We start from the raw sequence: 141,937 nt of genomic DNA, 5'->3' as shown, positions 1-141,937 counted from the left end.
CCTGAGTAAATAAGTCCAAGGAACCGACATGCCGAGACCCAATATTCAGGGCCAGGAAGGCAGCAAGATCTTCACAAGCTGGCCGTGAGTGTGCCCCTTGCTCCTGCCTTCCGTAGCAATAGATTTTGACTTCAAAAAAGTCTTGAGGCCAGGTGAGGGGGCACACATCTTTAATCCCAGCCCTTGGAGGCAGAGACAGACAGATCTCTGAGTTCAAAGCCAGCTTGGTATACAAAGCAAGTTCCAGAACAGCCAGGACTGCACAGAGAAACCTTGTCTCAAAAAACAACAACAGAAAAAATTTTTTTTAAGATTTGAAGGTTTTTTTTTTTAAGGGCTGAAGAATGGCTTAGGCAAGAGTATACACTGCTTTTCCAGAGGACCTGCAGTTGGTTCTGGCATTCACATCAGGTGACTCAAAATTGCCTATAACTCCAGGTCCAGGTGGATCTGACACCCTCTTCTGCCCCACCACTCATGTGACATATCTGTCTACACATACACACACACACACACACACACACACACACACACACACACACACATACACACACACACATGAACTACTTTTGTTTATTTAACTTAATTAATGTATTTTTATTTTTATTTCTTTATCTTTAATTAAATTTTTTTTTAAAAAGGCCAGGCATGGTGGCATATGCCTTTAATCCCAGCACTCGGGAGGCAGAGGCAGGTGGATCACTGTGAGATAGAGGCCAGCCTGGTCTACAAAGCAAGTCCCAGACAGCCAAGGCTAACACAGAGAGACCCTGTCTTGGGGAAAAAAAAAAAAACCTTAAGCCAGGCAGTGGTGGTACACACTTTTAATCCCAACACTCAGGAGGCAGAAGCCGGCAGATCCTTTTTGAGTTTGAGGCCAGCCTGGTCTACAAAGCAGAGTTCTGGGCCAGCCAGGGCTACACAGAGAAACCCTGTCTAAAACAAACAAGCAAGTCTTTTCTGACTGAGTGCGCTGGAGGCAATCTGGGTTTAGGTTTGAATTTATGTTTCCTTGAATCCTAGAGAGGAAGAATTTTATGTTACATATTAGTCATTTTCCATGGCTTCTTCTGTGGACTATCTGTTCTCAATTTATTAATTTACGGTGACAAATGTCGTTGCCAAAGGGTCCGGATACATGTGTCCTGCTGCCAACACTTAATCTCCCTGTAGACATAGTCCAGAGAAAGCCAAGTTAAGTAAGAAAGGTGCTTGCTAAGCAGGAGGGGGGAGGGGCTGATGATGAGGCCCTCCTGGCTAATGGCACCCCGAGACCTCCCTCTTGGATCTCTCCTGTCTCCGTCCACTGCCTTCCTTCAGATAGACATTTGAGTATTAGAAAGCTTTCTGTGGGTGCATAACTGTAATCCAAGCACTTGGGCAGTGCAGGCAGGGAGGACAGGTGCTCAAGGGCAGCTGTGTAAAGACACTGAAGCCGGCCTGAGCTATGAGGGACTCGGTCTCAGAATAAGAAACAGGACAAACGAATACTGCTGCATTCAGAGCAGGCGCCTGTCATCCCAGCTGCTCAAGAGGCTGAGGCAGGAGGATGGCTTGAGTCAGAAGAGTTTGACAACAGCTTGAACAAGAGAGCCAGAGAGGGAGGGAGGGAGGCGGGGAGGGAGGGAAGGAAGGAGGGAGGGAGAGGAGAGAGAGAGGGAGGGACAGAAAGAAAAAGAAAGATAGCCCTTGGGTCACTTGAGATTCTCTCTGGCTTAGCATCCCCACCACCATCACCACCACTTTTTTTTTTCCTTCTGTTTTTTTGTTGTTTAGAGACAGGGTCTCACTCTGTAGGCTGAGGTGGCCTGGAACTCACGTCAGTCTAGCACCTCTTCCAAGCCATGCATCTATGTTTGCACCTCGTGTGTGTGTGCCTGGTGTCCTCAAAAGCCAGAGAAGAGCATCGGGTCCCCTGGAACTGGAGTTACAGATGTTGTGAGCTGCTCTGTGGGTGCTGGGAATCAAACCCAGGTCCTCTAGAAGAGCAGCCAGTGCTCTTAACCGCTGAGCCACCTGTCCAGCCCCCTCCCGTCCTCACCCCCAGTCTCTGAACTCTCTCAGGGAACACACTTAGCTCTCTTTGCCCCTCTTCAGCTGCACACCCCATTTCCAGGACATTTGCAAAGCAGAGCTGATACCTTCGGGGTGTCATCCACCTTCCTGGTTTTCATACCTTCGAGGTGTCGCCCGCCTTCCTGGCTGTTCACAAGCATAAGTAGTGCTGGGGTCTGTGAAACCTCATGTCATGTCCCTTGTGTGGAGCATTTATATGCAGCGCCTGTGTGCTTTCCTTCATCTTCAGACAGCGCTCTCTGACCGCTGGAAGGTGAAGGTTCACTGTGACTGAGGCCCCCTGAGCATGCAAGTGGGGCGTGAGGGAAAAAAATGAGGCGAGCATACCAAGCCTGAAGTTCTGATTCAAATCCCAGCACCACAGCATCAGGGCGGGGCGGGGGGGGGATCTAGGAGGAGGGTGGGTGTCAAGGAAAGACTGCTCAGGAGGTGGGAGGAAACAGGATGTGGGGTGGGCAAGCCCAGGGCCATCTTGCCTGCAGCGTGTAACAGCCTCTTCCGCAAGGCCATGCACCCTCTGGCTGTTCTTCATCCCAGGCCTCCACAGTCCAAGCTGGAGTGAATCACTCCTCCCTCAAGCCTTCCAGGTGTCCATTTGTGGAAAAAATCCAAATTCCTAAGGACACAGGGCAAACCCCTCACAGCGTGGGCCCAACTTTTCCTTCCAGGCTCAGAGAATTAGATTCCTGTTCTGGTCTACCACAGCCTTGGGTATCCAGGGTTTTTGTTTTTGTTTTTGTTTTGTTTTGTTTGGTCTAGACCTGCCTCCTCATCTGTGGAAGAGGCACAGTGGGTTTACTATCTTGCAGAGTTATTGACTCTGTAAAGAGGTTTTCTGCCTGAGAGCCGCGCACACGTTATAACAATAAAATGATGTCATAATGGTGCGTATTAAAATAATTATTCCTGGGCTGGCGAGAGGGCTCAGTGGATAAAGGCACTTGCAACCAAGCCTGACCATCTGAGTTCAAGTCCCTGGACGTGTATGGCGGTATGAGAGAACCAACTCCTGCAAGACGTCCTCTGGCCTCCCACATGAGTGCTCCCACCCACACATATACGCAAATAAGTGAAGCTTTAAACAACTTAGCATAATTATTTTTTATTAAAATGTAAATATAAAAAAACCAAAATCCTGAAGCTACTTGAAGCCCCAACTAGGAAGCAAAGTGAGTGGCTACAGCCTCTCCAGGGAGAATTCTAAAGCTCAGGGACATGCTATACTGTACCACAGCTGTTATGTTGCCCTGACAAGGCTGTGGAGTGAGGTACAATAAACATGGTGACCAGGCAGACTGCAGCTTGGCTTTCTGAGCTTGGCTACCCTACAGCTGTGTGAGACCTATAACAAGTTACAATTAGTAATCTCTACCTGTCCCCAAGAGTCACTGTGGAGCACAACCAGCCTGGGAACATGTGACTACTACAAGCCCAAAGACAGTGAGCTGTATGGGAAGAGGAAATGAACAGGAGGTACTGAGGCCTGGTTTCTTCATCTGCCAAGGCAAAGAGGGGAAACTGAGGCCTCCTGCAGCAAAGCATGCTGGGTGGTCCATGGATGTCCGTGTCTGTCCAGCCTGGCAAAGGGCATGGACACCAGCTCCACATTCTTGGCAGAAAGCCTGCCATTTAGCTCTACTCTGTAGACAGCTGAGAAAGGCTCAGAGAAGGAAAAGAATCTGAGGAAGGTTCCGGAACACGTGACCGGCTGCTTCTCCCATCAGCAGCTCTTAAACAAACAACCAGCTTCCTCTGTTCGCTAGTCCTGGGGACCGCACATGAGGAATTTTTTTTCTCTCTCTCTCTTTTTTTTTTTTTTTTTTTTTTTTTTTTTTTTTTTGCTGATTAAGTTCCCCCAAAACCCCCTTAAGAATTTTAATAAGAAATGCAAAAATCAACAAAAGTGCAGCAAAGCCTTTCCTGTCATTAAATAAGGGAAAGTAAATATTGCAGATCGGACATATTTCTTAAGAGGATGTTATGTTTGGGTGGGAAAAAAATGAGAGAAAAAAAAAAAGAAAAAGCCAATTTGCTTTCTGGCAGCAAATGTGTCTTTGCTGAAATTTGGTTTCAAATCTGATGACTGGGGCATTATCAGTGGCTTGCATGGAATTTAGGCTTTTGACATGTGAGGTGAGTGTGCTCAGACCAGCAGGAAAGCTGGGGTTTGGACCTCTGGTTTGTGAGTAGAGCACCCAGGAAACTATGATCCTTTGGGGGCCACATGCAAGGCAAAAGCAGCCGATGCTGCCCCTGATGTTTCTTGTGTGTGTTACCTTGGGTGACATGTGTGGTTGTCCTCACTCTCAATTTCCTCATCTCTACAATGGGGCTAAAGAGACAGCTTAGTGGGTCGGAGCCCTGAATGTTCTTGCAGGGGACCCTGCTCCAGGTTCCAGCACCCACATGGCAGCTCACGATTGCCTGTAACTTCGGTTCTAAGGGGGTCCCACACTCTCCTCTGGCCCCACAAACACTACATACACACCTGTGGTGCACATACCTACAGGCGGGCAAACACCCGTGCACATAGAACAAACCAAATACAACATGATAGTGACAAGAAATGAATGAAGGAATTATTCATCATTATTATTAAGAGAGATGAGGTGAGCACGTCACTGTTCTTGTTGCTAGGGAGGGTGGAAGAAGCAACTTAAGGGAGGAAGGGCTTATCGTGGCTCACAGTTTCAGGGGACACAGCCCGTCGACACTGTGGTTGGGTCTGTGGTGCTGAGTGCTTGCAGCTTTTCATACCGTGGCGTGGCAGACCAAGAGGCAGAGGCTCAGGGAGGAACCCCATGACCCACTTCTGCCTAAGGCTCCATAGCCTCCCAGAACAGCCACTAGGCAGGGACCGAGTGTGCTAATACACAGCCAAACCCTAAGGGTGAGGAATAAGTGAGCAGAACAATGAAGCCCTGAAAGCGCCCGCCCAGCTCAGCATACATAATGTGACAAGTAGGACTGGGAGAGGGGAAGAAAAACAGGAAGAGAAAAGGTCTTAAGAATGGCGTGTACTCTGAGGGATCTATGAGGCAGTGGCTCCACTACACACGCCTCAGCCACCTAGGCTGCACAGTTTAGCCTGCTGCACGGCAAGGCTGCAAACTCTAGCCCGCTACACACCGCAGCTATACAGAACAGCCTGCTACACACTGGGGCTGTATGGTCTAGCCTGGTCCACACCAAGGTACAGCCTACTGCCTCCATCTGCCACTGACCAAAACACCATTGTGCAGCACAGGAGGTCACTTGCTTGCTTCTTGCTGTGTCTTGATCAATAGATCACTGGCGCTTATGATTTTGTGTGCTGGTCAGCACAGCTGGGAAGATAAAAAAAAAAAACGAAACTTAAAACTGGGTTTACTTTCTGACTGGAGCACCTGGCATAAGAAAGTGGGCACTGCCTGGCTGGGACACAGTGTTGAGGAATAGACAGTGTGACCACAGCTTCAGAGAAAATGGCCAAAGCAAAGGAGAGAGAAAGTGACACTCAGGATGTGGCCACTGCCAGCCAGCAGCTGCCACAATAGAACAACATGGTCCTGGCCTCCTCCTGGTCCAGTGTCCCCACTGGGGGTGGGCGTGGGAGGTCCCAGAGGTCTCACAGCCACATCTATCTCCTCACAAGGGTGACAGCAGCAGAGGTGGGTACCTGCACCCTGCAAATGCTCATGAATGGCCCCTTACCAGATGCAAATCCTGAGCCTGTGTTTATAGGACCAGAACTGGGGGCCTTATCCTTTCTGACTATCCTTAGGCCTCAGGGTGCTGCCACCACCTTCAGACCCCAGACAGGAAAGACCAGCTTGGTGTCCTCTCACTTGTGTTAACTTCCCGGAAGCATCTTTTGTATTTGCATAATAATAGAAGAAATAATGTGACAATCGATTGTGTATCTACTACCCAGATTTATTTCCACGTTTTGGTTTTTGTTTCTATTTTGTCCTGTTTTGTTTTTTAAGAAATGAAACATTAGAGACAAAGTTAAAATCCCTTTATCCGCTACCAAGTACCATAGATGACTGGGCATTGGTACATAAACAGATCTTGTGCATATCCAGTGTGTGATGTTTTGTGTTTTAATTTTCATAAGTAGGATGTATATTATCCTGTGTCTTTTATCATATGTTGGAAGATTGTCTATTGATACACTTGTGTAAATACATATTAACAAATACATTTTCACTGCTGAACAGTTTCTTCTGTATGGATGCTGTACAATGTGCATCTATGGCACATTTTTTGAATGTGCCTTCCATATAGGGAGGAACAGTTAGGCTCTCTCTCTATCAACACACACACACACACACACACACACACACACACATACACACTATTTTTCTTTACAAAGTCATCTGGGGCTGAGAGATGCCTCTGTGATTAAGAGTCACTGTCAGTCCTGCAGAGGACTGGCTTTCAATTTCCAGCACCCACATCAGGCACCTCACAATTGCCTGTAACTCCAGGCCCACGGGGATCCAACCCCTGGTGTCATTGGACACTAGCACTCTTGTGCATAAACCCACACACAGACACATATGTCTTCGAGTATGTACACACACAGTTTCTCTAAGAAACTGGCCCCACATTAGGATATGTTTGCCTATTAAAGGAAGGCAAGAGATAGGTAGGCACAACAATTCAGGGACCCAGCATCCCCTCTGAGTGTCTGCTCTGAGTGACCTTGGACAAGTCATTTAACTGTTTCCTTCCAGTAAAACGGGTGTTCGGATCTCTAACTCGGAGGATCTTGAAGAGAATTAAGCTCGTGTTCCTCTACAAGGCACCGAGGACTGGCCGCGTGACTTATTTTCCTCAATAGTACTATGGTGATCTGCGGTTGTTTTGGTTGAGTTTTTGTTTTTCTGGCAACCACAACGGACTGGAGACAGGACTGGATACCATGCAAAGGCCCCTGCCCAGCAAACAAGAACCTTGAAGGCTCTCAGCTCACACCCTTCGACACATGGCCCCACGCGTCCTAACAAGGGAGTTAAGGCGAACCCCCCGCTGCTTCTCGAGACGGTGAAAAAGGCGTGTGGCCATCTGAAAAAGCTTTTTCCAGCTGCACAGCCCAGCACGGGTCTCTCCTTTCCTGTGGCTCAGCAGATACTCCCTAAAAGCTGTGAAGGGCAGAAGGCTTGTTCCGCCAGGCCATGAAGCTAGACCACGTGCCCGGTTGGGTAGATTTGGTGTTTGTTTCACAGCTCTAGATAATTGGGTTGTGGATGGTGCTCTTCAGCAGGAGGTTGTTTCCCGGTGTGTGTCTCTACTGAAAGTAGCTGAAATTTGCTGAAATACTGCCATCTGGTGGTCAATATGCAACAATGCAGGGCCCGGCCTCCCAGGAAAACAATGTGGCGACAGAGGCTGCCCAGCCCTGCTCAGAAATGCCGCCGGCTCCCCATTGTCTGCGGGGTAAAGTCCGAAAGCCAAGCCTGGAATTCAAGCGCCTCCACAATCGGCCCCGCCTTACCTATCGGCCTTATCTTGGCTCCAACCTCCTGCCCTGGCCAGGCCCAGCTCCTCCCTGAACCTCCAAACTGGGTCCAGCCTCTCACTAGGGCCACCTTGGTGCCCCAGACAGCCAGATTCTAAGCCAGCTCTTCCAAGTAAGCCTTCTTGGTCCATCACCGGATCAAGGTTCCCTTCCTGTGTTGAGCGCAGGAGTCCCATGGGGCCGTTGAGGTTGGGAGCCCGTGGACCATGCTCTGCTCCCGGCCACCAGGCAACAGAGACCCAAGTAGAAGTGGTGGCTCCCAACTCACAGGTGTGCTATGACAACCACACACCGGCCATAGCAGAGGTGGCGAGGATGGCTAGATAAGACGCAGGACATCCAGTTGAACACAACCTTCAGATTAGAAATCTGTTGAATCTAGACGCTGGGATGCATGCTGTAATTCCAGCACTTGGGAGCTGAAGGAAAGGGAGACTGGAAGATCCGGAGTTCAACAGCCTTTGCTGTTTCTGAATTAAAAAAAAAAAGAAAGAAAGAAAGAAAAGAAAAGAAAAAGGTTATGGCTGCTCCTAGGTATGGTGGAGGAGAAATTTTATTATAGATATAAGGGAGACAGCCAGAGGCAGACATATCTTTCAGAGTCCAGAGTTGTCAAGACCCTGAACCAGGTGGGGAGGAGGGAGGGGAAGGGAGCGAGGAGAACCAAGTACAGCATTAGGGAGGCCAAAGGTCCAAAAAGGGCGACAGGAGGAGTGAGTAATCAAAATGCCTGGATTATATAGGGAGGAGCCTCTGGGGGGAGAGCAGTCCAAACCCTGGGCTGGAGAGTTCAGGGTAGAGGACAGGGCATGCCAGCCATACCTTATAACTGGTAGGGACTGAGGGATGCTGGGAAAACCTGGCGGCCAGGTCTCCTTTTATATGTTAAGTAGACACCTGAGTTCCTTGTCCTGGAAGAGCTTCAAACCCTTCCCCCCGGACAAAAAGGGGAGGGGCGGTGGTAAATGAGTTTTTTAAAAAATATATACTTCAAAGTCAGGCATGGTGGCGCTCGCCTTTAATCTCAGCACTTGGGAGGCAGAGGCAGGAGGATCGCTGTGAGTTCAAGGCCAGCCTGATCTACAAAGCGAGCCCGGGACAGCCAAGGCTAACACAGAAAGACCCTGTCTCGAAAAACCAAAAAAAAAAAAAAAAAAAAAAAAGCAAACAAACAAAACAAAACAAAATTTTACATGGTGATTTCATTTATGGCTCACATTAAGACAGCGAGAGCTACACAAAGATTTTGTCTTGGAAAATCAAGATAAATAAGCCATATATATTTTTTTCCATAAATCTCCCGTACCTGGTAAAACTTTTGTTTATATAAAGCACTCCCACAGACACATTCCCAACCTCCTTTCCTTCACTGTCTTTGCCTTGTGGGGTTTTGTTTGTTTGGTTGGTTGGTTGGTTGGTTGGTTGGTTAGTCGGTTTGGTTTGGTTTTTGTTGTTGGTTTTGTGTGTGTGTGTGTGTGTGTGTGTGTGTGTGTGTGTGTGTGTGTGTGTGTGTGTGTTTTTCAAGACAGGGTTTCTTTGTGTAGCCTTGGCTGTCCTGGACTTTGTAAACCAGGCTGGCCTCAAACTCACAGAGATCCACCTGCCTGTGCCTCCCTGAGTGCTAGGATTACAGGCATGGATCTTGGGTTCCTTTTTTTTTTTTTTTTTAACTTCATTTGTCTATGAGTGCTTTATCTGCTAAAGAGGACATCAGATGACATTATAGATGGTTATGAGCCACCATGTGGTAGCTGGGAATTGAACTCGGGACCTCTTGGAGAACAGGCAATGCTCTTAACCACTGAGCCATCTCTCCAGCCCCGGATCTTGGGTTCTTTTAAAACTAAGCTTTATCAAAAAGTCTGTGAGGTCAGAGCCCAGCCAATGGAGAAGGGACACAGCCATAACCTTTGGTGAAGTTCCTGCCCCGGATGCTTCCTATTCCGAGCCGTGGCATGCCCTTTTTGCAAAAAGAATTGCACTGCCAAGCTACTTGCCTTTCCCTTCAGTCATGTGTTCCCTTGTGTGACACCTAGGTCATTTTCTGTTTGTTTCTAACACTACTCTGGAATTCTGAAATTGTGTGTGTGTGTGTGTGTGTGTGTGTGTGTGTGTGTGTGTGTGTGTGTGTATCACCTCAAAATGAGGCCTCCCTTTTGCAGTCCCTCACAGATTTGCAGAGTCAGCCATGTGCACACTCACTCTCAGTTGAGGCCATCCATCCACCTGAAGCCCACCTTCTAGTTTCAGCTTTCACAACAACAACAACAACAACAACAACAACGAAAGCATGCTTTCTGGGTTAGTCAACGCCAAGGCTTCTACCCTCTTGTGTGTTTTTACATGTGATTTCAGTGTCTCTAATACCCCCAGAGCAGAATGCTGAAGTGCTTGGTGGTGCTCAGCCAGAAAACGCAGCTTAGGTGAGTGGCTGGCATGCACCAGTTGCTTCACTGCTGGCTGGGAGGTCAGTGTTAATGAATCAACAGCAGATAACGCAGACAGTGGCTTTAAATAGAACCCCCAGTGTGAAGCAAGGTTGTATCGACTCCAGGATGAAAATGGTGTAATCAGAGGCTCCCAGAAGGCAACCCAGGGTTCTGGAAAGAGCAGGTCAATATTTGCTAGCTTGATAGAATACGCATGACTACCAGATATGGAACCAACTACACAGTTGTTAGGAGCGTGTGTGCCTGTATCGTATGTGTATAATACATTAAGACATGCATACTGGAACGTCATGGGTGAGCTTTACATGATGTTTGAGGTTCGTGTTTTCTTATGTTTCATTTTTAGATTGATCGATTTTTTTGTTTGTTTGTTTGGTTTGGTTTGGTTTTTGAGACAGGGTTTCTCTGTGTAGCCTTGGCTGTCCTGGATTCACTTTGTAGACCAGGCTGGCCTCGAAGTCACAACAATCCACCTGTCTCTGCCTCCCGAGTGCTGGGATTAAAGGCCTGCGCCACCACACCGGCACCGCCACACCTAGCTAGATTGATTTATTTTTATGTATATGTGTTTTTTGCCTATGTGTATATGTGTGCTTGGTGCCAGAAAATGGCATCAGTTCCCCGGGACCTGATGTTAGAGACAGTTGTGAGCCTCTGTGTAGGTTCTGGGAATTGAACCCAGGTTCTATGAAAGAAAAGCCAGTGCTCTTAACCCCTGAGCCACCTCTCCAGCCCCTCTTGGTGGTGGGTTTTCTGTTTGATTGGTTGCTTTATTTTATTTTATTTTATTTTATTTTATTTTATTGTTGAGACAGAGTTTCTCTGTGTAGCCCTGGCTGTCCTGGAACTCATTCTGTAGACCAGGCTGGCCTCAAACTCAGAGAGCCACCTCTTCTGCCTTCCTGAGTGCTGGGATTAAAGTTGTGTGCCACCACTACCCTACTCCATGTTGTTCTTTTAAGGGACAAGCAAGGGTCGCACTATATTGCCTAGCCTTGAGATCCCAGCCTCAAAGGATGCCGGACCCTCAGCTTTCCTGGTAACTGCAACTATAAAGAAAAGCACACACTACCATGCTTGGGAGTGGATTCTTTTCAAACACTCCAACAAGGAAATCAAAGTTGGGATATGAATAGTATGAAAGAAACAAGATGCCAAAGGTTGGACGTTTGAGAAATGCATGGCTTTTGTTTGTTCTGTCTTGTGTTTATGGACCCCAGGGCCTCTCTGCATGCTGGGTCAGTACTCTACACTAATTCACACCCCAGCCTGAGGAGGGAAAAAAGTAAGACAGGGTCTCACTATATATATAGTCTTGACTGGCCTGAAGTGTGCTAGATAAACCAGGCTGGTTTTCAATTTGTAGAGATCTGGCTGCTTCTCCTTATCAAGTGCTAGGACTAAAGTCGTGTACTACCACGCCTGGCAGGAAAAACAAAAACAAAAAGCTGTGTGGGTTTTCTTTTTCTTGCCTGTCTGTAGTCTTTGCTTTTTGAATATCTTTTGTGTGTTCTTCAACAGCTTCACACAATGTACCCTGACTACAGCCACCCCCAACTCTCCTCTCCCAGCCTACTCGGCCACACATCCCTTCCTGTCCTCCTCATACCTCCTGCCCTTTATCTTTTCAGTAATCCATCGGCTCCAGTCAGTCCTGCCTGCGAGAACGTTGGCTCATCTTTCAGGCTTGATCTTGTCCGAGTCTTCTGTGGGTAATCAAGGCTGCTGTTGAGGTCTCGAAAGCCATGGACTCTGTGGCGTCCAGGAGACAGCATTTCACAGCACTCCTCCCGTCCTCTGGCTCTCATCTTCTTTCTGCTCCACCCCACCCCCACCCCCACCCCCACCCTCACCCCCACCTGTTCTCAGCCTTGGGCAGGCAGGAGTTAATATAGATTATCCCACTGAAGGCTGAGCATTCTGTAGTCACTTGTTCTCAGCATTTTGACCTGTGTATTTGCCATTGCCCACTGCAGGGAGGGAGCTTCTCTGGCCAGCACTAATCCGTGGGTATAAGCAAACTATATGGAGGTAGTTTGACCTCTTCCTTTAACGAGACAACAGTAGTAGGTTTCCCCTTAGGGCCTGTGGCCTCCTGAGACACAGGCTTTGGATCAGGTTTACAGCATCCGGCATAAATTCTCCCCTGTTAAACAGACCTCAAATCCAGTCACTAAGTGTTGGTTGCCTCCGTAACCTTCGCACCATTGCTGCACCAGTGGGCACGGCTTCCCTGGTAGGTCATTATCGTAACATTCGGGGTTCCTCGCTGAATAAAATCTCATGTCACATTGTCAGGTCAAGGGCAGTCGTTTGGGGCAGGTCACTTTACATCTAATCTGTAAACATGGATCTTGTGTTGGAGCTACGAGGCAGTGAGCACTTTTAATCCCAGCACTGGAGAAACAGAGGCAGGTGGATCTCCGTGAGTCCAAGGCCAGTATAGGTTACATAGTGAGTCTCAGACAAACCAAGGCTATACAGTAAGATATGTGTAACCCCAAAAGAAAAAGAGATGGATTGTGCGGGATTGCTGGGAGTATTAAAGCAGGTTATATTATCTACCCCTTAGCCGACCTCAATAGATTTAGCCACGAGTTGGAGGCGGAATGAACTGTCTGAGCCACTGTGCGCAGGCGCCCTGCACTAGGAAGCGGCGAGTCGGCTCTACGGCTGCGCACGGCTGGCTTTGCGGCTGCACTGCTTGACGGCTGCAGCACCGCCCCCAGGTTGCCGGGTAACGGTGGGCGCGCGTGGCCGCGTAAGGTAAGGCTGACGGGAGGTCGGGAGCCGGTGTGTCCCGCGAGTGTCCTGTGCTCAGCGTGTGAGCGGCCTCAGGCACGAGAGGGATGGGGGCTGCCTGTCACTCAAGCGCCCGTGGACACTGCGGGCTGCGGAGCACTTCGCTCTCGCTGACCAGTGCCGGCTGTCCCAGAGCCAAGCTGCTCTGCCTTGGCCCTCAGCCCTGCACCTCAGTCCAGGAGCTGTGCGGTGGGGAACACACATACAAGTGGGTTTTCAAATGATCAGGAGTCCACGAGAGGCTGAGGATGGGGCTCAGTTGTTAGCGTGTTTCTATTCTCAGCACCGCATCAAACCAAGAGTGCTGGTGCCCTCATGTTAAATCAATATTTGAGAAGTGGAGACGAGACGACCAGCTGTTTTTAAGGCCATCCTCAGCTTCGTACCAAGTTTGAAGCCAGCCTGGGCAAGGCGTGGCCCCGTCTCAAAATACATAAATAAATAAATAAAAAGAGATCACGGCAGAGTTTAGCCATAAGGGAGGCTTCTTTGACACCTGATCCAAGAGCGTTGGAAACTTTTGTGGACCCACCCCTTCCTTTATGGTGTGTGCTTGGGTTGGCGTTTAAGAGCATATAATGGGTTTGGGGCTGACCACTGGGTGTGATGGTTCATGCCTTTATCCACAGCACTTGGGAGGCTGGGGCAGAAGATCACAGTGAATTTAAAGCTAGCCAAAGCTACCTTGTGTCAGCAAAACCAAAAATGTCAAGTGAAAATTAGGCTAGCAGATCAAGGGGCAGAATGAGGGGCAGGCCTTCCTTTCGATGGACAGAAATATGCGCAGTGGTGCTTTGGGATCGGGTATGCCGAGGTTTGGGAAAAGTAACAATTGTTGCAGGTACTGAGAGTCACTTTTCTCACCTGTACAGTGGGAATTAGAGCAGTGGTTGGGCTAGGACTCTGGCTTCTTCCACAGAGCACTGTCCTTGAATGAACCAGGCCCTGGGTTCAATCCTCAGCGGTAGGAAAAAAAAAAAAAAAGCAAGTAACGGCTTTTGCATCCAGTCTCAGACCACTGACCTGGTCCGGTCTACCCTGTGCATGTATGCCTACATGTATGTATCTGCACTATGACCTGCAACATTTGAGTCCTTGGCTCCCCAAGGAGGCCAGAAGAGGGAATCTGGTCCCCGAGAACTAGAGTTGCAGTCACGGTGTAAGTCACCATGTGCATGCTGGGAAATGAACCCAGGCCTTCCGATGAGCATCCAGTGCACTTAATTACTAAGCCTCTCTCCATCCCCGCGCATGGATGTCTTTGTCATTTATTTGTCACTCTTCCTCTTCCTGTGAGAAGTTCCATGAAGCTGTCCTCTCATCTTGGCCAAGGCTTGTCATTTCCATCATCGTCGTCATCACCATCATTTGCCAGTGTTTGCCTGCCTGTATGTCTGGTCTGTGCACCACATGCCTGCAGTACCCACAGAGGCCAGAAGAGGGCATTGGATTCTTGGGACTAGAGTCACAAACGGGCATGAGCTGTCATGTGGGTGCTGAGAATGGAACCCGAGCCCTCTAAAAGAGCAGCCAGTGCTCCTGCCACATCATTTCTTTTTGATGGTCATGAAATGTTAAGGCCACCCACCTCAGGCTCAACCCGCCATTACCCAATGGATGCTGGTTTGAGGGCTAGGGCACACAGATCTTCAGTTGTATTTGTCCTTTGTGAGGGGATATGTAGGTGACCGTTAAGTTCCTTGTAACCTCTCAGTTTAAGTCGTGTGCAGACCTGACCCTAGACAGCTGCAGGTTCAAATCCTTCCCCCACCTGATGGTGTCATCTGTCTGTCAATTGGAGTGTACACATTTGCATGGTCTGTGGCTCAGCAATGTTGTGTGCCGATAGCCGACAGCAGCCTCATGTTTGTTAACTAACTTGCTTTCCTGTGTGTTCCGCACTTACTTTGTCTCGTTGGGTCAGTGTAAGACCCAGAACAAAGAGGTCTTTGACTTCAGCTTCCTTGGATCCTTCTAGGTAGTTTCTTACCTGTTTGGTAGCTGCTGTGTGGCGTCTTGCTCAGACGTAGACCACAGTGAACAGCTACAGCTGTGCCTGAGCAGGACCCTCAGAGAGGGCCTGGGCTCTGGACTCCATGGTCCCGCAGATACCCAGTGCCGTCATGCGCAGGGCCCTTCACAGGCCTCGCTGACCCAAAGGTTGCCATGGCTATGAAATGGCATCGCGGCCACTCACTTCGTAACCACTACCACCAGTGTCCTGGGTAATGCCACTGTGCCAGGCCCTGTCCCCAACACTGTGAGCCATGGCTGTGAGGGGCTGATTTTCTCCCCCTTCCCAGATGAGCTAAAGCCCAGAGGCTGTGGGACTTTGGTCCATGGTTTTACAGCTGAGAAGCAGCAGCACTGGGGAAGCCAGCACACAGTGTGGAGTACAGCATGGCCAGTCTGGCTTCAGAGTCCCCTCCCACCCCCCACTGGCATTTGCTGGAACAATGACTTTCCAGGGAACAAAGCCCTTAAATGACTGTGACCGTGCTACAGTCACCAACGTCCTTTAAAAGTGGGAGCCAGGCATGGCGACTCACACCTCAAGTTTCAGCACTTGGGAAGTAGAGGCAGGTGGACCAGGGGTTCATGGTGAGTTCAGTGTCGTCCTGGACCACACGAGACCCTGTGTCCATAAAGCTAACAAACAAACAAAAGTAAACCACTGGGAACCCTGCGAACTGACTGCCCCAAGGCTTATGATGTATCTAATGTTAGTCTTCAGAAGATGGAGGTCCCACTAGGCTCATTCTGCGGAGGACACTCTTGGTTTAATCTTTACATCCCTAGGACTTCTGAGTACTAGCAATCCCTGGGAGACACTGGAGGTGGTGGTCAAGGAAAAGAAAATACTTTGTCCTTTAAAGGCAGGGATTCCCAGGGCATGTGGTTAGGCCTTGGTGTTACCATAATTAGTTAAAATGATGGCACTGGCTTCTTGGAGGTCAGAGCGGCTGAGATACCCCTGGTGACCGATCTGCGTGTTCCTGTCCTTGTCACGCGCTGTCTTCTAGTTCTCACAAGCACGCTGCTTTAACCCCCAGAGACCAGGTAAACCTTGTTCTGAATGTGCCGGCTCTGTTGGTCTGCGGTTCCCGACTGGCTCTCCTCCTCTCTCTAGAGACCTGTTACCCTTGAAGAATGGCAGAGGCGGTCTTCCGTGCGCCGAAGAGGAGAAGAAGAGTGCATGAGAGTTACGAGTCGCCGCTGCCTATCCCCTTTGCTCAGGACCAAGGTGCGGGGAAGGAATTCCGAATATTCCGAGCTGAACTGATTAGCAGCCATGTGGTGGTGAGGGGCACAGAGGACATGGAGCAGCTCTATGGGAAGGTAAGCCCAGGCAGCCTCTGGTTCCTTCCTGGGGACACCCTGGGCAGCACCCCTCCTTCTCCAGGCCCCTCCCGGAATAAACCATAAGTGTCGACTCTAAAGCCTCTCCAGTGAGGCATGCCCAGCCACGAACCCACATCCCAACATCACGCCGGGTGAAGCGGTATATATTAAAGACAGACAAGTAATTTACAGAAAGGTAATGAGTAAAAGCGGCAGATCATCCTGCTGACCTCTGCCCTTTCCCGGAGGTCACTGCACAGTGGCTGGCACAGGGCCCAGCTCATGGGCAGAGCAGGGCCTGTGTAGAGGTCCCCAGGGTCTCTGCTCTCCTCGCTGGAGACCTCCTAGATGAGAATGACTTTTAGTTCTGTCAGTTATGGGCTGCAAGTGAGACTAGTGGCTTGTTTCCCCCAGCCCACCGCTGCTCCCGCCCACCCCCACCCCCACCCCCACCCCCACCCCGTATCCTTTTTATTGCCGGGTCATTTTAAAACCAGCCTGAGCCGGGCGTGGTGGAGCACGCCTTTAATCCCAGCACTCGGGAGGCAGAGGCAGGCGGATCGCTGTGAGTTCAAGGCCAGCCTGGTCTACAAAGTGAGTCCAGGACAGTCAAGGCTTCACAGAGAAACACTGTCTCGAGAAACCAAAAAAAAAAAAAAAAAAAAACCCAGCCTGATGGAGAGATGGCTCAACACCCATACACATGCAATTTAAATGAGTGGATCTTAAAAGCAATTGAGATGTAGCTTATAGCCATGAAGTTCACCCCTCATAAGCATACCTTTAATCCAGTGACTATCTATCTATCTATCCATATACATATACATATATATATATGTATATACATCCATATGTCCGTGTGTGTGTGTGTGTGTGTGTGTATGTGTGTATGAGAGAGAGAGAGAGAGAGAGAGAGAGAGAGAGAGAGAGAGAGAAGGAGAGGGAAGTGTCCTATCAGCACAGTACAGTTTTAGTATTTGTTTGTTTGGGGCTGGGGTTTGGGCCAAGGGCCTTGTATTCTACCTCTGAACTGTACATACCATCCGCACTAGTAAATGCTCAGGTCAGCTGATGGGCATCCTGCCTCTCTTTGCCTTCTCTAGAGGTTACAGTAAGGTCAGTGGCCGCAGCCCTAGGGCCCCTGGGGCCCTGGTGTGTTAGGACCTCATTGGATCCTATCTGTCTGCAGCTTCCTGCTGAGGCCTTTGTGAGTTTTTGGTTTGGTTTGGTTTTGGTTTTTCAAGACAGAGTTTCTCTGTGTAGCCTTAGCTGTCCTGGACTTTTTAGACCAGACTGGCCTTGAACTCAGAGATCTGCTTGCCTCCGCCTCCCAAGTGCTGGGATTAAAGGTGTGCGCCACCCTGCCTGGCCTGCTGAGGCCTTTGTTCACACCGTGCAAGGTGAACTGAGGCTTTACACATGCTGGACGATCTTTAATCATCATATTATTATTTGATTTTTTTTTTCTGTTTATATGTAATCAAAGGCGGGGAAAGTATGTATTTGGGGGAAACTAGCAGGAAAGAGAAGGACTCTTCCATTCCAGAGTAGGAAAGAATCCAAGAAAGCCTTTGTCTGCGGTGGGTACGGCTCCCACTCCCAGGCACAGCGCACTGCATTCTTGAGCCACATGTGAAAAGAAGCTGCCCCTGCCTGATCTGGCACCTTCAGGATGCCAGCTACAAGCCAGAGCGATCTGTCATGCGACAGAAGAGCTGGTACTGAGAGCTCTGAAGCTACAGAGATACATCTATGCATAAAGTACAGAAGGCCCTACACTCAGACCCCGGCACCCATGGGAAAGAATCAACATCGATCACATGCAGACATGTGCACACATGTACCTTCACTCTCACATATGCACACATGCACCTGCACACCCACATGAGCATGCATGCACTTACACATCCACATGGACACACACAGAGGTAACAGTGGAAATGTGTGATCATTAGAGAATTGGGGAAACCCGAGGCTGTTGAATAGTTCTTTTCTACATAACAACTGAGCATCAACCATGTTTTCTTCTCGGAAGGGTTACTTTGGAAAAGGCATTCTTTCAAGAAGTCGCCCGAACTTCACGATCTCCAATCCCAAGCTGGCTGCCAAATGGAAAGGTAAGACGTGCAGCTGCCATTGTTAAACATCCTAATGTGGGTCTGGTGGTGAGACAGCTCAGCAGATAAAAGTGCTTGCCAGGAATCCTCTGACCTATGACTTATATGTCCTGGTGAGATGGTAAGTTCTGGAAGACAGGCAATACTCACAGTGCTCCTGCCTGGAGAAGCAGCTACAAGAATTTGCATCAAAACAGTTATTTGGTCTGTATTAGTTTGACTTTTTTTTTTTTTTTTAAGAATGTCTTACTACTTAGCCCAGGATCTCCCTCCCATGTGCCAGCAGATGAGGCAAAAGGACCCCTTTGGTTTTTGAAAATGTGTGTCCCCTTTCTTCTGGAATGGTTGGAAGTCTTACTGACAATACAAGGCCCTAATTTCAACCATCACCCCTCAAAAAACAGAGAGAAGTGTTATCTGGCTTTTTTGTTATACTTTACCTGGCAGGATGCTTTGGGTAGGAAGTTTTGCCTGCCTGTGCCACTGTCAAAATGCGTTTGGTGTTTCATTTGTAGATGTGGAATTTACAATAACCATGGCATTGTTAAACATCCTAATGTGGGTGTGGTGGTGAGACAGCTCAGCAGATAAAAGTGCTTACCAGGAATCCTATGACCTGAGTTAGATCTCCTGGGCTCTGTGTTAGTTTAGTTCTCTAGAGGAACAGAACAGTGTGTGTGTGTGTGTGTGTGTGTGTGTGTGTGTGTGTGTGTGTGTGTGTGTGTAGGGAGTTATTAGAGTGTCTCACAGCCTAGTGGTCCAGCTAGTCCCACAGTGGCTGTCTTGTCTCCTGACAGAAAGTCAAGAATCCATAGTCATTCAGTCCACAATGCTGATGTCTCAGCTGGTCTTTAGTACCTTGGAATCCTGAGGAAGTAGGTCCTAACCCCGGTGAAGAATGCCTCAGCAGCCTGGGAGTGGTGGCGCACGCCTTTAATCCCAGCACTCGGGAGGCAGAGGCAGGTGGATCGCTGTGAGTTTGATTCTGGTCTACAAAGCAAGTCCAGGACAGCCAGGACTAACACAGAGAAACCCTGTCTTGAAAAAAACAAAACAAAAACAAAAACAAAAAAAGGATACCATAGCAGCAGGATGGATGAACTTCCTCAGAATAAAGGCCAACAGGCAAAAAGCAAAAGGATCCATCTTCAGAGTCCTTTTATAGGGCCTATCACCAAACAGTGTGGCCCAGATTTAGGGTGAGTCTTCCCTCCTCAAATGATCCAATCAAGGAAAATCCCTCGAACATGTTCCCGGCTGCTTGTGAGTTTTTTGTTTGTTTGTTTGTTTGGTTGGTTGGTTGTTGATTTTTGTAGTCAAACTGCCACAGACCCATATAGTAGAAGGAGATAACCGAGTTGTCCTCTGACCTCCATGTGTGCTATGGCACATTCACACCCAGACACACAAATAAATGTAGTTTAAAATTTAAAACTAATTAATGTGCACAGCTCCTTAATTCACAGTTCTTTTCTCAATACATTTTCCAAGGCATCTTTGTGATAATTAATTAAGCAATACCAGTAGATTAAAATAATAAAAGAATTGCCAGGCAGAGTGGTATATGCCTTTAATCCCAGCACTCAGGAGGCAGAGGCAGGCATACCCCCCCACACAAAAAAATACATTAAAAATTTTTTTAAATAATAAAAGAGGCGGCCATGGTAGTCTACATCTGTAATCCCAGCACTCAAGGGGCAGAGGCAGGCAGTCACTGTGAGTTCAGGTCCAGCCTGGTCTATGAGTGAGTCCAAAACAGCCAAGGCTACACAGAAACCCTGTCTCGAGAAGCCGAAAGAAAGAAAGAAAACATTTCTTTAAAGCTAATACAGTGACCCAGACCTATAATCCCAGCAAGTAGGACACTAAAACTGGAGGATCAATACCTAGAGACCTAACTTCAACAGAAAAGCAAAAAAAACAACAAAAGGGAGGTAGGGGTGGGGGGCAGGGCAGCGAGTTGTGAAATGATTGATGTAAGAAAGTATAGAAATTACCAGACTCAGGCATTAGCTCAGATGGAGGGACTGTCCTCTCACACACTTGTGCTTCTGAGCTGGGGCTCTGAGGGCTCATCTGAGCCAGCAGGAGGGTGTGGGCACACGAAGGACAGCGGTCAGGGCCTGCCTGTGGCCAATAGACAGTCATCATCCAGCAGTGTGACTGCATCTTTAGGGTTTTAGTGGGTTTTGTTCCCTCTAAGGATGTCTGTCTGGAGCTAATAGAACGTCTTTCTGTTCCAGGTGTGCAGACAGACATGCCTATAATCACCTCGGAGAAGTAAGTGAGGGCGGCCTTGGCTTTGGTACAGCTGTGTCTGGTGTTAGGCAGTCTGTGGTGACCTTTGTTTTCTCCTGGTGGTAGAGAATGCGTGAAAACTGAGTCTGAACTTAATGTGGCTCAAATCCCATGTGAAATGTGTGGCTTGTTCAGGTTACCCCCCCCCCCCCCGAAACACCTGCTGCTATCATGTCTACAATGTGTTATGATGAGGTCCTGAGACACTGGGACTGAGCAGGCCTCCCAGCCCACATGGGCAGACGGTCCTTCCCTCTTGGCTGCTCTACACTGCAGGGTCAAAGGGTTTCACAGAAGTTCCTGTCAACTGCTCTTAGATATTCTGGAAGCACTTCCCCTGACTCTACAGACACCTGCACAGTGCCCAGCTAATCCCAACGTGCCCATGGTCTTGCCCATGCATCACCTCTCCCATAAGTTTTCCCCTCCACAACCCCCTCCACTGTGCCAAATAGTGAGCCTATGGCCTCTTCTATGCACCATCTCTCACAGGATATCCATGTCTCACATCTCTCTGTGGCCTGGACTTAGTGGTCCATTGATAAGACTGGGACTTAGTGGTGGCTCATGCCTGTAATATCAACACTGAGACAGGAGGATTGCTTTGAGTGCAAAGCCCCTTGTCTTGAGCTGTCTTATCTTGCTGTACTGAAATACCATGACCAAAGCAACCTGGGGAGGAAAGGGTTTATTTGACTTATTTTCCACATCACAGTTCATCATGGATGGAAGTCAGGGCAGAAACTCAAGCAGGGCAGGAACCTGGAGGCAGGAGCTGGTGCAGAGGCCATGGCGAAGCGCTACTTACTGGCTTGCTCAGCCTGCTTTCTTATAGAGCCCAGGGCGACCAGCCCAAGGATGACACCACACACAACAGGCTGGGTCCTCCCTCGTCAATCACTAATTAAGAAAATGCTCTCCGGGCTTGCCTGCAGCCAGATCTAATATAGGCATTTTCTTGATTGAGACTCCCTCCTCTTAGATGGCTTGTAGCTTGTATGAAGTTGACATAAAAATAACTAACACACCCCTTTCTCATAAAACAAAACAATATTTGGGCCTATATGTGTGTGCAATAACTAATCTTGGGTGTCAGTTGAAGATTACTTCTGTCAGATTGGTCTCCGAGGCCATTTTCTCAACTGCTAATTGGTGGAGGAGAGCCTGAGCCCCCTGTGGGTAGTACATCCCTAGGCACGTGGTTCTGGGCTGTAGAAGAAAGCTAGCCAACTGAGGTAGAGAGCGAGTCTGTAAGCAAAGTTCCTCCACGGCCTTTCTTTCCATTCCTACCTCTGGTCTTGTCTGGAGCTCCTGCCCTGGTACCAGTGTGCTCTAAGGTAAAATAAACCCTTTCCCCACCACGTTGCTTTTAGTCAGAGTGTTTCACAACAGAAAGTGAACTTGAACTATGCATCAGGCTAATCATTTCTTTCCATATCCAGTGATGCTCCTGGGCAGTGTGAAAAATATTGATGGGAATTCACTTTCCAGTACTAAACAAGTGGTCTTGCATTATGGATGGAGTGTCTGCCAGACACAGTGTGACAGCCAAGATTAAAAATAAGACAAAACGGGTCCCAGGGAAAGGCAGCACTCCCTGCCTTAGTTACCGGCATCTCTTGGTGATAAAATGACACTGATTTTCATACTTTGTTAAATGGGGGTTAATTTTGTCAGAGTAGGCAAATGATCAGAGGGACAGTGTTGCATGCTCGTTGCTGGACAGCTAGATGCAGGAGAATGTGAAGGAGGCAAGCTGCCTGAAGTCCACCCTTCAGGAAAACTCAACATCTTGGTAGGCCACCTTGTTGACTCTTTTGTCACTTTGCTGTCACGGAGTCCAGACGTGTGTGTTATTGATGGTGTTTGGCAGGTATCAGCATCGAGTGGAATGGGCCATGGATTTCCTGCATAGACAGGGCCATGATGAGAGCGCTGTGCAGAAGATCCTCACAGAGTACACAGGACCACTTGAGCTTCCGTGCAGGAAGGGGGAAGAAGAGACCCCACGGCATGACCCGCTGGACTCTGAGGCCGACCCCTCCCTGGAAGACAGAGTGGGAGAGGACAACCTTTCTGTGATCCCTGGAGGCGCTGGACAGTCAGATGACCTGCAGGGTCTCAACACACACTCAGACTGCCTGCAGGAGGGGCCTGGCCATGGTACACTCGCTGTGGCTCGTCCATCTAGCCTTAATGGACATGTGGTAGAGGACCCCACGGTTCTGCCGCAGGTCCCCTGCCTTAGCCAGAAAGCCCTCATCGCCCAGGATGGCCTTTGGCCTGAAGGCAGCAGCCAGGCAGCGGGAGAGAAAAGTGACGCTCATGAGTACGTGCTCGTAGAGGAAGAGCAGTGTGATGTCCAGGAGGAGAAGGCGGCCCCAGATGAGAAGGTATGATGTAACAGTACTGTGCTCCCCTCATCTGGGCTTCAGTTACAGCCAAGCACAGTCTGAGAGCATTGCTGTTTGTCTTGGTTTTTAATTTTTTTTTGGTTTGTTTGTTTTTTTTGTTTGTTTTTGTTTTGTTTTGTTTTGTTTTTGAGACAGGGCTGTCCTGGACTTGCTTTGGCTGTCCTGGACTTGCTTTGTAGACCAGGCTGGCCTGGAACTCACAGCAATCCACCTGCCTCTGCCTCCCGAGTACTGGGATTAAAGGCGTGCTCCACCAAGCCCGGCTTTGTCTTGGTTTTTTAAAGAGAGAGTCTGCATTCTTTATTGCTCATTGCATGGTTGAGGATCCCTCTTTTTTACTAATCACTGTTGTTAACTTTACCCATGACTGGATGTGGGTAGGAAACCTACAGCAGTATGGTCAGTGCTACCTGTGATTGCAGGCATCCACTGAGACTGGAACATGTCTCTGTAGAGAGGAGGGCTGCCAGTCACTTCCCCAGAGCAATCTGCTGCTGGCCAATATCAGCCTCCCCAGATGCTGTTCATTTGCCACTGGGCAGGCCTATCGTCACACTGGGCCTTATGAGGTTTCTGAGACCAGCGCTGAAGCACAGCTCTAGTTGCACAGCCATTGTGAGGGATGTTTCCACTAAAATTCAAGTTTAAAAAATAATAAGTTAAAGCAAAACCAGTAATTCTCTGCACCTTGTTTGGGAGAAGAAATGCAGTGTAATCGCCTGATCTCAGGCATAGCTGAGAGGATGGAGTTCTCGACACCTAAGGTAGGCACACAGCTTTAGTAGAAGACACTCAAGTTCAACAATGGAGTTATCACTTCTGCAGGGAAATCCACGGGCTAGCGTTAGCAGCAGAGAAAGCAGAACGTCCTCTCTACATAGGCTTTTTTTTTGTTTTTGTTGTTTTGTTTTGCTTTGTTTTGCTTTGCTTTAAAATCTATTTTTCACAGATTTTACCCAGCATCATGGAAAACCCAAAAGAAACACCTGACAACATTCTGAAATTTTGATGAGAAAAGAACTCAAGTTGGATGTGGTGGTCCATACCCAAATCTCAGCACACCTGATGCAGGAGGGCTGTGAACTCAGTCTGGCCTGGGCTACGTAGCCCATTGAGTTTATGAAAAGATGCTCACTTGGGAATTCAATCTTTATGACAGGTGTGTCCCAGGTGGCTGACTTGTTACCTCACCGCCCCTTTTCTCTTTCGTTGTAGTTGCTGCAAAGAAAGAGACTGGTGTGCAGAAGAAATCCATACAGGATCATTGAGTATCTGCAGCTCAGCCTAGAAGAGGTATGTGTGCATCTCACTGCCTCGGCCCTGGGAGAGTTCAGCCTGTGCACTGTGCACTGTGCACCGGAACCCACCTCGCAGAGTGGCTCTGTATAGAATGCTGAATGTTGAAATCACCGGGCCGGATGCTGATTCTCAGCCTGTTGCGGCATCTGAGTGTGTTGGATCTGGGCTATAGCTCTGTGACATCACTAAAATGGTGTGTGAGAGCTCTGGGTTAAACCCTCAGCAAGGAAACAAGCAGTTTTAAATATTTAAGGAGCTTGTATGAGCCCTCCCTCCCTCTTTTCTCTTCCCTCTTCCCTCCTCTCTCTCTCTCTCTCTCTCTCTCTCTCTCTCTCTCTCTCTCTATATATATATATATATATATATATATATATATATATATATATATATATATATATATATCCTCATCCTTCTTTTTAGATAGGGTCTTGCTATATAGCCCAGGCTAGCCTGAATTGACAGCCCTCCTGCCTCAGGTGTGCTGGGATTTGGGTGTGTACCGCCACCCAACTGGAATCTTTCTTTTTTTTATCCAGGTTTCAGAATGTTGTCAGTGTTGTCAAGTTTTCCTGTTATTTGTTTGGTTTCGTTTGTTGTTTTGAGGCGGGTATCACAGGGTAGCCCTGGCTGCCCAAGAACTGATTGTATAGACAGCTGTCCTCAAATGCTCAGAGACCTCTCAGCAGCCTCCCAAGCGCTGGGAGCACAGGTGTGCAGCACTATGCCCCGATAGTTTTCATCAGCTTTTAAATATTCATCCTTATTAAAATGTGCTTAGCACACCAGTTCATTCATTTGAAGTGTGTAGGCCGGGTGTTGGTGAAGGTGACTGGCAGAGTATCTGCCTGGTATTCACAAGGCTCCGGGTCAATCCCCAGTTCTGCAAAAAAACACACACACACACACACACACACACACACACACACACACACGCACTCCACCTGCTGTGGCCACATGTGCCTGTGGTCCCAGATACTTGGGAAGCTGAAGAGGATGATCATTTGCATCCAGAATATCAAAGCCAGCTTGGACAGCACAGCCAGACCCTCCCCCCCCCCCAAAAAAAAGACAGAAAGAAAGAGATTAAAGTTTCTTACCCAGCAGAGCCAGCAGCTTTTTATATGCTTGTGTGGCTCTGATTGCGTACTGACTGGTGAGTGAGTGACCACACCCCAGTCATTTCCTTCTGCAGAATCACTTAGTGTGCTCCACTCCGTGAGTAAGCTGCATCCTACACACTACAGCACACTGCCCCTCCGCTGTGTCCCTCTAGTGTGTAGTCGCGCTCTGCCGAGACCCCGCCTTCTTGCTCCTGTCTTTCTGCTGTAGGAGGCAGTGGGCCCTTCCTGAGCTTCACGGTAGCTCTGCAGCACCACAGCTCTTGGCAAACGTGGAGGTCTCTGGAGAAGTTGGTCCAGGTGGTCGTCTCAGAGCTGCGTCTGTAACCCTCCATGTCCTGGCCTGGCACCAGGGTCACCTTCACTTCAGCACCCAAAAGGGAAAACTTGCCGGTGATGCCAGCTCCACAGACTTCCCTTCCCTGCCTCGTGAGGACTTGATTCCAAACAAAATACCTCAGTGAGGTTGGAGAGGTCACAGTTAAGAGCACTGGCTCCTAACCTCAAGAGGACCCAAGTTCTGTTCCCATCACCCACATGCTGACTCACAGCCGTCTGTTGCTCCAGTTCCATGTGATCTAATGCCATTTTGGCCTCCTTGGATCCCTAGGGCACACATAGTGCCCACACATGGCGAAGTACCCATATACATAAAAGTAAGCATAAAAACAATTTAAACTGCCTCAGTGAAGGCTTGAACCCAGGCCTGCCGGACCTCATTCATCTCCACTGGGACCCCCAAGGCAGGCTCCTTCTTTGTACTGCACCGTTCTGAACCAAGAAATACAAATTTGACAAAATGAAGGGAGCTTGTCCATCTGGGAACCACTTTATCTTTTCCATGGTGTTTCTGGTCACCCTGGTCCATCTAGAAACTGCAGCACTCACTGTCAGAAATTGGTGGTGGCAAGGGTGATGTCAAAGCAAGGTCACAGGCGGTTTGGTGGGGCTGTGGGCGGCACTGAGAGAATGCATTCGATCTGTCTCTGGACGTGTAGGGCCCTGGAGAAGGGAGCCAAGGCAGATGCAGAAGCCTCCAGTGGATCCAGCTGCCTAGGCCTAAGCCAGAGCAGGGATGGGGGTCCCCTTCAGTCTTTCAACTGAGCCCTCACCAGAGGGGAGCTGAACTGTCTTGTAGGGTGAGGGGCGATATCAGTCTGTGCTCTGCTTGATTTGATCTTCTTAGAGAGAAGCATGGATGAAAGGTATTTCTAGGCAAAAGCAAGTGCTCTGCAGGAGACAGGCAAAAGAGTTGCTTGAGCCTGTGGTGAGGAAAGGGCCGTTAACACCGCAGAGAGCAGGAATGGTCCTTGGAAAAGTAGGAGCAGGAAGGGCTGGACATATTCCCAGAGCCACCACATCCTGCTTTAAATAGTCTTTTTATGAAAATTAAATGTTTTCTAAATCAAAATTCAGAATATTAGTCCTGTTTTGCAGATCACTGTGAGGCTTGGCTATGATGGGGTCCGCTGTGACCTCACCACAGGCTTTGGCTATCCTGCCTCCTCCTGTGTCCTCCCCACCACAGGCTTGGGCTATCCTGCCTCCTCCTGTGTCCTCCCCACCACAGGCTTTGGCTATCCTACCTCCTCCTGTGTCCTCCCCACCACAGGCTTTGGCTATCCTGCCTCCTCCTGTGTCCTCCCCACCATAGGCTTGGGCTATCCTACCTCCTGCTGTGTCCTCCCCACCACAGGCTTGGGCTATCCTGCCTCCTCCTGTGTCCTCCCCACCACAGGCCTGGGCTATCCTGCTTCCTCCTGTGTCCTCCCCATATAGCAAGAGCACAAGTAGGGCAGATAGTCTTGAGTTTGGCACCCAGGAACTCCAGACAGCCTCGGAGAACTACAGTGGCCAGTGGCTCTGGGCGGTTCCGAGGTCACTGAGGTGCTAGGCCCTGCACCCTCTGATCCCTGGACACTTGCGCACACTTCAGCTTTCTGGCCCCTTGTTGCCTTGTGTGCACCAGCTTGTGACAGGAGGGGACAGTAAGGAAAGAGGCCAAGTCCTGTTTGTACTCAAGAGTCCCCTGCACTGAGCCAGGAGGCAGGGGCCATTTTTAATGAGTTGTGGTTAGCATGTTTCGTGCCTTTTAAAATACTTTGATGTGATAGTCAGGTTGGGATGTAGCTTACAGGGTGGTTGAGGCATGCAGGAGACCCTCAGTCACCAGCACTGCAGTTAATAAAATACAGAGTAACCTCAGTGTCACTATAAGGCTATCGTTCAGTGCTGCCCACAACCGCATCTCCTGGGCGCCTGAGGGTCATAGATCCTGACTGTCCTGGACAGAAGCCACAGCACGTGCCTGTTAGCATTGGATCAAGGTTTGGTGGCATGCTGGCTTTGTCAGAAAGCTATTTTTATTTCTGTTGGGTGATGCTGGGGTGAACCAAGGGCGAGTGAGGCCTTGCTTCCCCACTAAGGCTCACACCCACCCTAGGAGACAGCAACAGCAATTCTAATGAGAACTTTGCTTTGTTGTAGGCTTTCTTCCTGGTGTACGCCCTGGGATGCTTAAGTATTTACTATGAGAAGGTAAGTTTCTGTGCAGACACATCTCATATTTCCCCTGTTGCAGGAGCTTTTAAGCAAATGTGTCAACTGACTGAAAAAAAATCAGGAATTGCCTTTTTCCTGTAAGGCTCCACTAAGGAGCCTTAGTTGGAGCAGTTCCAGCAGGCACAGGGTGACCCATTTAGCTTGAGTTATGGAAGGAAAAGGAAACTGGTATGGACCGGTACTGACATCACCAACAAAACACAAAGTTGTAGGCGGATTGCAGCTCAGGAGCAGGGTGTCTGCTTGGCACATTCAAGGCCTTGGGTTCCGTCCCCAGCACTGCAAAACTAATCAAAGTCACCTCTGTATGGTTGCTACACATGCTGTGTGTCAGACCCTTTAAATTCACTGTTTTTTGTTTGATTTTTTAAAAAATGTTTTGGTTTTGGTTTTCTTTTATTTTTATGTCTCTAGGCATTTTGCCTGAATGTTTGTGGACCCCATGTGTGCTCGGTGTCCACAGAGGCCAGCGAGGGCATTGGAGGCCCTGGAACTAGAGCACAGACTGTTGTGAGCCGCCATGTGGGTGCCTGGAATGTGCTAGGATCGGTGCTCTTACTCAACCACTGAGCCATCCCTCCAGACGTCTGTTTTTGAGTCACGATCTCCCTCTGTAGCCTAGGCAGGCCTGGAACTCACTGTGTGTAGCCTCGGCTGGCCTAGATCTTGAGACAGCTTTCCTACCTCAGCTCTCTGAGTGCTGGAATTACATGTGTGAGCCTTGGCGCCCAGTTTGCCTCTACGGTTTCCGGTCCTTTCCACCTCTTGGTAGGAGCAGCATTAACAAGCTACCTGCGGCTCAGAGAACACAAGTAGCTCAGCCAAGGGCACCTGGCGAGTGTGGCTAGACCCAGCTGGTAAACCCGTGTGTGTGTGTGTGTGTGTGTGTGTGTGTGTGTGTGTGTGTGTGAGACTTCCGTGTCTGTGGTTTCACCTTTGTGAGGGTGTTGCCATTGCTGACCTCTAGATAGAGGAGGGAGCCTCTCACTGGACACTTTTGGGATTTGGTTTAGTTTTTAATTTGGAACCTTGCTGACATAATGTCTTTTCAAGGAAGAGGAAGGGAGACAAAAAGGCAGCAGAAGCGTTTGTGTTTGCTTCTTGGGGATCCTCAGGCTCCCTGCTAGACTCCACCTTCTTGGGGAGACTTAGTGAGGGACTGAAGCCACACATGTGTGGGCAAAACCTAACCCTAGGTGTTTATGAGAGCTGTTTGTTGTCTGAGGACAGAGCCCAGGGCCTTGTTCACACTAAGCATGCTCCACCAGTGAGCTGCGTCCCAGCCATATTTATGGAATTAAAGCCTAGGCTGAGCTGAACTAAGTGTATCTCACTGAGAGACTGAGCCCCAGACAGCTGACGAGTTGATGGAACGGGAAAGATTTTGCAAACCCACCCAGATACTTGTCGTTTTCTCATGGAACCTGGGGAACACTGCAAGGGGAAAGAGAACCATCAGCTTAACATGACCCATTCCTAAGGTTGCTGAGATGGACCGCACAGGAGCGCCTGTGTTGGGAGGAGCCACACACAGTAGTTGCTGTCACGTAGACAGCGTGGGTCAGGTCTCCTGAAGGGGTGAATCCCTCTTATTTGTCTCCATTGCTGCTGCAGTACCACGACAGTCTAGATGTCAACTCCCTTACTGAGCAGGAGTGATTGCATGCAAACTAATGTCTCTTTTTAAAACAACTTAGGAGCCTTTAACAATAGTGAAGCTCTGGCAAGCCTTCACTGCAGTCCAGCCCACCTTCAGGACTACCTACATGGCCTACCACTACTTCCGAAGCAAAGGCTGGGTGCCCAAAGTGGGGCTCAAGTACGGAACGGATCTGCGTGAGTAGCCCCTGGTGTGTGCGTGGCAGATGTGAGGAGAAGCTCAGCCCAGTTCCCCTGGGAGGTGGGGTTAGTTGTCTGTGCTGGTGGTGACTAGGACACCATTGCTGGGTGTTTGGTTGGGATGGGCTAGATCCAGAGAATGAGAAGCCGACGTGCTAGGGAAGCCTATGAGCAGACGCAGGCTTCCCTAATCATAGACAGGAGGTCTATGGCGCCTGCTTGCAAAAGTAACTTTTCTTCACCTGCTTCAATTGTCTTGGAGGATTACTGCCTCTGTCTGCTAACCTAGGCCTAGTCCTGGAAGCTTCTAGCCTCCCCAAACAACCTAACCTAGGCCTAGAATGTTTTGAGCCTCTGAGACTTGCTGCTTAATGAGCTCACCCTTTCTTGTCCTTTCTGAGCTCTGGACTGGCTGCTTCAACTCAGCTGTTCTGGCTCAAACTCCTCTCCCAACTGACTTACTTAATCTGGCTTCTCTCTTTGCCCCAGAATTGCTCTGTTCAGACTCAAACAACTCCAGCATCAGCCCTAATCTCTTGACTCCTCATTTTCTGGCTCATTCAGTCTTCACTTGAGCGAGCTCTCTCTGCAATCTGTCTTTCTATTACTGTACCAGTAAAACTGCCTTCTCTCTCTCTGCATTGTCCCTTAAGTAGCTTCCCTGTCCTCTCTCTCTCTTCTCGTGAGAGTTAGGTGTATCCTATTCTGTCAAATCTTCTCTGATTTGTCACCTTTTCTGCCACTCAATTAGACATCACTTTCTAACATGGGTGCTTCCTCCTACAGACTAACTTTACCTTCCTTTGGGATCAAAGGCATGTACCATCACACCTGGACCTAAGCTTTTCTTTACCTGATATTTGCTCTATACCAGGCTGGCCTTGGACTCAGATCTGTTTGCCTCTGTCTCCTGGATTAAAAGTGTGTTTGTATTCCAGCCCGGATCGCACAGACCTAGGTCTTTGGATGTGATCTCTTGCCAGAGCAGCCATGTTCTGAATTAACATTCCTCTACACCCACTACACTCAGCCATGAGCTTGTGTGATTTCAGTCAGGCCTGTTTCTTGCAGTTTCACTTGCCTCATCCTCCATGGCAAGAGTCCTGGAGCTGTGATGGCAGCCCCAGCTGCTGTTTATTGAGCACGTGCTGCCAGACTTGGTGCTGTACTTCCTGTGCCACTCCTCATGGCAGCCCTTTGCTCTTCTGTATGTCACGTGTGCTCCTTACTCCAGTGTGGAGAGGAAAGGCCATGTACCCTCAGTGGTTTCCAGGGCCAGTCACTTTCAGGCATTGGATTCCCCTGCAGGTTCATAGACCCATCTACATGTCACTGCCTCCCCAGTGACCCTTGGGGGACATGAGCAGGGTAAGGGAGAGTCTGGGAAGGGCTCGCTGGGCAGGGCAAATAGCAAGCCCAGAGGTTGACACAGGACACACTCAGCAGGTCTCAGGAACGGCACAGAGGCAAGATTATGGGCAACACGGGTCCCAAGGGAGTCAGGCTGGGGCCAGATCCAGGATGTTTGGGGATGAAAAGTCTTCAAAGTGGGAGCCTCTGAGTACTGTCTTACCAGTGACTGAAGAGAACCAAAATGGAGAAGCTTGTTGTTGCCGCTGGGCCTGACAGCCCACCAGCAGATGGGTGTGGCACTTGTATATAAAGGAACCAGGTGGCTTCTGGGCACTGGCTCATCCTTGGTGTGTTCAGTGTGTCTGGTGGAGGCACAATTAAGAGTCCTCATCTGAAATGCTTGGGCCACAGGAGCATTTTCGGTATGAGGCCCTTATAGGATGACGGCTCTTGGGAAGGGACCTGAGTCTAAACAGATGTCACCTGTGGTTTGGGTCCACCTTACACACTAGGCTGCACTAAATACTCTCTGCCTTTTTAATGGTTTTATGCACAAGCATATCTTCACGCTGTGGTCTGTCAGTGCTCAGCAAGCTTCAGATTGGGGCCAGAGGTGGAGCATGGTGTTAGGGCTTCAGCTTTGCACACCTGAGACGAGGAAAATTCAGGTTTTGGAGCTTCAGAGATTAGTGATGCTCTCCCTGAGTGAAAGAGGAGACAGCAGTCCTGGAGAGCAGGGCCACCGTGACAACCCCCGGGTGCCACAGCTGTCGGGGACCTGGGCTAGGAACCATCTGTCTGGGGTCCCCTCCAGCTCTGGGGTCATTCCTCATTAAATCACCAAACCCCACTTCCATATGGGCCACACAAGTAAGGGCATAAGAGCTTCCTGAGTCTTTTCAGAAGTGTTTTAGGGATCAGGTAAAAGTGTTAAGGTATTTGAGAGCCCCCAAAAGTTACCGCTTTTGAAGTCTTAAAGCTGTCAGTTTGTTCGCTATGTTTCTGAGCCTTCTAAAATAATCCAAAGAATGTCAGTGCAGCCTTTAAAGTTCTTATGCTGAGGCTAGGGAGATGGTCAGTGGCTCAGGGCACTGGCCGCTCTTCAGAGGACCTGGGTTTGATTCCAGGCACCTACATGGAGGACAACAACCATCTGTAACTCCAGTGCCAAGGGATCTTCCTTCCTCTTCTAGCCTCTGTTGGACACCAAGCACACACGTGTGCACAGAAATGCATGCAGGCAACACACACTCGTACATGCACACATATAATTAGAAATAAATAAACATTTTAATGCTCTAAAATAGGCTATGCTTAAGTTGTTGTTACTAAAACTCTTTCCCAGGGTGGAGACAGAAACAGTGTCCACCGTTCTTCCACTGTTCCAGGGAGGAACTGAAGCACAGTTCTGCTGGGAACCAGCCAGCTTACTGGGCTTCTTTGTAGGTGAGGAGTGACTTAGAGTGGTGTGGGTGCTCCCCCCAACAGGCCACACCTAGAAGGCCCTTACCTCAAAGGATGAGGGCTCACCCTGTAGACCCCCTCCCCCATACCCTAGTCCTCCCAGCCTATATACTCTAGGCCACATGTAATTAAGGCAGAGTTGCATACAATAGGTGGTAGGCAGTACTCTGGACACTCAGGTGAGGGTCTTAGGACCCTCCCCACCATTTCTCCATGGTGGGTGTAAACAGTCCACAAGCATGGCTGATGCTCCTTTTCCAAGGAGGCCTAGCTGACTCCCCCAGGGAGTTGCTTGGCTCAGAGGACAGTCACTCACAGCAGCTGGAATCCTGGGATAGTCCTCACATGGCACCCGCAGCCCTAAAGTTCTTTTCTGGACAGTGTTTAGTGGGTCTACGCAACTGTCCCTCGAGGGGAAAGGCCTGCAGGTTGCACACAGATGGCACAGTGAACTGGGCTCAAGTTGCTGGAGGTAAATTTCAAGATAGCCATATTGGTCCCAGATCATGTTTGTGCAGGGGATGGCCCTGTTTTGTTTCTCTTTTACTTCCTTTCCTTCTCTTTCCTGTGATTGCAGCCACTCTGCCTACCTAGCAGGTCTCCACCATCCTCGTCCTGAGAGTGAAACGGGGCTTAAAGCAATCAGCAAGGCTGCCCAGTGTGCTAAGAGGCAGCATGGGTAACAGAGCTCTTGGGTCCACAGCCAGCTCTGCCTCTTGCTGCCTGCATGACCTCAGCTGGTTTCTTAATTTGCCTGAGCTGTCTTATCATGCCTTGTGATGTTGATAAACACGTCTTTATAGAGCACTTTGAGAAGGGCTGGCTGAGATGCGCTCACATGACTCACGATTTTGTCAAAGCATAGTGATGCCCCAGAATGTGGGGTAAAGATGCGCATTTGGTTTCAGATGTGGATTCAGTGGGCGGAGAAAACCTTCGTTTCCTTGGATACTTCACTTTTCGTCTGGTATCTTGAAATGGAGTTTTACTGCTTTGCCCTGGCCACTCTCACTGTTGAACAACCGTCCTGGCTCCGCCTCCTGACTAGCTAGACTACGTGTATGTCCCACTGTACCCAACAATGCCTTCATTTTAGAATCTTAAAAACTGGTTCAGAGAACCAGGCGTGGTGGCGCACGCCTTTAATCCCAGCACTCGTGAGGCAGAGAGGCAGGTGGATCTCTGTGAGTTCAAGGCCAGCCTGGTCTACAAAGTGAGTCCAGGACAGCCAAGGCTACACAGAGAGACCCTCTCTCAAAAACAAAACAAACAAACAAACAAAAACTGGCTCAGAGGGGCTAGTAACTGGCCTAAAGTCTCACAACCCAGGGTGGCAGAGACTGGGCAGAAAGCAATGGTCCTGGTCTACTTTCATCCGTTGCTGAACCCCAACAAGTAGAAAGTAGTTTGAATGCATTTGAATATTCACTTGATGGGCACTGAGTGAGGAGTACTGAAACACAGACACAGGAAATGGCAGCGTGACCACAGAGCAGAGACTACACACAGCAGACTGGGCAAAGGGTCCTGCAGTGTTCTGGGGGGAAGGGAGGTGCGGGGAGAGAGGTCTCTGAGCTGACTTCAGGACCACTGTCTCCATAAAAGAAATTGTGTCCATTTCTCACAGGAAACAAGCTTTGCTCAAATTTTCCTCTACTGGGGACCAAGGGGGCAGCCAGTGTCACGGGCCTAGCACACGGCAGCAGGTCTGGTGTAGGTGTAGGTTAGAGATTTCAGCCTTCAGGGCTCAGCCATAGCACTCGTTGTTCATGTATAAATGTCAGGCCTGCGATGAGCATCTCCGCGTAGCTCTAGACCAACTCTGACCGGGCTTCACAGTCCTGGCTTCTTCTCCATCTTTAACACGGGCTCTCAGGATCACTCACTAAGTGCTGAGCTCTGGACGTGACACAGCTCAGGGCCAGGCTGGCTGCTCAGGGACTGAGAGTCTGGAGGACGCTAGCCAGTCCCTGCCTCCAAGGGACTGTCCTCAGCCTCAGGCTCCTTCAATGAGAGGCTCTTTTGATCCCTACAGGCTGGCTTCACCGCTTCGTGAGTCAGATCCCATGAGAAAGGCATGGGTGGGGAGGTTATGAACCTTTCATAGCCTCTTGGCTGAATTTCTTACTTATTTACTTATTTTAGTTTTTATTTGTTAGTGTGTGCATGGACTCAGGTTCGCATGGGCGCAGGCCACGGTGTGAGCATAGTGAGCGCAGGCTTGCGTGGACACATGTACTATGTATGCGCATTCATACCAAGCATGTTTACCTGCTGAGACATTTCGCCAGCCCATGCCTGTGAGTGTGTGAGGCATGCAAATGACTGCAGGTAAGCGTGTGCGTCAGGAGGTCGGAGGAAGGTGTCAGGTGACTTTCTCAGTCACTCCTTACCTTATTGCCTTGCAGGCCTCTCAGTGAACCAGAACAGAAGCTTACTGTTCCAGCTGTGCTGGCCAGCAAGCTCTCGGGATCCACCTACCGCCACCCCATGGTGCTAGGGTTACAGGCATGCCCCGACCTTCCCTCACTTTTTGTGTGGTGCTGGCAATTGAAACTGTCTACATATCCAAACAGCGCATGCTCTTACCTGTACGCCATCTGCAGGCCCTGAGCGCCTACATTTGACTAGCCAAAAGGCTGAGAAGTGGCCCTTCACTTTCCCTGAAAACTGCCCATCTCCAGTGCAACACCTGCCACACATGGAGCAGAGGGTGCCCACCCTCACTCTGAGTTTGGTTGATTTGGACTGAGTCACAAATGCTGTACATTCACTGGACTTTATGTTCTCTCTACCTCCTCACACACACGGAGAAAGACAAGACCTACTGTGGCTAAGAGTGTGGCCTGGGCAGAGCGAACCACGGCATTCAGTCCCCAACACCAGAAGAAAACCGAAAAGATTGGCTTGTACTTGGCTCTGGGAGTTGCTTGTGAGATGGACGAGGCTGTTGGGGTTGGGGCAGCAGATTTGACTAGCTTTCTCGTTGCCAGGATGAAAGAGTTTGGATGTGAAGCCAGGCTGGGTCACACAGTGAGCTAGTATTAGCTCGTTCTGTTGTGGTTGTGATGGATAAACATCTCCTTTCTTTCCTTTGCAGTGCTGTATCGGAAAGGCCCTCCATTTTACCACGCAAGGTTTGGAAATTTTTTTAATAAATAGAAAGAACCTAAGGAGCTGAATGTTGGTGGTGCATGACTTTAATCCCAGCACTTGAGAGGCATAGGCAGGTGGATCTGTGTGAGTTCAAGGCCAGCCTAGTCTACAAAGTGAATCTAGGACAGCCAAGACTACACAGAAAACCCCGTCTTGGGATTTAAAAAAGAAAGAAAGAAATATCTGCCTTTGGGTCTAATATTCAGTGTTTCAGAGGCAATTAAAAGTCATATTCTTTTCGTTTTTTAAAGATTTATTTATTTATTACTTATACAATATTCTGCCCATATGTGTGTTTGCAGGCCAGAAGAGGGCACCAGATCACATTATAGATGCTTGTGAGCCACCATGTGGTTGCTGGGAATTGAACTCAGGACCTCTGGAAGAGCAATCAGGGCTCTTAACCTCTGAGCCATCTCTCCAGCCCCAAAAGTCATATTCTTGCCGGGCATGGTGGTGCATGCCTTTAATCCCAGCACTCAGGAGGCAGAGGGAGGCTGATTGCTGTGAGTTCAAGGATAGCCAAAGCTACACAGGGAAACTCTGTCTTGAAAAACCAAACTAAGAAAAAACAAAAGTCATATTCTTAGCTAGGCAGTGGTGGCACATGCTTTTAGTCCCAGCACTTAAGAGACAAAGGCATCCTCTGGGCTGGAGGCCAGCCTGGTCTGCAGAGTAAATTCCAGGGCAACCAGGGCTACACAGAGAAATTCTGTCTCAAAATGCCAAAAGAAAGAAAGAAAGAAAGAAAGAAAGAAAGAAAGAAAGAAAGTCAGTCATATTCCTGGGGCTGAAGAGATGACTCAATGGTGAAGAGCCATGGCTGCTCTTCCAGAGGACCCAGGTTCAGTTCCCAGCACCCACGGGGATGCTCACAACAAAAGGATCCAATGTCTTGTTCTGGCATCCACAGACACCAAGCATAATTTTTCAAATGTATGTACATTGGTGTTTTGCCTGCATGTATGTCTCTATGAGAGTGTTGGATCCCTTGGAACAAAAGTTACAAACAGTTGTGAGCTGCCATGTGGGTGCTGGGAATTGAACCCAGATCCTCTGGAAAAGCAGTCAGAGCTCTTAACCTCTGAGCCATCTCTCCAGCCCAAACATCTATACTTATAAAAATAAAATATATCTCTTTAAAAAGTCATGTTCCTGGCCAAGTGTGGGAGCACATGTCTTTAACCCAGCACTCAGAGGAAGAGGCAGGTGGAGCTCTTTAAGTTTCAGGTCAGCCCAGTCTACAGAGCAAGTTCTGCAAAGCATAGTGAGACCCTGTCTCAAAACAAAACAAGCATGCTCCCACAGGCCCCAGGCAGGACCTGGGGTGCAGCTTGATGGTAGACTGCTTGTGAGAGGCCATGGGTCCCATGATGAGCGCTGCAGGAAATTACAGCGCACCGGCCTTGTTACACTGTACACAGAATGAGCAGCAGTATCCTGGCTCCGTGTCAAACATCACGTTAGTCTGTGTACAACCCTCAGCGCATATAGTGAGCATCAGTATCCACACCGGGAGCAAGGTTTCTATTCTCCCGCCAGTCAGTGCGCCTGCGGTCATCCTGAAGGAGGCTCGCTTCCTGCCAGCCAGTCATTGTTGTCTCTTGATGGTCTAGGCTTTTAGCAGCAGCGGTGCAAAGTTTTCTGTCTTAGTTCCTGGTAGGACACACTATTCTGTGAACAGGTTAATTCTGTGGCTTTTCCAAAATGGCTCTCTTCGTCTTGTAGCTATTCTGTCATCATAGAACTCGTGGACGACAACTTTGAGGGCTCCCTTCGCAGACCTTTCAGCTGGAGGTCACTGGCCGCCCTGAGCAGAGTCTCAGGGAACGTCTCTAAGGTAACCCAGCTTTAGCCTTGCCTGTCACTTACGTAGTTCCATTGTTTTCCTCTTAAACTTAGTAGAACTTTTTAAAGTGGGAATGTGGGGAATGGGGTTTGCGGTTAGGAGCACTTGTTGCTCTTGCGGGGGACCTGAGTTCACCCAGCGCCCACATCAGACACCCCACAACCATGTGTAGCTCCCAATTCAGAGGACCTGACACCCTCTTCTGGCCTCTGTAGGTACCTGCATTCACATGGTGCACACATACATAGATGCACACGTAAATAAAAATAAGGTTGGTTTTGTTTGTTTTTTTTTTTTCAAGTCACCCAGGGCTCAGTGACTAAGAGCTCACGCTGTCCCTCCTGCCAGAACACCCACATCAGCCATCTCACAGCTGCCATGGCTCCAGAAGCTTCCTCCTGGCTTCTGCAGGCACCTGCATTCACGTGAGCATGCCCACACAAAGACACACAGACTTGCACATAGTTACAATAAAACAATAAGAAATGTCAAGCTGTTTGTGCAGCCGAGCGTGGTTAGTGTACAACTGAGCACACCCCTGTGACCCCAGCACTAGGCCAGTGGAGGCAAGAGGGTCATGAGTCTGAGCCAGCCTGGTCATCCCTCATCTGAGGGCATGTGTGGTGCTGTATGTATTTTCCACCTTAGATATGTAAGCGGCTTGTCTGCTTGGTCACGTTCGCACACCCTCTCCACCACTGTAAAACCCAGGTCTTTAGAGAAGAGTCAGATACAGGGAGAGGTGGGGTGCCTGCTTCCCTCCCACACACTGACACATCCAATGTCCCTTTGTGAAGCATACAAACCGTGCCTTCTTTTCTCGGCAGGAGCTGATGCTGTGTTATTTGATTAAGCCCTCTACCATGACTAGCAAAGACATGGAGACCCCAGAATGCATGAAGAGGATTCAGGTTCAGGTGTGTGACGCAGAGACAGATCCACAGCATCCCAAGAGCCTGTGCACCCACGGCATCCTTGGCAAGCCTACCAGGAATGATCTTCCCTCAGTGGCGAATGCTTCCAGCCTTTAAACCTCTCTCACCTTCTTCCCACCAAGCCTATTAGACTCCCCCACTACACAGCTCCAGCCAGCCTATCTGTTGCTCCTCCATCTTCAGCTGTAGGTCGGCCACCTCAGCAGCCAGGCCAGGGTCCCCACAGGTCTCACGCCTCAAACTTCTCATGTGACTTCCTTCAGTGCTGAGGGTGGAACGCAGGGCCTCACTCACGGTAAGCGCCTGCTGCGCCCCTGAGCCTCACACACCAGACACCCCCCGCCAGCGGTCCCGGCTGTGGTCCTCTGCTGGGGCTGTAAGGTCATCGCTGAGTCACCAGTGTTTGTTAGTCTCTCTGTGCCCTTCCGCACTGCCCACTGCCCGCAGGACTTTCTTGCGTCCCACCTAGCTAGTGTGTGTTTGTTTTCCTCTGTGTGCTCATGTTGCGCCCTTCCTGGTCCCAGTCGGACACCCTTGTCAGTCTCCAGGGCTCCAGGGCCACCTCCCTCCATTTGTTCTGATCTTTTCTAAGCTGGTGGTTCATAAAATGTCAAAGTCCACTGAACACTTCCCACGGCTGACCGACAGGTACCAGTGTGTCCTTGACCGGGCCCTAGGGTCAGGCACTAGCCTTGGCTGCTGCTGTATGCTGGGAGGCTAGTTCAGTGGTGACAGGGCAAGGTTCCCATGTGAAGGTTATGGTTACACCTCACACTTCCTGTCTCTGTCAAGACTGGGAAGGGAGGCCCTGCAAACCAGCTCTTAGGAACAGGCAGCTGTGACTTTACCTGCTTGGGACCCCCATTTCCATGTCTGAAGTCCAACCCTCATTTGCTCTGTTGCAGGAGGTGATTCTCAGCCGATGGGTTTCTTCCCGAGAGAGAAGTGACCAAGATGAGCTTTGACCTTTCAACCTCAGAGTCCACAGTTCGCTAGCAACTCTTGTCTGTGCGGCATCAGTTTGCCCGGAAGGAGCTTCAGCACATTTGGGGATCACTGGGCCCCGTGATCTATTGCTTTAAAGGGAGAATCTATTCCTGTGGCTCAGCTCACCCAGGGACTTCAACCAGTAACCCACATGACTGAAAATCCATCAGTGGTTTAGAAGCCTTGAAATACTGCGAGACTGATATGCTCTCAACGAACTCGTTATTTGACAGGTTTGTGCGTCGAACACCAAATTATACAGTATTAGCTATTAAATTTTATCTTGCTTTGGGAAACTTTTTTAAAATAAAAATAAACAGTGAAGTTTTTGGAGAGAGAATGAATGAAGTCAACATTTAGCAGAATGTGGCATTGTTAGCCTCTGCGTCTGGGTTCGAGAGCAGAGAAAATGTTGCCTGAGGGGCATTTAGGCACCGTACTCAATTTTTTGTGTTGCTAAAGCAGCATGCCTGATGTTAGATAGCACATAAAGAAAAAAGGGTTATTTGGTTCATGCTTTTCATGCCTAGAAAGTCTAAACAGCATGGCGCAGGCCTGGCACTTGGCAGCATCATAAAATCTAATCAGAAAGTCTGAGTCCACGTGCCGCATCAGCACCAGGATCATGGGTAGCCTTGGGATAGTGCTCTCCTTGAGCCTCAGTTTCTTCATCTGTGAAATGGGGATAGGGGCGGGGGAGATGGCTCAGGGGTAAGAGCACTTGCTACCCGGCATGAGGGCCTGAACTTGAACCCCGGCACCAGATAACACACCCAGGTATGGCTGCACGAGCCTCCTGACCCAGCACTGGCTGATAGAGCTGGATCTGGAGAGCTGTCTAGCCGATCAACAGATTCAATAGGGCCAGCTGCTGATTCAGTGAGACTCTGTCTCTATCCCAGCCAGCTGTTTCCGGGGAAGTCTTAGCTGTTGTGTGGGTTCTGGATGGGCAGTCGAATTTTTCTTTAAAGTTGCAGAGTGTACAAGTGCAAGTATTTGATATGGAGGGAAGTCTGCTCCCTCCACCTCACCCCCCAGATTACCCACACTTAGGACAACATTATCAGGGCTGGAGAGATGGCTCAGAGGTTAAGAGCACTAGCTGTTCTTCCAAAGGTCCTGAGTTCAATTCCCAGCAACCACATGGTGGCTCACAACCATCTATAATGAGATCTGGTGCCCTCTTCTGTCCTGCAGGAGTTATATGCAGGTAGGACACTATATGTAATAAATAAATAAAAATTTAAAAAAAGAAAGAAAAACTAACAACAACACAAAAGCAAAAGACAACATATCATGAAACTCCTGGTTTTGTTTTTGTTTTGTTTTGGTTTGGTTTTTTGTTTTGGTTTGTTTTCCGAGACAGGATTTCTCTATGTAGCCCTGGCTGTCCTGGACTTGCTTTGTTGTAGAGGAATGTTAATTCAGAACATGGCTGTTCTGGCAAGAGATCACATCCAAAGACCTTCTAGGCCTGTGTGATCTGGCTGGAATACAAACACACCTTTAATCCAGGAGAGAGAGGCAGACAGACCTGAGTTCAAGGCCAGTCTGCTATAATAGAGCAAGTATCAGGTTAAGAAAAGCTTAGGTCCAGGTGTGTGGTGATACACACCTTTAATCCCAAATGAAGGTAAAGTTAGTTTGTAGAAGGAAGCACCCATGTTTGAATATGATATCTAATTGAGTGGCAAAAAGAGTGACAAATCAGAGATTTGACAAAATAGGATCCTTTCAACTCTCAGGAGAAAAGAGAGGAAAGGGAAACTACTTAAGAGGAAGTTTTACAGAGGGAGCAGGCAGCTTTACCAGGACAGTAATAGAGAGATGGGTTGCAGCGAGAAGTCAGGTAAAGACAGGACGAGCCAGAAAACGAAAAGAACCTCATTAGAGCAGATTGCTGAGTTCATGCGAGGCCAAGCAGAGCAATTCAATCAGAAGCTGAGAGCAGCCAGTTTGAATCAGCTGAGAGAGAAGCCATATTAAACGAGTCAGCTGGGAGAGGAGTTTGAGCCAGAACAGCTGAGTTGAACCAGCCAGCCCAGAGCTCAGAAAGAACAGGTAAGGGTGAGATTATTAAGCAGTAAGTTTCCGAGGCTGAAAACATTTCTAGGCCTAGGTTAGATTGTATGGAGGCTAGAAGCTTAGGTTAGCAGAAGGAGGCAGTAAGCTTCCCAAACAACAATTGGGCCAGGAGAATAAAAGTTACTTTTACACTTTGTAAACTGGACTGACATCGAACTCACGAAGATCCGTCTGCCTCTGCCTCCTGAGTGCTGGGATTAAAGGCGTGCACCACCATACCAGGCCATGAGACCCAGCCGTGATTTTGTACTGGTCAAAAAAATTTTAAATAAGGTAGGGTCCAATCCAGTTTGGGCCAAAAGACTCTTCAGAGCTCCCTGGAAAGCAGAGGCCATGCCTAGACTTAGGGCCTGTGGTGGCTCACACATGCTGATTGTCAACAGGTTCTAGAACCACCTAGAAGATAAACCTCCGGTGGTGGCAACCCAGTCCTGGGCTGAATACAAAGGAGAAGCTGGCAGAACACCCGTGTCCGTCTCTCTGCTTCCCAGCTGCGGGGGCAATGCATTCGGCTGTCTCACTTACCCCACCACGATGGACTGTCCCCTCAAGCCCAGAGCCACAATAAACCCCTCCTGCCCTAAGTGGTTTTTATCAGGTATTTTGTCAAAGCTGTGAGGAAAGCAGCTAATAGAATTGGCATCTATGTGACTGTCCTGTGTTAACACAGCCCCAGGCCAGGGGCTCTCAGCAGGCCAGGACCCGTCCCCCCGAAATCCAAACAGCCAAGAGGTGAGTGGCGAGACAGGAAGGGAATCTATTTCAGTGTGGCCATCTCTGAGGACAGACATCTAGGGCCCAAGCTCGGCCTGTGAGATGCTAAGCGCTGTTTTAGGGTTAAGTAGAGACACAGACAGGCCAGGTGCGCACATGGCTAAGGGCCAGCTTGGCCGTTATTACCTCAGGTGATAGTGCTTGAGGGATGCAGTTTGGGTGTCCTGTGATAAGGTGTTTGGTGTCCTGTCTGCCACAAAGGTGTTGGGTGTCTTGTCAGTCATGGGGGCTGGGTATGCTTTTGTGGGGTGTTGGGCGTCCTGCTCTCAGTTTGTTCTCCCTAGGATTTGAGATCAGCTGCTGAAGGAAAAACAAACAAACAAAAAAAGCAAAGAGAAGTGGCCCCTCTGTCAGAAGACAGAGGAAGAGGGTGAAGGACAGTTTCAAAGCACTTCTGTTATACTAGGGGGACTTGTGGCTTTAACTTTGATTTATTATTATTTAATGTGTATAGGTATTTTGCCTGCAGGTATGTCTGATCACTCTGTGTCTGGTGCCCACAGAGGCCAGAAGACGATGTTGTATCCCCTGGAACAGAGTTACGGATGGTTGTGAGTTGCCATGGCGGCGCTGGGAATTGAACCAAGCCCTCTGCAAGAGGAACAGGTGCTTAACAGCTGAACCATCTCTCCAGCCCTTTTTTGTTTGTTTCAGTTTTGGTTTTGTTTAATATTCTTGACAATCAAAAGGTTACTGCACAGGTTTTCTACCACTTGGCTGCATCCCCAGCCCTCCCGTGTGCCGTCAAGTGCAGACACAGGCGTAGGTGCTTAGACCTTTCGAGTCCGTGTCTCCCCCCTGCCCTAGACTTCCCCTCTCAGGTCCCTCGCTCTTTTCACATCAAAAAGTTATTGTGTTCAGTTCAAATTCACAGTTTTCTTCGTATCAGTGAATAATGTTCTTCGACTCCAGTTATAGCAGGTGCTCATCCATCTTAAAATCATAACTGCTACAGGGCGTGGTGGCGGGACCTGTAATCTCAGCACTTGGGAGGCAGAGGCAGGCTGGTTTCTGTAAATTCAAGGCCACCCTGGTCTACAAGAGAAACTCCGACTCAAAAAACCGGAAAACAAAACAAAACAGTTGGAGAGATTTAGTTGTAATAAATGTTTCGTTTTGGGTTTTGGGTTTTGGTTCTGTTTTTCCGAGACAGGGTTTCTCTGTGTACACTTGGCTGTCCTGGAATCACTTTGTAGACCAGGCTGGCCTCGAGCTCACATCAGCTGTCTGCCTCTGCTGGGATTAAAGGCATGCGCCACCACACCCAGCCTGAATGTTTTGTTTTATTTTTAACCCAGGGAAGTTTTGTTGTTGTTGTTGTTGTTGTTGTTGTTGTTTAACTTGGGGGTATGATACAGGGGACTGGACCTAGGATCTCTTAAATAATAGGCAGGTGGTCCTCCCACTAAAGTATATGCTCTGTGACTTTATTAGTTTTATAAATTTTTATTTACTTTTGTTAATTTTATAATTTGTTTATAGTAAGTTAAAGAGAAACCATACACTTTAAAAAAAAAAAAGTCACAATTAAGTACCATTTAAAGGCAGTAAAGCTAAATGTCCTGTCCCAACCACCCTCATGGCCAGCATTGCATATAAACTGCTTACGAGGGGCTTGTCACTGTGTCGGGGTGGCCAGTCGCGTGGAAGCCCCTCTCCTGGATGGCCCTGTAGAGCGTGATGTACTTAGAGGCCAGACGCGTCCTCGGGATGACGTATTTTTCTGTGAACTCACTCTTGTCCAGCTGGTCTTTGCCCTCCATGGCAAGGATGCAGTTAATGAAGGTGAGGGCGAAGCTACAGCAGTTGTGGTGGTTCTCCTCATACCTTGAGGAGACGAGTGAGATGCAGTGAGGTAAGACAGTCAGGCTGGCCTTGAACTCCTGACCTCAAACAGTCCTCTCACCTCAGCAGTGGCAGGGTAGCTGAGGCCACCATGCTGGCCCCTGAGAATGCTGACATTAAAAGCTGCTCAGTGGGCGGGGCATGGTGGCGCATGCCTTTAATCCCAACACAGAAGCAGCAGAGGCAGGCAGATCTCTGTGAGTTCGAGGCCAGCCTGGTCTACAAAGTGAGTCCAGGACAGCCAAGGCTACACGGAGAAACCCTGTCTTGGGGAGAAAAGCTGCTTGGTGGTAAAGGCAACTGTCACTAACCCTGACAATCTCTGGGACTCACATGATAGAAGGAGAGAACCAACACTTTCAAGTTGTCCTCTGACCTCACACATGTGCTGTGGTTCACACACATACACACACACACCAGAGGCAGATAAAATAAATGAATAAAATGTAAATTTTAAGTTTTTTAAAAAATAGAGACCAGGCATGGAGTTCATCTCTTTAGTCTGCTCTTAGCAGAAGCAGACAGATCTCTGTGAGTTCAAGGCCAACAAAAGCTGCATAGTGAGACCGTGTCTCCAGAAAAAAAGAGTGAAGAAGGAAAAAAAACTGAGAAATTAATTTCAAATTGCTGAAACAACAAGTATTTTTACACTGTAAGCAATGTTTTTAAAAAATTTTAAGAGTATCAGGCATAGTAGTAGTACAGGCCTTTAAGCCCAGCACTCCAGAGACAGGGGCATAAATAGATAGATCCCTAAGAGTTTAAGCTGAGCCTGGTCTACACAGTGAGAACCTGTCAAGAAATAAAATAATTACAGGCGGTGGTGGCACACACCTTTGATCCTAACACCCTAGGCAGTGGTAGGCAGATCTTTGTGAGTTGGAGGCCAGCCTGATCTACATAGTGATTTATAAGACAGTGAAGTTACATCTCAAAAAATAAATACAGAAGTATAATGAATAATATAAAATGTTCTGTGTGTGTTTAAAAGTACATTCTCATAGCTGGGTACAGTGACACTCCCCTGTAATGCTAGCACTCTAGAGGTTGAGACAGGAGGTCAGTGATCCTATAGCCAGCCCATGCTACACGGTGAGACCATGTCCTGGGGAAAAAACACTGAGGCTAGAGGGATGCCTGGCCTTCCAGAGGGCTTCGGTTCAGTTCCCTGCACCCACACAGCAGTTTACAACTATCTGTAACTCTAATTCCAGGAGGTCAACATCCCCATCTCACCTCTTCAGGCACTGCATGCATATACACTTACACCCAGACACATTTAAACTAAATAAATAAACACAAGTTTAAAAATAAACCTTAAGGGCTGGAGAGATGGCTCAGTGGTTAAGAGCGCCACCTGCTCTTCAAGAGGTCCTAGGTTTAATTCCCAGCAACCGGGTGGTAGCTCACAACCATCTATAATGAAATCTGCTGCTCTCTTGTGTAAAGCACTCATATGCAATAAATAAAATAAATAAATCTTTAATAAATAAATAAACCTTAAGAGCCTCTTGTTACACCAGTGAAGCAGCTAAGCCGGGCACAGAGCTCCACGTGAGCAGCCAGAGTCATCGCCTTACACGTTAGTGTTTGCTGACCTGCTCCCCCGGAAAACCTCCGTGGCACAACCTGATCGCTGAGGCCAAGTGACTGACAAGCAGCAGCTTTCTGGAGGAGGGCTTTATATGGGCTCCAGGACCCATGCAGGCCTGTGAGGAGTCTGGTGGCAGCAGGACCATAAGGTTGCTGCTCACACCTCCAAGGAGCAAAGGGCACAGTGGGACAGGAAGGAAGGCAGACTCCAAACCCCAAGGCCAGTCACAAAGAGACCAGCTCCTCAGAGAGAAATTTTCTTTTTTTTTTTTTTTTTTTTTTCAGTTTGTTTTTGAGACAAGGTTTCTCTGTGTAGCCTTGGCTGTTCTGGACTCACTTTGTAGACCACACTGGCCTCAAACTCACAGCAATCCGCCTGCCTCTGCCTCCCGAGTGCTGGGATAACTGTGTGAGCCACCACGCCTGGCCTTTTTTGTTTTGTTTTGTTTTTCAAGACAGGGTTTCTCTGTGTAGCCTTGGCTGTCCTAGACTCACTTTGTAGACCAGGCTGGCCTCGAACTCACAGAGATCCACCTGCCCCTGCCTCCCAAGTGTGTTGGGATTAAAGGTGTGCACCACCACTGCCCAGCTTTTACAAGGAAATTTTCTATCAACCAGATTTAACTGTTCTCACAGATTGACAGTCTCTGGCATGGACTGTACTGGAAACAGCAGTGACCACAAAGCCATGAGTACGCCATTTTGTGTGACAAATGGATGGCAGTGGCTTCTGGTCTTTCTAGACACCTACCTGTGAGGCAGCCAGGCCAGCGAAGCAGAGAAGTCTTCCAAGTACTTGTCCCACTGGTCCATCAGCCCAAACATGCCGGGCTGCACTAGTGGAACGCTGAGACTCCGTTCCCACCCTGCCACGTCTCGCTGTACGCCTTGTGCATTGTAATTATACACCACCCCTGAAAAGCCAGAGCAGAGTCAGGCGCTCTGTGACAGGTGCTCAGAAAAAAAAAAAAATGACAGTAGCTATAAATCCTGTAAATCTGGGCCACTCTTGTCTGCTACTGTCAAAGCAGATGTCTGTCTAGAACAGTGGTCCTCAGCCTTCCTAATGCTGTGCCCCTTTAACACTGTTCCTCATGTTTTGGTGACCCCCCCCAACCATTAAATCATTCCATTGTTACTTCATAACTGTAATTTTGCTACTGTTATGAATCATAATGTAAAGATCTGATATGCAGGATGTCTGATATGTGACCCCCCCAAAGGGGTCACGACCCCCCAGATTGAGAACCACTAATCTAATGAGATTTAGAGGGTTTCATTATTTTAGAGGGTTTCAAATTTTGTTGTTGTTGGGGTCAAACCCAGGGCCCCATGCATGGTGGGCAAGTGTCCTGCCACTAACTTCTCCTGGGACTAGCTCAGAGGCCTCTGAACTAAATCCTGCCTACCTTACCCGGCGGGTAGTCTCCTGTGTTCGCTTAGGTGCTCGAGGTGGGACCAAGGGCCAGGCGAGGGCTAGGCAAGGGCTCTGACACAGCCACTTCCCAGGCCATATTTCTAAAGCAAAAGACTGCAGCCCTCACCACACCCTGTTTCATTCCCGAAGAGTAGTGGGTTGAGCGTGAGAGCGGGAATCAGAAGCCAAGGGTCCACGCTCTGATTCAAACACAAGAACTGATACCCTGTTCGACTCAACCTCTGACCATCTGTTTCTTTCTCTTAAAATCCAACACAGATGTGTGCGGGTTTGTGAGGCTCTTTCTGAAAAAAACATTAAGACCTTTCTAGGAGTCAGGGGTGTGGCTCAGTGTCGGTCATGCAGGAGGCCCTTGCCTAGGTTCCACTCTGGCACCTCTAAAACGGTTTTTTTGTTTTGTTTTGTTTTTGTTTTTGTTTTTTAGTCTTCTAAACACAGAGACTATAAGTAGTGCTGACTTGCCAAGTCACATGACCTACTTTGCTTGCAGTAGGAAAAGGCAGGAAGTCAGAGTGAATGTGTTATTGCTGTGACCTCATCCTGTCTGGAAACCCTCCTTTCCCCTACTGGTATTGTGGGGTTTTCTTATACCAGAAAAAAAAAAATGTAGGAAATGCTCACCATGTGTGTTAGTGATTCCAACGTGCAGATCAGACTTCCCGTCATACTCCCTGAAACAGAGGGGCACTGTTTGCAGTGGGTGTTATTTTGATGATAGTAAGTCTTGCCACAGAGCCCAGGCTGTCCTGGAACTCAGAGGCTTCCTGCCTCAGATCCCGGGGCTCTGCAACTGTAGCTGTGCCAACTTGCCCATCAACACTGTGTGCCAAGCATGAATATGAGGCATGGGCCTCCCCCTGTAGGCTGTACCAGACCTTGCCATCAGCTGTAGGCTGGCTAAAGGGTACGGCAGAAGTAGGACTACACACACACACACACATACACACACACTCTCCCTCTGGGAGTCCACTCACTGTCCCACATCTCAGAGGTCCCCAACCTCCCTTTTTTGTTTATTTGGTTTGCTTTGGTTTGGGGGGAGGTGTTTATTTTGAGACAAGGTTTCTCTATGTAGCTCTGGCTATCCTAGAACTCACTGTAGACCAGGCTGGCTTCCAACTCAGAGAGCCTTCTGCCTCTACCTCTGAGTGCTAGGATTAAAGGCGGCACCACTGCCACAGCCACTGCCGCCACCACAACCCAGCTTGGTCCTTGGCCTTCTTGACCACAGCCCAGTACAGCCTGTGGCCACTGCACTCCCTAGATTGTTGGTTTTGTACCATTACTCTGTTGGCTTGAGCTTTTTCTGGTTTGGGCTGGTCAGTTCTGGGATCAAACCCAGGGCCTTACTCAAGCTCAACACATGCTCTCTCTGTCCCACACACACCCTGAAAAGCGTTCCTTTATATTTGTTTGTTTGTTGCCTAATACCAAAGCTCACCATGTAGCCCAAGCTGGTCTCGAACCTATAACCCAACATTAGCATTTTTGTTAATGTACGTGAACAAAATCAGGGGCTTCACCATGACACTTTCTGGCACGTATACCATGTGCTTTGATTCGACTTGCACACCCTGCTCACTGAGTTATTCCTAGGAGGGCACAGTCCTGGTGTCAGATCTCAACGGGGTGACCTGCAAGCAACCCCAGCTTTATGATGGCCAAAGACGTGGATGCCTGCCCCCACTTCTCCGTCAGCCCCAGGGACAGTTCTGAGCTTATGGAGACCTCAAGGCCTCAGAGTCTAGACCCTAAAGTGAGCAAAAGTGTGTCTGTGTCGAGCGCTGGTTTCGTAGCTCTCTGGGTACTCCGAGCACCTCACTCTCCAGCTCCATCCTAACCAGATCACCCTCCTCCCCTCCCTCCCTCCCTCCCTCCCTCCCTCCCGCAAGTTTTCAGTCATGTGACAGTTCACTGGGTGTTGACACTAGGCCTGCCTCTAGCAACACAGGAAAGCATGAGGCTCTGCCCTCACGGCTTGCTTCCGGAAGGATCCTTTCAGTTTTAGTTCAGGAAGTCTGTGTTTTCTTTAGTTTGTGATACTGGAGACTGAAGTTCAGCAAATCTTAATCAATTAATGAGGATGACAGGGGAAAAATACAAAGTCTATGTTAACACACGCCTGGCCACGCTTCTCCTATAGCCCCTTTAGACAGGTCAGGGGAAGGCCTCCTCTGCTCTTCTGGACAGTAGCCTTGGCTTGGAGAGTGGAGTTCAGGCCCAGTGTCAGGGCGTCCCACTGACCAGGCTCCTTTGTGCAGTCCATATGCTGCCCAGCCATGAGCAGCAGGGCTGACCAACCCAACCTCATTCAGACAGAGCCTGGAGAGCCCCTGGATCATGCCTCCTTCTCCTTGTATCACAAGTTTTGTGGGACTCCAGGCAGAGTTAACTGTATGGATGAAAGGGAAGGAGTCTGTTTGGAGAGTCCTGGGGGCCAGGGCTGCCTTGGTTGTTGGCAGCTGCCGTGGCATATGACCTCTTTGTTCATTCTGCCTGTGCCCATCAGAATTAGCATTTGCCAGAGAATAAACGGAAGCTCGTTACGAGAGCAGGAAAGAGGGCGGAGAGCCAGCCTTGCCCTTTATCAGGGACCCACTCCATCAATGATGGCATAGTCTTTCCTGAGGACGTTAGTCAAGGGGAGAATCCTGTCCTTAGGAAACTAAGGAAACAAATGCTGGGAGGATCAGGAGTTCAAGGCCAGCCTGGGTTACACAGCAAGTTCAAGGCTAGCCTGGGCTAAGCAAACAACAACAAAAAGTTGAAGGTTTTGAAGCAAAAGAGATGATGGAAAAATGAGGATTTGGATCTACCCAATGGATTGAGGAGTGACAGAAAATATGAATAACTGAGAAATATAAAATAATACCTTCTCTTGAAAGGTAAATGTATGAATCTAAAATTAATAACAACTCACTTATATGTAGGTTTTCCTTGTTCTTTTTTAAATATTGTAAATTTTTCAAATTTATTTTATGAGTACAGGTTTTTTGCCTGTATATGTGTATGTGCACCATTTAAGTGGAGAACCCACAGAGGTGAGAGGAGAGACTTGGATCCCCTGGAACTGAAATTACAGAAGGTCATGAGACACCATGTAGGTTCTGGGAGCTGAATGTGGGTCCTCTTTTGGAAGAGTAACCAGTGTTCTTTTAACAGCTGAGCCATCTCTCCTGCCTTAACACTTGGCTTTTTTTGGTTGAATTTTCAAAGTTAACATTAAATTAATTTTGCAGTCTCAGGAAAAAAAAATATACTGACTTTTCTTTCCCCAAGGCACAGTTTCCCTGTGTAGCCTTGGATGTCCTGGGACTCGTTCTGTAGACCAGACTGGCCTTGAACTCACAGAGATCCACCTGCCTTTGCCTCCTTCGTGTTGGATCAAAAGGTATGCATCATTACTGCTTAGCTATACTGACTTTTTATTGGAATTTTATTAATCTACATGTTTTATAGACTGGAAGAGTCTCATGTGTTCGTTCATGTCTGTAATCTTAGTACTCACGAGGCTGAGGCAGGAAGATCATGTGTTCAAGGCCACCCTGGTCAGTACAGCAAGTTCCTGGCCAGTCTGCAAAAGCCTGTTGGACTGTGGGGAAGGAGGTTTGGGGGGAGGTGACTTGTAGAGGAATTTTAATTCAGGCAAGAGATCACATCCAAAGAGTTTCTAGGTCTTTGTGACCTGGTTGGAATACAAACACACTGAGCAATGTTAGCATGCACCTGTTTGTTTATTTTTGTTTTTCCGAGACAATGTTTCTCTGTGTAGCCTTGCCTATCTTAGACTCCCTTTGTAGACCAGGCTGGCCTCAAACTCACAGCAGTCCTCCTGCCTCTGCTTCCCAGGTGCTGGGATTAAAGGTGTGCACCACCGTGCCCAGCTAGCATACACCTTTAATCCCAGGAGACAGAGGCAAGTAGATCTCAGAATTCAAGGCCACTCTGGTACAGAGCAAATTTTAGGTAAAAAAAAAAAAAAAAAAAAAAAAGGCTTAGAGCCGGGCATGGTGGCGCATGCCTTTAATCCCAGTACTTGGGAGGCAGAAGCAGGCGGATCACTGTGAGTTCGAGGCCAGCCTGGTCTACAAAGTGAGTCTAGGACAGCCAAGGCTACACAGAGAAACCCTGTCTCAAAAAAACAAAAAATAAAAAATAAAAATATAAATAAATAAATAAATAAAAAGGCTTAGTTCCAGGGGTGGTGGTACATGCCTTTAATCTCAACACTCAGGCAGGCAGATCTCTGAGTTCTAGTCAGTACTGTGAGGGCAGTTTGGTTGAATCAGTGAGTTGAGAGGCAATGCAAGTAGAGTTGAGTTTGTAGAGGTTTAGTTTGTGTAATTCAGAGGCAGTTTTTAACAGTAGAGTTTTACAGAGACAGGCTGAAGAGAAAACAAGTCAGATACATGTGAAGAGAGAAAGAGCCAGAGAATGAGAAGAAGCCAGAGAATTAGAACAGATTGCTAGAATTAGTTTGAGGCCAAGCAGAGAGTAATTCAGTGAGAAGCCGAGAGAAGCCAGAGTGAATCAGTTAGTTTGGAGAGGAGTTTGAGCCACAGCAGCCGAGGTGAACCAGCCAGCCAGAGTTCAGAAAGAACTAGAAAGGTGAGCTTATTCAGCATTAAGTTTCAGGCTGAAAACATTCTAGGGCTAGGTTAGATTGTACCAAGGCTAGAAGCTCCCAGGACTAAGTCTAGGTTAGCAGACAGAGGCAATAAATCTTGGAGGCAACAATTAAATCAGGTAAATAAAAGATTCTTTTATATGGGCTGGGAATGAAGCTTAGCTCTGAGCACTTGCCCAACATGTAGCCTGTATGAGGCTTTGGGGAACATTCTGCCTCTACCTCTGTAAAAGGAAGAGGAAATAAAAAGAAGAAAAAGGGAAGGACCCTTAGACTTCCTTGGTTTGGGTTTGGTTTGGCTTTTCAAGAAAAGGTTTATCTGTGTAACCAAGCCCTGGCTGTCCTAGAACTGAACTGTAGACCAGGCTGGCCACAAACTCACAGAGCTCCAACTGCCTCTGCCTCCCAAGTGCTGGGATTAAAGGAGCACCCAGCTTCCTTGTTAATTTAATTCACTCCATCAAGAACCATCTCTTAGGAATTGTACTTTGCTCTGCAGACTGTACCTGTTTGTCACATAACCTATGAGCTGTCCATTACATATTTCTCCAATAACATTCACTGCCTGGCTCTTCCCATTTGGCCAGTCAGCGCATGCTTTTCTCCTAAAACCGACTGAGTAGGTGCTTCATACGCCACGCAGTCTTTAACTACACAAATGTGTGCACATAGCCCAGGACCTTGCTCAAGGTAGACAAGCCACACACACCACCCACTCTGATGGACAAACAGGCCTGCAGATGAAGACATCTACCCAAAGCAACTCCACGCACACTGCATGGCACGGCACACGTCCTACAAAGCAGGTTCAATGACTGGCACAGAGCAGAAAACGGCATGCACGGTTCATCAGAACTAGAGCCACTGTACCTAAGGAAGGTCCCTCTCGTGGGTTTGAGGAGGAAGGAGCATTTCTCTTGATGCCCGTTGGAGAACGGATCTGAGATGCTGATAGGTGCGTCCTCTATCCTGGTGGAGCCCACTTCCCCGTGGCACAGGGGGCAGCATTGAGGCACACTGAAACTGTAGATGGACCTCTCGCAGTGCCTGAATTTAATTAGAGGCTTCCCGGCTCCTTCGAAGTGCATACCGTTTGATTCCTGGGCCACCAGGACAGGTTTCTGGAGACTTCCTTTTCCTCGTTAGGCAGCTGGTGAACGCCCACCAACTGAGTAACCTGATCGGCTGTGACATCATCATGGATGGACACTTCCAACGCTAAGCCAGGTAGATTAACCAGTAACCAGACTGTACCTGCTGAGCTCTTAAAGAGCTAGTTTTCATTTGAGCTGGCTTACCGAGTTGGAGACACGGCACATTTGAATCTGGTGACAGCCAGCGCCTTCTCATCCTTTAAAGCTGTACTTTTCCCTTTGCAACCTGTCTTGCCTTCCACCAACCTTTTCTTGTGGTACTAACAGTAGCTGACTGTGACTGCCTTCCTGCTGGAACAGGAACATAATTTACATGACAAGCCGGCACAGCGTGCAGAACAAAGTACAACCCCGGAGAGACAGTTCCTGATGGAGGAGAATTAAATTAACAAAGAAGTCTAAGGGTCCCTCCCCCTTTTTCTTCTTTTATTTCCTCTTCCTTTTTTACAGTGCTAGAGGTGGAACCCAAGCGTCATAGTCCATTCTCAGTCTGGAGTGGGCTCAGAGAGTCATCAGATAAACAGGGGGTGCATGGCCCCTCTCTCCCCTAGCTGGCAGCTGGTGCTCAGATGGCTCAGAACTCTCAAACTTGGAGAGTTACAGGCAGCTGGCTGTGTGACTCAGTGTTCCATCAGAAAGGGGCCAGTCTCAAGCTCCCAACTATTCACTAGGTACGGCTGGGTCCTGAGCCAGTAAGATGGGGGATTTGGAGAAGAACCAAGTCCCAGCTTATAGGGGAAGGGAGTAGGGATTTCTGGTGATTTAGGGGACTTTATAAGCCACTATCTTGCCAGGCCCTGGTGGCACACGCCTTTAATCCTCACACTCTGGAGACAGAGACAAGCAGATCTCTGGGAGTTCAAGGCTTCCTGGTCTGCAGAGCTAGTTCCAGGACACACAGGGCTACACAGAGTAATGCTGTCTCCAAAATAAATAAATATAAATATAAATAAAAACAAAACAAAAAAACCCCACTGTCTTACATCAAATGAGCAGGAGGCCATTTTTGCCTTTTCTCTTTGCTGGTGTTCTGTTGGCAGAATGGTACATTAAAAACTGCTTTGTGCCAGGTGTGGTGGCACACGCCTTTAATCCCAGCACTCAGGAGCCAGAGGCCCATGGATCTCTGTTAGTTCCAGGCCAGCCTGGTCTACAAAGTACGTCCAGGACAGCCAGGGCTATGAGAGAAACCCTGTCCCTGAGGGAGGGGGGAAGGGGGGGGGAAGAACCAAACTACTTTGTTTTCACTATTCTTTTGAATCTATTATCTTATTTCCCACTCTGTCTTCCTTCCTTTCTCAGATAAACAAGCTGCAATTGTTTCCCCAAAGGTACATTTCCCCCCAGACATCTCCATCTTACAAGGTAACTAAAATCGAAAGCCAAACCAGTGTACATTAAATAAGAGTAAATACATTAAAACTCTACCTTACAGGGAAGGAAGCTCTTGCTGAGGCATCTGAGTCCAGCAGTACATGGCAGCCTCAAGTCTCTGAAGCTGCGGTTCTCGACCTTCCTAATGCTGTGACCCTTTAATACAGTTCATGTTGTAGTGACCTGCAAGCATAAAATTATCTTTGTTGGTCTTGACCCTTTACGGGGTCAAACGACCCTTTTACAGGGGTCGCCTCAATACCAATTTGCATATCAGATATTTACATTATGATTCATAGAAGTAGCAAAATTACTGGTCTACAAAGCGAGTCCAGGACAGTCAAGGTTACACAGAGAGACCCTGTCTCAAAGAAAGAAAGAAAGAGAGAGAGAGAGAGAGAGAGAGAGAGAGAGAGAAAGAGAAAGAAAGAAAGAAAGAAAGAAAGAAAGAAAGAAAGAAAGAAAGAAAACCACAGAGAGGCATGGCTCCACACACAGCATTCATGGGTAACAGGTGCAGCGGCACCTGGAAGGGGAGGAAGTCAGACATCATCGTTAGGGTGTGCACCAGAAGTTGTGTTCCTGGCTGTGTACCAAGACCTTACAGAGTGCTGAGTTCTCATCAAACTGTACTGAGATGTGCTGGCTACAAACCACCTGTGACTTACAGTCATTGGCAGGGCGAGTCTACCTGACCACCGGCTGGAGCAGCCCCTCCACATGCCTGGGTGAGAGCTGCAGACACACCTGAGGAAGGCAGGGCTATCTTTAAAGATCAAGTCTGCTGTTCTTACTCGAGGCCACTGTGCAAAGCTCTGTCATTTCAGCTCTAGGCTTGACACCCATATAGAAAGTCTATGAACTCTGTGACAGATGCCTTTCTGAAAAATCATCTCCAGGTCTTCTGGCGTCCTGCTCTTTCAGCTTTCTCCAAGATGGCCCGTTTTAAGTTGTTGTTTTGTTTTATTTTGTTTCTCCCCAGTGCCTTCATCTTCAGACTCCTTGTAGCTTTTCCTCTTCCACTGCACACTGAGCTACACTCTCCTCATCTTCATCTTCTGGACAGCTGCCCTGCTGGCAGGGAACTGGAGGCTCCGTATCGGATGCTAAGGGAAGGTGTAGAGTTTGCATAGGGTGGGACCAAATGTCTTGGGATGCTGCCAGCCAGGTGAGCACCAGCCTCCCCACTCACAGCATTCCTCTAACACCTCTTAGACCCCAGTGGGCTGGATGAGGTTGGCACAGCTTGATTCCATGGTGGAAAGAGAGGGCCACTGTCTAAACCACCAAGTGAGGTGTAGGGCGAAGGAGACAGGCTGAGCTGTTCCCCCTCCCACACTGAATAGCTCGTCTGGACTCACATTGCAGAACTTGCTAGTCAATTATTCATATTTAGTTTTGTGTTTTCCCACTAGTCTGAGAGGCTCTTGGGCTTGGGGACTGCCCTTTTTTATTTTTATTTTGTCAGGAAAAAGAACACACAAAGTGTATCACCTTCAGGCAGGGATGGGGACAGCAACTCAGTGGTAAGACCTTTGTATTGTTTGAGGCCCTTGTATGTCCCTAGCACCAAAACAGAAAAAGAAAAAGAAATATTGTAAACCCCATAAAAATAGGGGGCAATTGTCTATTGGGGGCTGAGGCAATATGTCTTAATAAAATTTATTTAATGTACCAGGTTTTTAAATTTTTTTATTTTGTAAAGATTTATTTATTTTATGTATAAGTGCTCTATGTGTATGTATACCTGCATGCCAGAAGAGGGCATCAGATCCCAGTACAGATGTTTGTGAGCCACCATGTGGTTGCTAGGAATTGAACTCAGGACCTCTGGAAGAGCAGACAGTGCTCTTAACTGCTGAGCTATCTCTCCAGCACACACCAGTTTTGTTTTGTTTTGCTTTAAAGATTATCTTATGTATGTGTTCATTGTATGTGTCTATGTGGGCCAGCATTTATTTATGCACAGCAGGTGCCTGAAGAAGTCAGAGGGCATTGAATCCCTTAGAATTACAGGTTGTTGTAAGCTGCCTGCTCAGAGTACTGGGAACTCAACCTTGTGCACTTTCTCTCTCTCTCTCTCTCTCTCTCTCTCTCTCTCTGTCTCTCATTTTTTCAGATAGGGTTTCTCTATGCATCCTTCACTGTCCTGGAGCTCTGTAGACCAAGCTGGCCTTGAACTCACAGAAATCTGCATGCCTCTGCGTCTTAAAAGCGCACACCACCACTGCCCAGAGCCAACTTTTTTTAGACTCAAGTTTTCAAGTAGCCCAGGTTAGCCCAGAATGAGCTTAAAATCTGCCTCAAACTCTAGAGTACTGAGATTAAAGGTGTGTTCCACTATCCTGATTAGTTTTTATGGCAATTTAAGACAAGCCAGAGTCAAATGAGGGAACCTCAATTGAGAAAAATGCTTCCACCAGTCTGGCCTGTAGACAAACCTGTGATGCATTTTCTTGGTTGATAATTAGTAGGAAGACAAAGCTCAATGTGGGTAGTGCCACCCCTGGGCTGGTGGTCCTGAGTGCTATAAGAAAGCAGGGTGGGCCGGGCATGATGGCGCACACCTTTAATCCCAGCGCTCGGGAGGCAGAGGCAGGTGGATCACTGTGAGTTTGAGGCCAACCTGGTCTACAAAGCGAGTCTAGGACAGCCAAGGCTCCACAGAAAGACCCTGTCTTGAAAAACCAAGTGGGGGTGGGGGTGAGCAAACCCTGGAGAACAAGCCAGTCAGCAGCAGTCCTTCATGGTGGTTGTGTCACTTCCTGCCTCTAGGTTGCAGCCTTGAATTCCTGCCCGGTGCTGAACTGTTGCATGGAACTGTAAGCGAAAGCAAGCCCCTTCCTCCACAAGTTGCTTATGCTCACACATGGCCTTTATCACATCAATAGGAAAGCAACTAAGACAATTCCCATGCCAGTTCATGCAGTGCTGGCATGATACCCAGGACTGGGCCTGCCAGGGAAGCCCTCCGCCAACTGAGCTACACCCAGCCCCGTGAACAAAATTGTATTTATTCCTTTAAAATCACACACACACACCATGTTCTCCCCAATTATTTTCTCATCCCATCCCTCTCCCATTGAACCTCTTCTTTTTCTTCCTAACAAGACCCCAGTTACTTTGGTGGTTTTGGTTTTTTGTTTGCCTACTGAATTTCATTAAGGCTGTCTGCCTGAGTATAGACAGGGGGTCATTTACTTGGTCAAGGGCAACTTGCTAATGGCTACACCATCAAGGAATATGGCTCCCCTCTCCCAGCAACCACTACTCCTTATAGCTCCCTGGGGAGAAGGTGGATGCTTATGAGCCCCTCCCCCACCCATGACAGAATGCTGATGAGACCAGTTCTCCTCCTCCTCCTCCTCCTCCTCCTCCTCCTCCTCCTTTCCTTCTTCTTCAGACAAAGTCTCAGCTGGTCTGTACTCACTTGGTAGACCAGGCAGGCCTCAAGCTCAGTTAATTGCCTCTGCCTCCTGTTTAAAGCACTAGGATTAAAGGCATGCACCATCACACTGGGCCACGGACCCAGTCTTATGCAGGTAGCCACAGCTGTTGGGAGTTCATGAGTCTCGAGCTGTGTCATGTCCGGGAGACAGCATTTCACAGCACTCCTCCATCCTCCAGCGTTTACATTCTTTCTGCCCTCTCTTCCATGATGTTCCTCTGAGCTATGCTTGCAGGGTCGGGATGTTGACATAGATGTTCTGTTTAGAGCTGAGCACTCAGCCAACCTTACACATGTCTATATAAACAAACAACAACAACAACAACATAATGTTTGCAGGTCAGTATGCTGCTGGTTTCTATACAGTGGCTACTCAGTGCAATAAACTGGGAGAGACTTTTTCTTTTTTTGTTTTTTGTTTTTGTTTTTGTTTTGTTTTGTTTTGGTTTTACGAGACAGGGTTTCTCTGTGTAGCCTTGGCCGTCCTGGACTCACTTTGTAGACCAGGCTGGCCTCGAACTCACAGCGATCCGCCCACCTCTGCCTCCCGAGTGCTGGGATTAAAGGCGTGCACCACCACACCTGGCCTTTTTTTTTGTTTTGTTTTTTCAAGACAGGGTTTTTCTGTGTAGCATTGCCTGCCCTGGACTTTGTAGACCAGGCCGGCCTCAAACTCACAATAATCCACCTGCCTCTGCCTCCCGAGTGCTGGGATTAAAGGAGTGTACCACCACGCCCAGCAACACAACTAGAGTTTGCAAACATCTGAGATATATATCTGTTTCTACCTCCAGGTACCTGCCTTGAGTTATGTATGTGTGTGTGTGTGTTTACATAAAAAGACCGGTAAGGAGAGTGGATATTTGGGTTGGATATGATTAAGATACATTGTACACATGTATGAAGTTATCAAAAAAGAAATAAGAATATTCTTACTAGAGGATGAAGTGGCTAGGAGCACTGACGACTTTTGCAGGGAACCAGAGTTTAGTTCCCAGCAGCTACCTGCGGCTCACAACCTTCTGCAGTGCTAGGTGACCCACTCCCTCTTCTGGCCTGTGCCAGCACTGCATGCACATGGCGCACAACCAACCATGCAGGCAAAAACACCCATATCAGAAAATAAAAATAAATAATAAAATTACTTTTTGCAAAAAGTCTGTATTGGCAGATGGGGCCGAGCCTTAGAAAGTAACGGCTCCGCAGACAATTAGCAAGTGCGGGATGCCAGATGCTCGGAAACCTTTAAACCCGGACCACAGAGGAGGTTGGATCTTCCAGCTCCGCGCCCGGGCGGAACCAATTATGACAATGGTTAAAGTTTCCTGCCGGCACCTTAGCAATGACGCACGCGCGGGTGTGGCGCGCGCAGGAGTGACGCGACTGCGCGCGTGGGGCGGGGCCGGGCTGAGCCGCGGCGCTGGCGGCTCGGAGATTTCAGCAGGACTCCAGCCAGTGGCCCCGCCGCCATGAGCACCAAGCAGGTCACCTGCAGGTAAGTGCGCAGCTCCGCCGGGCCTTGGGCGCCAGCCGGGCGGCCGGAGGGAGGTGAGGGCCCGCGGCGGGCCGCGTAGGGCGGGGATGACGCGCAGGAACCCGAAGGCCGCAGAGAGGCTGGAGCGGCAGGAGCAGCTGCAGCCGGGGTTTGCTGGGGAGTGAGCGCGGGCGGATTGCGGGGAACGCAAGCTGGTCGCAGTCCTTATCCGGCAACACCGCCGAGCGGATAGTCTCCTTCCGCGATGCTGGAAACAGAGACCACAGAGAGAGAGGGAGGGAGAGAGGTTAAAAGCGCTACCCATTTAGGCGCCGAAAGACGTCATTAATGGATGGCTTGTTAGACAAAATGGAAAACCAGAAAACTCTATGGCTACTATTGTGAAATAAAAATAGTGGGGTTGAGTAGCAACGTCGTAACCCGGTGGCTGTCATAGGGGTCTAGGCTTGTGGATTTGCATGCTTGCGAAGTGCAGCTTGTGAGCATCCCCAGTGTGGAAAGTCCAAATTTCGAAAAGCTCCAAAATCCAAAACTTTGAGCCGGATGGTGGTGGTGCACGCCTTTAATCCCAGCACTGAGGAGGCAGAGGCAGGCGAATCTCTGTGACTTGAAAGTCAGCCTGGTGTACAGAGGGGAGTTCCTGAACAGCTGAGGCTACAAAGAAAAAGCCCTGTCTCAAACTTTTTTAGTGCCGGCATGGTTGTACAAGTGGAAAATTCCACACCATGAAATTTTGTTTTATTAAAATACAAAATTACTGGAAATACTATTTAATTTTGTCAAGGTATGTGTATAAGCATATATGAGGTGATGAATTCTATGTTTACACTTTTGTGCCATCTCCAAGACCGTTATGTACCTGAAAATACTCTAAAATACAGAAAATTAAAGACACCCTCGAGCCCAAGCATTTTGGATAGAGAAGCCTCAGCTTATAGAAATTTTATCTGTTTTCAGTAAATTAAGAAATTGAGATGTAGTCTGGTTATGTGATACACATTCTATTTAATTACCTTGTTCCTTCTCATTAGTGCAGATGCCTAGACCTGACACCTTTATGAAGAAGTCTGTTCAAATTAGATATTAAGGGTTGAGCCAGGGTCGAGGTGGCTTGTGTTAAGTAGTATCAGAACATTGCACTTAGTGTATGTCTGTTTGGTAGTTCTGTGTTAACTTGGCACAAGCCAGAGTCTATGTTTACACTTGGAAAGAGGAAACCTCAGATGAGAAAACGCTCCTACCAGATTAGCCTGTTTTCTTGACCGATAACTGCTGTGGAAGAGCCCAGCTCAATCACCCGGCGTAGTGGCGGGCGCCTTTAATCCCAGCACTCAGGAGGCAGAGGCAGGCAGATCACTGTGAGTTCGAGGCCAGCCTGATCTACAAAGCAAGTCCAGGACAGCCAACACTACACAGAGAAACCCTGTCTCGGAAAGAAAAAAGAAAAAAGATCCCAGCTCACTGTGGATGGTGCCTGGTCTAGGAGCCCTGATCCAGTGGTCCTGGGTGCTGTAAGAAAGGCTGAGTGAGCCATGAGGAACAAGCCAGTCAGCAGTACACCTCCATGGCCTCTGCATTAACTCCTGCCTACAGTCCTACACTGATTTCCCATAGCAATGGACTGTTGCCTAGAAGTATAAGCTCTCCTCCAAATTGCCTTTGGTCATGGTGATTTATCACAGCAATAGAAACCTTAAGACAGTCTGTAACGTACTTGCAGATCATTGGTACTAAAACATCTTTGGGGTTTTTTGTTTTGGAGACAAGGTTTCTCTGTGTAGCCTTGGCTGTCCTGGACTCACTTTCTAGACCAGGCTGGCCTTGAACTCAGAGAAATCTGGCTGCCTCTGCCTCCCAAGTGCTAGGATTAAAGGCGTGTACCACCATACCCAGCTGATAAAAGGTTTCTTAAAGCAGTTTCTTAAAGCCTGTAACCCCAGCACTTGGGAGCTGAGGTGGGCAGATTTCTGTGAATTTGAAGCTGGCCTGGCCTACAAAGCGAGTCTAGGGCAGCCAGTGCTATACAGAGAAGCCCTGTCTCCAAAAAAAACAAACAAAAAATAGGTTTCTTTAAAAAATATTTATAACCTGGTGGTGGTGGCGGCGGCACACGCCTTTAGTCCCAGTACTTAGGAGACAGAGGCAGGCGGATCTCTGAGTTTGAGACCAGCCTGGTCTACAGAGCAGATTGCAGGACAGCCAGGGCTACATGGAGAAACCCTGTCTTCAAAAACCAAATAATAATACAACAACAGCAACATTGATTTTGTATTGGCATGGGGATGTGGGTGTGAATGCTATGTAGTGGTTTGTGTGTGAAGGCCAAAGGACAGGGATGGGTTCTGTCGTAGTGGCACCCAGAGACGGAATTCAGGGGCAGCAAGCACTTTCTCTCTGAGCCACCTCACTGGCCCAGGGAAAGCGTTCTCACATAACCTGACATCGACTGGGAGTCAAAGTGTAATGGACCAAGGTGTTTCTGCAGCACCACGGAGCTTGCTGCACCTTGGCTCTAAACACAGGGCACGTAAACTGTGCATGCCTTCATGCCACCCCTGCTCAAATTAGCTCAAATTCCAGACCGTTGTGTGTTGTGAGTTACAGGATTTTTTTTTAACTGCATATATGAAGTTTTCTGCTCTTACAGAGAAACTGTGGCTTAATTATGGACAACAAAGATTTTCCACATTTTTCCTATGTATACCTCAGCAAGCATACAAGTACCAAATTAGTGTACTTTTTGGATTATGTTAAGTAAATTTTGTTTTTAAAATTGCCATGAAAGTTGTTTGATATATTATTAACTGAGTTTTGTTGTTTTAAAGAAAGTAAATCCCAATGGATTGATTTTTGCCAAAGAAGATTCAGGGTCCTGATAGCTCAGAGGCAGAGAAAGCACCTAACTGACCTCCGTGCTCTTGTCCTAGGGCTGACTTTATTAAATCCTGTGTACAGAAAGCTCTTGGATTAAAGGTGTGTACTAGGGCTGGCTGAACCACACCGTAATTACCTGTTTACAATAAACAGAAAGTTCTTGAATTAAAGGTGTATGTTAGGACTCAATCATGGCAAATAAGAAGCAGGTTTTTATAGTTCACAGGCTTGGGGTTCACAATGGGGTCAAATATCCTGCAACAGAGTTTGGCTTGGCATTAGCACAGGACTTCCAACAGTTGCTGAAAAGGCCCTGTACACAACGTGGCTATCATGTACCACATAGTTATGAGCAGCAGTGTTCTCAGCCTTGATGATTTTTTGTTTGCTTTTGTTTTTTCAAGACAGGATTTCTGGGCTAGAGAGATGGCTCAGTGGTTAAGAGCACCGCCTATTCTTCCAAAGGTCCTGAGTTCAATTCCCAGCAACCATATGGTGGTTCACAACCATCTATAATGTAATGTAATGCCTTCTTCTGGTGTGCAGGTGTACATGCAGATAGAACACTGTATACATAATAATAAATAAATCTTTTAAAAAAAAAAAGACAGGGTTTCTCTGTGTAGCCTTGGCTGTCCTGGACTTGCTTTGTAGACCAGACTGGTCTCGAACTCACATGGATCAGCCTGCCTCTGCCTCTGCTGGAATAACAGGCTCACCATGCCTGGCTCAACCTGGATGGTTTTAACACCTAACTCTGGACAGCCTTTGTTCTATGGTATCAGTACTACAGGGGTCTGGAGATCAACTCCTTATCTCACAAGCTTGAGCATGAGTTCTGTCCTGAGAGCCCATGTGAAATGCTGGGATGGGGGGTGGCAGGCTTGTTATCCCAGAGCTGGGGATTCAAACACCCAGGCACAGTCAAGAGGATCTGGGTGCTCACCAGCCAGCCAGTCTGGCCTAACTGGGGAGCCCCAGGCCAATGAGCAATGCCTTTTCAAAGGCAATGGATGCTCCTGCTGGTGACTCTGGAGTTATCTTCAGCCTTGCTCAAGTGTAGGTGCACACACGCACACACACTAGACAAGTAAGTAAATGTAAGGAGGATACCTGGCGTTGACCTCCAGCTACCTACTCATGCACCCCATGTTCTACACACACACACGCACACACACACACACGGAGTTGTTCCCATGGTGTGCTGTCAAGCAATCCTCAGTCTCAGTCTGTAAATTCCCTGGTTTGGAATAAGCTGCAGTAGCAGTTTTGTGACGAGTGAGACACCATTGACCAGTCTGCAGGAAGCCAGACTGGTTCTCTTTGGCTTGGTCTGAGCTACATAGATGGTTGGAGGTACATTAAGGTCTGTAGTGAACATGTTTATATTGCCTGAAAGTCTTCAGGGTGCTCCCTATCCTGGGGTTCAAGCCCCTTCACATCATCGTCCCCTCTAGTTCAGACCTAGTCCTCTCTTCTGGGAGAAGGGTCAGCAGTTGAAATTGATTGGACTGCAACCCCTGAGCACAGGGGTCTTCTGTCACAGATGAGAGTGCCCCAGAGGACAGGCGGGATGCGCCCACGCCATGCCTGTCACTGGTGAAGGCACATAAGGAAGACAGGGCTAACTTCACTTCTGACATGAGACTCACTAGCTTTCCTAGAAGCAGTAATGGTACGTTGTGAGTCTGCTGTGAAATGTCTTGCAGAGACTCACAGCGTATAAGGGGCCCAATTACCTGGATGCGTGGCTGATTGTATTCCTCATTATTACTGCACATGTAGTGATGTCCATATTTGGGCACGTGTGTGTCATTAGAGCTATTGGTGAAGTCAGAGTGCAACCTTGCAGAGTCAGTTCTTTTCTACCTTTACGTGGTGTCCTGTTTTGCTTTCCATTGCTGCGATGAACACCAACACCAGCTTGGAGAGGAAAGGGTTTATTTGGCCTACACTCCCACATTACAGTTCATTGTTGAGGGAAGGTAGGGCAGGAACTGATGGAGAGGCCATGGAGGATGCTGCTTACTGGCCTGTTCCTCATGACTTGCTCAGCCTGCTTTCTTAGCCCAGGTCTTAGCCCAGGACCACCTGCACAAGGTCAGCATCACCTGCAGTGGTCTGGGCCTTCCCATGTTAATCAATTAAGAAAATAACCGTATAAACATGCCTACAGACTATCTAATGGAGCCTAGTCCTAATTGGTGTTCCAGCTTCCCAGATTACTCTTAGGTCGTGTCAGCTTGACAAAAACTAACCAACACATGTGGGCTCAGGAGCTTGAACATGGGTGGACAGGCCGGCGTGGCAAGTGCTCCACCCACTGGGCCACATCACTAGCCCTGTGATTGATTTGAGTGGGGGAAAAAGACTGCAGTGGGGAGGAGAGGGATTTTGGCGCATGACGTGTAAATCATAGACATTCAATAAAAGTGAGAAAAAAAGACTGCAGTTTGGAAGGTTGCTTGCTTGGGAAAGCAGCAGTCTGATTCAAAAACTCATCTTTACAGGTCGTTGCACTGTAGCCAGTCTGCTGTCACCTGTCTGGTGGAGCAGGTGGCCTTTGGTAGTTGTCTGCTTTGGTTAAGGAAATCTCTGCTCTTTTCCCGGAGGACTACAGAGTGTTTCTTAGCTTACGGGCTGCTGTTGCTGCTGCTGTGATTTGAGACAGGCTCTCATTATGTAGCTCTAGCTATCCTGTGGAACTCACTGTGTAGACCAGGTTGGACTTGAACACACAGAGAGCTTCCTGTCTCTGCCTCCTGAGTGCTGGGATAAAGACATGTGCCACTATGCCCAGCCTCCCATTGTTTTTAGCCACTGTAAACTTGCCTGCCACCATGTGCTGGAGCTCGGCAGTCCTAGTTTTCATTGCAGGTTGGGCTGTTGTTAGCACTGGGTTGTTTTGTGCCTTCAAAGTTACACTTTATGATGATTACACTATAATAGTCATTGCATTTTGTTGGGACTAGGTCACCTTTCTATGGCTCAAGCTACTGTTTAGCTTGCAGTCCTCAATGCAGCTCATGTGCTGGGATTACAGGGGTGACCCACTATATCCTGCTTCACTGCCATCTTGAGTGGCATTTCTCAAAGAACTACCAAGCCCAGTGTGGTGGTGTGCCTGTGCTTTCAGCCACTTGAGCCTGAGGCAGTACTGAGGGGAGTCAATAGAACCTCTTAAGTCCAGGAGTTCAGCATCAGCTGAGGCAATACATATAACAAAGCTGTCTCAGAAAATAAAAAGAATTACCTAACTGTTTAGATATGGAGTATCTTCTTGTCTGGAGGAGTCCCAGGACCAACCACCCTCACACATGGAGACTTCTCTAGAGACTCAGGGTGTTTAGCATACAGCTAGACCACACCAAGGCTGTTACACTGACTTAGCAAGGATACACAGTGAGGTAAGGGACAGCAAGAGTGCAGATGGGCTGTGCCTTTTACCCCTTCTACAGAGAAGCACATAGCACTTTCCTTACCTGGGTGTGCCAGGTCGGGTACAGGGTAGGACAGTGCAGCTTCTGCCTGTGACCCACCTTCCAGACTCAAGAGGACGTGGGGTTTGTATGAACCATACAATGATACTGTTGAGGCACAGTGAGCTGCTTTCACCATTAGAAAACCTCTTATGTTGGTGTAGGGATTTTGACTATACCAGCAGCTTCTAGAAGCCAGAGGATGCGCTCAGGCCAGCTCAGAGGTCTTGGAGCTGCGGTGGTGACTCCTTTCCATGGTCTTCCTTGCTCTGTACACCTTGTCCTTTCCTGCTGAGAGTGAAGCCCTGGGCTTCTGAATGCCATGGGCACTCCGTGAGCTTTGTCTTCAACTCTCCTTTCCTTTTTTCCCCACCAACCTTCTAGCAGGCTTCTGAGCAGTGTCTAGCTTGAGAAGTGTTTCCTGGGAAATTGGGTGAGTTCTAGGAAAGTTCAGAGCTTTCAATTTCTGGTCTTGGTCGGCTTTGGCTTTGATGCTGAGATTGCTGTCCTTTCATCAGATTCAGGGGGAAATAAGTTGGTAAGTGTGCCTGGCCTACTCTTCTCTTTCATGAATGTAGCAGGTGAAGACACAGGCGCCTCCATAAACAGGAGGTGGGGACCTTCAGCACGCTGCCAGCCCCATCACAAATTGAGCACTGTCCTTTGGTCCACTTATTGTCATGGAAAAGGCCAGGTGCTAGACTGCTTTGCTCTTGCCTTCCTAGCTTAGCCACAGTGCCAGTTCTCCATGGGATAGGGCCTTGCTTTTGCCAATACTGTCAATGTGGACATGCCCCAGTGATCCAGTCTGTGAGCTTTGGGACTGAGGAGGAGGAGGCAGGCAGGTTCTAAGAGTTGTAGCTCTTGCCTCTCTGAGCTCAGCTCTCCCATTTTCATCCTGGCTTTTAAGTTTAGGTGTCACATGTACAAGCTGGCTCCAGATTTGTAATGTGGCTAAGGATGACCCTGAATTTCTGATCATCTGGGATTATAGGCATGCACCACCATATCTGCTTTATTCTGCACTGGAAAAGGGACTGATGGCTTACTACATGTTAGGCAAGCACCCTACCAGTATAGCTAAATCCCCAGCCTCCCAAGAGTGCTAGGACTTCAGGTTTATGCCACTATACCTTGCATCAGTCCTGCCTTTTGATGCTACTGTCTTCTTTGGGGCTGTCATCATTTACAGATAAAACAGTAAGGACAAGGAAAGAGGGGTTTGTGACTTGGCCTGAGCCCAGGACTTTCTCACCCCATTCAGTCATCTTTTAACAGCTCAAGGAGGATGGGGGGAACGGGTTTTTCTGACATGTTTTTCCAGTTAAGAAGCTCATATCTTACATGTTAACATAAATCAAGAGCTTCTCCATGTAGAGGGGTTTTGAAAAAATATTTTATGTGTATGCATGTTTACTTGTATGTACAGCCTTGCACCACATGCATGCAGTGATGAAAAAGGCTAGAAGAAAGCATCATATACCCCTGAGACTAGGATTTGAGATGGTTGTTAGCTGTGGTGTAGATGTTGGGAATAGAGGCTGGGTCCTCTGCAAAGGCAGGCAAGTATTCTTAATCTCTGAGCCATGTCTCCAGCCCCCAAAATGCAAACTTTTGAGATAATTTTTCGTTCTTTCTTTTGTTTTGTTTTGTTTTGTTTTTCGAGACAAGGTTTTTCTCTCTGTAGCCTTGGCTGGCCTGAACTGCCTTTGTAGACCAGGCTGGCCTTGAACTTGCAGAGATCCCCTGTCTTAGCCTCCCCAAGTGCTGGGATTACAGGGGTGTGCTACTGCTCCCAGCTAGAGATAATTTTTCTAAAAAGCTGGTCTTGGGTCATTGTGGTACATGTAAAATGACTTTGTTGAGAATCAAAGAAAATGAGTGCACTGTGGATAGTACGTGAGGGCGCTGCTTTCCCCCACAGCATAACTCGGCTATTCTGTACTTGTCTCCTCAGGTATTTCATGCATGGAGTATGTCGCGAAGGCAGCCAGTGTCTGTTCTCACATGACCTGGCAAACAGCAAGCCATCCACCATCTGCAAATACTACCAGAAGGGCTACTGCGCCTATGGTGCACGCTGCAGGCAAGGCTGCCGTGGCTGTGGTTACTGGGTGGGGCTGGGTGTGGAGAATGGGGGCTGTGTTTGGTTTTGTTGACAGGATTTTATGCCACCCAGGCTGACTTGAAACTTACTATGTAGCTAAGGGTGGGTTTGAATCTCTGATCTCTTGCCTCCATCCCCAATGGTGGGAATATAGGCATATGCCACATTCCTGCCTGAGCATGGCCCTTGATGAGGGGAAATGTTAAACTTAAAGTTGTACATAGAACATTAGTAATCTGTGGTTTGTCTTAAGCCCCATATAATATGCCCTAGACTTTCCTAATGCTGCCAACCCATCCCCACACTGTGGTTTTGGTGTGGCATAAGGTGGTATACCATTGATTTGAAAGCTATTTCTGGTTCATGCTTGAGTGGAGGCTTATGGCATTCATACAGAGTGTCGCTCCAGGCTGGACAACAGTGTGAGGTGTCCCATGCTTTGGCAAGCAGAGTCCACCTACTCCTCACTGTCTGGCAGAGCTCTACAATTTGAGTTGGCCACCTGCTCCCTCAACCCATCCATCTGTCCCAATCAGTGTGTCCTGAAGATTCCTACCCAGGGGGCCTAGACACATGGTGGCACAGGTGTCAAGGATTCTCTTTGGGTGGTGTGAGCAGTGGATAGGTTCCTGTCAGTCTTATTGGGACACTTGGGTGTGGATAGAGGTGGCAAGTTACATGGCCCCAATAAATAGCCTTTTCTAGTTGAGAGTAAGGGACAGACTCTTGCTCACTTCAGTGAGTCCGGCTGTTGGTGGCTGGGCGTGCAGGTAGTGTGTGGGGACTACAGGTGTTGGGGCCTGCATGGCTATGACACATTGTTGTGTTTTGTTCAGATATGATCATACAAAGCCCCCAGCTGCAGCAGGTGGAGCTGTAGGCGCTGCGCCCCACTCTTTGCCCTCCTCAGGCTTAAATATCCCTCAACCTTCTTCTGACATCACCTCATCTGTTATGAGGACACATTTGCATGAACCTGGGAAGCGGGAGAAGACAACGCTGGTGCTCAGAGACCGCAGTGAGTGAGCTGCAGCCTCCGCTGCCTTTGGGGAGCAGCATGTATGGCTTAGTGCTGTGTTCAGACCTCCTCTTCATGAAGTTCCTGACACCCCCGGAGGCTAGAGCTGATCTGAAAACAGGCTGCAGAGGTTCCAAGGTGTACCTCCATAGCTGGGCTGAGCTCTACTTTGAGCGCAGCAAAGCATCGGAGTGGTCATTTGTCACCATGAAGTTGCCTCTTCATAGGGGCCACCCACTGATGAGAAGCTGCAGGCTGTTCATTTTGAAGCTGGGTGTTCTAATGGAGAGCACATGTTTAGTGCCATGCCCTGGGAGTGGCTGCTTTGGGGGTTTCAGGAGCATCTTTAGACACAGGGCAAGGAAGGGGTGTGGGCCTAGAGCAGGTTTGGGGGAAAGAAGGCGTCAAGGTTGTCAGAGCTGCTGGGCCTCACTGGGAAGGTCCCTAGCTCTTGAAGTTGTTCCCCTCAGGATAGGTGGATTCTACTCTCAGCAAACACGTTGCCAGCCTGGTGCAGGGGGTCACCTCTGACACGTGTGACAGGGCAACACCCCACCGACTTCTACAATGGAGCCACTGTGTTCTGTTGACCTTGTGTCAGTTCCTTTCATGTTTTAGGTGGTTTTAGCATTAAGTTGTCTGTATGTTGATATCTTGTGTATAAAAAGAACCCATTCTCTTTTGCTGTTCTGCATGTTGTTCCTGCTACTGCCAGGGCCATCTCTCAGCCTCTGCACTGTTGTTGCTCTTGGCTTGCTTTTCACTAGCTGTTCCTAGTTTGGACTATTATCTGACATGAAAGGTTGAGCCCGTTCTCATGTGTGTGTATGTGTGTGTTTTGTGTTGAGATCTCACTGGCCTGGCTGAAGACAAGACTCCTTCGAGCACAGTGACTAATCCAGGTGGCTGCAGTGATGCCCACGCTAGCCCAGAGCTGAAGCCCCATTCCTACCTAGAGGCCATCAGGACCGGCCTAGACGACGTGCAGGAGGCCAGCAGCTCCTACAGCAGTGAGCAGCAGCTGTGTCCCTATGCTGCTGCTGGGGAGTGCCGGTTTGGAGACGCCTGTGTCTACCTGCATGGGGACATGTGCGAGATCTGCAGGCTTCAAGTCCTCCACCCTTTTGACCCAGAACAAAGGAAAGCTCATGAGAAGGTAACTTGAAAACCTTGACATGAACTCATTTTAACAAACCTGAGTGTAAGCCGGGCATGGTAATGCACGCCTTTAATCCCAGCACTCAGGAGGCAGAGGCAGGCGGATCGCTGTGAGTTCAAGGCCAGCAGGGTCTACAAAGCAAGTCCAGGACAGCCAAGGCTACACAGACCCTGTCTTGAAAAACCAAAAAAAAAAAAAAAGAAAGAAAGAAAGAAAGAAAAGAAAAACTTGAATGTACCACAGGACAGAGGCATTCAAGAGTCTCACAGGTATCTTTCTGCCAGAAATGCCTATGTTGGGTACCTGGCAAAGTTCAGGACTAGAAAGATGGCTTACCAAGTAAGAGCACTTGCTGAGCTTCGTAGTAATGGCGCACACCTTTAATTCCAGCACTCAGAAGCAGAGGCAGGCAGATCTCTGAGTTCGAGGCCAGCCTGGTCTACAGAGTAAGTTTTAGAGCCAAGGCTACACAGAGAATCCCTATCTGAGGGGGGAAAAAGGTTGCTGCTTTTACAGAGGACCAGCATATACTTCCCAGCACCCACATTGCGCAGCTCTGTGCAACCCCCTGTAACTCCAGTCCCAGAGGGCCCAACAATTTCTCACTTCCACAAGAACCGCGTGCGTGTGTGTGTGTGTCTATCTGTGAATGTGCGTGCGTGCGTCTATCTGTGAACGTGCGTGTCTGTAAAGGTGAGAAGGGAGTGTAGCGCTCGAGCTGGAGTTACAGCAGTGAGGGCGCTGGGACCCAAACTCAGGTCCTTGGGAAGAGCAACAAGAGCTCTTAACTGCTGCACCATCCTGAATGCCCCTTTTAGCATGGACTCTTAGAAGCCAAGTTTTGAAAGATTGTGAATGCCCCTGCTATCTGGAGTGTAAGCTGTGTGTGCTCACTTCAGGGGTATGACAATGGATTAGAGAAATGAAGACGCTCAGCCTTACAGTATTACAGGCCAGGTTACCTCCTCTAAGGACTTGGTAATTACGTGGGATAAAGTGGCCATGGCCTCTCCTGACAGAGAAGGCCTATGTGTTGTTCCAGGAGGGCTGGCAAAACACACTGCATCCCAGCAGCTTGGGAACCAGAATCCCAACTGTGACTTCCACAAGTCACATGCCAACAGATAGCGTTCTTGGCAGTGCAGCCTCCGCTGGGTAGTTGGGTAGCAAACAGGAACTCAGAATGGGTCCCCTCTTTATCCGTATGGGGGGCTGGGTCTTTCCATCTGCCTTCGTAGTCCTGTGGCGTGGGATAGGCATGACATCCAGAAGAGCAAGGAGCCCCGCAACCCCTCATGAGTGCCACAACCGCCACGGTAATGCAAGTGTTCTAGGACCTCATGGCTCTTAAGTGGAAGCCACCATATCCTACCAGGGAATCTAGGACAAGGACACAGTGGCTTGAGGTCCACTTCCTGTTCAGAACTTTGTCCTGGATCCAGGGATTGTGGGCACCGCACCTGCTGTGACTATGTGGCTGAGAAACTCGTGGGATCTTGGCCACAGAGGACCTAAGGCTTCCCTCCCTGTCGTCCTCAGATGTGTATGTCGACATTTGAACACGAGATGGAAAAGGCTTTTGCCTTCCAGGCGAGCCAGGACAAAGTCTGCAGTATCTGTATGGAGGTGATCCTGGAGAAGGCATCTGCTTCTGAGAGGAGGTTTGGCATTCTGTCCAACTGCAGTCACACCTACTGCCTGTCCTGCATCCGCCAATGGAGATGCGCCAAGCAGTTTGAAAATCCGATCATCAAGTAAGTGCAGCTGGGCTTCTGTGCAGCCATGGGTGTGCTGCCCTCTAGATAACAGGCCCCACTGTGTGAGCCTGCACAGGACATCCTGAGCCCTTCTACCTGTCTTAGTGACAGCCTCTCCCATCTCTCCATGTTAGTTGCCTTGTAACCTTTTGGAGCTTCCCCTTACTAAAGGGATTGAGGCTCCCTTGGAGTATGGCTCCTGTGCACTTTCCACACGATGCTGGGGAACTGCCTGTGTGTAGCAGCTTCGCTGTTGTATCCAGTACTTTCCAGAGTTGCTCAGCTGACATGCAGTCTAGTTTTAGAAACTCCTAAAGCCTGTGCTGCCACCCGCCCATTCCTAAGGTCTCTATAGATGCCTTACTCTGCTCCGTCATCATCGTTCATAGGCACGTTCTCAGGGCCACCCTGATGAGCATGCTCAGCATTTACTCCCAGTGCGCTCTGACCCAGAGCAGCTTGTGCCTGCTTGGCAGCTCCTGGGCACTAACACGCAAGTCTAGACCCCAGGAGTGTTCACTGTACCTTGGCCTCTCACTGAGGCATCAGCACTGTCCCCCAAGCGGCCATACCTGCAGATACGGAGTCCAGCTTCTTTACCTTCAGGCCAACCCTTGCCTTGATTCCTAATCCGAGCTGTCCTGGGAGTAAAGTGTATCTTTTTGGTTTGGGGTTTTTTGTTGTTTTGTTTTTTGGGTTTGTTTGGGGGGGGGGTGTTTTGTTTTTTCTAGACAGCGTTTCTCTGTGTAGCCTTGACTGTCCTGGACTCACTTTGTAGACCAGGCTGGCCTTGAACACACAGCAATCCACCTGTCTCTGCCTCCCAGGTGCTGGGATCCTACCACGCCCAGCTGTAACATGTATCTTAGTGTCATCTTGCCTTCTATAGTCACTAAGGATAGTGGGCATGGTTTGTGTGTTTACTGGCTGTCAGGGGTTAATGCTCAGGTCTCTGTTTCTTATTGACTTGAGCCTTTTCAGCAGCAGAAGCTACTCTTAGATTATGGTAAGTGTCTCTGGCCATGCATTTGACCAAAGGGGTTTGGAATGGAATGTGCCGAGGATTCATCACATATTTCACCCTTACTAACCTATTGCTGTTGTTTTTATCAGGTCTTGTCCAGAGTGCCGTGTGATATCTGAGTTTGTAATTCCAAGTGTGTATTGGGTAGAAGATCAGAATAAGAAGAATGAATTGATTGAAGCTTTCAAACAGGGAATGGGGTAAATACCTTGATTTCATAGGGATCCTGGTACTTAGCTGGCTGGGTGTGGTTTGAGCCTCTGTCATCTTCGGGTTTCCCAGGAAGGTGGACCTAGTGGATGGATCTCAGAGCTTCTGCTTCTATCAGGCACTTTGCTGGCCTCTGGGCTGCAGAGGCTGAACAAGACCTTGAAGCAGATGAGTTCTAAGATGAGCCCTGCGCCTGGTGCGAAGGTTTGACGCAGCATCCCTGATTGCCCATGCATTTAACAAGTACCTGTTGAGGATCTGCCATCCTGCAGGCCTTGTCCATTGCAGGGCCTAAAGAAGCTGACAGTGCCAGCCTCACACAGCTCACACTCTAGCAGAGGAAAGTAATAAGCAGTTAGGTGAATAAAGCGGAGACCCTGCCGCAAATGAGTTGACAGATGGGAACTGATCCACACATTCATGTCATGACACTGAGCATTCGATGTTGCCTTAGCTGGCCTCAACCGCCTACCCCAACCATCTTAGTGCTAGGATTACAGGCAGGCACAGTCACACCTAGCATCCTTTTATAACAATTATTCTTCTAGGAATTTTCCACAGAATAATTCCATTGCCTTATATCTGTCCTTAGTCATCAGCATCATTTGTGCTATGAATAAATAATACATGTGTTGTACTTACATTATTACAAAACCCACAAGGCAACATCAGATCTGCCATCTAAAAATCTTTTTTTTTTCTTTTATATTGTTTTTATTGAAACAGGATCTCACTGTAGCCCTGGCTGGCCTGGAACTTGCAATGTAGACTAGGCTGGCCTTGAACTCATGGAGATCCACCTACCTTTGTCCCCCAAATACTGGAATCAAAGGTGTGCATCACCATGTCTGTCTAAAATTCACTTTATTTTAAAAAGATTTTTCCCCTCGTTATTTTTTTTGGAAGTTTTTTTATTTATCTAATTACTGTGACTTGATATTTACCCAATTTACCATTTTATTCCTCCTGTCATGTGATTGTGTGTCCATCCACAAGAGGGCAGATGCGGCAAGACAGCTGGTTGGGCTTAGAAAGGTGCTGTGCTGAAGTGTGAAGTTGCTTCACTGCTGCTGATCTTGCCTGGCTGTCTCCAGACACTGGGCTTGTGCCAAGTACCACCAGGGAAAGGCGAGATGAGTGAGATTACCTCTCATCAAAGTGTTCTGGAGCAGTATGGTTGCAGATTTCTTCATTAGTGAGCCAAGCCAGAACAGGAAAAGCACTTGGCTCCATATTGGGTGCAGAGAAGACATGTGGAGCCCCGAGTACCCTGCCTTTGTGGGCAAGGTAGCGCAGCTCCATGCAGAGGCATGAAGAAAGACTGGCAGGCAGGCAGCAAGTGTGATACCCTGGTAACGGCACAGTGGTACTGGAGGGCCAGGTGGGTTTGGGATTTACTTTTTCAGTCGCTTAGATGGATGTGAGAACTGAGAACACCCAATGAGGTGGCCACACTGGAGCTTTCTTTTGACTTTGGTGGGCAGATAGGACTAGAGGAGAAAGAGAAAGGAAGGCAAGGTTTATTTTTGATACAGGGTCTTGCTTTATAGCCTTGGCTGGGGTTGGACTATGTGTAGACTAGGCTGGCCTCAAACTCATGGAGACCTACCTGCCTCCTTCCCAAGGTTTGAGATCACAGGTCTATGCCACCACGCTCAATGAGAAGGCAGTTTTGAAGCAAAGGAAGGGCCCTTGAGAGCTGGCAGTTTACTGTCCAGGCCCCCCCCCTAAAAAAAAAAAGTAAAATCCCAGAACAGTGGAGGAGGGTCAGAGGTACAGTGAAGAGTTAAAGCAAGGCTCTAAAAAGTCAAAGACACTTGTAGCTTAGGCATCTGCTAAGACCTGTTTTCCCAGGCTGCCCTCTTACATTGATAGGATTCCTGACCAAGAGGAAAAAAAAACTAACTCACTTGCTTTGGAGACTTGAGCAGAGCAAGTGACCCAGACCTTGGTACCCTGGAGTACCTCAGCCTTGCTCAGCCCTGACGCAGAGACATTGGAGATCTGGACTTGGGGTGGGGGGGGGGGAATGTCCCCAGCTTCTGAGCACCGGAGCCTCCATACCCAGCAGCTTTGCCTCACTTGGAAATCAGTGTCCCAACTGTGACTTCACCAAGTCACTTGACGTCTCCCAGCCCAGGTTTCCCCAGTGTAGTAGGTGGGGTGGCACTTCACTTTCCCATCAGCCTCTGATTTGTGTATGTACTTTTCAGGAAAAAGGCATGTAAATACTTTGAACAAGGCAAGGGAACCTGCCCCTTTGGAAGCAAGTGCCTTTACCGCCACGCTTACCCTGATGGGCGGCTGGCAGAGCCAGAGAAACCTCGGAAGCAGCTGAGTTCTGAAGGCACTGTGAGGGTAAGCTGGTTAGGGATGCTGTGGGAACTTCTAGGTACAGCCCAGACTCCTAATAGCTTTGGCAGCAGAGTGGTGGGGTTAACAGAAGCAAAGCACAAGCTGGCACTCAAGTCTGCTGCCATCTCCTCTGACCCAGGTATGCTTGTTGGCTGTTTTTTCAGTTCTTTAACTCAGTGCGGCTTTGGGATTTTATCGAGAACCGAGAAACCCAGCAGGTCCCCAGCACTGATGATGTCGATGTGACGGAACTAGGAGACCTCTTCATGCACCTTTCTGGAGTAGAGTCATCAGAATCCTAGTCATTGCTGACCCTGCCATTTGGACTATGCAGTCAACTTTCCAAGACAGGGTGCAGAAGCATCTGTCACTGACCCAAGGTGACATGGTACCGGGATGTGAGTGCAGTAGTGAGTCCCCATGGTCTCTTTATGTTCCACTTTCCCAGCCCTGGTGAAGGGAAGGGCATAAGATAACCAAGCCCATGGAAGCACTACATTTAGAGTTGAGCTCTTAGTTGTACCTCCAGCCCCTTTACTGGGGACCAGCTATGTGGTCCAGCTGTTTTGATTGATTGCTTTTAAATGAAACCCGACTGCCATCTTTCTCTTGTGACTTTCTTCCTTAAATAACAGTAAACACGCAGCTGCTCATAAAGCAGATCTGTTTTTCTTGCCAAGGCATCGCCAGCCTTGTAGAGGGCTCTCTCTACAGTGACCATCTCTAATATATTGTTGAGCCTTGGAATTTATGCAGCTGGGTAGTGGGTCATGTTGGTAATGTACCACACCAACTGTGATTGAGTTCCCTCCAGTGTCCCAAATCAACAGGTCTGTGCAGTTGACAGTCTCCTGTCTGTAAAGGTCTCCAAGGAGACTCCATGCTACCCTCCACTTGTAGTGAAAGCACAAGACACTGAGGACTCACTCAAAATGCCTGGTCTCACCTGAAGGGTGGGTTCTACTCTAGGCTGGTTTTTGTGGTGCTGATCCAACCAACACGCACTCCCATCTGAGGGGAACTGAGTCAAGACAGCTAGCTTGTAAGTGTAGAATGCTTATAACCTTCCAAGTCAGAGCAAGTTTGTTCTAAACCTGAATTTATTTTTGTAAAAAGCTGTAGATATCCAGATATTTTATAAACACACTGTAGTGTGGGGAGTAACACCTGTGTGCTTTTTGCTTCGTTGTTCATGTGACTCCAGAGAAGGCTCACACAGCATACCCTCTTTGAGTTCTGCACAAGAAACCAAACAAGAATCTATACTGCAAGTTTGAAAATACTTTTGAAGGAGATAGTAACCATTAAACCTAAATTTAATTTATTTTATTAAAATAACATAATTGAGGAACCAGATAACTGTATCTTGTCAGGCGCAATAAAAACAAAATTAAAACCCAAAATCATTAAGAAAACCTGTCCTCTTGGCTTTCTTACAAAGATGTGACTAGAGATAGGGCTGGGCTGCAGCCCACCCCATAGGGGCAGCTCCTGGAAGACAGATTCAGCATGTGGGAAGCTGCCGCAAGGTGGAGCACCGCGCTTGGAAAGTCATCCACACAAGACATCTTAGACACAGTAAGAGGAGGGTGTGTCCACAAAGTGAAGTTCTGTAGTACCAAAGCAGGCTCCCCTAGGTGGCCAGGACTCCATGTGCAAAACTGGCACTGCACCACTGTCTGTGCCCTGCAACAGATGGGCTCAACAAGCCAAGTTCCCAATGCATGTCTCTGCAGCAGCCAGAGCACTCTGCCACCTTGACTTCTCTGTAGGGCTATTTACCCTACAAATGCTCAGCTGGCTTGTATACCTCTGGAGCAGAGCAGGCAGCATGGTGGACAGCTTCCTTTTCCAGGGCAGGAGGGGTAGAAAAGAAGGCAACATGAAGTTAAGGCCCTGTGAGTAGTCTAGGTCCTTAGCAGCAGCTTCCCCCAAAACATGCATTCTGCCCCCAAGGAAGCAAAGTGGTGCCTGCTGACTCTTCTTCCTCCCCTGGTGGCCTAAGAACAGCTAGAAGACTGGTAGCCTCGGGGATGTGGTCAGCGTGCAAGCATTGATGTCCTCAGTGTGGGCTGCCCGATGCAGGGAAGGCTCAGAGGCGCTCCTGTTGATTTTTGGCAGAGAGTGCTGAAGCAGCTCGATGGAAGACAGGATCTGAAACAAGGCCCAATGTGGTCTCATTAGTTGGGGCCCTGGCATCTCCCCAACCATACTTTTCAGTTAGGTGTCCAAGCACACAGGCTTGTGTGTGCTGATGATGTACTTGGAGAGAGCTTATGGAGCAGAGGGCCCTCTCCCTGCAGACCCAACTCTGGCCCACCTCATTTACATCCTCAGAGTATTTGAGCTACTGAGCTTCATCTAACCTGGGGAAACAGAGGCCTCTCTTCTTTTACTTTCTTCACACAGTCGGCCACCAACCTCTTCATTGCCTTGGGACAGTTCTTGTAGAGCCTGCTAAGATCTGGAGAGGCATATCCACGGCCCACCATGAAGATGATCTAAAGAAGGAAACAGTTGAGCAAAGGAGTTTGTGAAGGAGAGGATACTGGGACTAACTGGCTGGCCCCTGCTGCTTTGCCAGGCCCCATGCAGATCACCTGGTCTCGGTTGTTGATGTGGGAGTAGGGAAGCTCCCCAGTCATCAGCTCGTACAGCACAATGCCATAGGAGTAGACATCAGACTGGAAGCTGAACGGGTTGTTATCCTGCATTCGGATTACTTCTGGAGCCTATGAGGACAAAGTACATTAGTCCAGAGGAGCCAGGCTTGATGGGGAGAGGGCAGTCCTTAGCTCAGGGTAGCTCTTCCCCCAAAGACTTAACCCCTCGGCTCTAGCCTGTTGCCTCCCCAGGAGATACATGGTTTTGCCTTAAGCTGACTGACATCAGAAATCAAGCAGACTGCCATAGCTATGTAGAAATGCTGTCAAGAGTTTGCTCCATCATGCTTAGGAAGTACGGGGCCAGCTTTCTCACCATCCACAGCACAGAGCCAGTGGGCTGTTCAACCTGCTGAGAACCACTCCAGCGTGACTTCACTGTCGCCAAACCAAAATCTCCAATTTTCACCGTGAGTCCTTCATGGAGAAATATATCTCGATGCTTGTTAAGGAGACTGACAGTTCACTGTTCACTACTAAATCAGTTATCTTCCAGGAGGCAGGAAACGATGGCATACACCCAATTACCAGGCTGTAGACTGTTTATCAGCACTTACGGGAATTCAAGCCTTAAATCTGTGCTAGTATCTTGGTATAGTGCTTAGCTACCAAAATTTTTACTTCAGGAAAGTAACAAGGAGGCCGTGGCTACTAATGTAGCACAGCTGAGTTAACCTTGCTACATCATGCCATGTACCATCTTACAGACTGAGGATGCATACTTGGTGTGCACTGTCAAGGACGGTAAGTAGCCGTCTTGAACAATGAGGAAAAGAAAACAATCAGACTTTCTGGGGTCTGTTGGATACTAATTCTAAATTGATGCTGATTCCAGGAGACTCCAAGAAACATTATACCCCTCCATTAAAATAGGGGCTATTTTAATGGAGTGGTTAGGTGATTAATGGAGCTTTGGTTAAAGTCTGATTCCCAGTTGGTCCCCCAAAATCATTTTTTTTGCTGTTGTTTATTTCTCTAGTCCCAGAATAGGGATAGGTTTACTTTGAAGTTGGCAAAATTCTCAAACTGGTTCCTAGACCTGTGCAGTTTAACGTTCCTAGCAGAATAGCAGTAATCAGTGTCACCATCAAGGACTTGAAATATGCAGGGTGGTGATCCACACCACATCTCCCTTTAATGCTCCTATCTGTCCAGTACAGAAGACAGATGGACTGTCAAGAGTGATAACTGACTATCAAACTCCATCTGACTATAGCTGCTGTACCTGATGTGGTCTCCTTACTTAAGCAAGTAGCTGTTGATCTAGCAAATGCCTTTTTCTGGGTTTATAAGGACCTCCAGAGGCAACTGGCTTTCAGCCAGCAGTCCACCTTTACAGTATTAACTCAAGGACATACCACCTGTGTCTTCCACAAAGTAACATATTGGTCTACTATATGGAGGATGATATGCTGTAGACCAAGTAAGCAGGAGGTAGAAATCACTTTGGACTTGTTGGCAGCACATACATGTATCAGAGGATGAGAAATAAATCCAAAATCTTGAAACTTTGCCTTCTGTATGTACAGCCACACATCTTTGACAGGCTAGAGATAACCCTCTTATAATCCATTCAGGCTGAGCTCAAGTCCATCCCAAGTATGTAACCCAAATTCTAAAGGAGTTAGTTCCAGATTGCTGTTGGTTACAACAATAAAACCTTAAAAAAAAAAGCTCTCCTCTGGCATTCTGAGGAAAAGGCCCCTTTAGCTGGTAACTCAATACCAAAGGATACTGTTGGATTTCATGTCTCTGTGGATGATATTCTTTGCATGCAAATAGCTGTGAAGGAGAAAAATCCATCTGTTAACTGAGACTACAGCTGGTAAGTTGAGGCTCCCAAGGGCCTATTTTCACAGCCTAATCCTGTCACCTATAGAAAAGCTACAACATAAATGGGCTGATACATCAAACATCAGTTTCACTCAAAAAGTAACTGACTGCCTGCCTCACTGCCCATCAGCTAACTGGTGGGCAGCACTGCGCCCTGCAACTTGGATTTGCTCTGCAAACAAAGCCAGGCATATAGGATGCTGTGTTTTAGTTCACATTCCACTTACCCAAAGACACCCAGGCAGGAGCTGGGGACAGCTGTAAGCTGGGTGTTTTTCTAGGTGGTGACAATGCAGAATGTAATAGGATGCATACACTGTGAATATAGAAAGGCCCCCAGACCGTACACTTGCAAAAGAATGGCTTACATAACTCAAGTGTTTCTTAAAATTTAGAGTTCTGTAAGGTTTTTTTGTTTGTTTTTTGAGACAGGGTTTCTCTGTGTAGCCTTGAACTCACAGATCCACCTACCTGCCTTTGCTACCTGAGTGCTAGGATTAAAGGTATGTACCACCACCACCTGGCTTCTGTATGGATTTTAAGACAGAACAAAACTGTGTAGCACATACACCAACTGCAGTCACCTGGCAGGTGTGGAGCAAGTACTAAGGAATTCCTGCACCCTCACCATAAGGGCACTTGGAGAGCACTGCCTGGTGCTGACCTGGACAGAACTTTGTCACTCAGCACCATGTCTAGCAGAGACCCAAATATGAACTTTAAAAGAAAATGGGTAAACCAGACAAGCTTTAGGATAGCCAGGGCTACACAGAGAAAATGTGTCTCAGAAAAAGGGGCAGAGGAAGAGGGGCAAAGAGAGACAATAATCCAAAAAGGACTGGAGAGATGGTTTGGGGAGTTAAAAGCATGGGCATGGACGGCTCTTGCAGAAGACTCAGTTTTGATGTGAGTTTGACTTGATCTAATCATTAAACAGAGACAAGGTTTTCTCTGTGTAGCCCTGGCTGTCCTGGACTCACTCTGTAGACCAGCCTGGCCCCGAACTCACAGAGAGATCAACCTGCTTCTGCCTCCCAGAGTGCTGGGATTACAGGCAAATGCACAACACCCAGCTTGAAGTTATTTTTTAATTAACTTTTTTTTAAAAATGTAATTGACAAAAGCACCAGCGAGGAGAGGGTATTCATGCTGCCTGGGCACAAAGTTCCTGTGGACACCAGCTAGAGCCTGAATGGGCCATCTGGCTGATGTGCAACGGGAGCTTTGGACTTCTGTGCATGAACATCTGCTGTTAAAGAGCTACCCAGGTGCCACTCAATATGGCTTCCAAAAGGGCAACTCAGGGTTTGGACTACAAAGACTCACCAAGCTGTCTACTTACTCCATTCCCTGAGCTGTCTGTCGGGCAATGTCAATTAGCTGGAACATCTGGAATTTGGTCTCCTGGACATGCAGGTGTTTATAGAGACTGCTGCCCTCACACCACTGGGTCACAATCGCCAGGTTGTCCTTTGTCATGTACCCCATGAACAGCAGAATATTAACATGCCGTGTTTTGCTGGGGGAAAGGAAAGCACAAAAAGCATGGCCATGAGACCACTGCCTACAACCAGTCTGAGCCCACCCTTTGTTCACCTCCAGGCCGGCCTTACAAGCAGAGGGTGGACGGGCTTTGCACAGGACCCTACAAACCTGAGTGACTCCGTGACTAGAACGCTAGGGCTTGGGCTCCGGAGCAAAGCAGATTAGCTATAAAAAGATGCAAAACAGCCTCTCCCTACCACAAGCCAAACCCTACAAAGCCGGGCTCATCTGGCTTCAAGCATATATGCTGGAAAGAAATAGAGTTCCCTCCTCCTTGGAGGAGTGTCCCTCAAAACCCAGAGCAGGTGCTGACCTGCACAGCCTGGCCCTACCCAACCCTGCTGTCTAGGGGATGGGCTTACCGCAAGACAGCCACCTCGTTCCTGAAGGCCTGGAGCTGCTCTGGGGTTGGGTCAACCACCTTTAGGATCTTTACTGCAACATCTCCTACAAATTAATTATTAGTTAGTTACGCTCAGTTAAGTAGTCTTTATTTTTCAAACGCCTTAGGATTTCTGTGCATCTTACCTTGTTTTGTCTTTGAGACAGGTTCTCACTGGAACCCGGGCTCACTGATTAGCAGCCAAGGGAGCTCCTTTCTACCTCCACAGCACTGAGATTACAAGTCAGTACAACCACGGCTGAATTTTTATGTAAATGCTAGGGCTTGAACTCAGGTCCTCATGCTTGAACAGCAAGCACTTTTTACTAACTAAGCTATCTCCCAGCGTATCAAAATCCTAATTCTAAAGAAGACAGGGAGTCACTTTTCAAAGAACTTTACACCATTAAAGTAATGTCAGGAGACAATGCTGTGAAATTCAAAGCTGATTTGATTGCCAGGTATGATCAAGCACCCAGAGAGAAGGCCTCTCTGAACCAAGAAGCCCTCCAGCCCTCTCTGCTGAAAGCTGACCACCAGAGCCTGCAGGAGGAAATAAGCCCCAAGCTTACCGTGCCACTTGCCCTTGTACACAGTGCCAAAGGAGCCCGACCCGATCCGAGTGGACAGCATCACCTCACTGGCTTCTATTTCCCAATAATAGCTTGAATCTCTCTGTCCACGAGGCCTCTGAAACAAATGGAGATCATTCATAATTCACACTATCAAAGGATCATCCCAACCCATCTGTTCCTGTTTCCTAGAGATGGCCACCGTCCCTGCACTGCAGCTACAGTTTCTGTCTTTGAGGAGATGCCAATTTAGAGTTATAGCCGAATGGCAACTTATAGGATGTGAAAGTGCCAGGAGCATTGGCGTTCATTTTCCTTTATTTGGTTAGGTTCCCGCCCCCAAATATGTTAAGTGCATTCTAATTTCCAAGAGTTTCTCTTAGCTGAGCCCTGGAGGTGTTACTGGCCATACTCACAATTTTGTTTTTTTCCTGGGTCCCAGATCCTCCTGGTGCCCGCTCTCTTTGTGCTGGCACAGGTGTTTTGGGCTGTGACCAGCCTGTTGGGCTCAGGTTGTTGGGGCTGCTGGACAGGGCTGATGGTGAGGCTTAATAGACAAGACAAACAGAACCAGGATAAGCCAACAGACTGTCACAGCACAGAGGAAAAAGCTCATTACTGACCACTAAATGACTGGGGTAAAGTACCTGATTCACTGTGACTCCGAATGGCATCCTGAAACAGAAAACAAAAGCTGATTTAGACATACTAGAAAAGGTTTTCTCTTGCAGGGGCGGGATTGTAGGAACAATGCCATTATTAACTCTCTAAAAAATAAAGTATATTTCCATACTCTAATTTCCTGGTTTACAATGTCCCAAGCAAAATTTTCCAAGATTGATTCTATTAAATATTACTTGAAATGAGTGTAACTCTTCATGGAAACCACATCATTTCTCAGAAAAAGCAAGAGAAACAAACCCTCAAGCAAAGGCTGGCAAAGTTACTGTCAATTGTGATCTCCAATGACTCAGGATCCTACTCTACTGAGGCATACTCAGAGACAAGAGACAGGGAGACAAATCCAGTGACAGGCTCATTTTTACTTTACTAGGAGCAAGGACAAATGCAGACAAGAAGGTGGGTCTGACACAGGTAAGCACTACTTGAGGCCTAATTCACAGGGAAGTGGAAAAACCATGAGCCTCAGAGCCTGAATCCTGTGTTTACATTTTAAAACCCACATAGACAGGAGGGGAGACTCAGCCAGGGCCACAGAGCAGCAGGCGGTAGAGACTGGACTGTCATGTATGGATCTCAGCTACAGCTCCACTAGCACGAGCTATTACTACAAACTTTAGTGATGTTCTCCAGCCGGCTACAGCCATCCTCTTATATGACAAGCCAAACCTGCTAGACATTGTTTTTAAGACTATATTTTTATTTGTGTGCACCACACCCACATGAGAATGCAGGTGCCACAGAGGCCAAAAGACAGTGTGGGGTCTCATGAAGCTGGAGTTACAGACAGTGTGTGCCTCCCAACATGGGTACTTGCACCTGAACTTACAAGAACAGCAAGCGCTCTAACTGCCCAACTATCTATACAGGCCTCCACCAGACAGTTCTAAATCCTAATTTTAAAATTCTTCCTTAAGGGTGGATTTATAGGCAATAATATAAAACTATTTGACCCTCATCACTTCAGAAAATGTCTTTTTAGAAAGCTAGCTGTTATGTTTCTTTGTATAGCCACAGCAAACAAGATATTTGTTCCCACAAAGCTATTACTGGAATATTCCCACTCAATATTCTAAGGTTTGTTTATTTGTCATTTTATATGTAATGAATGGTTTGCCTGCATATATGTGTGTGCACCACATTTAGGCCAGAAAGGATGTTACATCCTCTGAAACTAAAGTTAGGGACAGTATTGAACCTACATTGTGGGTGCTAGGACGTGAACCAGGGTCCTCTGGGGGTAAAAAGTGTTGTTTAACTGCTGGGCCATCACTCCAGCCATGGTTTTTTGTTTGTTTGTTTTTGGTTGTAGTTTGTTTGTTTTAAATTCAGGGTATCACTGTGTAGCCCAGGCTGGCCCTTGACTTGCCATTCTCCTGCCTCAATCTCATTAGTGCTATGACTATAGGCGTATGTATGCCACCATGCCTAGCTTTCAAAGATACCTTTACAAGAATAAGAGAACCCACACACCGGGCTACTGCTCTCTCTTCTCTTCTCCTCTCCTCCCGTCTGTCTCTCTCTCTCTCTCTGTCTCTCTGTCTGTCCGTCTGTCTCTCTCTCTCACACACACACACACACCATTTCAGCCACCCTGCCCAAGTGTGACAGAGCCCTGGTTGTCTTGGACTCACTTTGTAGACCAGGCTGGCCTTGAACTCAGAGATCACCTGCCTCTGCTTCCTGAGTGCTGGGATTAAAGGAGTGTGCCACCACGCCCAGCTGCCGCCCAAGTATCTTAAAAGTATAGAGTAAAGCTAACTCTGAGTCCTGAGCCTGGCCTGTCTATAAAACATCCCCTGAGATTCTTAAGAATCTTGGAGGAGAGGATATGGTTGCTGAAGGGCTTGCCATATAAACACAAAGCTCAGAGTTTAATCTGAACGTGATCCCCACACTGGAGAACTGGGCACAAGAGGATCCTGGAGGCTCACCAGCCGGCCAGCCTAGCCTATAATCTAGCCTAGCCAGCAAGCTCCAGGTTCAGTGAAGCCCTATTTCAGAACACAGATGGAAGGGCAATTGGGGAAGACACATGACACCAACCTTCTGGCCTGCATGCACACAAAATACAGATGCTCACTCTACAACTCAAACTAGGTATAAATGTGTCTGTGTGGGAAAGGTGGAAAAGCCTGGGTGTCTGTATATTTATAAGCACATGATGGCAGCCAAGTGGGAGAAACACTGGCCATTCAACCAATCCCTTCTGTTATTTTTGTTGATTAGAATTACATTCCAGAGTATAACAGGGTATTTTTCTTAATGTCTTACTTTTTCCTCCCTCTGCCTAGTATTTTAATTGGTAGTAATTACTATATTAGATTGCATAATGCCACGATAAAATTTTATGTGCTCCTAAATTTGAGTATTAGTTTAAAAGACTAATAACGGGTATAAGCCAAACAACAACATATAGTCCAAAATGCTGAATGAGTCATGTGTTATTAAAAAGGAAAAAAAGCCAGACATGGTGGCACACACCTTTAATCCCAGCACTTGAGAGGCAGAGACAGTCAGATCTCTGAGTTAGAGACCACCCTGGTCTGCAAAGCTAGGACTATAGAGAGAGACTCAGTCTCAAAAAACAACAACACCCCCCAAAAGGAGCAGGTGTTAAAAAACAAAACAAAACAAAAAAGCCACATGTAAAATTTCCTAATTAGGCACAACAGGACTAAACACAATACTTGTGCTATTATGTTAGAAATGGAAGAATTTTCAATTTTCACTGTTAACCCAGGGTAAACAGGAACAAGTTGGCATGGAAAGAAAATGGCTACTTTATTATTATTGTATTATTAGGACTAATCATAATGATAAAGCCCATGGCTTACACAGGGCAGGACAAGTGGTTAAAAGCGATTTGTTGCTAGAGAGACACTGCACCTGAGATGTCAGGTGTCAACAAACAAGTTTTTGACAAAGATCACTTCATGGTGGAGAGAAAGCATAGTAATGTGTCATGTCTGCAGAGTCTTTCTTATTTGATTTTGAAATAAGATGTCACCATGTAGCCCAGGCTGGTCTTGAATAAGGCCCTCAAAAGGGCTGGGTTTCTAGGCATGTGCTAGTATGCCAGACTTTCCGATAAGCTTCTCAGTCTTATCAACCAATAGATGAAATGCTTTGGTTTCTAATGTCTGTACTCAGTACAAAATGCTGTTACTGTATCAGTCCATCTTTTGAGAAAACGGAATTTTAAAAAACTATTTCAATCCCTTGTCCTCAAGATCTGCCTTGAGAAATTCACCTAGCAGTGGTATCTCACAGAGTATTTGTTTTACTCATAAATATTTTAATAGAAAAGGAGAAAGGAAAGCCACAGGACAACAAGTCTGCTAGAAGTGTAAATGCACTTGTCGCACCTGATAGTCTACTCTCTGACAGTCTATCCTGTTAAGCCCAAGAAAGCAAAGGCATGAAGAAAATACCTACTCTTCCCCTCAGACAAAATCGTCTGGAGCACGCCCTGGGAGAAGCATTCAGGCTGTTATTCTAGTCCAAAGCAATGAGAAATAAAGAAGAATAAAGAACAAAGGAAGCATTTGAAGTGTATTCAGTCGATTTTAAAGATGAGCTAGAAAGCAAACCAAACAGAACATACAAGGAAAGAAAAGGCAGTTTGCAAAAACTGACTGGCACTGTCACATTTGCCTTAATGCATATTAAATCCTAGAGCTCCTACTTTACAGTCTTCTAGAGCATCTGCAGCCTACACACAACACCCCCTCACCACCTGAAGCTGCTCTGTACACGTCTGTATCAGGCCAAAGAAATCACATTCAAAGCTGGGATACAGAGCACAGTGGTTATCGAGGAGTGGCCTAGTTATTAGGCCAGTCTATAGACATAACAGAACATTTCAAAATCCAAGGGCCTGAGAAAGAACTGCAACATTCCTGAGCAGCTTGAAATCCATATTCTCTGTACTTCCCAATGCTAACTACTGCTGCTCATCACCACCCCCAAGGGGCCCTGTTACCTCAATCATCCTGCTGTCCACAGGCAGGGTGGTGCTGACCATGTGGACATTGGGAGTGGACGTTGACCTCTGCCTCTGGGACAGGGAACCTTCAGAGGAAGGGCTGGAGGTGTTGAAAGTGAAGGCATGGGGTGTGGAGTATCTGTGCTGGGAACTAGGCACAGAGGAGAAAGAAAGTCCCATGATTGGCACTCAGGCCTCCACAATGGCAAAGTCTTTTCAGCTGCCTATCTCATTAAGACACTAAGGGCAAACCTGACTCATACAACTTTTTTTTTTTTCCTTCTTCCTTTTTTGAGACAGTTTCTCTGTGTAGCCCTGGCTATCCTGGACTCCTTTGCAGACCAGGCTGACCTTGAACTCACATCCATCCGCCTGCCTCTGCCTCCTGAGTGCTGGGATTAAAGGCCGACCCCAGACAACTCTTGATACAATGTTTCATTCTTTCAATATGCACTTCTGAGTTCTTTTGCATGCAAAATTCTGAAAATAAAAATTAAATGTGCTTGTCATCCCCATGCAAAGGAGAATCCATCATACAGGTAGGTTCTCCTTGGTAATCAATCACTCTTCCGGCATGCTTCAGAGTTTACAGTATCTCAAAGAACAGACCAGTATTTGCTACAACTACCACCTAAAGCTAACTGGACTCTGCCTGATTTAAATGAATTAAAGACTGAGAACCTCTCCCTATAGCCAGCACTCAGCAATTGTGTGTTTCATCTTTAGATATGCAACACCGACCTGTGAGATGAGTGTTTCAGCCTAGGAACATACAATAACATGTACAGGATAGGAATGGCATGCGTCTCAGTGGTAGGTTTACCTAGCCTATGTAAGGCCCTGAGCCCAAATATCTTAAAACAAATAACTTCCCTGGCTAAAGGTGTGACTCCATAACATGGCAATAGCCTTGTCTCAGTGAGGTCCTGAATTCCACCCCAATTCCAAAAAAACAAAAACATACTTGTTCTATAGATGTGAGGTTTGTTTAGGTCATGCTCATATGAATTTGAGGGATAAAGACCGGCTTGTCTAAGGGATGCTGTCCTGTCGATGGCCATACCATCCTGACCGTGCCTGGCCTTGTTTAAGGAAGGCTGTTCCCTCACTGAAATGCCACCAGCACTAAGAATTCTTCAGGTTTGCTTTCAGAGTCTCATTTCCTCTTATCCGCAAGGCAAGGTGGGTTTTGTTTTGTTTGCTTGAATGTGGTTTCAAATTACCAAAAAGGGTTCATTCAAGTCAGACAAACACCTTATTTCTGTACAAATTCCTTGTTCTAAAATGCTTCCTGAAACTAGTTCCACAGTAGTTTTACATAGGTCATTAAATGCTAGCTGATTACATATCAGACATTTTAGACAAAAATGTAAATTTTATTTTATTTTATTTTTGGTTTTTGAGACAGGGTTTCTCTGTGTAGCCTTGGCTGTCCTGGAACTCTCTTTGTAAATTAGGCTGGCCTCAAACTCACAGAGATATGCCTGCCTCTGCCTCCGAAGGGCTGGGCTTATAAATTTTATTTTTAGGTTCTAAATTTTTGTGTGTTACTGAGCAAGAAGTGTGCTCTACTGAACTTTGAGTTTTAAAGCCAGAAAACAGCAATGACAAATTAAATGCAAACTCAAAGCATAACAGAAAGGAAGTGTTTTCATCGACTTAGATTTTAAAATGATAAACATTTTACAAGTGAAGGTCCTGACTTTCTTCTTGGCTACTATGCTCTTGTTGGGGACCCTTTCCACAGAGGCTTACTTCACCACACCTGGAGGACGGCAGACCCTCAAGCTTTGTATACACGTAAGACTGAGGGCTGTGCTGTAACACAAGGACCTGCAGCCAAGATCACTTTGCATGGAAAGGAAGGCCTCCATGGTGTTCCCCAGAAGCAGCGAAGTCTGCAGACAGCAGGACATGAAGAGGAACTCCTTTCTATTCATGCTCCCAGCCCACCCAGCCCAATGTAGCCTTCCAAGAGAGCTCCAAGAACAACGTTACCTAGCAGGCATTCGGGACACAGACTCTCGCATCCGACGCATTGTCAAGGGAGGTAGTGCTGGGACTCCACTATCACCAACATTGGAATTTGGGAACAGCCTAAATAGAACATGGAAAGACTGGTGTTTGGATTCAGCCCTCTATCAGAGAAGCCAGCCCGCCTTGCCTGCAAACCCACTGCTACAACCCAACTTCCCTTGATTCATTTTCCTCAAGTGCTTTAGACACCCAAAGGTACAGGCTGAGTGACAGCAACCTGCCAATGAATGCACATCTTGCCAGGTGGTCCTGTCCAGCCGTGCTGAAGTAATGTTTTCTTAAGCACTTCACAACCTATATCACATACAGCTTTCCTGGAATTGATGTCTTGGAAACAACAATGAGAAGACTACTATATAAGGAATAAATTATGTTCAGCACCAACAGTAAAAGGAAGGAAGGTGGGATCACCTTAAACTAGGCGCTTGCACCCCACACACGGGGTTCTTGTGTAAGCAAGCTCATGTTTCCCCAGCCAGCCCTTTGCAGATGAGGGGGCTGCGACTTGGACAGCCCTGAGGGTGTGAGCTGCAGGCCACAAGCACCTGCCTTTCTGCTACTCAGGTAACTTTTGTGGGAGCGGAAAGGTTCCTTCCCATTGGGGGTGAAGACAGTGTTCTCATTTTCCTGACTCCTCCAATAAGGATAAGACTGACTTCATAACCTCTTCTGAGAGCCTTTTAAAGTATAATTTAAATTTAAATTTGTAAATTAAAAAATTTTTTATTTTACTTATTTGGTTTTTCGAGACAAGGTTTCTCTGTATAGCCTTGGCTGTCCTGGAAGTCTTTGTAGACCAGGCTGTCATCAAACTCAGAGATCTGCCCACCTCTGCCTCCCAGAGGTGGGATTAAAGGCATGTGCTGCCACCACCCAGCAAATTTGCAATTATTTAAACTATTTTCTCTCTGTGAAATATATTTTAGTATCTGGTTTATCCCCTAACAGAAAGGGTCTCAAATTTTTTATATCAAAACTATCTGAGGCCCAAACACACGGCTCCCCAGTGCAAGGGGAAGGAAATAGGAAGAGTTCCACTTTCTGCTTTCTCAGGACAACATGAAGGACTGGCCAATCACAGCCCAGTTGGAGAGAGAAAATTCAGACTCTTCGATTTCCATGTCCCTGGTTCTTTTTCTTGACAAATCAGTGTCAGTAACAAGTTGACAAGACAATGGGTCCTACTTGCTTGTGGTGTTGATCTGTGCATGTGTGTCCAAGCTCCTGTGAGCGGCATGAATGCCAAGGTCAGCACTGGAGCCTTCCTCAGTCACTGTCCACCTGGTTTTTAAGACAAGGTCTCGCTGTGACTAGAGCTTATCGACTCAGCTATACCAAGGACAGCCCTATCTCTATCTCCCCAGCCCTGAGACTACAGTGTGGGCCCAGCTTTTATGTCAGGGCTGGTGATCAACTCAGCCTTCAGGCTTTACAGCAAGTACTTTACCAACTGAGTCATAACCTCCCGGCTCCCTACCTGTTTACTTCAAAGTTAGACGACCACCACTCTCTCACTAATTTCAGAACTATTGTGCTTCTAAAGTAGACAGTTTCTGACTCACAGCAATCATGTAACAAACCTAAAACTTAGACATAACAATAAAAATGTATAATGAGCTCCCTCAAATATGCTTCTGATCTGACCCTGACATTTTCACAAGGAAGAAACCACGATGCCTTACAAGAGCTGTCTGATATTACTCCAGTCCACACACATAGTAGGTACTTTGGTGCTACAGTGCTCGTGAAACTTGTAGCCACAAGTTTGACATCGAAATCCATTTAGCAGGAACTTCTGACAGATGTCACAGAATGCAAGCTTCAGGAACGTTTTCCGAGCCTGTGACAAGAAAGCAGGTATAGAATTATGACAACTCAAGTGAGAAACAAACAAGATGCTTTTTTCACTGGCCTCACAGGAGTTTCCCACAGTAAAGAATCATACTTCTAATGATGTCAAATTCAGCAACAGAAGGCAGAGAAAGACTGTTAATGGACTCTAAACTGGCCCTGTACATGACAACATAGGGAGAGCTAACTGAGAGCAACTAACAGTGTGCGTGCCTAGTGCTTCTCACTCTCGGAGGTCAACCAGCCACAGCAAAGAGCCCAAAATGGCAGAGAAAGAGGAGAGCTGAAACTTACAAAGTTGTGAGTTGTGAGTGGAACATGATCCAAGAAATCCACCTGCAGTTCTTCTCCAATCAGAGAGGCAGCATCGGTGTTCCAATCTAAGCGTGCTTTCTTACTAAAAATTACCCAAAGCATAAAATGAGGGAACACTGGGCAAGGCTGAAGACATAGAGCAATTCTACTGCCTACCACATGCTGTCTAAGCACACCTCACAGATGCTCTGGGCCCACCCTAAAAATAAGCTAACTGGGGCCCTGTTGAGACACTGTTCACAGAGTGACTGACAGGGCCTCTTGTAATCCAAATCTGTTGGACTCCAAAATGTATGCTCCTAGAACAAAGTTTTCCTTTAAACAGTCTCATGACATGAATAACTCTGTCTTTAAAGGGACTGTGTAATATTAAAATCCTACCCGAACCCCCAGGATCCCATAAAGGTGCAGCCACTACAGTGCTCGAGTTTAGCAGTCAACAGCAACTTCAATCTAAATGTCCATAAACATAATATAAACACAAATGCTCTTCACATTGTTTACAGACTCAAAATTGTTTACAGAAGTCATAAAAATAAACAGTCTTACTAATTGACTGACACTGCTGTTTCTGTGCCCAGAACAAACAAGATAGGAAATCCTAGCAATTTAAATAAAAACAGTTGTATTCAGTTAATCTGTCCCATTTGCTGAGAATAAACATTTCCAATTAAGAAGAAATTTTTTTTTTACTGGTTTTTCAAGACAAGGTTTCTGTGTGTAGTCTTAGGCTATCCTGAAAATCATTCTGTCAGCACCGACCATTCTTAACTATAAAAATCAATGCAAACATTTTCAGAGTAGCCACTCTGTATAACAAACACCAGGAAAATTCTTTGCACTCAAAAACATGCCTTTTAACAATGCCACCTCCATCCCTGGGCATGCTATTAGCATCTCCTGTGCATTGTAGTTTTCAAGACAATGTCCAGGCAATACCTTCAAGTTCTCAGTGGCAAAGTGTTCTGAATTGATACTTTAAAAACAAAAGTATAAGCTAGGAGGTGGTGGCACACACCACCTAGGCAGAGGCAGGTGGATCTCTGAGTTCAAGGCTAGCCTGGTCTAAAGAGTGAGTTCTAGGACAGCCAGGGCCACACAGAGAAACCCTGTCTTGAAAAAACAAAAAATAGAAACAAAAGCATACACACATATACTAATCGCTAGGAATCTAATACAAAGCATTTGTAATAGCATTTGTACGTTATTTGAGACTAGAAAATCTTTAGTGTTCTGAAAGGTGCTGACCTACTTGTGCTCTTACCCTTTGTGTTCCTGGAGAAGCCTGAACACTGCACAGCACTCCGGCTGCAGGCCTCTCACCTTGAGAGCTTTCATAAGGCAGTCATGCAAGCTCATTCCGTTACGCACATTGACCTGCAAACAAAAGATCACCTTTAGCACCAATGTAGACTACAGTGGCTCTTGCAAAGATGAACACTCAAGTAAACACACCCACCTGCAAAATGTATAGACTTATGAATACTGTTGGCAATAGTGAACACACAGAGAAAAGTACCTCAATATCCACATTAAGTGCAAGCAAATGCACACAGACCTGAATTAGCATTGGGCACACTATGCATTTCCTGTGCTGCCCTTTATTAGTTACCAGAGGGGACAGTAGTCTATGGCATGTTAACTAAAGGAAATACTTTTATTAGAATACAAAGAGTAAGACTATTTTAAAAGTGGGGGAAACAATACATGTTTATGCATGTTGTATGGGTTGGAAAGATGTATGACTTGCTATTAACAACAGAAGTACTATTTGGGGGCCCATAAGATGACTCAGCAGGGAAAGGCACTTGTTGACAAGCTTGACAAGCTTGACAAGCTAAATTCAATTCCTGGGACCAATAATGGTGGAAGCAGATACCAACTCCTAGAAGTTACCCATTCTCTGATATCCACAAATGTACCATGGAGCACGCTGCCTGCACATGTATAGACACACACACACACACACACACACACACACTTAGTACATCTCTGGTTATATGGACTTTCAGTGTACACATAAGCATGTCTATCAGAAGGGAAAACAAGGGTGAGCTCAGCCTTTATTTAAAAAAAAAAAAAAAAAGTCTTGCCTACTTTCAACAAAATGGAGACCAGATCTTCCTAACAAATTTCAAAATAGTAAGGGCAAGTAGGAAGTGGAGAATCATGGCCCCTACGTGACTCAGTGACAGACACGAATGTGTACCAGAAAGCCTGGGCAGTATGTAACCTACACAACACCCTAATCCACACTTCAAAAGCTAGGTTACTACTTGGGGGCATAATTCAAAAAGTATCTGTACCCACAGCATTGAAATATTGAATTAAAAAAAAGAGTTTAGATATTTTGGGTTCAAAGCCTGGGAGAATAATAAAAAACAAGGTGGGAAGAGTCAGTAGTGTGAACAAGGAGAGCTTTGAACTGCCTGCGTGCACCCCTACTCTGGCTGACAGAAGCAATCTCTGCCCTTCACAGCCAGTCTTTTTTTAGCTGGTTTGAGATAGATGAGTCTTAAGCAAGACAGAGATGTCTAACCTCAAATTAGACCATAGATCATACCATCTAGATACAAAGTGGAAACAAAGCTAGGAGGAAGGAGCAAGAAGGAACCTAAGGAATGATAGCTCGAGTGTATTTTACATGGCCACTAACAGGGACTTGGCTGGCCAGTTATCATCAATCTTTGAAGAATAGATAAGTTAGTAAGGGAACAAAACCTGGGGGTGTTGGACACACAATGTAGGGGTGACAGAAGTCAGGAAGAAAATTCTCCTAAATGACTGGTTATGTCAGAGGAAAGAAAAAGGGTTTTCTAAGCTATAAAAGCTCCTTCTTCAATGTGGATGAGTCCAGCTGATTCTTCAAGTTAATAAACCTTTATCACAGAAATACTAAGGGAAGAACTGGGGAATTAAACAGGGGTAGAGGTTACCCAGTATTGTGAATCACGTAGCCTATTTTATACACACACACACACACACACACACACACACACACACACACACACACTTTAAGTTTCTTATAGCTGGTATGGTGGCTTGAATCTATTCCCAACATTCAGGCTGCTTTGAGTTTAAGTCCATCATGGACTACAAAGTTAGACCCTGTCTAAAGAAAAATTTCTTATACATACCAAACTAGTTCAGACAAACGTTAGTCTGGCATTTGTATTAAAATAAATGAAAAGGTGTAGGTGGAAACAGACAAACAGAACTGCTATGATCAGCCAAGGGTAAGCCAGGTGATGAACACAGCAGAACTGTTATTGTAATCTGTCTACTTTTACAGATATTTACCCTTATACCATCTTACTAATGTCCAGCAAAACAAAGCAGACATGCCTGAACTAGAGATCTGAGCTATAAAGACATGAGAGGAGAAAATAGCAAAAAGTACTAAATCACACACTGACAGACTCGTACAGCGCCATCTCTGCTGCAGAGCATAGCTTTCAAAATAGTAAAGTAATAGGTTGTTGTTTTATTACTTCCATTAGAAGTCACGGGGTCTGAGAGCTAGACAGCTCTTTATCCCCTACTCCACTGACGTTCTCAGATGTAGACAGCAGGGGAAGCAGCCAAGGCGCTTGTGAAATAGAGACTCCCTAGTCTCCTGTACGAACACATCCAAGGAGTCTGCTTCCATAACTCTGGAACACAGCCCAGGAACCTGTGTTTATGCCTGCCTGCCAGGCAGTTTTAAGGACAACAGTTCTCAGCTCTGGTCACTCTCTCATCCAGTTTCAATGAAACAGCAGCCCGAGAGATGTTTAGAAAACAAAATTACAAGAAACATTAAAAGACTTGAGTTCTGTGTTGTTGGGTTTGTTTGTTTGTTTGTTTGTTTAAAGACATGGTTTCTCTGTGTAGCCTTAGCTGTCCTGGATTCCCATTGTAGACTAAACTGGCCTCGACCTCACAGCTCTCTGCCCACCTCTGCCTCCCCGAGTGCTGGGATTATGGGCATGTACCACCACGCCCAGCAAGACTATTATTCTTCTAAAGACAATTTCAGTCAGACACACCCTCACCCTGTTTCTGCTACCCTGGATATACACTATAATTAGTTCAGTGGTGTCTCACTGAGCTGTAAGAAGAGAAATCCTGGCTTCACAGTGGTTTCACTCTCCCTAGGATGGGGAGAGTGCTGGCTGCCTGAGGGCACTGACTGCCAAAAGACACATTCCACCACTGGTTTTTCCCAGAGAAAGGTGGTCCATTTTTGCCAAAGAACTAGAAGAAAGTAACATCTGGTATCTCATATGCTTCAGGAGATGTCAACCTGCCAACTACCTGCTATGCTCCAACAAAGGCTGGCTAGGACTATGCAAATGAATAAAAGACTCAAAAATACTGTTAGCTGCCACTCTGCCACTGCAATATATAAAAATAATCAGCTGCTCTAATAAGCATGCTCTTCAGGCCAGGAAAGTCAAAGCTCTCAAATACTAGAACAACCTGTCTAGATGATGCAGCTAACAAGGAGTTTATGTTTGTACGCGACTGTTGGAAACAATCAATGTGCCATCTAAGTGTTCTAGCCTTCCAGCCAAGCTTGTAGTAGACAGCAAAGGAGCGGACAGTCTGAATATCTCCCAGAAATGCCAGATAGGCTTCAGACTCCCATGATATCCACAGGTCCTATTTGACCTCTTACTTTAAGGTTAGAGGGCAATGAGAAACAGTAGATTTAATAAATAATCAATAAATCATCTAACATAAACACACAACATTGTTTCAAGTAGACACATAAAACTGTTATTACTTGGTTTGGTTTGATAGTTGGTGGTACTGGGAATTAAGCCTAGAGCTTCATGTTTGTTACAGAACAGCTCAACCCTGAGCAAGGGATGCATGAATGCCACAGCGTACATGTAGAGGTATTACCATATGGGTTCTAGGAATTTAATTCAGGATATCAGCCTTGGCAACAATGCATTTTCACACTGAAATATCTCACTAGCCTCAAGTTCTTGATTTTTCAGGAAATGTTGCCCAAAAGCCCAAAAGCCATCTACCTCCTAGATATGGTGACAAGTCAAGATTATGCATCAGTTATCTATTGGTGGTATGGTTGGTAGGGAGAGTATTAAAGCAAACTGGAAAATGAGCTATTTCTTACTTAAGGCAGCATTTATAGTGTGCTGTGTATAAGCATATACAGCACAGCCTTTGATGTAACAATGTTTTACTTCATATTTACTCGAATAAAGGAGTGTATAATGTCTTTTTTCCCCAACTCCTAACCAGCTTTAAGCAGGTAAGTAATAAAATAAGAACAGTCACTTTTAAAAAGCAACTTAAAGTGATCTATGTGACCAGAAAACTGCTATTTTTCTAACTACGTGTATATGTGTGGGCATATGTATATTAATACAGGTACACTGTAACGGAGGATAAAGATGTCGTATCCTCTGGAGTAGGAGGTGCTGCTAACTAAATTCCAAGGTCCTTTTAACTACTGAGCCATCGCTCTTGCCTCAGTGGCCATTAGTTCTTATCAGCTACAAATGGACCCAAAACAAGTATTACATCCATGGTTCTGAACTGAAGTGTTGAGCAACATGAAGAATAACTCCATTATTTATGACATGCTGAATTATTTTGTCATGTGATGCACCTTTGAACAGAATCCATTCTCATCTTGAAATAGCCCTAGGCAAGAAAGTAAACTTACAATTCAAAGTTCTGGGTCCAGGGAAGGGGGTACAAGCTAGGTCTATGATGTAATATCGGCACTACAGATTTGTTTCTGAAATACCTGATCTGTGAATCTGGAGTCCACAGTGGAAAAATAGTGGAGAAAGGGTCTTGGGTTCAAGAATCAGTCCAAGAGGAGAAGCACTGCCAACAGGCACAAACACTGCATCCATAATCTTAGGGTAGCTGCTCAGAAACCTCCTGTTTTTCCTAACTTTTCATTTTGCATCTCATTAAAGTGACTATGCCTGAAAAAACTCAGTAGCCCAGATGTGCCTCAAACTTAAGATCATCCTACCTCAGCCTCCCAAGTACTGAAGTAAAAGACCTGAACTGCCGGACTCAGCTTTATTTTGACAGCCATATTGGGTTTGGTTTTTTTTTTCCTTTTAAGGGGAGGAAACAAAAATAAATGTATTAATACTTCAGTTATTCTTTTGAGTTTTAGTGTCAGTTTGAAAACGGAAAAAATACACACACACACACACTTAAGATCCAACATCACAAATGGAAAACTCCTTAAATTCACAAAAGAAATATGAGAGGGCTGGAGGGTGATGCAGTGGTCAAGAGCACTTGCTCTTCCAGAAGACCCAGGCTGGGCTCCCAGCAACAACACAACCATCTGTATAACTCCAGATCTAAAGAACCTAACACCTTCCCTGGCATCTACCAGCACTGCATACACATAGTACACCGACATACACTCAGGTAAACAGAAACACACAAAATAAATAAGGATGAAGGAATTTACTAACAAAACCAGAAGGGACTGTTATAAGGAATCCAAGAAAGCTCTGGCTGTCCTCCCAACCTTAGCGCCTTAAGGAACAAACTGAGCACCACAGACCACGGAGTGGAAGACAGGCTGTAGCCAATGTCCTACCAAACAAACACCAATAAAAACTTCACTTTTCTGTTTCAGCCAAACTGTTTTGGTTTTGGTTTTTTGTTTTTGTTTTGCTTTTCAAATTCATAATAGTAGAAGTTTTTGAGGTTGAGTCCTCAGAAAACAATGGGGTTTAGTGTCAGAAAGTCCTATTGATAATGATAACACCCACGTCAACATGAACCTGTCACTAGCTCCAGGGAAAAATGCAGAAATACTTTGTGCCCTGAGAAGAAGATGGAGAGATGATCCAACATTAGAAGCACTGGCTTTTCTCCCAGAGGAGGCACCACACGGCAGCTCATAACTGACTTAACTCTAGGCCCAGGGAATCCAATGTCCTCTTCTGGCCTCTGGGCACCAACTACACTGGGATACAGACATACATGGCAGCAAACACCCATTCACATAAAACAAAAACATAAATTTTTTTCAAGATTAAAAATCTACACTTTTTAGCCAGGTGTGGTGGTGCACACCTTTAATCCCAGCACTCGGGAGGCATAGGCAGATGGATCGCTGTGAGTTCGAAGCCAGCCTGGTCTACAAAGCAAGTCCAGGACAGCCACGGCCACACAGAGAAAACCCTGTCTCGAAAAACAAAAACAAAAACAAAAAATCTATACCTTTTTCCTAAAGTAAAATAACCCAGAAAATTTTATTTTCCTCATATTTAATTACAATCTCAAAAACTAAGTGAATAGTTTGCATTCAGAGAAGAATAGATGTCTTTTCCCCCCTTCTATAATTAGCTTTAATTAGCTCGATAACAAGAAAAAAAAGTCCCAAAGAAAAGGCTAAGAACTGGCAAGGTAACTCTGGGTCCAGACAACTGCCACCAAGCCTGGACCCATGTAGTGGAAGAAAAGAGTCAACCCATGCAAGTTGTTCTCTGACCTCTATGTCACACTGTAGCATGGGCATGCAAGTGCCACACACACATAAAATTAGTAATACAAAAGAAAAAGAAAGTATCAGAAACAGCCCCTCCTTCCCCAAAAATAAGGATGCAGGGAGGAGGGAAAAAAAAAAAAAAGCTTTTGTGAGCAGTGTTAGGACAAAGGAGGGAGTGTAAGCAGAACAGTGATTAAATAAAATAAATCAGCCAGGCAGTGGTGGCGCACGCCTTTACTCTCAGCACTCGGGAGGCAGAGGCAGGTGGATTGCTATGAGTTCGAGGCCAGCCTGGTCTACAAAGTGAGTCCAGGACAGCCATGACTATACAGAGAAACCCTGTCTTGAAAAACCAAAATAAATAAATAAATAAATTTAATTAAAAATAAATAAATAAATCTGCACATAGGACCAAAAGAAAGAAGGAAAAAAAAGAAAACAAAAACAATGATCTCAAGTGACAAAGAGACTCTCCCATCTATAAACTGGGCACAGCCCATTGTCCAAAGGCAAGAGAGCTACATTTTCTAGAGTCACATACCACCGTCCTCTGCTTATTCGGCAAGAAAACTCGGATAGTATTGCTTGTCTTAGAAGAATCCGTGAGTTTGCCATCATCTGAGGCCCGGCGCTGATAGCCAAACTGCTGAACAATTGTAGGGGAGATGCAGCTAGAGCCATCAAACACCGCGTCTTTGAGTCCAAAACCATTGCTGATCGTCTTCCAAGCTCCCTGTATGTGCTCCATTGATGCAGCTGAAACAATACTTAAACCTGAAAGACCAATGAAAGACAATTATAATTCTAAAAGAAAAGTACTTAACCCAGGAACACAATGTAAATAAAAAGTTGTAAAAACAGTGGTGTATGGCTTTTCATAGTCTGTGTGCAAGTTAATCAGGGAAGAGGAAAGTGTATATAGCAGTATATTTCCATAAAATGAGAGAAAGGGGATCAAAACCCAAAGCCAACCTAGAACATAAGCCAGGAGCTCCTGCTTTGTAGTCCCTATTTTTCTTTTTACCTTTTTTTTTCTTCTTCTTCTTCTTCTTCTTCTTCTTTTTTGTTTTTCAAGACAGGATTTCTCTGTGTAACAGCCCTGACTGTCCTGGATGCGCTTTGTAGACCAGGCAGGCCATGAACTCACAGAGATCCACCTGCCTGTGCCTACCAAGTGCTGGGATTACAGGCATGCACCATCACACCCAGCAATAGTCCCTATTTTTCATCTGTACTTCTCTCCTTTGATTACAGGGTATGAATAAGCTGAAACATGACCTCTGCCTATGAGCAACTTATTTTACGCTATGAGAACTGCACACTGGGGGGTGGGATCCTGTCTCCAAAAGAGGAGCAGAAAACTTAATTCCCAGGAGGCACTTAGATACCATATATATTTATTTTTATGTATAAACTCACATTTAATTTGTAAGAATTTCAGCTTTTAACTCTTCCTTCAACTCTCTCTCTTCACACCAGAGAAATCATCCTAGCAGCCCCCAAACTCCCAGATTCTATATCTATTTCCAAAGTCCATGAATTTTCCACTATAGCATTCAGGGTTCAGTTTGGGTGCAGAACCAAAGCTGAAAACCAGTCATTGAACCCCACATAATCTGATGTTGTAACTAGGTACCTCAGGCATAAGGACTAAGAGTGCCCAGACACTTACACATCAGCAAGCAGGCAAAGTCCTCTATAGGTTCAGAGAATCCTCCTTCCAACCTTTTGTCAGAAGCTTGTTTGTTAGCAACAACTAGAGCTCACTAGCAGCCTCTATCATGAGGTGGCATAAAGAGAACACACACATACATGCCTATGTCCCTCTTAATTCTTCCAGTTAGACGCTAAACAGAAATGATATCCCATCCTGATATACAAAATCATTTAGTCAGAGATGAAATGGCCTAGAATTAAAGAAAAGATAACTTAAACTTTGCTTTCAACCAGAATTTTCTACTTGACTACCCATTGTGTGCTAAACTCTCGACCTGGGAAAAGAGATTAACTACAACCAGACTCCTGTGCCACATCTGTGGGTCCACAGCCATAGACTCCACTAATCACAAATCAAAAATACTGAGGAGGGCGGGAAGAGAGAATATGTGCTCGCACTGTCACATGCAGACTTCTTTTTTTGTCACTGTGTGGCTGTCTGCATAACATTTACACTGGGTTAGCAATCCTGAGTTCTCTGGGTGGAGAGGACTTACAGCAGAGATGTAGGCATGGCCTATGCAAATTCTATGTCTTCTACATGAGGGACCGGAGCAAATGTGGACTGTGGTTTAGGAGTTCAGGGGTGCAGGAGTGCAGGAACAAAGCCCAGCAAACACAGCAGAACATCTGCAACCTTGATTCAAAGTTCAGGAAAGCAGAGTAGGTTCGGAGATTTCCTCAAGATCACTATGTGGTATTACCAAGATTCTTGGCACAACCTTTCTGGAAGAAAATGTCATGTCTACTAAAGTTCTGACTTTTTTTTTTTTAAGAGTTATTTATTCATTATTATGTATACAGTGCTCTGCCTGCCTGTATGTACATCTGCAGGCCAGAAGAGGACACCAGATCACAGTATAGATGGTTGTCAGCCACCATGTGGTTGCTGGGAATTGAACTCAGGACCTCTGAAAGAGCAGGCAGTGCTCTTAACCGCTGAGCCATCTCTCCAGCTCAAGTTCTGACTTCTTAGGGGCTGATTTTTTATCACCAAAAGCAATCTCCAAACAGCAGCTCATCATGTCACTCCCTTGTTGAAAACTCAGGATAAAATCTAAACTCCTTAATCAGATTTCTGCATAGTGGTGCACACTTTTAATCCCAGCACTTGGAAAGCAGAGACCAGTTGATCTCTGTGTGAGGCTAACCTGGTCTTCATACCCACTTTCTAGACATCCAGAGCTACACAGTGAAACCTTGTCTTAAAGACAAAAACAAAAAAATAAACACCAGATCATTCCAGTATTCATACCTGAGAATTTCTTATTCCCTTCCCCCAGAAACAGTCAAGATGGCCCTTTCACTGTCTCCACCAAGACAGCCTTTTAAAGAGTCTTTACCTGGCACTCCATCCAAAATAGTCTACTCCCCTTCCCCCAGCAAACAAAGCTGACTAATTCTCAGTGGAATGCTTATTGTTACAGAGACTGTCTATAAATGTCTGCTCTGAGCAGAGCTCACTGGCATATTCTTAGTACTTGGAGCAGTACCTGCAACATAAAGCGTAATTCTTGACTTTTCAGGTTTTTCATTGCTGTGCTGTACTAAATATTCATTCTTTTCATAGTAACTTGTTATATGACCTGAGTTTTAAAGTGGAAGGAATCCACTCAGTCATAACAACTACAATTCCTATGATCATTTTGAATCAACCAAAGTAAGCTGTCAACTGCAACTGAGGAACTAATCAAGGCTGAGCATGCTAACGGTCACCTTTATCCCAGCACCGTGAGGCTGTAAGTAGGCCAGCCTGGTCTACGTAGGAGTAAAGACAGCCAGGGTTCTATAGAGAGATCCTGTCCCAAAAAACCAGAGGGGGGGAGGGAGGGAGGGAGGGAGGAAGGAAGGAAGGAAGGAAGGAAGGAAGGAAGGAAGGAAGGAAGGACTAAACAGCAGTGGTTCTAAGTCTATAACATACTAAACATTATTTTTAAAACAGCTGTAAGATACAACATAAAATTATAATCACAAGCAGGTTCCACTAAAAAAAGACAAACAAACAAACAAAAAAAAACCCAACAACAAAAAATCCTGAGTCGAAGAGATGGCTCAGAGGTTAACAGCAAGTCTTGCTCTTGTGGAGGAGCCCAGATCAATTCTCCTGCCATGAAGTACTTGAGTAGTCTACTGACATCTGAGGCATGGGTTACTAGGTCAGTAAAATTATATACATCTCTTCCCTTTTTCAGTCATTACTGGAGTTTAATTCTTTTGTGACTTCTGACCAAAGCAAGAACCACAGAAGGCTTTTGATTGCACCTTCTCACACTCCAAAGAACATTATGTTTTTTCCATTTATTCACTTATTTTGTATACAGTGCTGTGCCTGCCATGTACACCCACCGCAGGCTAGAAGAGGGCATCAGATCACATTATAGGTGGTTGTGAGCCACCATGTGGTTGCCGGGAATTGAACTCAGGACCTCTGGAAAAGCAATCAGTGTTCTTAACCTCTAAGCCATCTCTCCAGCCCATGTCTTTTCCTTTTTACAAAGAGGAGAAATAGAACCCTAGTGTTAGATATGTACCTACCCTAAAAAATGATGACATTCAGGCTATACAAGGGCACTAGAGAAGTCAGCAGATGGCCAAGTAGGTCAGGTTTACAGTTGAAAAAAAAAAGCCTTCAACTCTGTACAGGTGCAGTGGGAAGCTAATGGTACAACTGCCACATGGCTCTCATAGCAAAGTGGTTATCACAGGCTAAAGCTGGACAACAGCTGGGGTGGGGAAGCCTGGAACAGAAAGACAAAGCCTGGAAAGGAAACGAACAAATATAAGGAACAGACAGATGAGATGTAGGAACCGAGTAATCTCACAGACAATTCTTACTAAAGACTAGGTAAATGAAAAGTTATAACTACTGTCTCTTTTTTTGGGGGGGTGGGGAACGGTTAAAATTGCACTTTGGATGATTTTTATATTAAGAAAAGCTTTCAGATTATTTAAGTGATTAGTTACTAGGCATCTCTTTTGTTACTCCCCTCCTGAGGAAGGAGTGGAGTAAAGACAGAAAGCAAGGGTTGTGCTGATGCTTCATCTCTCTCAGAAGTAACCACCGCTTCTCAGGTTTATAAAGGATAAAGACAGGTATAGACTGATAAAGCTAACCAACACTAGCAGGTATAACTTTCCCAGCACACTCTACCACCAAGCAGCATCCCCAGCCCTGTCATCTGCCAAAGAATCCCATTATTAGGTCCACTTTCTAGATCAAATGAAAGATTTTTAGACTATTTTATGCTAATATATGCCTTTGAAAAACAGAACTGGAGAGATGGCTCAGAGAGAAGAGGGACAGACAGACCAACCACACCAGGCACGGTGGTATGCAAACCTGTATATGCCCAGCACTCCAGAGACAAAGCAGGAAGATGGAGAGCTCAAGAGCAGCCTGGTCTACGTAGTAAGACCCTGTCTCAAAACTAAAGACCCAGGCCATAGGAGGAGGAGGAGGCACACAGAGCCCTGATTATAGACCAGCACGGACTACAAAGACAGATCAGACCCTATTTCAACAGGCCCAACACTTGGGCCTACACTCTAATCCAATGCCTGACTGCAAGAATTGGCAGCCTCCTCTCCAGCTCAGTAACCAGGCTTGGAAGAACATGTGAGCTTCCCCATGCACACAAAGCTCAGGAAAGCTCGCACCACAGTCATTCTTAATCTTGTCCTGTTAACTAAACAGACTGCCAGAGAGCTTTCAATGTGGAGGATAGAGACCATGGATGGGGGACCTGCAATATATCAGATTAAGAATCTATCAGCTGCCTCACATTAATAATGATAACAAGAAAACAAACTCCAGAAGTTTTAGCCAAAGGATCAGGAATCAGAATGATTTCAAATCTTTCAACATTGAAAGGAATATCAGATATGTTATGAAAGAAAACTATAAAGAAGGGTAAAAGAGAGCTTTTTCTAACATTCATGGTTACATAAGTTTTACTGTCCACGGTCCCTTTCTACATGGTGGAAGATAAAAACCAAAACCAGGTTGTCTCTGATCTCCTCATATGTCTCCATGGCACAAATACACTCACACAAAATGAAGGAATAAAAGAAAGAAAAATAACAATTAAAATTTAAAAGCTGTTGATGGGTGCAGTGCTGTATACTTTCAGTGTAGCAGCTCTCTGCTCTGTTAGGTGAGGAAGGTACAGGCTGAAGTTAATGAAACACTACGCTAGCAGAAACGGTGCCCTTTACATAAAATGACCTTGTCCTTCGTTGTGCCTGGTGCCCAGGGAGGCTAGAAGAGGGCATTGGATCCCATGGAACTGGAGTTACAGATAATTGAATTGTGAGCTGCCGTGTGGTTCCAGTTCCCACCCTAATCCTCTGCAAATCAGCCAGTGCTCTTAACCTCTTGACCTCTGGGCCATATCTCCAGCCCCACCTCCAGACTTTTAAACAAACCTAATCACCATAAAATTCTAGCAACCAGATCTAAAGCCTGGCTGTTCTCTTCACTCTCCTGAACCTCCAGCTGTCTCTAACAAAGCACCTAGCAGCACCTGTCCTCTGCCCTTCCTCCCTCAAAGCAGACAATCAAGGGTCATTTTAGAGTTGCACGAGCCCCTCCCTGCACCTCACTGTACGGGCCAGCCTAGATTCAAATGCTTCTCTAGCTCCATCTCCCCAGTACAGGGACCACACAAGGGTGCCACCAACCTGACTGTTCACACCCTGTCTGCAGAGTTCTCTTCCATCAGAGAAAAGAGATGCACAACCTAAGCTCCTATTTAAAGAAACAGCTGTTCATTTAACAGCCACTCCCCTCATCCTGAGCCCCCAGCCTTGACACAGTAGAGTAAGGATCCAAGCTGAAACTTGATCTGCAAGTGAGACACTGGGCACAAGTTTTTAAAAACTGAAAACAGACAAACTCATAAGCATGTTGGGCCATGCATATCAGCAATACACAAGTCTGTTGTTAAAGAGACGATAGTCTCCACATTCATTTGGGGTCCAATCAATCCCTATTACACTCATTTATGGTTTCTATTGCTGTGATAAAACACCATGACCAAGAACAACTTGGGGAGGAAAGGGTTTGTTTCATCTTACAGCGTGTGTTGCATCATCCAGAGAAGTCAGGGTGGGAACTAAAGCAGAGGCCATGAAGGAGTGCTACAAGGCTTGCTCTTCTTCTGCTTGCTTCTTTTTCTTTTCTTTTCTTTTCTTTTCTTCTCCCCCCATCTCCTCCCCTGAGACAGAGTTTCTCTGTGTAGCCTTGGCTGTCCTGGACTCACTTTGTAGACCAAGCTGGTCTAGAACTCACAGAGATCCACCTGCCTCTGCCTCCCAAGTGCTCGGATTAACTTTTTTATATACCCTAGGCCCAGCTGCACAGGAGTGGACCACCCACAGTGGCCTGGCCCTCCCACATCAATCACTAATTAAGAAAATGCTCCACTGGCTAGTATACAGGCTAACCTTATGGAGGCATTTATCAACTGTGGTCCTTCTTCTCAGATTACTCTCACTTGTGTCCAGGTTGACAAAAAACAGAAAAACAAGCAAACCAAAAATATAAAATCATCATCATCATCATCAAACCACAAGAACACTCTCTCAGGTGAAATCTATGTAGAAATTAGCAAGCTGATCCTAAAATTCATTTGGAAACACAGACAGATGACAAAGAAAACCAAAACAATCTCATTTTTGGTTTGGGTTCTTTGTTGATCTTTGACTCAGGACCTAGACTAGCCCAGAACTTTCAGTGTAGCACAAGTTGACCCTGAACCAGTTCTAGGAGGATCCAAAATTCTCTTTTGGCCTGAGAGCATTTGTGTTCATGTGGTGCACAGAAACATACACACATCCTCATAAAGTAATAAATCTTTCAAAGTGATTAAAAAAAATTTTAAAGTTTTTATTCCAGGGCTAGAAAGATGGTTCAGTGTTAAAGAGCAATGAATGGGAAGTCGGTCGTGGTGGCGCACGCCTGCAATCCCAGCACTTGGAGGCAGGGGCAGGCCGACTGCTGTGACTTCGAGGCCAGCCTGGTCTACAAAGTGAGTCTAGGACAGCCAAGGTTACACAAAGAAAGCCTGTCTTGGGGGTAAAAAAGGAAAGGGGGGGGGGGACGGAGGGAGGGAGGGAGGGAGAGGGAGGGAGGGAGAGAGAGGGAGAGAGAGGGGGAGAGAGGGGGAGGGAGGGGGGAGAGAGAGAGAGAGAGAGAGAGAGAGAGAGAGAGAGAGAGAGAGAGAGAGAGAGAGAGAGAGAGAGTCAGTCCTGAATGGTCTTCCAGAGGACCCAGATTCAATTCCCAGCACCAACATGGCAGCCCATAACTGTCCGTAACTCTAAGATCTGACACCTTCACACAGACATAGAGGCAGGCAAAACACCAATGCACATAGAAATAAAAAGTTTTACTTCATTTATCTTTAATTTTATTTATTTACATGTATGGGTGTTTTGTCTGCCTGTATGTCTGTACATCATGTGGACACCTAGTGCCAGCAGAGGACAGAAGAGGGCATCAGAACTGCTGGAACTGGAGATGTGGGTGGTTGTAAGTCACCCAGTGTGGGTGCTGGGAACTGAACCCAGGTCCTCTAGAAGAGCAGCCACTTCTTAACTGCTGAGCCATCTCTACAAACTTTTTTTAAAGACAAGATCCCATTATGTAAGCCCTGGTTTGTCTGGAACTTGCAATGTAGGATACCAGGCTGACTGCCTGCATCTGCCTTCCAAACGCTGGGATTAAAAGTGTGTACCACTACACCCAGCAAACTTTATTCTACATACATTTTGCCATAATTTTTTAATTACAGTTAACTGTTACCTATTATGTCATTTTAAAAAGGTATGCTGATCATTACAAGTAGAAAATTAACTACAGTTACTAAGAAGTTCCTAGGAGAGCTACACATCTCCAGCGCCTCAGTGGCGTCACTGTGACAACAAGGATGGGTAGCACTGTATCAAGTCCTACTCCCAACATGAAACCTCAGGAAATCTGGAGTCTTCAATTGTTAAAAAATCCTATTTTCAATATATATAACATAAGACCTAATAAAATTATCCTTTTACCTTCCAAAACCTGTCTAGACAGTGTTTTTCTCTGTGTAACCTTGGCTGTCCTGAACTTGCTTTGTAGACCAGGCTGGCCTCAAACTCAAGAGATCCACCTACCTCTGCCTCCCCCAAGGGCTGGGATTACAGGCCTATGCCACCATGCCCAGCTTAGAGCAATTTTTAAATATATTTTATTAATTTATTCATATTACATCTCAATTGTTATCCCATCCCTTGTATCCTCCCATTCCTCCCTCCCTCCTATTTTCCCCTTACTCCTCTCCCCTATGACTGTGACTGAGGGGGACCTCCTCCCCCTGTATATGTAGAGCAATTTTTTAATCAACTAAAATTATAGGACTTCAAAGTGACTTTTAAAATTTATTAATTATTTTTATTTTGAATATGGAAGGCAGGGTATGTGCATGTGACAGGAATCTAGAAGGCCAGAGGCAGATCCCCTGGAGCTAGAATTATAAGTGGTCATGAGTCAACTATTGTGGACGCTGGGAACTGAACTCAGGTGCTCTATAGGAACAAGCCTTCTGAAGTGCTGAGCCATGGCCCTATCCCAAGTGGCTTTAGTAACCCTAAAACATTAGAATGACCACAGCAGCATTATTCCAAAGAGCCAAAGGGGGAAATAACCCAAATGTCCATTAAGTGACAAAGAACAAACTGGTGGCTCTTGATTATAAAAAGTTATGATGAGTTGGACGTAGGATCAAAATATATACATGTTTGATACTGCCAAAAATTAAATAAAATGTATTTTTTAAAAAGAAACAAAAATAAAAAAGGAGGCTGGGCGATGGTGGTGCACACCTTTAATCTCAGCACTCAAGAGGCAGAGGCAGGTGGATCTCTGAGTTTGAGGCCAGCCTGGTCTACAAAGCTAGTGCAGGACAGCCAGAGCTGCTACACAGAGAAACCCTGTCTCAAAAAACCAAAATAAATAAATAAGGAATTCAATGCCAGTAGAGGAGCTCCTTGTTCTATGGGTGCATATTCCAAAACCTCAGGGATGCCCGGACCCACAGCTAGTATTTACTGCGCTCTAGTCAACTCCCCCACGTCCAGATTGTCATGCAGATAGCCACAATTGTGAAGCACACAGCAAAGTTAGCACAGATCTCTTGCTTCTTCCCAGCACAGACATCTACAACCTGCACACTTTTTTCTTTTCTTAGTCCCTGATAGCTTCTCTTCAGCGTATCCTCTTGCAAAATGGGCTACTAGTACGTAAAATAAGGGTAATGGAGTACACGTCTGCAATACCACACAGCTGATGTGATGACGAGACAGCAATTATGTGACTGGAGGGGAGCATATAGAGCACAGGTGTGCGGGACAAGGATGCTCATGTCCTGGGTGCAACAGGAAAGGGTGCTGTAAGATTTCATCATGCTACTCCAAACGGCACACAATTTAAAACTCAAGAATTGTTAACTTCTAACTGCCCAGCTAACATTTTAAGAACACACCTAACCCAGGTAACTGATACTGGGGAAAGCAAAACTAAGGGCAAGAATGTTAGTTCATTTTCAGCTGTTACAACAGAACCTGAGACATAATTTGTAAGGAATCTTGTTTTGGCTCTTGGTCTGGAGGCTGGAAAGCTCAACAGTGTGTCAGTGTCTGCTTGGTATCTGCTCAGAGTCTCTGCTTCAACTCATAGCCAAGGGCAGAAGAGCAACAGCAATATATGCCAAAGAGACAAAGCTCAGAACCTTCATGCTTTAAAACAGTCACTGTTGAGGGGCCGGGGAGAGGGCTCAACCCTCTGGCTGCTCTTCCAGAGAACCCGGCTTCAGTTCCCAGAACACAATGGCAGTTCACAACCATCTGTAACTCCAGTTCCAGGGGATCTAATGCCTTCTTCTGGCTCTCATAGGCCGGCATGTACATGCTGCACAGACACACATGCAGGCAACACACAGACACATCAATAATTTTTAAATAATAATTATTAAAAGCTACTCTTATGGTATTGAATCCAGACAAGGAAGAGAGGACTCCTAAACAGCAATTGCATTTCAACATGACTTTTGCCTGGGACAAACCACATCCAAAGCACAGTGAGGGAGATAGTAGTGCATGTGTAATAACACAAAAGTCCCCAAATAGGCCAATTCATAGAAATAGAATGCTGTTGTGCCCACAGTCTCTGTTTCTTGGGGACTGCCGCTAGATAAGATGGGGGAGAAAGACAACTGTAAGAAAAGGGGAAACCAAAACAAAGAAAAAGTAAAAAGCAGATTAGTGATTGCCTAATGCCAGTTTTATTTAGAGGATGATAAAAACATTTTACAATTCACTGAGAGCTGGAATGGCTACGGGGTTAAGATCCCTTCTTTTCCAGAGAAATCAAGTTCAGTTGCAGCCTTTGCCAGACAGCTTACAAATACCAGTTCCAGACCTTATGCCCTCTTCTGGACTTGGAGGACAACTGTGCACAAACAGGACTACTTATATACATGCATAGGTACACATTTTTAGGGAGTTTTTAAACTTTTGTTGAGGTGATATGTAATACTAAAATTCATGTCCTATAAACCTGGCACAGTCGTGCATGCCTCTAATCCCAGCAGTGGAGAAAAGAGAATCAGAAGTCCAAGGTCCTTACATACTAAGCTACAGAGTGAATTCAAGGCCAGCCTCAGACATATGGAACTCTGTCTCAATAAAGAAATCCTAGGTATAAATAATCTTAAATGAGTATTACATGGTGCTATGATTTGAATCTGTAGCCCCAGAAGATCCTTGGAAAAGTGTAGTATTCTAAAACATAAGGAAGGGATAAAACATCACTGCAGGGCTGAAAAGGTGGGTAAAGTGTTTGTAACAGTGTATGACAAGCTGAGTTAGAATTCCCGGCACCCACATAAATGCCAGATAGGTTTGGCAGCACACTGTGATCCCAGCACTCAGGATGGAGCAAAGGGATCCTAGGAGAACAAGCTGGCTAGCTAGTAGCCACCACACCCGGCTTAGTTTAAGGATCTTAATTGGCTTTTTTATTATTTTTATTAATACAATTGTACAAAATAATAGGTTTCATGGTTATATTTTCATGCAAGCATATAACATACTTCAATGGAGAAGAGTATAAGTAACTGGCTTTTTCACTTTGGTTTGCTTAGGTTGTGATTTTAGTTTTAGGATTTCTGTTTTGTTTGAGAAAGAGTCAAGTCTGTAGCTTTGCCTAGCCTTGAAGTCAATATAGCCAAGACTGGCCTACAGAATCATTCAGCCTCAGCCTCCCTAGTGCTAGGGTTACAAGTCTGTGCCACTTACAAGTGCCATTACAACTAAGACCCAGCGTTGTAGTTACTGTTCTATTGCTGTGAAGAGACACGGTGACCAAGGCTACTTAGAAAAAGAAAGCACTTAATTGAGGACTTGGTTACAGCTTCAAAGGGTTAGTTGATAAGCATCATGGTGGGGAAAATGGACGCAGGCAGGCAGGCATGGCTCAGGAGCAGGGGGCAAGGGCTTACATCCTGATCCACAGGCAACAGACACAGAGAGAACAGACCTGGTGTCCTGTTTTAAAACCTCAAGGCCCACCTCCAACGACACACTTCCTCCAACAAGGGCACACCTCTTAACCCTTCTGGTGTTTCTGTTGTTGTTTTGGATTTTTTGTTGTTTTCTTTATGTAGCGCTGGCTGAACTGGAACTAGCTCTGCAGACCAGGCTGGCTTCAAATTCAGAGATTCGCCTGCCTCTGCCTCCTGAGTGCTGGGATTAAATTGGAATGCCCCCTTGCCCAGCTAATCATTCTTAAACAGTCCACCTAGTTCCTAGTCTGACTAGGAACCAAAGATTCCAATATTTAAGGCTATGGGGGCCATTCTCAGTCAAACAATCACACCCAGTAAATAATGGGCTTTAACTGTTATTCTAAAATCAGGCAACATCTCAGCTCTGTAAGACAGGGTAAGTATTTTAATCAGCTAAGCAAAGGTTAGTGTTTTGGTTTGGTTAATTAAAATACAAATAACTAATATAGCGGGGTCATCTTTCTGTTAGCTTAGAAAAACTGGCCCCTCTGACTGGCTGATGTCTTTGACTTTTAATTGGCCCACTGAGGAGTTCAGTTGATTAGTAGCATCTGGCATGAGCTGTCTGAGCGTCTATGGCCTGGTACAAGAAGCTAGTCCAAAACAACAGTCTCCTGTGATTTTTATTAACCAATGCCCAACTGAAAAGGGAAGAAGCGTAAATATATAGGGGCTGGAGAGATGGCTCTGAGATTAAATGCTCATCATTTCTCTTGCAAAGAATGCCACCCAGTTCAGTTCCCAGCACCCATGTTGGCTCGTGGTCACCTGTTAACTTCATTCAGTTCCTGAGAGATTTGATGCCTCTAGTTTCTGTGGGCACCAGTACTCAGTTATACATAGACAGACAGACAGACAGTGTGTGTTCTCTCTCTCTCTCTCTCTCTCTCTCTCTCTCTCTCTCTCTCTCTCTCTCTCTCTCTCTCTCTCACACACACACACACACACACACACACACACACACACACACACACACACACACAAATAAATTCTAAAAAAAATTAAAGCAAATTTATTTCTGAGTACAATGTCTAGTAAATTCTGAGAAGGGTTTCTCCAAAAGACACCAGTAAAATTTATTCTGACACACAAAATCCTAAAGAATACCATTGATAAACAGCAGTTGTTAAGACTACCAACTTGACTAGGCGGAGAAGAACCTGGGAGAACACACCTCTAGGTACATCTGAGTGTTTTACAGAGCACTAAGCACAGAGAGAAGGCCCTGCAGAGTACAGGCCACAGTGCTCCTATATGATAGGAGCCGTGATAGAATAAAGGAATAAAAGGAAGGAGCACACCACGAGCAAAGGATCCCTCTATCCCTCCCTCTGGCTCTCTTCTTTCTCCTTCCTAGCCATCATGATGTGGGCCTTCAGCATGGCTGATAGCAGGCTAACAGCACAGAAACCAGGTTTTAACATTTGGATCAAGTTTTTTCATAAATTTATTTTATCTATTATCACTGGAGTGAGGAGCACGCTACAGCATATCTGTAGAAGTCAGAATAGCTTTCAGGAGTATGTTCTCTCCTTCTACCATGGGATCCAAAATCAAACTCAAGTTGTGAGGTTCAGGTTAGTTTTTCCCACTCAGCCATCCTGTCAGCCTGATAACATTCATTCAGCTGTAAAATAAATTTCAGTGACAGACCAGGTACTCAGCATAAATTAGTTAATTAAAATAAACAGAGTAAGGCTCTAGAGAGATCAGAGGTTAAGAATGCTTACTGCAGGGCAAGACAAGATGACAGCACACAGTATGTACCCATGTCTAGAGAGCAGAAGAGCAAAGGCTGGGAAACGAACTGAAGGGAACAAACCAGGAACACCAAGCTCCCAGCTCAGCTGGACAAAGTCCCGGTTTGGAAGGTACAAACTTCAAGCAGTCCCCCTAGGGAACAGAGGTGGCGGTACAGCACAGCACAGCTAAACAGCTCAGATGTACATCATTTCTTTCTTTTTCCTAATTGTTCTGGCTAAAGTTTCCATTATAGTGCTGAATTGTAGTGTTGGACATGGGTATGCTTGTCCATATTTTAGAGAAAATCACCTCATTCTGCATTAAACATGTTGGAAAGAAAGAAAGAAAGAAAGAAAGAAAGAAAGAAAGAAAGAAAGGGAAGAAAAAATGATTACTGCTCTTAAAGAAGACCTGGGCTTGATTCCCAGCACCCACATGACAGTTCATAACCACCCGAAACTCCAGTTCCAGGGAATCTGATGACTTTTCACTTCCATAGACATTTGGATACATGTGACTTACACACACACACATACATACACATATAAATAAATATTTTGTAAAAAAAAAAAAAAAAAAAAAAAGCAAACAACGTTGGGCATGATGCTGTACTTAATCCCAAAAATTGGGAAATAAAGGGAAGAAGGAGGATCAGGAGTTCGTGCTCTTCTACATAGTGAATTTGAGGTCAGTGTGGTCTACGATAGTATTTACCTCAACTTTTAAAAAAAAGAGTAAAAATAAATAGTATCATATTAATAAGGTATAACTTAGAAAACAAACTTTTAAAGATCCTGAGAGGATCTTTTCTTTTGAGTTTACCACATGATGCTGGCCAATATAAGAAAGCAAGTCCATGTCCAAGGTGCAGGATTAACACAGAGAAGTACATGCACAATATACTTCAAACACCTTCCAGAAAAACAAATCTGGAGAGACTGGAAGTACTAAAATGTAACTATCAGTATTTACAATTTTAAGTAGTTTGAGTCCTGATATCTTAAGGTATGTGGCTCATATTAGGACTGAAAGAAGGCATTCAAGGCCATCAAGGCTTCTCCACCAGGGAAAAGAGCCTCCCTAAAGCACACACGCTTTCTTGTGGGTGCCTTCACATAGCTCCTCTTCTAAAAAGTCAAAGCAGACTCCTTGGACTGCAGTAAAAATAACCAATGCTAATAACCCTGATTAGTCCCAGAGGCTTATCAGGAATTAAATATAGAAGAACCAAATGTTTACATTTTTCTGCTGAAAAGGTAGGGTCGGTGGCACGTACCTTTAAACCAGCACTCAAGAGGCAGAGGCATGAGGACCTCTGTGAATTGGAGGTATGGTCTACATAGAGCTTCAGACCAGCCAGGACAACATGGCGACATCCTGTCAAAAAAGAAGGGGCTAGGATGTTTCAAAAACAACTGAAAGAGACTGAAGTCAACTTTGTTTTGTATTATTCCTTGACTCTGATTAAGCAAAGCAGCCAAATCTTAATAATTGTCCTTCCCAAATAAGGACACATCTTCAAGCACTAAACAGTGTGAATGTACAAAGACATGTTTAAACTTTCCCCGAAACTGCCTCAGCAAATCAGTAATTACATTCACTCTAAGAAGCCTACCTAACAGCCGGGCTAAGTGGCGCATGCCTTTAATCCCAGCACTCGGGAGTCCAAGGCAGGCAGATCGCTGCAAGTTTGAAGCCAGCCTGGTCTACAAAAAATGAGCCCAGGACAGCCAAGGCTACACAGAGAAACCCTGTCTCAAAAAAAAAAAAAAAAAAAAAAGTTCCCCAGGCTGGCCTTAAACTTATTTATTCTGTTGCTTGAACAGGCCTTAAACTTGAAACCCTCCTCCCTTTCATCCTTTCTTCTTTTTCTTCTCTTTCTTTGTGCTAGGGATTGAACTCGGGGTACTGGCTTAGTAGACAAATGCTATACCTTTTTTGGAGGGTTATCTATCTTATTTTATTTTTTAAATTAGATTTTTTATTTATTTTGTGTATCATTCATGAATGCTCTAATATGTATATGGAGGTCAGAGGACAACTTTTAGGACTCAGTTACACAGTGTGGGTGCTGGGGATGAAATTTAGGGTATCAGGTTTGGTGGCATCCACCTGTACCAGCTGGCTATCTAGCCAGCCCTTGATTCTTTGTGTTTTAAACAGCAATAACAAACAACCTGGTGGCACTCAGAGAAACAATAGGCAGGCTACCAACATGAGACTTGATAGGCTGTGACCACATGGTAGGGGAGGAGGTCCCCTTATACCACAGACCCAGGGGAGGGGAATAGGGTGAAAGGGGGAGGGAGGGAGGAACAAAAGGAGACAAGCAAGGAGATAACAATTGAGATGTAATCTGAATAAATTAATAATAAAAAAAATAAAATAAAAAACCCCAAAAACCAAAAACTAATTTTTTATTCATGTGAATGAATGTACCTGTGTTACTGTATAATAAAAATGTGTGGTTAGAAGAAAAAGCATAGGACTCCTAGAGCTATAGATGCTTGTAAGTGGCCAGATGTGGGTGTTAGGAACTGAACTTGGGTCCTTTGGAAGAATACTAAGTACACTTAACTGCTGAGCCATCTCACCCCCCCCCCCACCCGCTCCAATTTTGTTATTTAAGATGTGATCTCATAGTATAACTCAGGTTGGCATAGAACTTACTATGTAGAGCTCATCTCCTTTCGGTTCTTTTGTTTGTTTTTTGTTTTTTTAAGACAAGATTTCTCTGTGTGATAGTCCTGGCTGTTCTGGACTTACTTTGTAGACCAGACTGGCCTGGAACTCACAGAGATCTGCCTGCCTCTGTCTCCTGAGTGCTGGGATTAAAGGCATGTGCCACCACACCCAGCTCAGTTTCATATTTTTAAATGAAAGAATATTTGAAGAAAAACTCAAGACACAGTCTCATGTACCCAGGCTTACCTAGAACTTCATCTAGTTGAGTATGACTTTGAACTCTGGACTCTCCTCCTTCTTTTGGAATGCTAAAAATTAGGTAAGTTTCTTTCTTTCTTTCTTTTTAAGATTTATCTATTTTATGTATATGAGTGTTCTATCTGCATGTACCCCTGCATGACAGAAGAAGGCATCAGATCCCAGTATAGATGGGTGTGAGCCACCATGTAGTTGCTGGAAATTGAACTCAGGACCTCTGGAAGAACAGACAGTGCTTTTAACCTCTGAGCATAGGTAGGTTTCCTTTTTTTTTTTTTAATTTTAATTTTTTTGTTTTATATTTTTATTTAGATGTATGATGTTTTGCCTGCATGTATCTATGTATGTGTACCACCTGTGTACAGTGCCTGCAGAAGCCAGAAGGCATCAGGGGCTGGAGAGATGGCTCAGAGGTTAAGAGCTCTGGCTGCTCGTCCAAAGGTCCTGAGTTCAATTCCCAGCAACCACATGGTGGTTCACAACCATCTACAATGAAACCATCTACATCTGGTGCCCTTTTCTGGCCTGCTGGCTCACATGCAGGCAGAATACTGTATAAATAATAAATAAATAAATCTTTTTTTTTTTTAAGGCATCAGGTCTTCTATAACTGGAGTTAAAGACAGTGTGAGCCATCATGTAGGTGCTGGGAACCAGACCCAGATCCTCTGCAAGAGCAGTGAGTACCCTGACTACTAAGCCAACTTTCCAGTCCCTGCCTGGAAAAATGTAAGGTGATGTAAAAATGAAGAGCAGAGAAGAAGAATGAAGAATGAGAAAAAAAGAAAGGAGAAAAGAGAAGGAGGAGGAAGAAGAAAGAAGAAAAAGAAAGGAGGAGGAGGCTACTAGAAATATAGCTCGATGATAAAATATTTATATCACATGCACAAAGGCCTAAATCTAATCCCTAGTATTAAAAAATAATAGTAAACTAAGCAGTGTTGCATAGGCCTTTTATCCCAGCACTCAGGAAGAAGGCGGGTCTCTGAGTTCAAGGCCAGCCTCGTTTAGAGATTGAGCTCTGGGATAGTCAGGGCTACACAGAGAAACCCTGTCTCTACAAACAAAACAAACAAAAATACTAGTTTCTGAGAATGTGGTAATATACTATATAGTTGGTATTGACTATAGAAAGTCTTCTCGATGGAGAGAAACTCAGAACTGCAAAAATCAGGTTATCCTTTCTATTATCTCACAGTACAGTTAGAATTAGACAGGACCAAGCACAGTGACAAATAAGCAGATCTCTGATTCAGGACCAGACTGGTCTACATAACAAGTTCCAGACCAGCCAGAGCTACATAGTGAGATGCTGTTTATCTTTTTTTTAAGTTTATTTATTTTATGTATATGAACGTCCTAGCTGAAGTACACCTCATGCCACAAGAGGGCATCAGATCAGTTTATAGATGGTTGTGAGCCACCATGTGGCTGCTGGGAACTGAACTAAGGACCTCTGGAAGAGCAGACAGTGCTTTTAACCTCTGAGCCATCTCTCCAGCCCCAATGCTGTTTATCTTTATCATCATCATAACCACCAGCATCATCATCTCAGGCTGGTCTGCTACTATGTATTTTGATGCTAATTCTGGCTCCTGAAATCTAGTTGCTGCCCTGAGAAGCACATTCTCATGTACCCCAAGTATTGCTGTGTAACCTTGCCTCCCTGCTTGAATAAAAAGCCTACATCTAGGCAAGGCAGAAGGAAGGGACAGGGCTAAGGTTTGTATGCCTTGAAGAGAGAAGGATCTTGAGAGGAAGAAGGATCCGCATGGGACAGGAAAAGAACAACAATGAAGCTGGGCGTGGTGGCGCACGCCTTTAATCCCAGCACTTGAGAGACAGAGAGGCAAGTGGATCTCTGTGAGTTCGAGGCCAGCCTGGTCTACAAAGTGAGTCCAGGACAGCCAACGCTACACAGAGAGACCCTATCTCCAAAAAAAAAAAGAAAGAAAAGAAAAAGAAAAAAAGAAAGTTCAAAAAACTAAAGAAATGGCCCAGATGAACAACATTAACAAGTATTTTGGGATTGTGGATGGGAAGTAGCCCAAATGGAAATGGCATAGGATGAAGGCCAGGAAATAATGAAAGGTAGCTTAGGAATTAATATCTGCCATGCCCAAGGTGATAAGCCTATTCTAAAATATATCAGGTGTCTGTGTCTATATTGATTGTGAAAGTGGCCTCAACATAAACATTTATTAGACCATAACTTTAAAAAAATTATTTACTTTATGTGCAGTGGTGTTTTGCCTGCATGTATGTCTGTGATCTTGGAGTTACAGACAGTTGTGAGCTGTCATGTGGGTGCTGGGAATTGAACCAGGGTCCTCTGGAAGAGCAGTCAGTGCTCTTAAACGCTGAGCCATCTCTCCAGCCCATAGACAGTACTTTTAAACTAACAGCAGCAATCATCATCATAGTCACCATCATCATCATCAAGCAAATATTATTCTTATCTTTTTTTCAGTTGAAGAAAAAAAATAAAATTCAGGACTAAGAAATAGTTCCATGGTCAAATGCTTGCCTAGTACAGATAAGGCCCCACATTTAATTCCCTACACTTGAAAAAGAATAGAAAGAAATAGTGAAGCTTAAAAATACAAGTATCGCTGGGCAGGAGTGACACACACCTTTAATCTCAGCACTCAGGAGGCAGAGACAGTCAGTTCTCTGAGTTCAAGACCACCCTGATCTATAAAGTGAGCTCCAGGACAGCCAGGGCTACCCAGAGAAACCCTGTCTCAAAAAAATCATAGATAAATAGATTGATCGGTTTAGATCAATAGATCATAGATACTTTAAAGATCTCTTGGAACAAGTCTAGACACTTCATCTAGACACACTATCTGAACCTATGAAGATTAACATACTTCTAAACAACCTATAACTAAATTATGTAACTTTCAAAATATCTCTGCCTCAATTTGTCATTTCATTAAAAAAAATTCCTAGCAAAGGATGAATGATTTAGATAATAAAAAATGATTTAGTAGCCAGGCATGGTGGCACACACCCTTAATCCCAGCACTTGGGAGGCAGAGGCAAGCAGATCGCTGTGAGTTCGAGGCCAGCCTGGTCTACAAAGTGAGTCTAGGGCAGCCAAGGCTACATAGAGAAACCTTGTCTCAAAAAACAAAACAAAACAAAATTTAGTATTGAAAGAGAATAAACCCGACTGGGCACTCAGGAGGCAGAAGCAGATGGAGCTCTTTGAGCTCAAGACCAGCTTGGTCCAATCAGTATTTTAAAAAAAAACAAAAAACAAAAAAAACAGGATATTAAGAAGAAAGAAAGAAAGAAAGAAAGAAAGAAAGAAAGAAAGAAAGAAAGAAAGGCCTGGCAATAAGTGTACATGCCTTTAATCCCAGCACCTGGGAGGCAGAGGCAGACAGATCTCTGAGTTTGAGGGCAACCTGGTCTACAGAGTGAGTTCTAGGACAGCCAGGCCTACATAGAGAAACCCTGTCCTGAAAAACCAAAAAAAGAAAAAGAAACAAACACACAATAGGGGCTGGAGAGATGTCTTAGGGGTTAAGAGAGCTACTGTTCTTCCACAGGACCTGGGTTCAATTCCCAGCACCCACAGGGCAGCTCACTGCTGTCTGTATTTCTAGTTCCAGGGGATCTGACACCCTCTTCTGGACTTTGTGGGCACTAGGCACACTTGCGATGCACAGACATACATGCACACAAACACTCATACACATAAAACAAAATAGATAAATATTTTCGTTTGTTTTTTGAAGCATGACAATCTTGAACTTAAGGCCCACCTGTGTCATAGCCGGAACTGCTCTCAAAAAGGGGCCTAAATAGAGCTAAAGAGCTCTGGCGTAGAGCACACACTGCTTCTCTGAAGAATGTGAGTTTAATTCCCAGTACCCACAGCTTCAGGAGGATCCAACACCTTTGCAGGCACCTGAACTCACATGAACATACCAACACACATAGACACAATTAAAAATAAAAAGTTTTTTTAAAGAGCCTAACTGAAAGTTTTAAATAAATGTTTGTTTGGTTTTTTTTAATGTTCTGAAAATGGTAGCGCACACCTGTAATCCCAACACTTGGGAGGCAGAGGCAGGTGGATTTCTGTAAGCTCGAGGCCAGCCTGGTCTACAAAGCAAGGTCAGGACAGCCAGGACTACAAGAGAAACCATGTCTCGAAGGGGGAAAAATGTTCTGGATTTGAACACCTACAAGGCAAGACTCTAGTAACTAGTTTGAAAATACCAGTCCAATTGAACACACAACACTGGGGACGGGGCTCTCAAATAAAAAGTTTCTGCTGAACAAACACCCCAGCTAGAAAACAGCAACAGTCTAGTTTGCACAGGCTTATGCTACAGTTTCCCAACCAGTCCAAAAGGGCAGTCTCATGCATTGCAAGGTGGTCAGTATGTGTCAATATTTTGAGTTTCTTCATTCCTCTTTCTCAATTTCTGACCACAAACTGGTGACTTCATCAGATGACTGGCCAACACATACTTACATAAAGAAATGGACCACTCTTCCCTACTAAATGTTAGCGAGCATGAGCTACACAAGTATCAGAAGCAGATCTTATCGTTTTAAACAATCATTTCCATGAAAGATGCCTGGGACCAATTTCATTTTTAACTCTCACCACAAAATGAGTTTTTCATTATCCTCTTTAAATCTTTTGAACTGTACTGGCTAGCTGGTTGGCTGGCTGGGTGGGCTGATCTAAGGTTTCACTATGTAGGTCAGGCTGGTCTTGAACTGGTGATTCTTATGTCCCAGAGTCTGACTGCTGGGATTGATTACCAAGGGTACAACTTTCTTTGAATGGTTTTTAAACTCAACTTTTCTTTTCACCTCCAAAGCAGTCATTGCTTCTTCATTAGGTAGTAACTAATAATTTTTAAGTGAATAATCCATTTACAAAGTACAACACTAACACATATAACAAAATATACAATGTTCAAATAAAGTATACAGATACCAAGTCAGACATCCACAGTAAGGAACTAAGATGACTAAGAGGGGAGGGGAGGGGAAGGGAGGGGAGGGGAGGGGGAACAGCAAAAGCCACTGTTACTTCATCTCCCTGAAGCTCACCACATGGAAACACTAATAACTTCGTTTTGTGTCACAGTGTATTTCACATAAAAACCATACATTTTTGTGGCAAACCTTAACATACACAAGCAAGTATTTTTAAAAATTAGCCTTGTGCCAGATATGGTAGCGCACACCTTTAGTCCTAGCACACAGGAGGCAGAGGCAGGTGGATCTCAAAGCCAGTCTGTTCTACATTGCAAGATCCAGGCCAGCAAGTAATACACAGTGAGATACTATTTATATAGGAAGGAAGGAAGGAAGGAAGGAAGGAAGGAAGGAAGGAAGGAAGGAAGGAAGGAAGGAAGGAAGGAAAAATTAACCCTTCTCAGACTAGTAAAACAGCTCCACTGGTAAAGGAATTTGCTGCCAAGCCTGACTACCCAAGTTCAATCCTCAGGTCCAACATTATAAAATGAGAAAACTGACTCCTAAAAGTTGTCCTATATGATAATAATTTTTTAAAATTTGGCTGGGCAGTGGTGGCACACGCCTTTAAGCCCAGCACTTGGGAGGCAGAGGCAGGAGGATCACTGTGAGCTTGAGGCCAGCCTTATCTACAAAACAAGTGCAGGACAGTCAAGGCTACATACAGAGAAACCCTGTCTCGAAAAACAAAATTTCTTTAGCCTCTCTCATGCAAGGGCTATCATTATCACACCTGTAATCCTAGAACTTAGGAAGCTGAGTCAAGAGAAAGGAGAGCTTGAAAATGAGAGTTTGAGGCCAGCCTGGGCTACTTAGTCAGAACTTTGTGTCAGGCTGAAGGAAAAAGGAAGGGAAGCAGCTGTAATGGTCTGGGTATGAAGTATGCTTCTACCTCTGCTGCAAGGCTCTTACAGTAAAAGTCTGATTCACAGTTAGTGGTGTTCTTTTGGGAAATTCTGAAAACTTTGGGGAGCCAGTCTCCAAGGGCATGCTCTTAGGGACTGCCTTTGTCTTGACCCTCAACCCCCTCTTTCTGCTTTCTGTCTACCATGACGCAAGTTGCCTCTGCCACATGTTCCCACTACCGTGATGTGATGTTCTTCCTCACCACAGAATACATACATAATCAACAGAACTGTGGTGTAAAACATAGGAAGTCCCTGCCAGACACAGTGGTACACACCTTTATTCCCAGGGGGCAAAAGCAGTCGGATCTCTACCAGTTTAAAGCCAGTCTGTTGTACAAGACTGCCAGGACTGTTACACTGAGAAACCCTGGCGGGGCGGGGCGGGGGGTGGGGTGGGGGTGGGGGGTCAGATATCCCAACACTCCAAAGGTGAAGGCCAGAGGATTAGGAGCTTAAGGTCACCTTCAACTACCTAGAGTTCCAGACCAACCTGAGCTACATGAGATCAGGTCTCAGAAAATCCACATATAAACTTAGGCATGATGGCACAATCCCTGGAATCCCAGCACGCAGAAGGCTAAGGCAGGAAGATAAGTGTGAATTCAGGACCAGTCTATGGTTACTTAGCACAAAACCTTGTCTTAAAAAATAAAATAGGTGGCTGGAGAGTAGGCCCAGAAGAGCACTGATTGCTCTTCCATAGGTCCTTAGTTCTCCAGGTGTGGTGGCGCACACCTTTAATCCCAGCACTTGGAAGGCAGAGGCAGGTGGATTGCTGCTGTGAGTTTGAGGCAGTCTACAAAGTTAGTCCAGGATAGCCAAGGCTACACAGTGAAACCCTGTCTCGAAAATCCAAAAACAAACAAACAAACAAAAAAAAAAACCAGAGGTCCTGAGTTCAATTCCCAGCAACCACATGATGACTCACAACCATCTATAATGAGACCTGGTGCCCACTTCTGGATAAGCAGTCATACATGCAGGCACAGCACTATATACATAATAAATAAATATTAAAAACAAAAAACAAAAAAACCACAACCACAAAATAAAAATAAAATTTCTAAAAGTTAAAAGAAAGAAAGAAAGAAAGAAAGAAAGAAAGAAAGAAAGAAAGAAAGAAAGAAAAACAAACCAGGGCCAGTAAGATGGCTCAAGACACTTGCTACAATATCTGATAACCTCAGTTTGATCCTGGGAACCCACGTGGTAAGAAAACTGTATTCCTGTAAATTGTCCTCTAGCATCCACCATGTACACGTACACACACACACAGAGAGAGAGAGAGAGAGAGAGAGAGAGAGAGAGAGAGAGAAGTAGTCCCTCAGGCTCTCAAATTATTTCCCCACAAATATCAATAAATAAGACATGAAACAGAAATCAATCATTGGAGTTTATTATCTAACAAGATGAGGAGCTCACAATGACTATACAATAGAGGCCATAGAGCACAAAAGGTCAGGGAATGACTCCCAGAGGAGCAAGAACAAGCAGTAAGCTCTGCTAACCTCCTCCATCAGACAAAATCCTTCACGGTAAGAACTTGCATTCAGCCTGTAATCCCAGCACTTGGGAGGCAGAGGCAGGCAGATCACTATGAGTTTGAGGCCAGCCTGGTCTACAAAGCAAGTCCAGGACAGCCAAGGCTACACAGAGAAACCCTGTCTCAAAGAACTAAAAACAAACAAAACAAAACAAAACAACTTGCATTCATCACCCTGTACCAGTCACAGTGAGTGCCTGCACCTACTAGGTACTTTTTAGGGCTCAGTTGTTAAGGGTGTTTGCCTGATGGTCTGAGTTCAATTCCCAAGACTCACAGAGAAGGAAAGAATAGATTCCTTCCTCTGACCTTCACTCATGCGCTGGATAGATGGGTAAGTGATTAAGAGTATTTACTATTCTTGCAGAAGACCTGAGTCAGTCCCAGCATCTGTGTCAGTTGACTAACAACCACCTGTAACTCCAGCTCCAGGGGATCCAATGTCCCTGGGACTCCCTAGGTGTCTGCACTCACATGCATATGCCCCCACAGGCACACACATGCACATAACTAAATCTTAAAATAATAATAACTTTTAGTAGGATATGGTAACTAGCACCTGTAATCCTAGCATGTAGACTTGGCTATATAATGAATTTAAAGTAAATGTGAACTACATGAAACCTTGTCTTAAATTTTTTAAAATGTAGTAGCTGGGCATGAGCACTAGGGAGGCAGAGGCAGGTGGATCGCTATGAATTCAAGGCCAGCCTAGTCTACAAATCCAGTCCAGGACAGCCAAGGCTACACAGAAAAACCCTGTCTCAAAAAAATAAAAATTAAGAGAGAGAGAGCGAGAGAGAGGGAGGGAGGTAGAGAGAGAGAGAGAGAGAGAGAGAGAGAGAGAGAGAGAGAGAGAGAGATGGCTCCATGGTAAAGAACATTTATTGCTCTTACAGAAGACCCAGGTTCAATTGCCAGCACCCACATGACTGGGTTGTTGTAGGTACAAATCCATCCATAACTCGTTTCAGGGAATCCAACAAACATGTGCAGGATGCACATACATACACACAGGTGGAACATTCATATATGTAAAGTAAATATGCTAAATTAAAAATTAGCAGTGGTGATGCACGCCTTTAATCCCAGCACTTAGGAGGCAGAGGCAGGTGGATCACTGTGTTCGAGGCCAGTATGGTCTACAAAGTGAGTCCAGGACAGCCAAGGCTACACAGAGAAACCCTGTCTCAAAAACCAAAAAATAAAAATTTAATTGTAAATCTGGGGACAGGGGACCCTGGGTTTGATCTTTAGCACCACATAAATTGGGTGTGAGGGCTCATGTCTATAATCCCAGCAATTGAGAAATAGAGGCAGGAAGATCAGAAGTTCAAGGCCATTCTTGTAAGTTCAACTATGGAAGAGAATAAAGGTTTAAAGGAGAATAACAGAATGAGAAGAGTTAGACTGGGGTAAGGGAACAGAAAGTAGGATAGAGGAGGGAACATAGGAAAGACCTTTCTAAAAAGACATGGGAACCTAGTACTATAGAAATGTCCTAAAAATATCTGTATCTATGCAGAGAGAGAGAGACTGAGAGACAGAAAGACAAAGAAAGAGAGAGATATTAAATGTTAAGGTTTAGTTGTGTGCATATGCATGTGCCTGTGGGGGGCATATGCATGTGAGTGAAGACGCCTAAGGAGTCCCAGAGGCATTAAAGCTCCCTGGAGCGGGAGTTATAGAGGGTAACTAATGAAAAGCCCTGTATTAGAAATGGGTTACAATTTTGTAGCTATTGGCCAGTGAGTTCCCACAGACTCTATCCCCTCCCAAATATTATAGGATATTTGCTCCTGAATATTTTCCAGAACTGGATGGTAAAACCTATTGTAGAAGACATCACATACTTGAATCATAGGACATGGAGAAATTAAGCTGGTATGGACCTGGAAACCTCATCCCTATTGGCTCACGTTTTGTTTTGTTTTGTTTTGTTTTGTTTTGTTTTGTTTTTCGAGACAAGGTTTCTCTGTGTAGCCTTGACTGTCCTGGACTCACTTTGTAGTCCAGGCTGGCCTCGAACTCACAGCGATCCGCCTGCCTCTGCCTCCCGAGTGCTGGGATTAAAGGCGTGCGCCACCACGCCCCGCTATTGGCTCACTTTCAAAGGGCTGAAGAGAGCTATGCATAGTACTAGAGGAAAAAAGCAATCATACACAGCCAGGAACCCTTCAAGCTACAATGGGTGGCCTGGTAGGACATGCCTACCAGTGCAATGATGACACCAACAGCATGTAAGGAACCAACCACTTTCTGAATGGATTTTAAGTCCCACTCCACAGTATAAAATCAATACTTGGTACCATTATTGGGCTATATGGGACAATATGTACAAAACCTTTGCAAACCAAGCCAGACCAAATCCCAGCATGAAGAAGGGAGTTGAGCACACAGTCCTACCCCTAGCCAGGGAGCTACTGGCAACTGTCAGCTGCTGGAGAAAAGAGAGTTTTTTCCTAAGGGTAGCCCCTAGTAAGTCAACCACTCTCCAGTAGACAACCACACATCCAAGAATATTTGGACAGCACAAGTTGGTCTTGAAAGAAAAAAACAAAAACAAACAAAACAAAAACACAAAGTTGAATGTGTAGAGAAGAAGGGGTGAATCTGAGAAGAGTTGGAGAAAGGGCTGAATAAAGTCAAAACACTATATGAAATCCTCAAAGAACTAATAAAAAGCCAGGTATGATATGCATGCTTATAATCCCAGAACTCAGAAGGCTGAAGCAATAAGGTTTCCATGAGGCTAGTCTGAGCTTCTGTCTAAAAACAATAAACACATGAAGCAATAACTCATTAAGATATAACCATTAAGGCCAGGCGTGGTGTTGTACCCCTTTAATCCCAGCACTCGGGAGGCAGAGGTGGATCGCTGTGAGTTCCAGGCCAGCCTGGTCTACAAAGTGAGCCCAGGACAGCCAAGGCTACCACAGAGAGACCCTGTCTGGAAAAACAAAAAAACAAACAACCAAAACAAAAAGACATAACCATTAACTACTATGACTCTTCCATCACTAATGTACTAGGCTGGAAAAATGCAGAGTGGCAGTGTTTGCCTGGTCCACTTACAGCCCTAGATTTAATCCCCAGAACTGTACCTGTAAGAACAGAAAAGGGAGGTGTTTCCCCAAACATCATGTATCATCATCGAAAGTCAAGGAAAAAATCAGAAAGAACTTTTACTTCACAGTAGGTTGGAAAGAAAAAGGGCAAAGATCTTGACTCAACCAGTCAATATGCTTACTCTTGCCACTGGATGACAATAAATTAGATACAATAGTTAAAAGAAGACAAAACAGGGAATGGTGGCCTATGCCTTTAATCCCAGCACTTGGGAGGCAGGAGCAGGCTATCCTGGTCTAAGTAATGAGTTTCAGGACAGCCAGGACCATGTAGAGAGACCCTGCTCAAAAAAAGAAAGGAAAGGAAAGATAGATAAAGAAAACACAGCACAGACCACACCACTTCTCTGAAGGAATGTGCCATACAAGAGTTCACTTCAAACATTCTCACTGCCTGTTGCTTCCTATTCATTAACCAAAGATGTAAACATAGCTAAATCATAAGGGTTTGCAAGTTCTAAAATAGCTCTTTAGGATTGTTAATCACCACCCAGCTAAATCCTTTAGAACCTGGCCTAAAAATAAAACTGTGTCAAGTGTTCTTCAAAATATCCTATGTACACTGATTGGAATGTGATGCTAACTAACACACTGAGCAGTGAAGAAGAAAAACCTTCAAATAACCTGAGCCAAACTAAACAACAAAGAAATACCATCCACTTGACATTTTCTTCAGTTAAACTGAAATTCTGGGAGTAATTTCTTCAGAAGTCAAACATCTGAAATCATTTACTATGTTGTGGCACACACCTGTAATCCCAAATCTCAAGATGACTGAAACAGAAGGATCACAAGTTTGAGTCCAGCCTTGGCTACATATATGTATTTAATACAAGCATGCACTTAATTTTTTAATTTTATGTATATGAGTGTTTGGCCTACATTTATATCTGTGCACTATGTGGTTCTTGGTGCCCACCAGGACAGAATAGGGTGCCAGATTCTGGAACCGGAGTTACATACAGATAGTTAACAAACCCCCATGTGCTTAAACACAAACCCAGGTCCTCTGCAAAAGAAACAAGTGCTCTCTTTTTTTGTTGTTGTTGTTGTTTTTGTTTTTGTTTGTTTGCTTTTCAAGACAGAGTTTCTCTGTGTGGCCTTGGCTGTCCTGGACTCAATTTCTAGACTAGGCTCGCCTCACAGCTATCCCTGAGTGCTGGGATTTAAGGCATAAGCCACCCAGCCTAGCTGCAACAAGTGCTCTTAACCACTGAGCCATCTCTCCAGCTCTGAGACTATGTATTTAAAAGAACAGCTGAACTGAAACACGGCTCATCAGGTAAGAGTGCTTACTGGGCTTGCAGAAAATCAGGTTGGGTTTCCAAAACCCACACAGTGGCTAACTACCTGTAATTTCAACTCCAGAAGACCCGATGCAACTCCACTGATGCTGCACACAATGCATACATTCAGGTATACAACATACACGTACAATAAAATTATTTTTTTTTAATCACCAAATTAGCCAGGTGTGGTGGCACACGCCTTTAATCCCAGCACTCAGGGGGCAGAGAGGCAGGTGGATCTCTGTGAGTTTGAGGCCAGCCTGGTCTACAAAGTGATTCCAGGATAGCCAAGGCTACACAGAGAAATCCTGTCTCAGGGAAAAAAAAAAAAGACCAAAACAAAAACCACTAAGGGCCTGGAGGATGGCTCAGAGGTTAAAAGTACTTGGGGCTCTTGAAAAGACCTAGGTTCAGTTCCCAGCATCCACCTACATGCTGGCTCACAACTGTCTTGCCACTTCAGTTCCAGGTGATGATACCCTCTTCTGACCTCCATGGCTCCAGGCACATATGGCAAAATACCCATATGTGTATAATTTAAAAACAACAACAGGGCTGGAGAGATGGCTCAGAGGTTAAGAGCACTGTCTGTTCTTCCAAAGGTCCTGAGTTCAATTCTCAGCAACCACATGGTGGCTCACAAGTATCTACAACGAGTTACGGTGCCCTCTTCTGGAGTGTAGGCACACACATGGGCAGAATACTGTATAAATAATAAATAAATCTTAAAACAACAACAACAACTAAAATTAAATCACTGAGCGCTACACAAATAATTCTGGGAGCAAAAGAGTAACAGGATGACTCAAACGCTACAAAAATTAAAGGTGTCAATTTTAATGTGTATAATTAAGGACTTTTTACTCACAATACTCAGACATTACTATCATAGGATTACAGACAAGAGTTTAGACCTGCCCCATTAGTATCAATGGAATGTTAACATAAATATCTAGTGTTATATTTTGAACCGACTGGATGAACAGCAATTTCGCCCATCTATATGTACATATATCAGGAAAGAAAGAGGAGGGGGGAAAAAGCCCTCAACAACCTCTTCCTGAGGAACCTACACCTTTAATCCCAGCACTTGGAAAGAAGAGGCATGGATCTCTGAGTTCCAGGCCATCCAAAGGCTACACAGTGACAGCCTACCTTTAAAAAAGCAAACAACAAACAACAACAACAAAAAGAACCTAACATTCCTGATTTTTCAGAAGTGGGAAACCCTGATTTTCATGGTCTACATACAACTTTAGAAAAATTGCACAACAAAATTTCAAGTTAAAACCTAATTTTATGGTTTCATAAACCCCTTCACTGTTACATTTGTTCACTGTCTTTCAGGGACAATATTTAAATTCTGTTCTACAAGTCAGCATTAAGGCATGCTGTTTAGCTAACAAGTTCCTCCCAAGATCAGGATTATTACTATTAAACCTATCAGGAAAACCAAAGTGTTCTCTCGTGTAATAGTTTTTCTGTTTTTAGGTAGTAAGTGACTAACAAAGCTTTGTCTGAAATTTAACCATTATATAATCACACATGTATAATAGACTTCCTAAAAGAGCATTTTAAAGTTAGTCATTGTATTTCCATTAAAAACAGTCCTTCTGCAAATGTCAAATTAACTCCAAAACCTTGTGAAGTTGTTTCATCTTCAGAGCAAAAGTAACTTGAAGCTAAAAGCCACTAGGTTCAGAGTAGTTGTGATGCAGTATCATTCTTAGTCTTTGGACACTTTTTGTCATTAAGTGAAAGGTTTTAATATGGTTCTCAGTCTTTTCTCTACTAGGCCAAATCTCTTAAAATGCATTCAAAAGTCTTTCAGTCAAGCCTTCTACTTCACAGGCACACAGGTCTTTTCAACTATTGACAAGCCCTTAGCAAAGCTGCCTGATCCCACTTCAGGGTGCAATCACTCAGCCTTGCAGACCTGAAGATAAGCCTTCTGAACAGAAACATCAGTAGGTTTATTTTTCCAAGTACCCAGGGCTCAGCTAGGTCAAATGTTGCTGCTGGATTTTAAACAGCTTACTTAGCCCTTGGAGTGATAAGAAAGAGTAAAAACAAGTCAAAAGAACCTCAGTGTTTTTTCAGTGGTGCACAACACCAAAGATTTGGAAACTGCCCCTGACGTCTAGTCACATCTGAAAAGCCACTTCAGCATAAACCTTAATCGAAGTAGCTATTTCAGAAGAATGATGTTCAGAGGGCTGGAGACATTTTAACAAAGCCTGCAACCGAGGGACTCAGCCCAAAGAAAACTGCGTATGGTATAAATAGGGTCAATTAAAAATACTTTCATGCTACACTTTTTCAGGTGCTTCCCATAATCGGCCAATTTCTATGTTTGGGGAATATGTTCTACATGGTCAGCAGCAATTAAAAACCCTGAGTGAGTAAAGAATACTACGTTTATGAAGTCAACATTTTTGTGTGCAGGTATAACCTTAGAAAAACCTGCAGGAATATCTCGGAATAGAAACCAGTAAACAAGCACTAAACATTTTGTATCAATTACCAAAACTGGTTAGTTAGCTAGACTTAACAAAGTAAATCTTTTCAATTTTATCAATTTCACTATCGTTGGGGGGGGATTGGGTCAAAGCAGCAGCCAGCAAGAGTTAAAAATTAGCAACATGAAGTTAATTAATCCAAATTAATTAGTTCACCACTATGCGTCACAGAGACCCTTCACAAGCTACCTATTTGTCTTTTAGACCCTGACATCTTCCTGTCTCCTTGCTGCTCCTCAGACTCATCCCAACTCCCGCAGGCTAAGCCTCTGTGCCTTGGTGTCAGCTGTTCCCTCCGCTGGCAATGTCCTCCCCTCGGCCTCACCTGGAGAGAACACAGTCATTCCAAACTCCACGCAGAAGCAAGCAAGGAACCTCAGGACTTCTCTACTCTCCAAAGTGCACCTAACTATTCTAAAAACCCCAAGAACACTTGGGAAATCAAGCCTCATCACCGCGCATTGTTTTCACGCCCCGGGAGCAGAGAGCACTGAGGGCCGTCAGCACAGACCCCACAGGACGCAATGCAGGCAGCCAGACGTGCCCTGAATTCATTCCCCACTTCTACACACAGACCCGACCTACCCCCCAGGTCCCAGTTACGACTCAACCGGGAGAGAAGAGATCTGACCTTCCCTCCTAACAAAGAATGAAAACCAAAGGCACACCCTGGGCCCTGGAGAGAGAGAACAATGAATGAACTCGGCCGCCTCGCCTCCCGTGCTGTACCAACGCCTCTCTCTGCATCCATCCACTTGCTCGGCAGAGCCTGAGAGGCTGTCGCTTCACACAAAAGGCAGCCGGGCTCCCGATCTCGAGCATCCCGAGCCTCCCATTAGGAAGCCCCGGGCGAGGTCCCACGCCTTTGTGGCTGGGCAGTGACCCGTTTCTCGCCGCCTTCCCTGATTCCTCTCGTCTTCCCTAAAAGGGTGTCACTTAAGAGCGAAGCAGCCCGAGAGGAGGTGCAAGGCCGGGCTCCCCCCACTTCTGCAGCCCGAGAGAAAAAGAACGAGCCCATCCCAGTGACAACACAGACACCGGGCAGCTCTGGGCGGATTTTTTTCCCCCCCCTATTGCCAAAATATGAGGAATGCGCGCTGGGCACCGGAGTGGCGCTGGCGCGTTTCCGAGAAACACTGGGAAATCTGAGCAGGGGTGTGGAAACTGACTCGCCGGCCATGACACCCGGCCCGCACCGGGCCTGCCACCCGGGTGACAGCGGCCTGGCCGGCCCTGCACCCCGCGGCCGAGCCGTCAGCCCCGCGGCCTACCTGAGGGAGCCCGGCCGCGCCGGGTCCTGACGTGCAGCGGCGGCAGTGGCTGAGAGAACGGGATACGGTCACATTCGGCGTGTCCCCAGCCCGGGGGACGGGGCCCCGGGGAGGCCCCGCATCGCTGCACTAGCGCCCCGCGCCTCAGGGCACGCGCCCCAAAGCCCGGTCAGCTGGCCCGTCTGAGAGCCCGCGGAGAGCGGCAGACAAGCCCTTCCCGCCTCAAGCTCGCTGGGTTCTAACTCCCGCCATCTAAGATGGCGGCGCAAACACCCGCGATGAAGACGCTCTCGGGCCGCCCCGGCGAGCGAGCCCTGCGCTCGACACTCGTCTTCGCGTCCTGCGGCGCCGCGGGCTCACAACCTCTGCGGGAGAGCTTGGGCTCGGCTGTCTGCTTAAAACTTGGCTCGGGGATCTTTCGCTCCGGCCTGGAATCTGGCCCCGCCTCCAGGGGCGTGGCCTCGCGATAACACGGCCGCCATTTCGGGGCTGAAACTGTGGCGGCCCTGAGTGACTGTGTCTGGCCGGAGGCGAGAGCAATGTGCTGCAGCCACCGCGAGGCCCTCAGAGGACCAGGCAGGCCTGATGACACGCAGCCCTGGGCCCAGCTTTGGTGCTTCCTCTCCGAAGGTGACATCCATGGAGAATGGCGGCTTGCTGGTTTTGTGGGAAAGCCCTCACACCACCGTATTAAAACCTCAGGTTCCTCGTTTGTAAATCGAGGGTTCACCGTAGCAGATCAGCTTGACCAAGAACTGAAAGTATGGTGTTGCCCACCTGTGATCCCAGCGTTTAGGAAGTGAAGGCAAGAGGACCAGGAGTTAGCAATCGTGCTGAGCTACAGGAGACCCTGTCCCAAAATTTAAGAAAAGAAAGATAGGCAAAAACTTTTTTTTTTTTAATGCTGAGCCAGTGTGGCCCACAGTGAACTGAAGCCAGTTGTGAGCCTTGGTACAGCCCTAGTGGGGAAGAAACCTGGAGGGCAATTTGATATCAACGTTCTCTATTTTTTCTCTTTGAAATAGGGAATTAATTTACTTGTAATACGGGCTTGACCTCGGACTCTTCTTCTGCCTCTGTGTAACTATTTTAAAAGTAGCCATTTTGGGACCTGCGAGGTGGCTGAGAGAGCAAAACCTGAGATCAATCGCCTGGTCCCAATGATAGAGAAAAGACTCCTGAGTTAGCCTCTGACCTCGATGCTTGCCCCGTGCTACGTGTGTAACCTGCAACCGCACTCAAACACACACATTTTTTAAAGTAACCATTTCTAAGTAAACATCTCTTGGCATTTAGTGCATACACAGCATTGTGTAACCACAACTTGACTTCCACAACATCTCCATTACTCTGAAATAAAATTACCCACTAAGCAGTTTCTTACTAGCTTCCCACCCAGGCAACCAGCAATACTCACCATCAGTACTTCAGACTTAACTTTTTTCTAGATTATCTTGTATGCATGGATATTGATAAAGTGTGGGGCCTTTTATGACTTTACATCTCTCACTTCGCCTGTTTCCAGGTTCATCTGTGATACCTCGTTCCTCTTAAGGGCTAAACTATCCCGTTTTACGTTTACACCAGATTTCCTGCATCTAGGATAACATGGCAATTTAGGCTCTTTCCGCCTTTTAGCTATGGTATTGGTTACTTTCCCACTGTCTGTAACAAAATCCTGGAGAAATACAGGGTGAAAAAGGAAGGTAAGCCCGAAGAGCAGTGGTTAACCACTGAGCCATGGTTAATAGCGCTGGCTGCTCTTGCTGAGGCCCCACGTGGTAGTCACAACCACCATCACTCCAGCTGCCGAGGATCTGATGCCCTTTTCTGACCTCTTTGAGTACCAGACACATGGTGCATGGATATACATGCAGGCAAAATGTTCATTCACATAATAGATTTTAAAATAATAAAGGAAAGGACGGGTTGGTTTGTTGGTTTTTTCGTTTTTTGGCTGACCGAGGCTATAGTCCATCATGATGGGAAAGCCATGATGGCAGGAAACTGAAACTGATGGCTGTGTCCTATCCACAGTCAGGACACAGAGAGATGAATTCAGGTCTTAGCTCACTTCTCCTTTTTATTTACTTTTATTCAGTCTGTGGCTCCCACTCAAAGATTAGTGTTGCTTTTAGAACGGGTCTTGCAATATCAGTCAACCCAATCTAGAAACTTCCTCACAGGCACACACACACACACACACACACAGAGAGAGAGAGAGAGAGAGAGAGAGAGAGAGAGAGAGAGAGAGAGAGAGAGAAATGTGTCTCCTAGGTGATGCTAGAGCAATGGTTCTCAACCTTCCTAACGCTGCACCCCTGCAATACAGTTGCTCGTGTTGTGGTGACCCCCAACCATAAAATGATCTTCATTGCTACTTCATAACTAATCTTGCTACTATTATGAATTATAATGTAAATGTCTGTGTTTTCCAGTGATCTTAGGTGACCCCCCTGGGAAAGGGAAAGGGATCAAAACCCACAGCTGGAGAACCACTGGAGCCTGTGAAATTGGCAGTCAATATTAACCATTCATTAGGGCTATAATGAATGGTGGTTAAGAGTGTATAGTATGGGCTGGTTTGATTTTCATTTATTTATTTGTTTGTTTATTTATTTCTTTATTTACTTGTTTTTCTTGCTTTGGTTGGTTTCACTGTGTATCACTCACTGTGATAATTAAGCCAGCCTGAAACTCCTAGAGACTGTTGTCAGCCTCTGCCTGTGGGGTGCTGGCCAAGTACTTGCTTTGTTTTGTTTAAGGTTTATTTTTTAATTATGTGTATATGGTAAGAGGGGTGGCTGGTGCATGTCAATGCAGGTGTCCATGGAATCTCGAAGTGGATGTTGAATCCCTTGGAGCAGGATTTACAGGTGGTGTGAGCCACCCAGTGTGAGCTGAGTGTGTGGGTGCTAGGAAGAGAACTCAGCCTCTCCGCACGAGAAGCGCATGTCCTTAGCCACTCTTTAGCTCCCCGTTTTTTCATTTTCGGGAGTTTTATTTCTATGAGTGGAATTAGGGGGAGCACTTTGCATCCTGCTGGGTTGCATATTTTCCACCTTGGAGACCTAGTGTGTTGGTAAGCATGCTAGAGTTAATTGGGGAAAACTTGCTAGAGGAGCTGGGGCAGGGTGGGGTGGGAGCCGATAAGTAGTTTGAAGAATGACTAGGTGGTGTCAGAGCAGGAGGGAAACAATGGAGAGGTCGCAGGAGATGCAGGGTGAGAGGGAAGGCTGAAGCCAACTATGCCCGTTTCAGAATGTTCTCAGCTTCAGAGTTGGCAATGCTAATGAATTTAGATGTGAAAAATTAATAGGTAGCTTTTTTTTTATAGCTCAATAAAATTTCTTTTAGAAGATGCTACAAGCTTTAAGCCTGGCAGAAGTGCATTTTTAAGTGGCTAGGGACCTGGCTCAGTAGAAGACCTGGCCTCTGTTCCCTGCACCAACATGGTAGCTCACAACCATCCATAACTTACGTTCCAGGGGATCCAACACCCTCTTCTCACCTCCTCCAGCACTATACATATAAAATAAAATTCAAAAATGCAAGAAAGTTACTTTTGAGATGAGAGAAACAAAATACACAGTGTCTATTATGTATGAAGTCTTATCATTTATAATGCATGCGTTTTTCCATACTCCAACATACAGTCAATCAAAGGCCTCAGCTTCACTTGAGATCCTTCAGAGACTATAAATAACACAAGGCCACAAAATAGTAAATAGTACAGCAGAGATTTGGACCCATTCTTTTGTCCTTTCTTCATTCACTTAAAGATCTCTGTAAAGGGGCTGGAGAGATGGCTCAAAGGTTAAGAGCACTGCCTGTTCTTCCAAAAGTCCTGAGTTCAATAACCATCTATAATGAGATCTGGTGCCCTCTTCTGGCCTGCAGGCACACATGTGGGCAGAATACTGTATTTTTTTTAAAATATTTTTTAAGAAGGTGTAAAGTCCAGCCGGTACGGTGCATACCTACAATCCCAACAACCAGGAAGGGAGGGCAGGAGGACCGGAAGTTCAGACCAGCCTGAACTTAAATATGTATGTAATGTCAAATGCATGCCAGGCCCTGTGTTAGCCTTGGGCTCAGAACAGTGAACAAGCCGAAGCCCCCCAGGGGCACTCACGCAGCCACGCGCCTGTGAGGCTGAAGCTAGTGAAGAAGATGGCAGGAAGGGAAGGATGGCAGGGTTAAGCTAGGCACTGAGAATGACAAGAGGCCAGGGAAAGAGCACTGTAGGCAACCGAAAGGACGCCTGCAAGGGACAGGAGAAAGGCAAGCATGTTGACAGCAAAGAGCCAGGAGGAGATGAGGCCAGCAAGGTAAGGACAGAAGACAGAGTCATAACCAGTCTGACACCCACACCCTGGCCCTTCCTTGCCATCTTGCCTCTCCAGTGAGTTTAATTTTAGTCACAGATGACTTTGGAGTGCGGGCCCTGCCTGGGCTGGGTGATGGGAGAGAGATGGCCATGTAAATAAACAGTTACCCCACCAGGTGAGTGGGAGGGCACCAGAGGAGGAAGGGAGGGATGGCCTCTGCCACCCTGGGTCAGGAAAGCCTCCACAGGGGTGAGGCGCATCAGGTGACAAGTTGGAATTTTCCAGAGAGAAAGGCAGGAGGCTGAGTGTGGCTGGATAGGTGGTGTGCACTGGGGAGCAGCCCACTGTCATCCAGTGGGAAAGTGAAAAAAAAGTGAAACAGAAATTTGGAGGGGCAGATATGTGGCCCAGCATCCATTCCCCTCAGGGTCAGAATGCACAATGCTCCATGCCGTGTGGTGTCCCTTGCAGGACAGCTTAATGCAGTAGCTTGGAAGAGCAGAGCTCCAGCACACAGCGCAGAAGCAGCCTGGTCCATCATGAACTAGTCACCTTCCTTCTCTGGACTGGATAAAATGGTCACAAGCACATCCACCATCAAAAAGAGGAAACAAAAATGACACCTCTCTAGGGGAACAGTGAGAGTACTAAGAATCCTCCGGGTCAGAGCTGTGGCTGCAGCCATCTTTGGAAAATAGAGGCAGCCACCCGTATGAGATGCATTTTCTTTCTCTCTCTCTCTCTCTCTCTCTCTCTCTCTCTCTCTTTTTCCCCTATTTACTTTTCATTCATAATCATAAACTTAACTCTGCAATCCAGCTAAACTTGGAGGGGAATGAGGACAATATGGAACCCAAAGAGCTTCAGTGAGAGCAGAGATTACAGGGTGCTGGGAGCAGATGGGGTAGGGGTGCTCTCCTGAGCTACAGAAGGAATGGCCTGGTGGGTAAGATGCCCAAAAGTCAAAAGAATTAGAGCTGTCCACAGTTGGAAATGGTGACCTTCTTGCTGGTCTTGCCATTCCTGGACCCAAAGCCCTCCATGGCTTCCACGAAGCTCGTGCCTTCTTTCTCCTTCCCAAAGACCATGTGCTTGCCATCCAGTCACTCAGTCCTGGCAGTGCAGATAAAAAACTGGGACCCGTTTATGTTTGGTCCAGCATTTGCCATGGACAAGATGCGAGGACCTGTGTGCTTCAGGATGAAGTTCTCATCCTCAAATGTCTCCCCATTGATGGACCTGCCGGCAGAGCCATTATGGCATGTGAAGTCACCACCCTGGCACATGAATCCTGGAATTATTCTGTGAAAGGAGGAACCCTTGTATCCATATCCTTTCTCTCCAGTGCCCAGAGCATGAAAGTTTTCTGCTATCTTTGGAACTTTGTATGCAAACAGCTCAAAGGAGCCGCAGCCCAAGGACTTGCCATCAAAATCATGTTGAAGAACTCAGTGGGGTTGACCACAGCTGCAGCAAACAGCGACAGGGGACAGAGGCATCTGCAAAGCTGCATTTTCTTTTTCTTTTTTCCATTTATTTGTTTATTTATTTATTTACTGGTTGTTGTTGTTTTCAAGACAGAATTTCTCTGTGTAGCCTTGGCTGTCCTGGACTTGCTTTGTAGACCAGGCTGGCCTCAAACTCACAGAGATCCACTTTCCTCTGACTCCTGAGTGCTGGGATTAAAGACATGTGCCACCATGCCTGGCTCTCTTTTCTTTCTTTCTTTCTTTCTTTCTTTCTTTCTTTTTTTTTTTTTTTTTTGGTTTTTCGAGACAGGATCTCTCTGTGTAGCCTTGGCTGTCCTGGACTCACTTTGTAGACCAGGCTGGCCTCGAACTCACAGCGATCCGCCTGCCTCTGCCTCCCGAGTGCTGGGATTAAAGGCGTGCGCCACCACGCCCGGCCCTCTCTTTCTTTCTTTCTTTCTTTCTTTTTTCCTTTTGGTTTTCAAGACAGGGTTTCTCAGTGTAGCCCTGGCTGTCCTGGACTCTGTAGACCAGGCTGATGAGCTACATTTTCAAAGAAATCTTTTTTTCTCTTCTTTTTTAAGATTTATTTATTATTTACAGTATTCTGCCTGTATATATGCCTGCAGTCCAGAAGAGGGCATCAGATCACATATAGATGGTTGTGAACCACCATGTGGTTGCTGGGAATTGAACTCAGGACCTTTGGAAGAACAAACAGTGTTCTTAACCTCTGAGTCATCTCTCCAGCCCAAATCTTTTAATTATCTTGTTTAAAAAAAAAAGAAAAAGAAAAAAAGCATCACAAGGGCTGGAGAGATGGCTGCACTTCCAGAGAACCTGGATTTGATTCCAGCACCCATATGGAAACTAACAACCCTCTGTAACTCCAATTCCAGGGGTTCTGATGCCTTCTTCGCCCTCTTCTTGCTTCTGTGAGCACTGCCTCATGTGACTTCACAGACATACATGCAAGGCAAAATATCCATACACACTAGGAAAAAAAAACACACATACAACAGATACAATCTCAAAAAAAAAAAAAAGTTTTAAAAAAGCGTCCCAAGCCAGGCACACACCTTTAATCCCAGCACTCGGGAAGCAGAGGAAGGCGGATCTCTGAGTTCCAGTCCAGCCTGGTCTACAAAGTGAGTCCAGGACAGTCAACACTACACAGAGAAACACTGTCTCGAAAAGCCAAAAAAGAAAAAAAGAAAAAAAAAAAAGGCATTGCAAACCGTCCTTATGTTGCAAGGGAGGATTGTGAACTTAGGTATTCCTGTGCTAAATATAATGATGAACACATCGTTCTTGGACGGAAGACAGAACTCAGTGGTTGTGTACCTATTCACCACGCATGAGCACCACAAAGGGAAACCAGCAAAAACACTTAAAGTACACCATCATTTTATACACGCTACTTACAATTCAGAAATAAGACCAGAAAAAAAAAGTACAGTACAATAAAAAGTATGCCAGGTATTTAAAAAGAAAAAAGAAGAAGAAGAAGAAGTGTCTAGGCTTCTCTCAGCATCTGGAATGAGTAGACAGTCGGAGCTTGCTGTGCACTTCTTCCTACTAGCTAAATGCTAACAGAACAAGGCGTATTGGATGACTAAACCCTTGGATGACACAACCTTCCTTTCAAGTGATTTCATTGTTGTTATTCAGCGTCCAAAATGGTTAGTTTCCCTCATTAGCTCATGTTGACTGCTCCCATGCAGGGACAAAAGCCAGAGGACCAGGGCCAAAGACATGCTGGTGTTGACGTTTGCTGAAATTGCACAGGTAGTCAAACTTTTCTTCTTCGGGGGTTAGGAGGGGAGGGGTTTTGAGACAGGGTCTCCTGCAGTCCAGGCTTGCCTTCATCTGGCCGTGAAGTCAGCAGTGGGCATGCGTGGGGAGTAAATACTTCCGCCACTTCTCAGGTTCTGGGATTACAGACACAGTCTACTAGCACACCGGTTTTCTTTTCTTCCCCTTTCTTTTGTAAAGATGTGTTCATTTTGTTTGTTTTGGTTTTGGGGGCTTTGAGGGTGTTGTTTTTTGTGGGGTTTTTTGTTTGTTTGTTTTTTGTTTTGGTTTTTCGAGACAGGACTCACCTTGCAGACCAGCCTGGGATCGAACTCACAGCGATCCTTCAGCCTCTGCCTCCCAAGTGCTGGGACTAAAGGCGTGCACCACCATGCCTGGCAAAAAAATGTATTTAATTATGTTTTATATGTACACATATGTGCCTGAACTGTATGAATCTCTAGTGCCCAAAGAGGCCAGGAGAAGGCACTGGATCCCCCGGAAACACTTTTATAAGCAATTGTGTGCTGTCATGCTGGGCCTGGGAAAGGAACCAGGTTGGCTGCAGAGCTCCTAAACCCTAAACCAACTCTTCAGCTCAGCCCCTGCCCCTCCCTTTTGTTTGTTTTGTTTAAGATTTTGTTTTGTTTTTTAGAAATGGAGTGGGTTGTTTCTCTATATATAACTTAGACTGATGGAGAACTCATATCCATCCTCCTGCCTCGGCCTCCCAAGTGCTGAAGTTCTAAGCATGCACCACCACACCCAGCTTCCTACTGTTCATTCCCCATGATCTGGAACCACGTTATTTCTACAGGCATTTACTAAGCAAGAACTGCATGCTGGAAACCATAGACTGAACTAGCTGCTGAAGCTGCTGAGATGCCCAGCCCTACAGGGACTCACTGTGTCCTGTGAAGACAGAAAACAGAGGCCTGTACAATGAGGCCGAATGTTGTGTCATCTGCCTAAAAATCCCAGCATTAGAAAGGCAGAGGTGGGAGGTTCAAGAGTTCAAGGCCATCCTGAGCAGCATAGTGAAATTCTGGCTAAAAAGAAGGAGGAGGGCTGGAGAGATGGCTCAGTGGTTAAGAGCACTGACTGCTCTTCCGGAGGTCCTGAGTTCAATTCCCAGCAACCACATGGTGGCTCACAACCATCTATAATGTGATCTGATGCATACTGTATACATAATAAATAAATCTTAAAAAAAAGAAAGAAAGAAAGAAAAATATTAAAAAAAAAAAAAAAAAGAAGGAGGAGGAGGCAAAGGAAGAAGAGGAGGAGGAGAAGAAGAATGAAAAGAAATAAAGTCAGCCAGGCTTGGTGGGACACATCTTTAATCATAGCACTTGGGAGGCAGAGGCAAGAGGATCTCTGTGAGTTCAAGGCCAGCCTGGTCTATGAATTGAGTCCAGGACAGCCAGGGATACACAGAGAAACCTGTTTAGAAAAATAATAATAATAAAGAAATGAAAAGTTAAGAAAGGAAGAAAGAGGAAGGGGAAGGGAGCGAAGGGGAAAGGGAGGAGCTAGGGACGTAGCTCAGTTGTATGGCTTGTCTCACATGCACAAAGTCCTGGGTTTGATTCCCAGAACTTCATAAACCTGGCATAACTTTAAAAAAAAAAATCCTAGTTGGTCCTGAGCTCAATGGTAGTGCACTTGCCTTAATATGTACAAGGTCCAGGGTTCAATCTCCAGCAACACATACAGCACACAGTAACACACATGTGTGCACACACAAATACAAAAACAAAATGAACATAGGATCAATGAGATGACTCAGTGGGTAAAGGCGCTTGCTGCCGGGGTGACAGCCTGAGTCTGATCCCAAGGACCCCCGCGGTGGAAAGAGAGAACCAGCTCACACAGGTCGTCCTCTGACCTCCACTAGCACTGCTGCCCCACAACAGCAACAACAAAAGCAAAGAAACTACCGCTATACTAGAAATCAATTTAAATCAAAGATTGCTCCTGGCTGAAAGCCCCGAGGCTAAGGGGCAAGTGGGAGTGTATCAACCAGTTTCTGCTCATTTCCTATTCGTTCTTCCTGGGGTTCGTGTATCGCCATAAACAGTCTTCGAAGATCAGAGCTGAAAAACTGTTCGAGATCCTTCACCGTCAGCACCCTCAACCCTCGCGTTTGGCCCATGGGTCACACAGCAAGAGCCCAACGCCATGTAACCTGGACCATCCAGGTTTTTTATAAGCTTCTGTCACCTTGACAAAGGCCTAACCCCACGGAGCTGTAAGGGGGAGGGGGGAATTAAGTGAGATGGATATTCTGCATCTCTGAAGAACCCCACAACTGCTCCTCTCTCACCTTCTCCAACAGCTTGTCCATACCTCAGCTTCTTTTCTGTGAAATCAAGACAGAAAAGGTGACTAACTAGATCAACTGGTATAAACCCTTTGTGGCTTTCCATCTATGTTGCTAACCTGTCCCCTTAAGGGTACCAGCTGGATTGCCACCAGCAGCGCATGAGCTGGCCAGTCTCCAAACACTACCCAAATCACGGCATATTAGAAATGTTTCCTACTACTGGTTAAAAAGGCAAAGTCCTTTATCATGTTTTAAGTTGTAAGTCTTTGATTAGTCGTGGGAGTGAGTATTTTCCCACATTTATGTTCCCTGCTCCGGGTTTATCTGTTGGTGACCTCTGCCCATTGGAGTGTTGCTGTTCTTTCCTTATCAACATGTGTGAAATATTTTGTATGATAATGAGTTAATTTATGACACTGTATTTGTAGCAAATGCTTATTCTGGTCTTTGGTTTGCTTTTTTATTTTTAAGCTGTTTCGTGCTCGGTGACTTTGTTGGGACAGCTATTACAGCACAATAACAGTGGGTTTTTGGTTTTTTGTTTGTTTGGTTGGTTGGTTTGGTTTTCAAGACAGGGTTTCTCTGTGTACCCTTGGCTGTCCTG

General features: G+C 46.2%; 4 protein-coding genes across 10 annotated transcripts; 2 read left to right on the top strand and 2 right to left on the bottom strand.

Annotated features, from left to right (window-relative positions):
- The first annotated feature begins 12,707 nt into the window (after positions 1-12,707).
- TSEN2 (tRNA splicing endonuclease subunit 2) lies at positions 12,708-39,900 on the top strand. 2 transcript variants are annotated; one of them, XM_084765199.1, is made up of 12 exons: positions 12,708-12,798; positions 15,965-16,173; positions 18,212-18,293; positions 20,537-20,573; positions 22,465-22,984; positions 24,221-24,298; positions 27,910-27,960; positions 29,682-29,820; positions 35,741-35,777; positions 37,525-37,636; positions 38,473-38,562; positions 39,486-39,900. In XM_084765199.1, the coding sequence occupies exons 2-12, from the start codon at positions 15,985-15,987 to the stop codon at positions 39,543-39,545; spliced, it is 1,395 nt and encodes a 464-aa protein (XP_084621325.1). In that variant the 5' UTR covers positions 12,708-12,798; positions 15,965-15,984; the 3' UTR covers positions 39,546-39,900. The 2 variants fall into 2 exon arrangements, with proteins under 2 accessions (XP_084621325.1, XP_084621326.1); XM_084765200.1 differs by having other exon boundaries at positions 12,727-12,798; positions 15,888-16,173.
- A 3,952-nt stretch (positions 39,901-43,852) lies between these two features.
- Positions 43,853-53,445, bottom strand: MKRN2OS (MKRN2 opposite strand). 3 transcript variants are annotated; one of them, XM_084765214.1, is made up of 4 exons: positions 53,397-53,445; positions 47,924-47,973; positions 46,616-46,778; positions 43,853-44,253 (listed from the first exon to the last, which is right to left on the bottom strand). In XM_084765214.1, coding segments are annotated over exons 1-4 (438 nt in total). In that variant the 5' UTR covers positions 53,399-53,445; the 3' UTR covers positions 43,853-44,030. The 3 variants fall into 3 exon arrangements, with proteins under 3 accessions (XP_084621340.1, XP_084621338.1, XP_084621339.1); XM_084765212.1 differs by lacking the exon at positions 53,397-53,445 and adding an exon at positions 52,800-53,119; XM_084765213.1 differs by lacking the exon at positions 53,397-53,445 and adding an exon at positions 53,020-53,115.
- A 5,816-nt stretch (positions 53,446-59,261) lies between these two features.
- On the top strand, positions 59,262-76,798 carry MKRN2 (makorin ring finger protein 2). The gene is made up of 8 exons (XM_084765201.1): positions 59,262-59,400; positions 67,711-67,839; positions 68,697-68,878; positions 69,727-70,034; positions 71,577-71,791; positions 72,908-73,018; positions 75,242-75,386; positions 75,548-76,798. The coding sequence occupies exons 1-8, from the start codon at positions 59,375-59,377 to the stop codon at positions 75,683-75,685; spliced, it is 1,254 nt and encodes a 417-aa protein (XP_084621327.1). The 5' UTR covers positions 59,262-59,374; the 3' UTR covers positions 75,686-76,798.
- RAF1 (Raf-1 proto-oncogene, serine/threonine kinase) lies at positions 76,688-131,805 on the bottom strand. 4 transcript variants are annotated; one of them, XM_084765192.1, is made up of 18 exons: positions 130,811-131,064; positions 99,278-99,510; positions 92,515-92,627; positions 91,230-91,332; positions 90,767-90,924; positions 89,046-89,144; positions 87,045-87,198; positions 86,498-86,557; positions 83,026-83,053; positions 82,795-82,925; positions 82,379-82,496; positions 81,787-81,871; positions 81,222-81,398; positions 79,782-79,828; positions 78,363-78,481; positions 77,984-78,115; positions 77,750-77,884; positions 76,688-77,537 (listed from the first exon to the last, which is right to left on the bottom strand). In XM_084765192.1, exons 1-18 carry the CDS (start codon positions 130,962-130,964, stop codon positions 77,394-77,396), a joined length of 2,190 nt encoding a protein of 729 aa, XP_084621318.1. In that variant the 5' UTR covers positions 130,965-131,064; the 3' UTR covers positions 76,688-77,393. The 4 variants fall into 4 exon arrangements, with proteins under 4 accessions (XP_084621318.1, XP_084621316.1, XP_084621315.1 ...); XM_084765190.1 differs by lacking the exons at positions 86,498-86,557; positions 130,811-131,064 and adding an exon at positions 131,414-131,805; XM_084765189.1 differs by lacking the exon at positions 86,498-86,557 and having other exon boundaries at positions 130,811-131,060.
- Between the last annotated feature and the right edge of the window lie 10,132 nt (positions 131,806-141,937).

Source organism: Acomys minous (assembly GCF_964271855.1).
Source record: "Acomys minous genome assembly, chromosome: 17".
Lineage (NCBI taxonomy): Eukaryota > Metazoa > Chordata > Mammalia > Rodentia > Muridae > Acomys > Acomys minous.
This window is presented reverse-complemented; position numbering and strand designations above follow the sequence as displayed.

Excerpts from the sequence above, each read along its gene's own strand:
- TSEN2 (XM_084765199.1), top strand. The coding sequence starts at position 15,985 with ATGGCAGAGGCGGTCTTCCGTGCGCCGAAGAGGAGAAGAAGAGTGCAT. Across the intron at positions 16,174-18,211 it reads TGGAGCAGCTCTATGGGAAG|GGTTACTTTGGAAAAGGCAT; the intron begins GTAAGCCCAGGC and ends TCTTCTCGGAAG. Across the intron at positions 37,637-38,472 it reads TCTCAGGGAACGTCTCTAAG|GAGCTGATGCTGTGTTATTT; the intron begins GTAACCCAGCTT and ends TTTTCTCGGCAG.
- MKRN2OS (XM_084765212.1), bottom strand. The coding sequence starts at position 53,017 with ATGCACTTCGAAGGAGCCGGGAAGCCTCTAATTAAATTCAGGCACTGC. Across the intron at positions 46,779-47,923 it reads TGGAATCACTAACACACATG|GGGTGGTGTATAATTACAAT; the intron begins GTGAGCATTTCC and ends CTGGCTTTTCAG. Across the intron at positions 44,254-46,615 it reads CTGGCCTGGCTGCCTCACAG|GTATGAGGAGAACCACCACA; the intron begins GTAGGTGTCTAG and ends CGTCTCCTCAAG.
- MKRN2 (XM_084765201.1), top strand. The coding sequence starts at position 59,375 with ATGAGCACCAAGCAGGTCACCTGCAG. Across the intron at positions 70,035-71,576 it reads AAAGGAAAGCTCATGAGAAG|ATGTGTATGTCGACATTTGA; the intron begins GTAACTTGAAAA and ends TGTCGTCCTCAG. Across the intron at positions 71,792-72,907 it reads TTTGAAAATCCGATCATCAA|GTCTTGTCCAGAGTGCCGTG; the intron begins GTAAGTGCAGCT and ends TGTTTTTATCAG.
- RAF1 (XM_084765192.1), bottom strand. The coding sequence starts at position 130,964 with ATGCTCGAGATCGGGAGCCCGGCTGCCTTTTGTGTGAAGCGACAGCCT. Across the intron at positions 92,628-99,277 it reads CGAATAAGCAGAGGACGGTG|GTCAATGTGCGTAACGGAAT; the intron begins GTATGTGACTCT and ends TTTTGTTTGCAG. Across the intron at positions 82,926-83,025 it reads TCGGAGTCACAGTGAATCAG|CCTCACCATCAGCCCTGTCC; the intron begins GTACTTTACCCC and ends TTGTCTATTAAG.